At 39.7% G+C, this 123666-nt stretch overlaps 2 protein-coding genes across 3 annotated transcripts; one reads left to right on the plus strand and one right to left on the minus strand.

Annotated features, from left to right (window-relative positions):
• Positions 1-819: 819 nt before the first annotated feature.
• Positions 820-11112, minus strand: AKAP4 (A-kinase anchoring protein 4). 2 transcript variants are annotated; one of them, XM_024240740.2, is made up of 6 exons: positions 10907-11112; positions 8707-8802; positions 7596-7646; positions 6946-7047; positions 2358-4490; positions 820-1164 (listed from the first exon to the last, which is right to left on the minus strand). In XM_024240740.2, the coding sequence occupies exons 1-6, from the start codon at positions 10931-10933 to the stop codon at positions 1009-1011; spliced, it is 2565 nt and encodes an 854-aa protein (XP_024096508.1). In that variant the 5' UTR covers positions 10934-11112; the 3' UTR covers positions 820-1008. The 2 variants fall into 2 exon arrangements, with proteins under 2 accessions (XP_024096508.1, XP_024096509.1); XM_024240741.2 differs by lacking the exon at positions 10907-11112 and adding an exon at positions 10273-10501.
• Positions 11113-14809: 3697 nt separating this feature from the next.
• On the plus strand, positions 14810-111106 carry CCNB3 (cyclin B3). Its single transcript, XM_054544556.1, has 12 exons — positions 14810-14987; positions 43645-43777; positions 47188-47295; positions 53450-53580; positions 67123-70132; positions 71172-71267; positions 72483-72575; positions 101088-101225; positions 105432-105587; positions 106405-106554; positions 110432-110562; positions 110798-111106. Exons 2-12 carry the CDS (start codon positions 43682-43684, stop codon positions 110892-110894), a joined length of 4206 nt encoding a protein of 1401 aa, XP_054400531.1. The 5' UTR covers positions 14810-14987; positions 43645-43681; the 3' UTR covers positions 110895-111106.
• Positions 111107-123666: the final 12560 nt, after the last annotated feature.

A 123666-nucleotide genomic window follows, 5' to 3' on the forward strand; every position in this document is an offset into this window, starting at 1 on the left:
CAGGATTGCCTAAGGCCATGTGACTAGTAAGAGGCAAAGCTTTGACTGTTGAGTCCAGAAGGACACCCCATTCTGTGCTTGTTCTACTAAGCCGCAACGCCTCAAGGGTGCCAAAGCGTGCCATGAGAGCACACAGCAAACTAGCTAACAAGGGCCGCAGGGTTGAAACCACTGTCTTGATCTGATTTGCAGTGAATGCTAGCACTATGATTGACTTATAGGACACATAGAACAAATCTGGGAACTTACTGTTATTCCCAGAGAAGACACTGGGACATTGGGCCCCAAAGGAATTTACCCATCTTAGACATTTATGTTCTTGGAAAATTTTTCTTTCAGACTGGAAGAAGACAAGGAAATCTCATCAATTGAAGGAAATTCCTTATAAGGCAGCTGTATTCACACACAGGAGAGGATCAGATCCCATTGTAGTTCTGGGTAGTATTTAGCTATGTGCAGTGAACACTTTTGAGGGATGTGTGTGTAGCAAGGCAGGGTAATGGGTATACACTTTCTTCAACTAAACCAAGAAAGCTGTATCCTTGGGATTAGAAAGGGGATTATCAAGTTAGTTGTGCAGTTCAGGGAGAAATAGGAAGGCCACAGGTGGGAAAACTCTAAATAGACTGTGAATTGAGATTTGGACAAACCAGATTACTTAGGGACCTTACATGAATTATATCCCTGTGTCCTCAGTGCTCAGAAAATAATCCAGGGTGAGATCTGAATACAACTCCAACACTGTATCACCATTCCTGGAAAATGAGCCAATTCCCTTCTCTTGTCTTGGAAATAGCTGATCAAAAAAACAATGACACATTTATTTTTATTTTTTTTTTTATTTTCTTTCCCAGTTTGTTGACACCTCTTACATTCACAGGCAACTGCTCAAGTGTATTGGGAAATACAGTTGCGTATTGTGCAGTTGACTGGCCTGATGGTGGGGGTGCTCTGGCTGGGATGGAATGCTGCTAGGGGGGCTAAGATGAAGAGGAGTCAAGGATCAGCTCACAGGTTAGTGAGCAGCCAGTCCAGCAACTGTTTCCTGGCCACCTTTCCCACAGCTTCATCCAGTTGCCGTTCCTTGGCAAACTTCATGACCTCTTGAAGAAGACCTCCTACACTGTACCCCTTCTCTGCTGCTTTAGCTGAAACCTGAGGAAGCTGTGGGGAAAACAGAGCTAGTGTGAGTTGCATGATGCTTTTTGGAGGAAAGACCTGCTGGACAAAGTGAACTAACACCCTTCTACCACCCAGCCCCCTCAATCCCAACCTCCTCACCCACACCCACCACCTTCCCGCCCATGATTCTAGGATTAGGGTACAGCATGTCATAGATCTAGGACTAGAGGCTGCTGACACATCTTTCCTTTTCCCTTGAAACTTCTCTAATGACATAGATCAAAATGTCAAAGATACTTTCTTTTTTGAGCTTCAAAAGCACACTCTGAAATTAGTTGTGTTCATTAAATACTTTTCACCAGATGCTGGACTCTTCAGTTAGTCTGTGCTGATTGCTAGGTCAAGGTTTGGGGTTGTCATTTCCCCACCTCCCTAAAAAAGTATGAGACTTGGAGTAGGGAGGATTGTCTGGCCTTGGCTCCTGGACTGAAAATAAGTTTGTTAAGTATTTGATGTTTCTGGAATCCATCTAATGCAGGAAACTCAGCTGTCAGATAGGAGTGTGTGTGTGTGTGTGTGTGTGTGTGTGTGAGAGAGAGAGAGAGAGAGAGAGAGAGAGACAGAGAGAGAATGTGCATCTGTATGAATGTATGAATGCTGGCCTCCATGGAATCTGAGGAGCAGGGCCAGGACTAGGGTCAGGCAATGAGGCACCTAGGGCATAAAATTTAAGGAGACGGGACTCTCAGGGCACTTGCAGGACCCATGAGTTTGGGGGAGGAGCATAGGGAAAATAGTAAGAGACAAGTTTCAAACTGTTTCTGGTAGGTCAAGCACAAAATTAGTCCATGATACTTCCAACACCTCAAGAAGTAGGGAGGAACTCCATTTTCCTTTTTTGTTCCCTCCTCTCTAGAGTACTTTGGGGGATCTTAAAACTCAAAACATAAGACTTAATCATTCCCCAATGTTTTATAAAATAGTTTGTCAAAAGGGTCACTGATGAAATGCGTTAATCTCACTCTCCTCCTCTTGGTGGAAATGCACAGGCCTTGAGGTGTCCACTTAGCTAGTGGTTCACCATTTTTGTGTCTTTTTATGAGGTGAAAGTAATTCATGAAGCACACGGTAAAGAATAGACTTGAAACTGGAATGATCTTGGGCTCTAAGTACAATGCTGCCTCCCTGCCTCTGCCCATTCCAACTTTCTTCTTGTGTCTTAATGCATTACTTACCTTTTCCAGTTGTCCATCCTTATCTCCCATGAAGTAGAGCATGGGCACATTAAACTGGGAGGCTGCAATCCACTGCAGGACAGCCTGGAGCTGCTTCTGCAAGCTATTTGTAGAGCACTGATTATTGACAATTACTTCATGTCCAAGAGAGTCTTGATAGTTCTGTGGCATTGCACCCCTGTGAATGCATCTGGTGCCCCTGAAATTGGGCTTATTTGCCGAGGCTGCTTGTTCTTCCAACTCAGCAAGGGCTGCCCCATCGTTGCTATACTTAGCCATGATAAGGCAGAGCTTCATCACAGATTCTACCAGTTTATCTATAAATTGCCAGTTCGCTTGCTTCATCCCACTGATACAGTCAAGTTCTTGATGCTCCTGGCATTGTTCTTCCCCTTTGTCAGATCTCTTGGACATGGAAGCTTCTTTGCTTACCCTGGGCTCAGAACGCTTGTTCTCACCTTCGCATGGATCCTCACATTTGAAGGGGTTCTCATTGAGCAGTTTCTGAATCAGCATTAGAACGATGTTTGACATATCCATTTTCTGGGAGTCCAGGTGTTGGTTCTCCTTTTGACAGGTGGATGGTCCAGGGGCTCTGTGAGATTCTAGTTGTTTCACTGAAAGTGCTTTGGCACTTTGGCCACCTCCACACTTTTCATATTGAGTACTCTGAGCCATATAGCCCATGGTGGAACCAGGACAGTCTTCTTCACATGTATCTTTGCCCTTAGTCTGCTGGGTCAGATGGTACTGGATCAGCTTAAGGGCAGAGACAATCAGGTCCTTGGCCAGTGAATCTGTGGAAGCATTGATCTTTTCTCCTTTCTCATCTTTATTGCTGCATGCTTTGGTAGCCACCTTGCATGGGTTTCCTTGCTTTTGGTTCCAGATGGTCAGGCCCTCTTTGAGAATGTGTTCACCAACTTTCTCAGCACTAGTCAGTGACTTGCATGGGTCTGATTTCATTTTGCCTTTGTCCCTCTCTTTCATTTCAGCTTTCATGGTGGAGAATTCAAGACTCTGGTTCCTGCATTTGGGATCATGGGACCCAGCTTTTAAAGATGCATATGACAGACTCTGAGACTTAGTCTCTTTCTCCTCACCAATAAGGGCACTGACCAAGCGCTTCAGCATGGCTTCCATGATGTCTGTAGCATTTTGTTTCCACTGGTTGAACAGATTTCTCTTGACAGCTGAGACAAAGTCTGAGTCAGTCATCAGGACCCCAGTAATATTATGCAGGTTCTTCATGCAGGAATCAATCAAATCGGACACAATCTCCTTGGTGTGCCTTAGCAACACCCTCTTCAGGACCACACATGCTGGAATTGGCTTCCCAGAGCTGTGCACTTTCAAGGTCTTCATGACAGAGACCATCATGTCAGATGCCACCTGATTTGCATAAACCATGAGCCCCTTGCTGATGGAATCTGCAAATTCTTTGCTCTCTCTCTGGGACATCTGTTTGTCTCCACTTTTGCTCTTGTTGGATAATTCACCATATAGAAAGGTTTTCTGGCCACCTTCCCTGGACTCCTCTCCAGTGCCACGCATTTCTGCAGCGGTCAGTTCCACAGCTTCATGGGCCATTTCAGAAGCAATCTTGCTCGCAGCAGTTCGGGGACTGATTCTCTCTTTGTTCCCAGGGGATGGACAGATTGAATGATGAAGGCATTTGCTTTTACCTTCCAATTTATCCTTGATTTCCTTATGAGCCATCTGGATTACTAGAGAAGATAGTCGGTTGACGTAGAAGGAAAGGTCATCTATAGAACATTCTCCATCAGGGGACGTGACTGCTCTCTGAGTGCTAGGAGGTTTGGCTGGAGGAGCTGAAGGACTTTGATTATTGTTGGTGTTTTTAGCTGCTGTCATTTCTAGACGTAGGTTTTGAGGTCTGTTCATCAAATAATCTATGTTCACTTGATCGGCATAGACACTGTAGCAGTTCTCAGAGGATGCTCTGTGATATTCGCCCTCTGTGTCTCCTACTTTATGTTTACAGGTAGAGGTTGAGGGGCTCAGTGCATGTTGGAAACCCAAGGCATACTTCTGGAGATCACTGAGAAGCCAGTTGAGGACACTTACAGGATCAGAGGGAGCTTGTTTGAAAAGGCACACAGATCCCTCCGTCTAAAAAAAGAAGAAGACATAGCCATAAGAGTTTGGGTAGGCTACTTCTTTCCCTTATTTTATTTAGAAGATGTATCAGATTAGGGATTTGACCTCTTAGAGTTTGTATGGGAACATAACATCCAGTTATATCCATTAGTACACATTCAAGCAGAAGTGGCAGCAACAAAAGTTCAAAGTATATACATGTGTATACTTTATACAAGTGTTATCAATATATGTCTGCCAACTCATATGAATATGTTGTATCTCAATGTGTCAAAAATGTGTCAGTGTGTCTGTTGTGTGTGTATATATGCATGAAAATATAGCAGTTCACATGTGTGAACATCTCAGAGATGTGAGAATGTGCCATTCTGTATTGTTAGCATGTGAAAATGTGCCTCTGTGTGTGTGTGCATATGTGTGACTATGTCTAAGCATGTGTAATAATGTGTTGACATTGTTACCTATCGTATATGTCTACTGTATAGGCTGACATGTGCATGTTAGTATGCATATTTGTACATGTGTGAATGTCAAAATATGAGTGTCTATGTCAGTGTGTCTCTGAATATGTAAATGAGCAAGTGTCAATTTGAGTAATCTGCATATATGTGTGTAATATAAATTCACTAGTATGTATCATGCAGCTATAAATGCATTTATGTATGTTAAAGCATAAATTCACATATTAACATACACATTCATTAATATAATAGATACAATTTTAATATATGAATGTATATGTATGTTAAAACATGAATATGTGTAAACAGGTGATTGTATAATGACTATGTATGTTCATAAATTGGGTATCAATTTATGCTATATTTATATGTTATGTCAATATTTGACCATGTGTATGTCAATGTTGTACATACCCTGGTATTTGAGTATGTGTGTGAGTAGGTGTGTTATTGCATTTGTGTCAACAGTGTATGTATCAATATGAACAAACAAGTGTGTTAGTAAATATGTGTCGCTTAGTGTAAGTTTATGTGTATGTCAGCATGACTGTGTATGACCATATATGTCTTTGCATAGATATGTATATTTATAAGCATGTATACCAATAAGAGTCTGTATGGTCACTATGTTTTGATCAAGTCTTATGCATGTAATGTGTGTGAATGTATGTTCATGCATTGTGTAATATGGGTGTTTATGTGTGTCCTGTGTAGGCATGTCACTGCATCTGACTCTGTATGACTTTGTATATCTTTGTATATGTGTGTCATTGTTTATGATCAGTTTAAGTTTGCTACATCAATGCTTGTGTGTGTCAATATCAAATGTAGCCAAGCATGTATTTATCATTGCTTGTATAAATTGTTTTTTTGTAAATGTATATAAATGTATACATTGATGTGTGTATCATTTTGTATAAATTTATATGTGTATATCTATGCCTGTGACTGTGTATGCCCATGTCCAGATATGTGTATATGTACTATATACACATATTCCACCCAACACTAACTACCAAGCCCTCTGCTCCTTCTATTGCTTCCTCTCTTTTCACTGAATTTCTGGAAATGTGAGGTCATGACAAAGTCAACTTTTTGCAAATGAGCTTAAGTTACAATCAAGCAGATCTGCATTGTATGTAGGAAACATGGGCTGCTTTTTCAAAAATTAATGCCAGGTATAATTTATCCCTTTCTTAAGACTCCAAAATTGAGTTGGCCATATCCAAGTAAACTGAAAACTGTTTGGATACTGTAATGTAAACTTGTTTTTCCTTCCTTGGGGGCCACTCCTTTCACTCCAGAGGAGTCTGGGGTCAGAAATAATGTTGTGGTTATAATATGAGCCTAGAGACACAGAACAAGAAACATTTGATTCCTTTGCATTAAAGTCAAATATCCTGTCCTATTACCAGCCACTCCAGGCTTGTAGGCATGAGAGGGTGACTTGTTGTATGCTCCAGTGCCCTCCCAAAGCCAGGACCCTAACAGATATAATTTTGGATACTTAAACAAAACCAAAAGGAGTTTGTATGTCACAGTGGCATGCAAGTCTAATTGCTTCTAACTTTAAGCTACTCAACAGCCTAGGTAATCTCTTAGACGACAAGGTAAGGACAAGGCACTCAAATTCTTGGTGGTTATGGATTGTCTCTGCTCCATACCCTTCTTTCTTCCTTGCTGGATGCTGGGCAATGTGGGGCACACAAGTCCGTTACCAGCCAGCGAAGAACATTACAAATAGTCTTGTGTGATTCTGATTGGATGGGTAGCTGGAAATCAGGAGAGGGCATTCTGAGCCTCTGTGATTAGTGCCATTATTAAGTACCTGGGTGTTGAACTTACTGTGGTCTTGAACTTAGGCCTGTGTTCTCTAGAATGTCATAGTATTCAAATTGATAAGCCTGTTTGACAGTAGGTGTCTTACCATGTCTGATCCAGAGTCCTCAGACTCATCATTGAGCTCTGAGAATTAGAAGTGGTAGAATCTCAGAGGTTAAGTATACCTTAGACTGGTCTTTCTTCTCAGTGTCCTTGATCACGATAATCTCTTTTTCTTCCAGACTTCCCAGGTTTAAGTTGCCTTCTGAGCTGGAACCAGCAGCATCCTATGGAATTAAAGGGTGAGATTCTTAAAGAGTTACTTTTGGAGATTTCTCCAAGCTGCCCCCTTAGGCTATGACTTCAAATCGTGAATGTTATGACTTCTTTTATCTTTTTTCTTTCTGCAGGAGAGGTAGGCTTGTGAGGCTAGCTAATCTTTGAAGAATGAGACGAAGTTCCCTCCACAAATTACTACTCCCTACTGTGAAGATGCTCACAAAGCGGTCAATCTCAAGAACTATATTCATCACCCTTTGGATGGGTTTTCTTTTAAATAAAAAAATAAAAAACAACTTTTCTGACATGCTATCTTCCATGTTTTATCTCTTTCAGTCCTACCAGCAACTTAAGTGGCTTCTAAAATGAGACTTGATATCAAGAGTGACAGTAAATTCAGAACCAGGGATCTTGGGCTCATGAGAATGCTGGCTTTCCCCCTGAGTCCCCTCCACCTTTCCCCTCTCTCCCCCAACATTTTCCATTCTTCATACTTCACTGATAACCCTTTTCAGCAGCTTCCCACCGATTCTGACTCTGAGCAGAGAATACGCACCTTGTAATCTTTATCTTCTACATTCAGGGTGGACACATCGACAAAGCATATCTGCATCAAATTAGAAGGGTGAATTTAGAAAAACTCTAGAGAAAGGGGCATAATTTCTCTTTCTTGGAGATGATAATAGCACCTACCTCAGAGGGTTCTTGTGAGGATTAACTGAGATATTATATGGAAAGCATGTAAAAGCAGATTGCCTGGCACATAGTGAGTATCCAATAAATGTTAATATTGTGATTATTGTTAGGCAGACAGAATCTTAGCATTAGTACATTTCTTAAATGAGAATACCAGCCTCCTGTCAGAGTGAGGCCCAAGGTACAATATCCACATGTATTAATTGAGAAAACTGAGAAGAGAAATGGCTTGCCCAACTGACACAAACTTAAATGTGGAGCTTGTATTAGAACTCAATTTTCCTGGCTTCCAGTTTAGAACACTTGCTACTACACTAGTGTTTCTCAAAATTTATTTTATTATTAATAATATAGAATATTTTAAGTAGTGTATGGATAAATATTTCTGCATTTAATAGGTGAATTTTATTGTGCGTTAGGGAGAATACATACTAGAACACCAAACCTGGGATATTATGGATATTTCTTAGCATGACTGTAATTTTTAAAATGTAAGTCAATTTTCTAAACATTGTAAAAATACATATTAATTAAATAATAGTATGTGTGGCATTTGAACATGATTGAAGACTGCGAAGCCCTGTGAAATTACTTGAAGTTTGGGAAACAGACCATGAAGCATTTTGCCCTCCTGAGGGGTCCTAGGGTAACATTGTTAGCTAGGCAATATTATTATGACTTAAGAGATCTCAACTAATAGAGGCTGGTTGCCAGGCAACCACCACTCCTCCCTCAGGCTCCTCCCCAGCCTCCCCTCCCCAGGTCCTTTACATCACACCACACCCTGCCCCTCCCTTGATTTTTATCTCTGTGTGATGTATGAGCACGCTGGCCCCTGACAGACCTTGTTGAGCTTGGTTGCTTGGAGAAGTCAGGGTATCATCGTCCATTAGTTTATCTTGGGCCCCAGGATATCTATACCCATATGCCAATTTTTCCTACTCCTCAGCATGAGTCATTTTTTATCTTACCACTTTCCGGTCCTGATCTTGCTGTCCTTCTGGGTTGTAGAGATCTACCTTGCACACACCCCTGTGGCTGCGTAACCAGTCAATATCATCAGACATCTGGAAAGAGAAAGAAAAGAAAGCTGAAATGCTTATATATGGTTTTTGGAAACCGGGTCAGTTTGGATAAGAATCTCTGGAGGGGTTCTGAAATCCATTTCTGTTTCATATATAGGTTTAGGCTAGGAACTGGTGGGGTGAGCAGTGGGGGACACATCGAGATGTTTGAACTTGATGCTCAGGATCATTATCTTTTAGCAAAATCCGTAGTCTTCTTTAATTTAGACTCTCCACACCAAGTATTTGGAATCATGAGAGTATGATGACCTGGGAATCAAATTTAAAAGGAAATCTAGTGACTTTGGGGATTACATTTAGTGATTTACTTCTACACAACTCTACTAACTAAATCTCTCTGATCTCCACATTTCTTTACCCCCTCGAGTACCTTCAAAAAACTCCAGCTCACATTACCCCCTCTAACTTAATTCTAGCTAACTCCAGTTCAACCAGTCTTTCCCATTACACTAAAGAAAGTGAAATTAGATAAATAGCTATAACACATCACTCAAAGCCATTGGAAAATATTAAAGTCAATAGCAGTAAATAAATAGCCGTTTTATTAAAACAACATATACAATTTCAATATATAGAACAAGATTTTGAATGCTGAGAAAACCCAGTCTAATAACCATAAATATAACACCGAGAGACAGAAATCTGAGGGAAGACCAGACCCTGATCCAATAGGATCAAGTTTAATTTATTTTAGAAAGAAAAAATAATCTCTGCCAACTTCCTTCCACCATCACCCCCCGCCACCACCTCCCAACCCAGTCTGGAACTAAAAGTAAAAAGGAAATGACAGAAGCCAGTGACTGATTTTTGCTACATAAGACCTGAGATTTATGCTTAGAACACACAGTTAAGAGCTCAGTAGACTTGTTTTTGGTATCTGGGGCTTGAATTTGATTTCTTTTTAAATTTTAACAAGAGAAATCCTTTTTGCCAAGTATTAGAGGGCTATTGAATTCCCCCTCCCACCCTCCCCACTCCCGCTCTCCCTTCTGCCCTTCCCCTCCCCTCTCTCCCCACTCCCTCCCCTTTCCATTCCCTCCCCATTTCTCCCCTTCCCCTTTCTCCCCCTTCCCTCCCCCTCCCTCCCCTTCTCTTTCTCCCTTCCTCCTTCTTTCCTTCCACCCCTTCTCTATTCCCCTACAGCATATTAATAATAGCTATTCTCTAATGGCTATCCTTTCACATGATACTACTACATTCCTGCTCTTTACCATTCCTGCCTCCAACCAAGATCTTTTTGAACTCTTCCTTCAGAAATCTCTGTGAAACCTTGAAAAAGTTATAGGAAAAGACTCACTCTGAAGAGGGAGTTTCTTTTTTTCCAAGAGCTACATAGAGAACACTAGCCTAGTAAAAAAAGAGGTGGAGGCATAGAGTCCCTCATGTGATTCAGAAACAGCCTAAGTCCAAGTCCAAAATAACTGTGAAAAATAAAATTTATGAATTCATTACCTTGATGATGAAGTTCTTTTAGACGTTTGGCTGAAAACGTGACACCCAGAAGGGAGATGTGCCCCTTTAGATGGAACTGAGAAGTGCCAAGTTCTTGGGCACCTGCAGTTGGCTGCCACCCCTGTCAGCTGTTGGACCAGACTGAGGGGCCAGGCTTTCCCCTGCTGCCTCTGACCCTGGGGTGTGGCAACGGAGTTTGTTGGGTCACAATGCCTGAAACTGTCACAACCTAAGCAAAGGTGGGCATGTTGGCAAACTCAGTAACCTATTCCCATCAAAAGCACATCAGGCTGCCTGCGGTGGGACAAACTTTTTCTATTGTCTCTATGAGGGTACACACCATTTTTCTCACATTTTCTCTGGCTCACAGTCCATCGAGATATCCCTTCTCTTTTCATTTCCTGCTAGACCTCCAGAACAATCTAATCATACCCCTACTAGAGAATCAGAGTTATATTGCAAGAGATCTTTAGATTTACATAGAAACAGAGAAATGTTGATCAAAATCTTTTCTGGGTATCCCAAATAAAAGTATGAAAATAGAAACTTGGAGGCTGCCTTAGCAGCTTCTGTAGTTTCACCTCACCATTAAGATGCCCCCTTAGCTAGTCAAAAAGAAGTCAGATGTCCCTACCATTGTAGTATCAGAGTACGCCATCATGTAGGACCCTGGAATGATGTTTTCTTGTCGATTTGGATGCTGTGATGACTCTTCCAGTCTGCCTCAAGATACTGCTTTTTTCTTCAACTCTCCATGCCCTCCTACAGCCTTGACTGCCAGCTGGTGCCAGAGTTACCTCTTCATGACATCACCGTTTCTATAGAGAACAGTGACAGCACAAAGTTGGAGGGCTCTAAGGATTCTGTGTGCTCGAAGTGGTCTAGCAGGCTCTGACCTTCCCTATGAGAAATAAGTTGTCCAGAGAAAGGCTGATCTAGTTGAGACAGGGTCTGTCTTTTACAGACTCCTTAGGCCATGAAAGAGTTAAACTCCACTTAATCTTTTCAATCTGGCCAGTGCTGGTTTGTTGGCTACAGTATGTGTTAGAGATTTATCCACTACACTTTGAGATGCCTTCATCTCATCTTACTGAGTTTAGCCCCAGTTTGGAAATATTATCCCACAACCAAATGTCTCTCACTGTGCCCAAGTCTCATCTTGTCTTTCCTTGTCTTTTCTCCATGTCTCCACTTTAATACTGCATGCATGTAAATAAATGCATCTGAATTAACAATCAGTTGAGATGATCCCCTAAAAGAGTTTCATATTCTTGGTTCTACCTCCATTTATTATTTTTCCTGTTGCCCTGAGATTGCATCTCTAACTCCGCTATATGATTTTGATCCTGTTAGTTCATGGTGTCAAAGAGAAACAGAGCCTGGAATTTGTTAGAGGCGGCAAGACAGATTTTATTCAGGCCACTGCAGTAAAGGAGAGAGACTTCTGATGAACAGATCTCAACTCCACTGAAACAAAAGGCAGGGTGTGCTAAGGAAAAGTACCGAAGGACATTGAGTGGGGGTGAGCTTGGTCAATGTATTGGGGCATCTGTGTTTGCTAATGGGTGCTTATTAAAGTTAGGTTCCCTATGTTCACAATGTCAGGTTTATAAAGAAAAACATAATTAAGAACTATAAAGAAAGAAATGAAATAAACAAAGTAAAATCAAAAAAAGAAAAGAAAAGAAAGCTAAGCTCCTACCTTCCCATAGAGACAGGGAGACATGGACCCTATTTTTCTTGATCATTACATTACAAAGGGATGGCTTCCAGGTTGTTGAGAAAGACAGTCCTGGGTTGTAGAAGATACATCTTAAAAGAAGAGAGAAAGAATTTACAATTGCAAGTTTTCTAAAGTACATGCTGTAAGGAAGGGAGTCAGGGCCTGTAGTCAGGTTTTGGCCTGAACAAACAGTAAATTCTTTTGGCAGCAATGAACTGTCTCAGGAAGGGATTTTAAGGGGGGCTAGGATTGTCATACTAGGGAAATGGCCTTTTGGCAGCTTTGAATTGTCTCAGGAAGGCATTTTAAAAGGGCTGAGATTGTCATCCTAGGGAAATGGCCTTGAGCTGATAGAAACTACGCTGGTGTTTGTTCAAGTCTCTTAGTGTGTGTATGTGTTGGGGGGCAGGTGGATGAAATTGTGCTGAAAGTTGCAGTTCTTATAGGCCAAAGTTGAGGCCTAGTTGAGAAGTGGGCTCAGAGAAGCCTGACTAAAGTTTGATCATGAAGAGGGTCTTTGTTGCTTTTCCTATACCATCCTTTTGTCAAGGGGCAACTTTTGATGATTAAAGACAAAGTTGGAGCTCCTGTGTCTGGCTCATCTCTGTGGAATATGAAACAAAGGAAGAAAATGTTTACATATTCTTCAAGCACAAGAAATCATATCTCTAAGAGATTAAAAACAAAACAAAACAAAAACAAAAACTCTGTGTCTCTCAGCCCAGAAAGGAACAACCATGATTCATGCCTGGAAAATGTCTTAGTAATCCCCAAATGACAAAGAGAGAACTACTATGGATGATTAGAGCACTCTCCCAGGGCACCTGAATCCTGTCATCCTGGAGGCTAACCAGGAGCAGGTAAGAGCAGCATTTGGATGTGAAACCAATGAGCAAAATGTAAGGGAAGAATCAAGGCAGACCTGGCTCAGTCATAGGTCACAGTAAATTTACTGCCTCTTCCTTCTCTTCATGAGGCTCTCAAATTGGTCTGTACTGAGTAGAGGGGGTGGAGCGCAGGTGAGGGATAAGGGATGTTCAAACAGTCAAAGTAAGGAATATATTGTATTAGTGTGTGAAGGTGTGTGAATAGTCTGCACTTAGGTTTGCCTTTAATAGCCAAATATTGAGATATTAAACACAAAAGCCTTGGTCATCATTTTTTTTTTCTAAGCACCATCATCTATTTTGTAACCTTGTTTATTCTACCCAAACATCTTCTCTTTCACACAAACTTGTGAATAAGAGTGCGAATCAAGACTTTAACTACACTCTCGGTTTGCATTTGGCTAGAAAAAACTATGAAGATAATAAAAATGGGACCTTTGTTTATAATATAATTATCATGAATAATGGCAAAAGGAAATTAAATGAAGTGAACCATCAGCCTTCATGAAATCACTGTCTGTCTGGGAGTCTTGCTGGGTATCTTCCAGCCTCAGATTTAGCCTACCTTTTATGTGATGATTATCAGACATCATTTACTGTGGACCAATATAATTGGGAACACCACTTCTTTTTCTCCTGATTTGTTTTCCTGCCATGAGAGTACACAATGACATTTAGAGCAGCTTCATGCAACCATACTAAAGTGAAAAATTAGTCATTTTGAACATCTTGGCAATGGAACTGTATAATTACTTCTGTCAAATGTTTGTGTTTTGTCTGCATTGTCTGCATTGTACATATTTGTTCTTTCCTATGAGTTATTGGAGGAGTGAAGGGGGAAAATAAAGGACTTTTAAAGTCTATAAACATTATCATAAAAAAATTTCAGGGGGCAACTGCTAAAGATAAGTGGAGTCTTAGGTATGTTAGGGGTTCTTTTATAGGCAGGGGCTTAATTAGGCAGCTAAAGTTCTGTTCCATAACCTTGCGGTAGAAAATGACTTATGGCTAATTTTGAGGGGTGGGCTTGGCTTGGCAGTGGCTATTTCTGGTCAGGCTCTTCCCTTTTATAATTATGAAATTTCCTTCCCCTGATTTCCTAGAACATTTGCTTATTGTCAGGATAATTCATCTGACATTTACTAAATCTGGCCTTGTAGAGTTAGTTACCTTTTCCTATTCCTAGATTACCTACATTGCAAGCCTAGAAGGTTATCTATCTCTTTTTCATTGCATCCACCACGATACTGGGCACACAGGTGGGCTCAAGACACAAGGTTTTGGAATTTTTAGGGCAGGAAACATAATTCAGAAATCACAGCATCATGGGATCTGTAAAAATGACCAAAAAACTTGGTTAGCTATCTGAGTGGGCAGGCTTCTTTCCCAGAGCAATAATTGTCACACTTTGGCGTGCATCAGAATCACCTGGAGGGCTTCAGTTTCTCATTCTACGGGTCTGGAGTGGGGACTGAGAATTTGCCTGGTACTGTGTATTACATGCATTATCTCATTTAATTCACGCACAGCCTTATGAAATGCCTACCACTTTAATTATAAATGACTCGCTGGAGCGCAGAGGCCACGTGACTGCTGGGGGTGCTTGGCAGCACTGGCCACTTCCATCGGCTTGGGGGTGGGGGTGGCGGGGCGCGCGCGCGCGCGTGTGTGTGTGTGTGTGTATGTGTGTGGTGATTAGTATGCCTTTTATTTCTTTCAGGGTCTGGTGATAGAAGAGAAATTCCCTGAGAAAAAGAAAAGTAGAAAGTTACCTACTCTGATCTTCTGGCCCCATCTGGTGGTTTCAAGTCTGACTAAAAAAAAAAAAAAAAGCGCTGATTCGTGATCTCCCCCTGCTGGTGAGAATGGTGGGGTCAATCCGGCCGCCTCTCGTACCGGTTATTCTGAGGTGCATTTCTGTGGAAGCGTTTCCGTTATTCTGAGGCAGTTGGGCTGAGGCGGTTGGTCGCCTCTCTCTCTCTCTCTCTCTGTTCCTCATCTACATTTTGATTGGTTTATTTTTGTATTGTTTTCTTTCAGTTTCCGATTGGTGGAGAAGTTTCTGCTAATAGCTTTTGTTCCAGTCCATCTGTGGCTTGTTAAAGGTATAACATATATTGTCGTGACGAGAGTTTTTGCCTTATATATTGATTATATATTATAAATATAGAAATACATCCTGTGTCAGGCTGGAGATGTGGGAGGAAAACTGGCTGAGGGAACTAGCCTTTAATTAGTTTATTTCCTCCCTGTCAAACCAACAAACTTTTCTGGAACATCTGACAAAATAACCTTTAAAAAGTACTTCAGGCTGACCGTGGTGGCTCGCGCCTGTAATCCCAGCACTTTGGGAGGCCGGGGCGGGCAGATCACCTGAGCTCAGAAATTCGAGAGCAGCTTGGCCACGATGGCGAAACCCCATCTCTACTAAAAAGACAAAAATTAGCTGGGCGTGGTAGCGCACGCCTGTAGTCCCAGCTACTCGGGAGGCTGAGGCGGAAGAATCGCTTGAAACTGGGAGGCGGTGTTGCAGTGAGCCAAGATGGCGCCACTGCACTCCAGCCTGGGTGACAGAGCAAGACTCTGTCTCAAAAGAAAAAAAATTAAATAGCCAGGCGCAGTGGCTCACGCCTGTAATCCCAGCACTTTGGGAGGCTGAGGCGGGCAGATCACGAGGTCAAGAGGTGGAGACCATCCTGGCCAGCATGGTGAAACCCCGTCTCTATTAACAATACAAAAATTAGCTGGGCATGGTGGCATGCGTCTGTAGCTACTTGGGAGGCTGAGGCAGGAGAATCACTTGAGTCCAGGAGGCAGAGGTTGCAGTGAGGCGAGATCGTGCCACTGCACTCCAGCCTGGACGACAGAGTGAGACTCTTGTCTCGAAAAAAAATAGCCGGGCACAGTGGCTCACGCCTGTAGTCCCAGCACTTTGGGAGGCTGAGGCAGGCGGATCATGAGATCAAAAGATCGAGACCATCCTGGCCAACACGGTGAAACCCCGTCTCTACTAAAAATGCAAAAATTAGCTGGGCATGGTGGCATGCGTCTGTAGCTACTTGGGAGGCTGAGGCAGGAGAATCGCTTGAGTCTGGGAGGCAGAGGTTGCAGTGAGCCGAGATCGCGCCACTGCACTCCAGCCTGGCGACAGAGCGGGACTCCATCTCAAAAAAAAATAAATAAAAAATAAATTAATTAAATATATTATTACTTGGTGACAGCTGGGCGCTGCGGTTCACTCCTGTAATACCAGCACCTTCGGAGGCTGAGGCGGGAAGAAAGCTTGAGGGCAGGACTTTGAGACCAGCCTGGGCAACATAGCAAAACTTCCGTCTCTACCAAAAAATAAATGAAATAAAATAAAATTAGCAGTGTGTTGTGGTGCCCGCCTGTAGTCCCAGTTACTCGGGAGGCTGAGGTGGGAGGATCACTTGAGCCTGGGAGGGGGAGGTTGCAGTGAGCCGAGATCATGCCACTGCACTCCAGCCGGGACGACAGAACAAGACTGTCTCAAAAGAAAAAATAATAAAAATTAAATATAGTATTACTTTATGACAGCTGGGCACGGTGGCTCACTCTTGTAATTCCAGCACTTTGAGAGGCTGAGGTGGGAGTATTGCTTGAGGGCAAGAGTCTGAGTTTGAGACCAACCTGGGCAACACGCAAAACCTCCATCTCTACTAAAAGAAAAAAAAAATTAGCTGGGTGTGGTGGCGCGTGCCTGTAGTCCCAGTTACTACGGAGGCTGAGGTGGGAGGATCGCTTGAGCCTGGGAGGTTGATGCTGCAATGAGGAGTGATCTGGCCAACTGCACTCCAGCCTCCTGTGCCTCTTGCTCTCAAGTCAGGATGATGAATCGGGGTAATGACTTCATGTGGCCACTAGGAAGTCGCAGCTGTTGGAAAACATATTCCCATGCAGTAGGAGAACACCCCATACAAAAGCCGTCTTGAGAAGGCGTTCCTCCAATTAAAAGGGAAATTGGTGATTTCTCTTTGACAGAATCACTCCCCATCCTAAAAACTGCATTTTTGTGTGTGTCGTATTTATTGATACATTTCCTTAATATTTCCATTATGAAGATGTGTATAGGTTCAAGGAAGGCAGTAACTGTCTCTGTGTACAACCTAGCAGTGGCTCATGTGCTTAGACACTCAGTAACTCTTGGTGATGTTGAGATGATTATGACAATAGTGATGGTGTTGATTATAAGAGTGGACTCAATCATATGTGTCTTCTGAAATTCTCAACAGTTTTACATTCACCTAGTGAATTTATAATTCACATATCACATTCTGCCTTGTGGTGTATTTGTTTCATTATGAGCTTTATCTTTCCAAAAACAGGACTTCTTGAAGAGAGTGACTGTTTTGCCCATTTTCACTTACCCTGCTAAGGGTAGTACAGGTTCATATATATTAGTAAATGCCTAATGATATTTATATAATTGAAAATAAGTGGTAATGGTTCTTCAAGAATTGCTAGCCCCAGGACCACATAAAAGTGCTTGGTCAAGGCCAAAAACATTGGGTCATCCTGATCCAAACTGCCTGGATTATTGTAATAACTGGCTAACTGGTTCCACTGAATCTATCCTTGCCACTCTTCAGTGTAACAGTTTTTAGGAATTGATATACTTTATTAGCTACTATGTTATTTTTTATAATAGCTTTGTTGAAATATGATTCATATACCATGTAACTCGCTCATTTAAAGTGTACAACTCAATTTTTTTAGTATACTGTGTCACAGAGTTGTACAACCATCACCATAATCAATTTAGAGCTTTTTTAATCACCCCAAGAAGAAACCCTATACCCTTTATCTATCACACCCCAGCTACCCCTCCACCCCTATATCTCCCAGCTTTAGGCAACCACTAATCTACTTTCTGTCTCTATAGGTTTGCCTATTCCGGACATTCAGTATAAATGGAATAATACAACATGTGGTCTTTTGTGACTGGCTTCTTAACATAACATTTTCCAGCAATGAGCTGTAGCAACATGTGTGAAATTTCTGTGAGGGAAGCTCATTGGAGAATCAGTGGCAAGGGTTTTTATTGGGGGCTGGTGATACAGGCACCTCCTGCCTAGCACATACCAAAATTTCAGATTTCTAGGAGGAAATCTGGTGTTCACCATAAACCATAAGGCAAAGTGAGCTCATCTTATCAATTAGTGTTGTGGGAACCCTCCCCAAATCCAAGTTCCCAGATACTAGCCAAGGGCCAACTTTGTAAGCAGGATTTTCAAATGACAATATTCTTAGGTCTAATATGTTAACCCTGAACCACACAGATTTTGACAGGGATTGTGTTGATTCTGTAGATTAATCTGGGCAGTATTGCCATCTTAATATTAAGTAAGCTGATCAATGAACATGGAACATCTTTCCATTTATTTAGGTCTTTCTCTTAATGATGTTTTGTAGTTCTCAGTGTACAAGACAATATCGATGTTGGATTACATGGGTTGATTTTTCAAACTAGCCTTGCATCCCTGGGAGAAATCCCACTTGGTCATGGTATATATTAAATAATGCTTTTAATATGTTGCTCAAATTTGTTTGCTAATATCTTGCTAAGAATTTTGTTTCTATATTCACGAGGGATATTGGTCTGTAGTTTTCCTATTTTGTATTATCTTTGGATGGTTTTGGCATCACAGTAAAAGTGTTCTCATATAATGTGTTAGGAAGTGCTCTCTTTTCTATTTTCTGGAAGTGACAGATGTAGAATTAGTGTTGTTCTTTAAATATTTTGTTTAATTCTCCAGTGAAATCATCTGGGCCTGGAGATTACTCTTTTGGGGAATTTTAAAATTAATAATTGAATTTATTTAAAACTGGGACTATTCAAATGGTATATTTCCTATTGGGTGTGTTGTGGCAGTTTGTGCTTTCCAAGGAATTCATCCATTTCTTTAAGTTGTCAACTTTGTGTGTGTAGAGTCGTTCATTGTATTCCCCTATCCTTTTTATGTCAGTAGGGTCTGTAGTGGAATCCCTTGTTTTATTTCTTTTAAAATACCTTTCATTGAGGTATCACTGATATATTAATAAATACAAAGAGCTGCATATATTTAACGTGTACAATTTGACAAGCTTCTTCATATGTAAACACCCATGATTCCATTACCATAATCAAGGTAGTAGTCATATCCAACACCTCCCAAAGTTTCCTTGTGTCCCCTTGTTGTTGGGTGTATTTTTGGTAAGAACACTTAACACGATATCGACCCTCTTAACAAATTTTGAAGTCCCCAATACTGGATTGTTTTTTGTTTGTTTGTTTGTTTTTTGAGATGGTGTCTCACTCTGTCACCCAGACTGGGGTGCAGTGGCGCGATCTCAGCTCACTGCAACCTCTGCCTCCTGGGTTCAAGAGATTCTCCTGCCTCAGCCTCCTGAGTAGCTGGGATTATAGGTGCCCGCCACTACGCCTGGCTAATTTTTGTATTTTTAGTAGCGATGGGGTTTCACCATGTTGGCCAGGCTGGTCTTAAACTCCTGACCTCAAGTGATCCACCCGCCTTGGTCTCCCAAAGTGTTGGGATTACAGGCATGAGCCACTGCGCCTGGCCCAATACTATATTGTTAACTATAGGCACTGGGTTGTACAGCAGATCTCTAAAATTTATTCATCTATGTCATTTCTGATATTGCTAATATGTGTCTTCTTTTTCTTTGTCAGTCTTGCTAGAGGTTTGTTAGGCTTTTGATCTTTTCAGAGAACCAGACTTTATTTCATTGATTTTTACTCTTGGTTTTTCTGTTTTTAATTTCATTGATTTCTGCTTTTATCATTATTATTCCCTACCTTATGCTTGCATTGGATTTACTTTTCTCTTCTTTTTCTAGTATTGAGGTGGGTGCTTAGAGTATTGACATTTGCCAAATAGAAATTTAAAATTTTTTAGCTACTAAAAAATTTCTCATCCTGTTTTGAAAGTTTTTCTTCCTTTTGCAAGATTATGGAAATATTCTTTTATAGCTTGTCTGGTATTTTCATGGTTTCATTTTTACATTCAAATCTTGGATCCATCTGTAATCTATTTTCATGTAAAAGTAAGGTAGATAATAACAGACTTTCTCTATTAGGCTTTAATACAGAGGTATAGGGAGGAGAAGAAAGGAGAGTTTATGAGAATGTTGTTTACCTGGGAGGAGGGAAATATTGACAAATTGTGGAGTCAAAGGGCTGTGTTCTCTTTTCTCAGTATCTTCTCAGGATGATACCCAAAGAAAAGTTTAAGTCAACTGGAGGTATGCCAGCTAAGGGAAAAATATGTTTAAAAAATTTTGGAAAAATCACAACTTTTACTCAATAATTTTTTGTTGTTGTTGTTGATGTGAAAAGCTAGAAAAAAATAGAATGAAATTGCTTGTTTTGTTATTTTTGTATTGCTGTGGTTTTGGTGGATAGACTTTTTCCTCTCATGACTAAAAACTTAGGGTGACTTGTATTAATGCTATGTTTCCTTTATGTGCATCCCAGTGGGTTACTTGTCTACAATGATGACCTTTACAAGAAGATATTCATTTACTTAGCGAACAGATATTTTTCAGTTATCTATCAAGGAGGCAGATATGGGGTACTGGTCATGTTTGTTCTCTGGAATCAGACTGCTTGTGTTTAAATTCTGGCTGTAATGTTTAAAACATTCCTTCACTCATATACTATCTGCAGGGAATGATAAAAATTTTGTTTTGTTAGCTGTGACCAGAGCTTTTTGCCTTACATATTGATTATATATTATAAATATAGAAATATAACGTGTCACGCTGGAGATGTGGGTGGAAAACTGGCTGAGGGAACTTAGCCTTTAATGAGATTTTTTTTTCCTCCCTGTCAAACCAACAAACTTGTCTGGAACATCTGACAAAATAACCTTTTAAAAAGTACTTGAGGCCTGGTGCGGTGGCTGACACCTGTAATTCCAGCACTTTGGGAGGCCAAGGCAGGTGGATTGCTTTGAGCTCAGGAATTCAAGACCAGCCTGGCCAACATGGCAATACCCTGTCTCTACTAAAAATACAAAAATTAGCCAGGCATGTGGCGGGCACCTGTAATCCCAGCTACTCTGGCTGAAGCAGGAGAATCGCTTGAAACCCAGAGGCAAAAGCTACAGTGAGCCTAGGTCACGCCACTGCACTCCAGCCTGGCTGACAGAGCAAGACTCTGTTTCAAAAGAAAAAAACAAAACAAAACAAAACACAAAAACCTTCACTATAGTATTAGTTCACGAAAAAATCTTTATCCTGCCCTGCACATAGTACATCAGTGAATGCATGTTTTAAACATTACAGCCGGGTGCGGTGGCTCACACTTGTAATCCCAGCACTTTGGGAGGCTGAGGCAGGAGGATTGCTTGAGGACAGGAGTTTGAGTTTGAGACCAGCCTGGGTAGCATAGCAAAACCTTGGTCTCTACCAAACAACAACAAAAAAATTAGCCTGGTGTTGTGGCACGCACCTGTAGTACCGGTTACTCAGGAGTCTGAGGTGGGAGGATCGCTTGAGCCCAGGAGGTTGATGCTGCAATGAGAAGTGATCTCGCCAACTGCACTCCAGCCTCCTGTGCCTCTTGCTCTCGTCAGGATGATGAATCGGGGTAATGACTTCATGTGGCCACTAGGAGGTCGCAGCTGTTGGAAAACGTGTTCCCATGCAGTAGGAGAACACCCCATACAAAAGCCGTCTTGAGAAGGCGTTCCTCCAATTAAAAGGGAAATTGGTGATTTCTCTTTGACAGAATCACTCCCCATCCTAAAAACTGCATTTTTGTGTATGTCGTATTTACTGATACATTTCCTTAATATTTCCATCATGAAGATGTGTATGGGTTCAAGGAAGGCAATAACTGTGTGCAACCTAGCAGTGGCTCATGTGTTTACACACTCAGTAACTTTTGGTGATGTTGATGTTGAGATGATTATGACAATAGTGATGGTGTTGATAATAAGAGTGAACTCAATCATATGTGTCTTCTGAAATTCTCAACAGTTTTACATTCACCTAATGAATTTATAATTCACATATCACATTCTGCCTTGTGGTGTATTTGTTTCTTTATGAGCATCTTTCCAAAAACAGGACTTCTTGAAGAGAATGACTGTGTTTTGCCCATTTTCACTTACCCTGCTAAGGGTAGCACAGGTTCATATATACTAGTAAATCCTTAATGATATTTACATAATTGAAAATAAGTGGTAATGGTTCTTGAAGAATTGCTAGCCTGAGACCATAAAAATGTGCTTGGTCAAGGCCAAGAACGTTGAACCCTGCTGATCCAAACTGCCTGGATTATTGTAGTAACTGACTAACTGGTTTCATTGAATCTATCCTTGCCACTCTTCAATGTAACAGTTTTTAGGAATTGATATACTTTATTAGCTACTATGTTATTTTTTATAACAGCTTTGTTGAAATATAATTTATATACCATATAACTTACTCATTTAAAGTATACAACTCATTTTTTTTTTAGTATCCTGTGTCACAGAGTTGAACAACCATCACCATGATCAATGTAGAGCTTTTTTAATCACCCCCAGAAGAAACCCTATACCCTTTATCTGTCACACCCCAGCCACCCCTCCACCCCTATACATCCCAGCTTTAGGCAACCACTAATCTATTTTCTGTCTCTATATATTTGCCTATTCTGGATATTCAATATAAATTGAATCATACAATATGTGGTCTTTTGTGACTGGCTTCTTAACATTTTCCAGCAACAAGCTGTGACAACATGTGTGAAATGTTGCCTGTGAGGGCAGCTCATTGGAGAATTAGTGGCAAGGGTTTTTATTGAGGACTGGTCATACAGGCATCTTCTGCCTAACACATGCCAAAATTTCAGATTTCTAGGAGGAAATCTGGTGTTCACCATAAGCCATAAGGCAAAGTGAGCTCATCTTATCAACTGGTGTTGTGGTAACCCTCTCCAAATCCAACTTCCCAGATGCTAGCCAAGGGCCAACCTTTGTAAGCAGGATTTTCAAATGACAATATTCTTAGGTCTGATATGTTATCTCTGTTCCACACAGATTTTGATAGGGATTGTCTTGATTCTGTAGATCAATCTGGGCATTATTTCCATCTTAACAATATTAAGTAAGCTGATCAATGAACACGGGACATCTTTCCATTTATTTAGGTCTTTCTCTTAATGATGTTTTGTAGTTCTCAGTGTATAAGACAATGTCTATGTTGGATTACATGGATTGATTTTTCAAACCAGCCTTGCATCCCTGGGATAAATGCCACTTGGTCATGGTATATATTAAATAATACTTCTAATATGTTGCTCAAATTTGTTTGCTAATATCTTGTTAAGAATTTTGTTTCTATATTCATGAGGGATATTGGCCATGGAGTTTTCTTATTTTGTATTATCTTTGGATGTTTTTGGCATCACTGTAAAAGTGTTCTCATATAAGGAGTCGAGAATTGTTCCCTTTCCTATTTTATGGAAGAGACATATGTAGAATTGGCATTACTTGTTCTTTAAATATTTTGTTTAATTATCCAGTGAAATCATCTGGGCCTGGAGATTTTTCTTTTGGGAAATTTAAAAATTAATAATTGAATTTATTTAAAACTGGGACTACTCAAATGATGTATCTCCTGTTGGGTGTGTTATGGCAGTGTGCTTTCGAAGGAATTCATCCATTTCTTTTAAGTTGTCAAATTTATGTGTGTAGTGTTGTTTAAAGTATTCCTTTATCCTTTTTATGTCAGTAGGGTCTGTAGCAGAATCCACTGTTTTATTTCTTTTAAAAAAACTTTTATTGAGGTATAATTGATATATTAATACAAAGAACTGCATATATTTAATGTGTATAATTTGACGAGCTTGTTCATATGTAAACACTCATGATTCCATTACCATAATCAAGGTAGTAGACATATCCAACACCAGCCAAAGTTTCCTTGTGTTCCTTTGTTGTTGTTGTTGGGTGTTTTCTTGGAAAGAACACTTAACATAATATCTACCCTCTTAACAAATTTTGAAGTGCCCAGTGCTGTTAACTATAGGCACTCTGTTGTACAGCAGATCTGTAAAATTTATTAATCTACGTCATTTCTGATATTGCTAATTTGTGTCTTCTTTTTCTTTGTCAATCTTGGTAGAGGTTTGCGAGGTTTTTAATCTTTTCAAAAAACCAGACTTTGTTTCATTGATTTTTACTATTGGTTTTTCTGTTTTTAATTTCATTGATTTCTGCTTTTATCATTAGTTTTTCCTAAGTTATGCTTGCATTGGATTTATTTTTCTCTTCTTTTTCTTGTATTGAGGTGGGTGCTTAGAGTATTGACTTTTAAGCTTTTCCTCTTTTCTAATATTAAATAGTGTTATAAATGTCCCTTTCAGTTTTAGCTGTGGCCCATATATATAGATGTATATATTTTAGCTGTGACCCACGTATATATGTATATATGGTATCATCTATTCTATATATATCATCTGTCTCTCTCCCTATATATATGTACAATATATATTTTATTATATATAATAGTATATAATATTGTATTTTATGTATAATAAAATATACAATGAAATATAATATATAATACAATATATTTATGTATATAATATGTACATTTATTATATATAAATTTAAAAATGAATATATTTATTTTAAATAGAGACAGAATATCCCTACGTTGCTCAGGGTGGTCTTGAACTCCTGGCCTCAGGTGATTGTCCCCATGTTTGCCTCTCAAATTGCTGGTATTACAGGTGTGAGCCACCACACCTGGCCCACAAATTTTGATGTGTTGTGTTTTCATTTTCATTCAGTTCAGTGTTTTTTTTAAATTTTGATTAAACCTTCATCTTTGATCCATGAGGTATGTCGTTTCGTTTCCAAGTGTTCGGAGATTGTTCTGTTATTATTTATTTATTTATTTTGAGATGGAGTCTTGCTCTGTCGCCCAGGCTGGAGGGCAGTGGCACGATCTCGGCTCACTGCAAGCTCTGCCTCCCGGGTTCATGCATTCTCCTGCCTCAGCCTCCCGAGTAGCTGGGACTACAGGCGCCTGCCACCACGCCCGGCTAATTTTTTGTATTTTTAGTAGAGACGGAGTTTCACCGTGTTAGCCAGGATGGTCTGGATCTCCTGACCTCATGATCCACCCGCCTCGGCCTCCCAGAGTGCTAGGATTACAGGCATGAGCCACCACGCCCGGCCCTGTTGTTCTGTTATTCTTGTAACTGATTTCTAGTTTGATCCCATTGTGGTCAGAGAACATACTGTGTTATGAGTTCAATTCTTATTTTATTTGCTGAGATTTGTTTTACAATTGAGGGTATCATCTATTTTGGTGAAAGTTCCATGGGCACTTGAAATGAATGTGTGTTTTTTTTTTTTTTTTGCGGGGGGGACGTGTTCTATAAATGTCAATTAGATTCTGTTTGTTGCTGTTGTTGAATTCCTCTATACCCTTGCTGATTTTTTATCTAGCTGATTTTTAAAAATCAATTACTGAGATAAGGATGTTGAAGTCTCCAACTGTAAATGTGGATTTGTCTATTTCTCCTTTCAATTCTGTCAGTCTTTGCTTCGTGTATTTTGCAGATCTGTTGGTTGGTACATACACGTTTGAGATTGCTGTATCTTCTTGGTCGATTGACTCTTTTATTATTATGTAATGTTTCTCTCTGACCCTGTTAATTTACTTTGCTCTGATATTACTTTAACTGATATTAATATAGCCACTTCTGTTTGTTTAAAATTAATGTATGCATGATATATCTTTTTCCACTTTTTAATTTCCACCTGCTTATATCATTGTATTTGAAGGGGGTTTTCTTGTTGACAGCATGTCATTGGGGTGTGCTTCTTTTTTTTTTGAGACAGAGTCTCCCTCTGTCACCCAGGCTGGAGTGCGATGGTGCGATCTCGGCTCACTGCAATCTCCACTTCCCGGGTTCAAGTGATTCTCCTGCCTCAGCCTCCTGAGTAGCTGGGAATACAGGCGCGCACCACCACGCCTGGCTAATTTTTGTATTTTTAGTAGAGACGGAGTTTCACCATGTTGATGTTGGTCAGGCTGGTCTCGAATTCCTGACCTCATGATCCATCCACCTCAGCCTCCTAAAGTGCTGGGATTACAGGTGTGAGCCACCGCACCAGGCCTTGTGTGTGTGTGTGTGTGTGTGTGTGTGCGTTGTGTGTGTGTGAGACAGTCTCACTCTGTTGCCCAGGCTGGAGTGCAGTGGCGCAATCTCGGCTCAGTGCAACCTCTGACTCCCAGGTTCAAGCAATTCTTGTGCCTCAGCCTCCCAAGCAGCTGGGACTACAGGGGCGGGCCACCACACCCAGCTAATTTTTTGTATTTTTAGTAGAGACAGGGTTTCACCATGTTAGCCAGGATGGTCTTGATTTCCTGACCTCCTGATCCGCTCACCTCGGCCTCCCAGAATGCTGGGATTACAGGCATGAGTCACTGTGTCTGGCCTGGGGTGTGCTTTTTAAAATTCACTTTGCCAATATCTGTCTTTTAATTGTTTTACTTAATTTATTTACATTTAATATGATTATTGATATGTCATACCTTAAGTTTGCAATTTTTATTTTTTGTTTTCTGGTTATTCCTTCTAGTTTTCATTTTTATATTTTCTTTTTCTTTCTGCCTTCCAGTCAGTTACATGAACATTCACTATAATTCCATTTGGATGCATCTATAGTGGTTTTGAGTGTCTCTCTTCACATGGCTTTCATAGTGGTAGCTCTGGGTATTACTGTGTGTGTGTGTGTGTGTGTGTGTGTATGTGTATTTTCAGATTCTACTGGAGTTATCATTTCGCAGTTTGAGAGAGGTATAGAAACGTTTCCTTCCTTTACATCTCTTTATCCTCCTTTATTTTTTGATATTACTGTTTTTAACATTTCCTGTACCTACATTGAGAACCACATCAGACAATGTTCTAATTTTTGCCATAACTGTCAAACATATTTGAGAAAACTCAGGATCAGAAGGAAAGTCTGTTGAATTGACCCATACTTTGCTCTTTCTATTGTTCTTTCTTCCTGATGTTTTAAGATTCCTTCTTTTATACCTTTTATTTTTTTTAATTTGTAAATTTTCTATTCTATTGGGGTAGATTTACTGGCAACAAATTTTCTTAATTTTCCTTCATCTGAGAATGTCTTGATTTTCCCTTCACTCTTTTTTTTTTTTTGAGACAGTCTCCCTCTGTTGCCCAGGCTGGAGGGCAGTGGCACAATCTCGGCTCACTGCAACCTCCGCCTCCCAGTTCATGCCATTCTCCTGCCTCAGCCTCCTGAGTAGCTGGGACTACAGGTGCCCGCCACCACGCCCGGCTAATTTTTTGTATTTTTAGAAGAGACGGGGTTTCACCGTGTTAGCCAGGATGGTCTGCATCTCCTGACCTCGTGATCCGCCCGCCTTGGCCTCCCAAAGTGCTGGGATTACAGGCATGAGCCACCGCGCCCGGCCATTTTTCCCTTCACTCTTGAAGGATATTTTCCCTGGATATTGAATTCTGAGTTTACAGCTGTTTTCTTTTAGTTTTTGGAAAATATTGTGTCATCTTCTTCTGGGCTGCACAGTTTCTAATGAGAAATCTACTGTTATTCAGAAATTTTTACTTCTATTAGAAATATTTCATTCCCCTCTTGCTGCCTTCAAAGTTTTTTTCTGTGTTGTTAAGTTTCAGAAGTTTTATGATGTGTTTATTATGTTAATTACTTTGGGTTTATCCTGTTTACGATTTACTTAGCATCTTCAGTCTAGATTTATATCTCTCCCAGATTTGGGAAATTTTCGGTCTTATTTCTGAAACTAAGCATTTTTATAGTAAAGATTAATAGAAGTAGAATCTCTGGGTAAAAGGGTTCAAACATTTGAAATCCAACAGATATTTTCAAATAACCCTCCCAAAGTTTATGGCGGTTTTTATTTGCATCGACAGTGAATACAAATGACTGTTTACCCACTCGCCCATCAACAGAAGTTATTATCAATATATTAAACCTTTGTCAGTGTCCTAAACAAAAATAATCTATTGTTGTTTTAATCTGCATTTATTTTTAGTGAAATTGAACATATTTTCATGGTTAGTGGTCATTTGTATTTCTTTTCTAATTGTTCATTTTCTTGCCAATTTTTTTGATGGGAAGTTCATCTATTTTATTGATCATAGAGTTCTCGTACATTTTTTCGTATACTTTAAGTTCTAGGATACATGCGCAGATGGTGCAGGCTTGTTACATAGGTATACATGTGCCATGGTGGTTTGCTGCATCCATCAACCCATCATCTACATTAGGTATTTCTCCTAATGCTATTCCTCCCCTAGGCCCCCACCCCCGACTGGCCCCAGTGTGTGATGTTCCCCTCACTGTGTCCATGTGTTCTCATTTTTCAACTCCCAGTTATGAGTGAGAACATGTGGTGTTTGGTTTGCTGTTCCTGTGTTAATTTGCCTAGAATGATGGTATCCAGCTTCATCCATGTCCCTGCAAAGGACATGAACTCGTCCGTTTTTATGGCTGTATAGTATTCCATGGTGTATATGTGTCACATTTTCTTTATCCAGTATATCATTGATGGGCATTTGGGTTGGTTCCAAGTCTTTGCTATTGTGAATAGTGCCGCAATAAACATACGTGTGCATGTGTCTTTATAGTAGAATGATTTATAATCCTTTGGGCATATATCCAGTGATGGGATTGCTGAATCAAATGGTATTTCTGGTTCTAGGTCCTTGAGGAATTGCCACACTGTCTTCCACAATGGTTGAACTAATTTACACTCCCACCAAGTGTAAAAGCGTTCCTATTTTACCACATCCTCTGCAGCATCTGTTTCCTGACTTTTTAATGATCGCCATTCTAACTGGCATGAGATGGTATCTCATTGTGGCTTTGATTTGTATTTCTCTGGTGACCAGTGATGATGAGCTTTTTTTCATATGTTTGCTGGCCACATAAATGTCTTCTTTTGAGAAGTGTCTGTTCATATTCTTTGCTCATTTTTCGATGGGGTTGTTTGTTTTTTTCTTGTAAATTTGTTTAAATTCTTTGTAGATTCTGGATATTAGCCCTTTGTCAGATGGATAGATTGCAAAAATTTTCTCCCATTCTGTAGGTTGCCTTTTCACTCTTATGATAGTTTATTTTGCTGTACAGAAGCTCTTTAGTTTAATTAGATCCAATTTGTCAATTTTGGCTTTTGTTGCCATTGCTTTTGGTGTTTTAGTCATGAAGTCTTTGCCCATGCCTATGTTCTGAATGGTATTGCCTAGGTTTTCTTCTGGGGTTTTTATGGTTTTAGGTCTTACGTTTAAGTCTTTAATCCATCTTGAGTTAATTTTTGTATAAGGCATAAGGAAGGGGTCCAGTTTCAGTTTTCTGCATATGGCTAGCCAGTTTTCCCAACACCATTTATTAAATGGTGAATCCTTTCCCCATTGCTTGTTTTTGTCAGGTTTGTCAAAGATTGGATGGTTGTAGATGTGTGGCATTATTTCTGAGGCCTCTGTTCTGTTTTATTGGTCTATATATCTGTTTTGGTACCAGTACCATGTTGTTTTGGTTACTGTAGCCTTATAGTATAGTTTGAAGTCAGGTAGCATGATGCCTCCAGCTTTGTTCTTTTTGCTTAGGATTGTCTTGGCTATCTGGGCTCTTTTTTGTTTTCATATGAAATTTAAAGTAGTTTTTTTCTAATTCTGTGAAGAAAGTCAATGGTAACTTGATGAGGATAGCATTGAATCTATAAATTACTTTGGGCAGTATAGCCATTTTTACGATATTGATTCTTCCTATCCATGAGCATGGAATGTTTTTCTGTTTGTTTGTGTCCTCTCTTTTTTCCTTAAGCAGTGGTTTGTAGTTCTCCTTGAAGAGGTCCTTCAAATCCCTTGTAAGTTGTATTTCTAGGGATTTTATTCTCTTTGTAGCAATTGTGAATGGGCGCTCACTCAAGATTTGGCTCTCTGTTTGTCTCTTATTGGTGTATAGGAATGCTTGTGATTTTTGCACATTGATTCTGTATCCTCTGACTTTGCTGAACTTGCTTATCAGCTTAAGGAGATTTTGGGCTGAGACAATGGGGTTTTCTAAAGATACAGTCATGTCATCTGCAAACAGAGACAATTTGATTTCCTCTCTTCCTATCTGAATACGCTTTATTTCTTTCTCTTGCCTGATTGCCCTGGCCGGAACTTCCAATACTATGCTGAATAGGAGTGGTGAGAGAGGGCATCCTTGTCTTGTGCCGGTTTTCAAAGGGAATGTTTTCACCTTTTGCCCATTCAGTATGATATTTGCTGTGGGTTTGTCATAAATGGCTCTTATTATTTTGAGATACATTCCATCAGTACTTAGTTTATTGAGAGTTTTTAACATGAAGATGTGTTGAATTTTATTGAAGACCTTTTCTGCATCTATTGAGATAATCATGTGATTTTTGTCATTGGTTCTGTTTGTGTGATGGATTATGTTTATTGATTTGCGTATGTTGATGTGAACCATCCTTGCATCCCAGGGATGAAGCCAACTTGATCGTGGTGGATAAGCTTTTTGATGTGCTGCTGCATTTGGTTTGCCAGTATTTTATTGAGGATTTTTGCATCAATGTTTGTCAGGGATATTGGCCTGAAATTTTCTTTTCTTGTTCTGTCTCTGCCAGGTTTTGTTATCAGGATGATGCTGAACTCATAAAATGAGTTATGGAGGAGTACCTCTTTTTATATTGTTTGGAATAGTTTCAGAAGGAATGGTACCAGCTCCTCTTTGCACCTCTGGTAGAATGCGGTTGTGAATCCGTCTGGTCCTGGGCTTTTTTTGCTTGGTAGTCTTATTAGTTACTGCCTCAATTTCAGGACTTGTTGTTGGTCTATTCAGGGATTCGATTTCTTCCTAGTTTAGTCTTGGGAGAGTGTACATGTCCAGGAATGTATCCATTTCTTCTAGATTTTCTAGTTTATTTGCATAGAGGTGTTTATAGTATTCTCTGATGGTAGTTTGTACTTCTGTGGGATCAGTGGTGATATCCCCTTTATTGTTTTTTATTGTGTCTATTTGGTTCTTCTCTCTTTTCTTCTTTATTAGTCTGGCTAACAGTTTATCTATTTTGTTAATCTTTTCAAAAAACCAGCTCCTGTATTCTTTGATTTTTTGAAGGGTTTTTCATGTGTCTATCTCCTTCAGTTCTGCTCTGATCTTAGTTATTTCTTGTCTTCTGCTAGCTTTTGAATTTGTTTGCTCTCGCTTCTCTAGTTCTTTTAATTGTGATGTTAGGGTGTTGATTTTAGATCTTTCCTGCTTTCTCCTGTGGGCATTTAGTGCTATAAATTTCCCTCTAAACACTGCTTTAGCTGTGTCCCAGAGATTCTGGTATGTTGTGTCTTTGTTCTCATTGGTTTCAAAGAACTTACTTATTTCTGCCTTTTTTGTTATTTACCCAGTAGTCATTCAGGAGCAGGGTGTTCAGTTTCCATGTTGTGTGGTTTTGAGTGAGTTTCTTAATCTTGAGTACTAATTTGATTGCACTGTGGTCTGTCAGACTGTTATGATTTCCATTCTTTTGCATGTGCTGAGGAGTGTTTTACTTCCAAATATGTGGTCAATTTTAGAATAAGTGCAATGTGGTGCTGAGAAGAATGTATATTCTGTTGATTTGGGGTAGAGAGTTCTGTAGATGTCTATTAGGTCCACTTGGTCCAGAGCTGAGTTCAAGTCCTGAATATCCTTGTTAATTTTCTCTCTCATTGATTTGCCTAATATTGACAGTGGGGTGTTAAAGTCTCCCACTATTATTGTGTGGAGTCTAAGTCTCTGTAGGTTTCTAAGAACTTGCTTTATGAATCTGGGTGATCCTGTATTAGATGCTTATATATTTAGGATAGTTAGCTCTTCTTGTTGCACTGATCCCTTTACCATTATGTAATGCCCTTCTTTGTCTTTTTTGATCTTTGTTGGTTTAAAGTCTGTTTTATCAGAGACTAGATTTGCAACCCCTGCTTTTTTTGCTGTTAATTTGCTTGGTAAATATTCCTCCATCCCTTTATTTTGAGCCTATGTGTGTCTCTGCACGTGTGATGGATTTCCTGAATACAGCACACCAATGGGTCTTGACTCTTTATCCAAGTTGCCAATCTGTGTCTTTTAATTGGGGCATTTAACCCATTTACATTTAAGGTTAATATTGTTATGTGTGAATTTGATCCTGTCATTATGATCCTAGCTGGTTATTTTGCCTGTAGTTGATGTGGTTTCTTCATAGTGTTGATGTTCTTTACAATTTGGTATATTTTTGCAGTGGCTGGTACTGGTTTTTCCTTTCCATATTTAGTGCTTCCTTCAGGAGCTTTTGTAAGGCAGGCCTGGTGGTGACAAAAATCTCTCAGCATTTGCTTGTCTGTAAAGGATTTTATTTCTCCTTTGCTTATGAAGAGTAGTTTGGCTGGATATTAAATTCTGGGTTGAAAATCATTTTTTCAAGAATGTTGAATATTGGCCCTCACTCTCTTCTGGCCTATAGGGTTTCTGCAGAGAGATCTGCTGTTAGTCTGATGGGCTTCTCTTTGTGGGTAACCCGACCTTTCTCTGGCTTCCCTGAACATTTTTTCCTTCATTTCAACCTTGGCAAATCTGATGATTATGTGTCTTGGGGTTGCTCTTCTCAAGGAGTATCTTTGTGGTCTTCTCTGTATTTCCTGAATTTTAATGTTGGCCTGTCTTGCTAGGTTGGCGAAGTTCTCTTGAATAATATCTTGAAGAGTGTTTTCCATCTTGGTTCCATTCTCCCTGTCACTTTCAGGTACACGAATCAAATGTAGGTTTCATCTTTTTACATAGTCCCATATTTCCTGGAGGCTTTGTTGGTTCCTTTTCTTTCTTTTTTCTCTAATCTTGTCTTCACACTTTATTTCATTAAGTTGATCTTCAATCTCTGATATCCTTTATTCCGCTTGATTGATTTGGCTACTGATACTTGTGCATGCTTCACGAAGTTCTCATGCTGTGTTTTTCAGATCCATCAGGTCATTTATGTTCTTCTCTAAACTGGTTATTCTAGTTAGCAGTTCCTGTAACCTTTCATCAAGGTTCTTAGCTTCCTTGCATTGGGTTAGAACATGTTCCTTTAGCTCGGAGGAGTTTGTTATTACCCACCTTCTGAAGCCTACTTCTGTCAAATCATCAAACTCATTCTCTGTCCAGTTTGTTCCCTTGCTGGCGAGGAGCTGTGATCCTTTAGAGGAGAAGAGGTGTTCTGGTTTTTGGAATTTTCAGCCTTTTTGAGCTGGGTTTTCCTCATCTTCGTGGATTTATCTACCTTTGGTTTTTGATGTTGGTGACCTTCGGATGGGGTTTCTGTGTGGACATCCTTCTTGTTGATGTTGACACTATTCCTTTCTGTTTGTTAGTTTTCCTTCTAACAGTCAGGCCCTTCTGCTGCAGGTCTGCTGGAGTTTGCTGGAGTTCCACTCCAGACCCTGTTTGCTTGGATATCACCAGCAGAGGCTGCAGAAAAGCAACGATTACTGCCTGTTTCTTCCTCTGAAAGCTTCATCCCAGAGGGGCACTGACCAGATGCCAGCCAGAGCTCTCCTGTATGAGGTGTCTGTCGACCCCTGCTGGGAGGTGTCTCCCAGTCAGGGGGGAAGGGGGTCAGAGACCCATTTGAGAAGGCAGTCTGTCCTTTATCAGAGCTGGAACACTGTGCTGGGAGATCTGCTGCTCACTTCAGAGCCAACAGGCAGGAACGTTTAAGTCTGCTGAAGCTGTGCCCGCAGCTGCCATTTCCCTCAGGTGCTCTGTCCCAGGGAGAAGGGAGTTTTATCTATAAGCCCATGACTGGGGCTGCTGCCTTTCTTTCAGAGATGCCCTGCCCAGAGAAGAGGAATCTAGAGAGCTTGTTCTACATTTTGGAAAGTATTCTTTTGTCATTGGTAGTCTTTTTTTTCTTTTGCCAGTATGTTGTTAGGTTTTTTTAACCTTGCTTTGCTGTTTGTTGTGCCAAACATAAATTTTAAAATTTTTAGCTACTAACAATTTATCATCTTGTTTTGAAAGTTTTTTTTCCTTCTGCAAAATTATAAAAATATTCTTTTATAGTTTGGTATTTTCATGGTTCTGTTTTAAATTCAAATCTTGGATCCATCTGTAATATACTTTCATGTAAAAGTGAGGTAGATTATAATAGATCTTTTCTATTACACTTTAATACAGTGGTATAGGGAGGAGAAAGGAGTTTATGAGAATGTTGTATACCTGGGACGAGTGAAATATTGACAAATTGTGGAGTCAAAGGGCTGTCTTCTCTTTTCTCAGTGTCATCTCTGGATGGTACCCAAAGAAAAGTTTAAGTCAACTGGAGGTATGCCAGCTAAGGGAAAAATATGTTTAAAAATACTCCACCTGGGACCAGTAAATGAGTAAATTCCATTGCTCTTATTTGTTATTAAATTTTCCAAGGTTTTCTGTGAAGTTTTCTCCTTGGATCACATGGAAATACGTCTTGAACATGCTTTTAAAGGCAAGTTGATGAATGATCTCTTTTGCAATATTTTGATTCTAATATAATCTCTGTATTTTGTCTAACATTGCTAACTCTATATTTTGTATACAGCTTTGTGTAATTAAAAAGTTAATAAATTCAAATGGTTGTTGTGGTGTTATAAGCCACTAAAAAAAAATTTTTTTTGAAAAATCACAACTTTTACTCAATAAGTTTTTGTTGTTGTTGATGTGAAAAGCTAGGAAAAAATAGGAGAAATGAAACTGCTTCTTTTGTGATTTTTGTGTTGCTGTTGTTTTGGTGGATAGACCTTTTCCTCTCATGACTAAAGACTTACGGTGACTTGTGTTAATGCTGGGATGCTTTATGTGCATCCCAGTGGGATACTTGCCTACAATGATGACCTTTACAAGAAGATTCTCATTTACTTAGTGAACAAATATTTTTCAGTTATCTATCAAGGAGGCAGATATGGGGTGGTGGTTATGTTTGTCCTCTGGAATCAGACTACTTGTGTTTAAATTCCAGTCTGATCACTTATTAGCTGTGTGATCTTGGGAAAGTTACTAAACTTTTCCATGTCTCAGGATCCTCATCTGCAAATGGGGATATTAATACCTTACAGGATTTTTGTGAATGTTAGAACAGTTTCGAACATATAGTAAATAATTTATAAACGTGAGCTTTTGTTAATGCTTATCACTGGAGATAGAGCACAACATGTATGGTCCTACTCTTTATGAACCTTGCATTCTTGAGACATTAAAAATTACAAATTGCAGTATTACTCCTTAAAAAGTTAAGGGGCTGAATATAATGGAGTGGGAGAAGAATCCTCCTTTAAATAACATGGGCAGGGAAGGCCTCTCTGAAGAGGGAACATTTAAGCTGAGACTTGATCCTTGAGAAAAAACTTGCAATTTTAAAAATAGAGGGAAGAATGTTCCAGGCTGCAGGAACATCTTGTACAAAAATACCAGGTAGAGAGAGTTTGGTAAATTCAAATATTTGAAAGGAGAATATTATGGTGGGAGAGCAGGGAATGTGAAATGCAGTTTATGAAGTGAGGTTGATGAGGTAGGCAGGACCTTGTAGACCAGGGTAGGTAGTTAGGATTTTTATTTTAAATTCTGTGGGAAATTACTGAAGAAGGGAGGGACACGATACCATTTTTCTTTTTAAAAAAGATTGCTCTTGTTGTTGTGTTGTATTTGTATCAGAGAAAGGTAAATTTTGGAAATGGGAAAAACAGCTTTGAGGCTCTTGACAGTGAGCCAAAGGAGAGCCTAGGTGGCAGTGGAGATGGAGAGACATTGATGGATATAGATATATTTTGAGGTCAAATCAACAAAGGTGATGGAAAAAAGTTAGAATCATAGACGATACCCAGCTTTCTGGCTTCAGTAACAGGTTTGATGTGGTACCAATTTCTGAAAGTGGGGGATACTGAGAAAAGGATCAGGTTTGGGGAGGGGCTTGACAATTCAAAGTTCTATTGTGAACAAACTGAATTTGAGGTGTCTATTAGACATCCAAGTGGAGATGTGGAGTAGTAATTTGGATTCATGAACCTGGAGTTTAGGGCCAGCTTTTAGATGATATTTAAAGTCATGTATCTGGATGAGATAACCTAGGGAGATTAAAAAGAGAAGAGGGCCTGGGATCATATATATAGAATATCTATCTATCTATCAATATAGATATATATAGAATATCTATCTATCAATATAGATATATATAGAATATCTATCTACAAATATAGATATATATAGAATATCTATCTACAAATATAGATATATATAGAATATCTATCTACAAATATAGATATATATAGAATATCTATCTACAAATATAGATATATATAGAATATCTATCTACAAATATAGATATATAGAATATCTATCTACCTATATAGATATATATAGAATATCTATCTACCTATGGAGATATATATAGAATATCTATCTATAAATATATATATGGAATATCTATCTATACATATATATATGGAATATCTATAAATATATATATGGAATATCTATCTATAAATATATATGGAATATCTATCTATAAATATATATATGGAATATCTATCTATAAATATATATATGGAATATCTATCTATAAATATATATAGATATATATCTATCTATATATATAGAATGTATATCTATCTATAAATATATATAGATATATATCTATCTATGAATATATATAGATATATATCTATCTATAAATATATATAGATATATATCTATCTATAAATATAGATAGATATATATCTATCTATAAATATATATATAGATATATATCTATCTATAAATATAGATAGATATATATCTATCTATGAATATAGATATAGAATAGATCCATATATACATATATAGATATAGAATAGATCCATATATACATATATAGATATAGAATAGATCCATATATACATATATATAGAATAGATCCATATATACATATATAGATATAGAATAGATCCATATATACATATATAGATATAGAATAGATCCATATATACATATATAGATATAGAATAGATCCATATATACATATATATAGAATAGATCCATATATACATATATAGATATAGAATAGATCCATATATACATATATAGATATAGAATAGATCCATATATACATATATAGATATAGAATAGATCCATATATACATATATAGATATAGAATAGATCCATATATACATATACAGATATGGAATAGATCCATATATACATATACAGATATGGAATAGATCCATATATACATATACAGATATAGAATAGATCCATATATACATATATAGATATAGAATAGATCCATATATACATATATAGATATGGAATAGATCCATATATACATATATAGATATGGAATATATCCATATATAGATATAGAATATATCTATAAATATATATATAGGTATAGAATATATCTATAAATATATAGATATATAGGTGTAGAATATATCTATAAATATATAGATATATAGGTGTAGAATATATCTATAAATATATAGATATATAGGTGTAGAATATATCTATAAATATATAGATATATAGGTGTAGAATATATCTATAAATATATAGATATATAGGTGTAGAATATATCTATAAATATATAGATATATAGGTGTAGAATATATCTATATATAGAATATATAGATATATAGATATGGAATATATCTATATATAGATATGGAATATATCTACATATATGGATATGGAATATATCTACATATATGGATATGGAATATATCTACATATATGGATATGGAATATATCTACATATATGGATATGGAATATATCTACATATATGATGTAGAATATATCTACATATATGATATAGAATATATCTACATATATGGATATAGAATATATCTATATCTATGGATATACAATATATCTATGGATATACAATATAGATGTAGATATAGAATATATCTATATATATAGATGTAGAATATATCTACATGTAGATATAGAATATATCTACATATAGATATAGATATATCTATATATATTCCATATCTATATATAGATATATTCTATATATAGATATAGAATATATATCTATATATAGATATGGAATATATAGCTATATATAGATATAGAATATATAGCTATATATAGATATAGAATATATAGCTATATATAGATATAGAATATATAGCTATATATAGATATAGAATATATAGCTATATATAGATATCGAATATATAGCTATATATAAATATGTAGATATCGAATATATAGCTATATATAAATATGTAGATATCGAATATATAGCTATATATAAATATGTAGATATCGAATATATAGCTATATATAAATATGTAGATATCGAATATATAGCTATATATAAATATGTAGATATCGAATATATAGCTATATATAAATATGTAGATATCGAATATATAGCTATATATAAATATGTAGATATCGAATATATAGCTATATATAAATATGTAGATATCGAATATATATATAAATATGTAGATATATATAGAATATGTATCTATATACAAATATATATATCTATATATAGAATATATTCTATATATAAATATATATAGAATATATATATTCTATACATATAAATATATATAGAATATATATATTCTATACATATAAATATATATAGAATATATAATTTCTATATAGAATATAGAATATAAATATATATAGAATATATTCTATATATATAAATATATAGAATATATTCATATATATATAAATATATATAGAATATATTCATATATATATAAATATATATAGAATATATATAATATATAGATATATATCCATATAAATATATATAGATAAATATTCTATATATAAATATATATAGATATATATTCTATATATTATATATGTCTATATAGAAATATACATATAGAATATATATCTATAGTGTATATATATAGAATATACAGAGTATATATGTAGAATAGAGTATATATAAAATATATATAGAGTATATATATATAGAATATATATAGAGTATATATATAGAATATATATAGAGTATATATATAGAGTATATATATAGAGTATATATATAGAATATATATAGAGTATATATATAGAGTATATATATAGAGTATATATATAGAATATATATAGAGGATATATATAGAATATACATAGATATATATAGAATATATAGAGTATATATATAGAATATATATAGAGTATATATATAGAATATGTATATATAGAATATACATATAGAATATATATAGAATATATATAGATAATATACATAGAATATATAGAGAATATATATGGAGAATATATATAGAATATATATAGAGAATATATATAGAGAATATATAGAGAATATATATAGAGAATATAGAGAATATATGTAGAGAGAATATATATAGAGAATATATGTAGAGAGAATATATATAGAGAATATATATAGAGAGAATATATATATATATATATAGAATATATATATATTCTAGTTCCTGGCACAAAGCAGGTGATCAATAAATATTTGTTAAACAATTGAACTAATGTATGAATGAAATGAATGAGATATTGAGCTATTAGCAAACTACAATTTTGTCATCTGTAAAATGGCAATAATACAAGTATCTTGTTTTTGGACAGGATTTAAAGCAATAAAAAATTTTATAGTGGGTAGCACGTGCTGAATTAACTTAACTACTATTAGCTCTCTGCACTTCGGGTGCTCATTCATAAAATAGGGGCAGTAACTTCTGCCTTGCTTCCTTCACAAGGCTATTTGTGAAGCCTTCAGGAATTAATGCTTGACTCTATAAGTGGTTATTAATATTAATGTTTTAATAGGCCCGTACCTGCATCATACAGCTGCTCTGCTCTTCCCATCCTCTGGCAAGATTATTTAAATGAAAACGCGTCTGTTATTTTATTTTTTTGAGACAGGGTCTCAGTCTGTCACCCAGGCTGGAGAACAGTGGCACTGCAATTCTGCCTCCCAGGCTCAAGTGATCCTACCACCTCAGCCTTCCAAGTGGCTGGAACTGTAGGTACGCGCCACTACGCCCCGACTAATTTTTGTATCTTTTGTAGAGACGGGGTTTTTCCACGTTGCCCAGGCTTATCTCCAACTCCTGTGCTCAAGCGATCTGCCCCAACTTGCTCTCCCAAAGAGCTGGGAGTACCGGAGTAGGCCACCGCGCCTGGCCAAAAACTCGTCTTTAAAGAGACCCGATACTCCCTGCGTGTCAGCCCAGCCTGGTCCAACCAATTATACTAGAAACAACACCCTACTGCGAGGTCCTTCACGGGCCGAGTTGGATTTTAAAATACCCAGCTCCACCCCTTCCTGTTAGGCATTCGCGTGTCGCAGCTGTGCACGCTGATTGGTCCTCTGCTGGCCAATCACCACTGCACTTCATGACGGCTGAAGTTTTCAAAATCCCAACTGGGCTGGTGGAGGGGTGCAGGAGTCAGGTTGAGACGGACTCGAGTCGCTATAGTAAAGAGCTCCGTTCATTTCCTTGGCCTCTCCTGGTCTAGGGGTGCGTCGATGGTCTTTGCTGTCTGTCCTCAATCTCAGTGTGAGGTAGGCGCCTTTGGGCAAGTACTGCTGGCTCCAGCGTCCGGCTCTGTCGCCTGCCAGTGGGTCCTTGGGCGTCACTGCAGCCCCTTGCTGAATTCTGTTGCTGGGATGCGCGGCGTTCCTGTAAGGAAACTTTTCAATCTCCTGTCGATCAGCAGCCTGTGGAGTGAGCCCTGTACAAGGTTGGGCAGGGGGAGTGTTTTTTAAGGAGTGAGATGGCAAAGCAAACGAGACTGGGTCCCAGCTTTTAGATGGAGCAATTAGTACACGTGCCTGTATCAGAGTACTTTTACAAAACGTTTTTTCACAAGTGAAAGTGTGCAGGATTAATTTCATCTACAAGTGCAGAGGGATCAGACATATTTAAGTCATAGAATGCTACTTGCAGCATGTCTTTTGAGCTACAGGTTGAAGGATATGAAGGGAGGGTGGACACATGTGTCCTCACTCTATTGTTAACCCTTTATCTTCACTGGCTCTTTTCTGTTCCCACCGGCAACCACCTTCAGCTTTGGCTTTCTCACCACCCTCTGCTACGCTTAGAATCGTAGAAGATCAGAGGTAGAAGGGACCCTAGAACAGCGGCGCTTAGATCTTAACGTGCATAGAAATCACCTGGGGATATTGTTAATTTGCAGATTTTGATTTGATGGGTCCAGTTTGGGGCCTGAGGTTTTAAATTGCTAACAAATTTCCAGGTGATGCTAATGTTGCTTGTCCATTGACCACATTGAATAGCGACGAGGCTCTAGTTCCACTGCTTCATTTTATTGGGTGGGAAAACTGGGTCCCAGAGAGGGAAAGGGACTTGCCCAGTGTCACCCAGCCAACTAAGAGCAGGGCCAGGACTAGACCTTAGGCATCCTTCCCAACCCAGTGCTGTTTTATTGATACAATGCTGTATTCTCTCCCCAGAGCCTTGCTGTCTGTAACCTGCCTTTATATTAAAAAATGAAGTTGCTACTACTTCCTGTAGACTGTTTTGATCAGCTTAGTCCTGCTGCCCCTGTGTTGGTTTCAGCACCAGCCCTGGGAGGTCCAATGGAGTCTGCAACACTTGCCAGTGTGTATGTAGGGGACATGGAAAGTCTGAAAAGGGGAAAGGATTCTAATTTTCTTGCCCGAGGCTTAGGGTTCTGTAGGTGGCAGAAGTTGAGAGTGTTCCACAGAGAGTGTCCTTTTATGACAGGATCTTGTTGATAGTGTCAATCCCCTCTCCTCCCCTTCCCCCCAGGAAAATTAGTTTACCTAAGTCAGTGCATCTGTCCCTCAATGCAAATGATTAGTGTTCAGGATAATGAATGGGGTATAGACCATCATTTAAATAACCTTATTTTCTCTGAGATTTAGTTAACCTGTATGTTATCAGCTGAGAGTTTTCTAGCCTGTGGACTCCGTATTTATTTTTCCTTTTAAAAGGTAAATGTTTCAGAGTGTGAGTCTTTGGTCATCCATAAAAAAAATTTATGAGGCGTAAATAATAATAGTGGAGTAAGTGATTTTCATACAGTGCAGTTAAGGGTGGGTGCACCCAATTTGGCTTTATTGCTGCTTGGCTGAGGTTTGAGGAATGAGATGGAATATACGTTTGGATTTGATAGAAGAAGAGGGGAGTAAGACAGTATTTACTAAATGCCTGCCATGCATCAGGTTTCATACATGTAAATTTGCATTTGAGCCACACAAGTCCTCTGCAAGTAAGTGGTGTTATAGCTGTTTTGAAAATGAGGAAACTGAGGCTCAGAAATGCTAAGTTGGCTGGCTTAGAAGTCCAGTTATTCAAACTCCAAGACCTGTGCTCATTCTACCTCCTCATACTATGGCCTTTCACTGTTTTGGAATGTTTTTGAGTGTGATCAAAGAGACTTCATGGTATTTTAGAAATTGCCCTGGAAAAAGCTGGGCAGTCTATGCCCCTTAATAGTTTGTCCTGGGTAGTAAGTTACTTAATTCATCTGAGACTGTAAAATAGAATTGTACCTGCCTTGCTTAGCCTCATGGTTTTGTTGTGAGAATCAACTGAGGTAACAAATGTGAATGCATATACTTATACTGGCTTTTCCTCACCTACAAAATGTTTCATCCTTCTCCATCCAAAGCAAAACCCAAATCAGGCTTTCTCCTTTCTTAAACTTTCCCCTCAAGCTGCAGACTTTTCTGTTTCCTTTTCTTACCAGCCTGGCCCCAGCCTAGCTTTTCAGCCTCATTCTAACCCCTCCCCAACATGTTATTTATGCTCCCTACTCCAGACAACTAGGACATCCCTGAACTCTGTATGTTCATGCCTCTGCCTGGGCTCAGGCTTTCTTTGCCTGGAAACCTCCAGTCAACCTGGGAACCTGTTTGTCATTTTAAGTCCTGATCACATGTTACTTCCTTTGTGAAGCCTTCCTCCAGCCCCTGTCTCCAATAAGATTACTGACTTTCCATTATGTTTCTATAGCACTTAGTTTGCGCTGCTATAAAGTGCCATGGACTGGGTGGCATTTAGTTCTCACAGTTCTGGAGGCTGGGAAATCCAAGATCAAGTTCTTATGTCAAATGATTTTTTAATAAGTTAGTTTATTTTGCTATAATCTCATCTTTTGAATTTTTTGTTCCTTCCAGGTGTCTGGAACTGGATTACAGTTTCTTCTGATTGAACGCAGCCTTTGAATGCTGCCTGGCCTATCGTGAATACATGTGTGTGCAGTTATTGCTTTCTCTGTAGGGTCATAATTGCTTTGCCAGGACCCCATGCCTTTTAAAGAACATTGGCTCTACCAGCTTGCCTCCATACTATGTGAGCTGTCATGTTCTTCATTGTTTTCAATGCAAAACTCCTATGTAATTTGTCCCCAGTGTTGCTAGGCCTAAACTAGGGGCTAGACAACATCCTGGCGTTCACAGAGGATGGTAGGCACTGTGCTTGGCTTTTTACATAAAGTGTCTCATTTAATTTGAACAACACCCTGCAGAGATAGGTATACTTATCTCCATTTTACAGATGAGGTAACTGAAGCCCAGAGATTTTAAGTCAGTCACTTGCCTGAGGTTAATTGTGATAAAACCAAGATTTGAATCCAGATCTCCCCAACATCAAAGTCTGTTTTCTCCTAGGGATGCTATAGATAGACTGGGTTTTCTCAAGAATTTTCAGAGAATTTATGGTGTTTCTGGTGAATGGTGTTAAAGAGCCTCTTTCTGATTGCAGCCCTGCCTTGGACAAGACGCAGCTGAATCTGTAAGAGATGCTACTGCCACTACCACCCCAGAGCTCCAAACCTGTGCCTAAGAAATCTCAGTCCAGCAAAATTGTGCCCAGTCATCATGACCCATCTGAAAAGGTTAGAGCAAGCTGTCTTTCCCAACAATATCTTTGGTAGTCTCTTCCTGTGTTGGCTCAGTACCTATCCTCACCTGTGAGTCTTTTGAAATATGTCTGCTTTAACCTGAGAAAGTGGGGAGGGGTGGCAGCCCTTGTAGTTGGAGAATGTCAGCAAATTAGAACTTGGGGAGAAAGTGTGGACTCTTCTTTCCCATAAAGGCAGGGCTCAAATGAAGGCCACCCTCCATAACCCTCAAAACTGAACAACACTCAGTCCTCATTAATGATCATGTCTATATTCTTACTTTCTCTGAGAAGCTCCAAGCACCTTGCTGAAAGACTGGTACATTCTGGGGAGAGTATGAAGATTATATCAGCACATATATTATGCTTTTTATAGCTATTAAATTTGAAGAATGGGTATATTTTGACTCTGCTGTTTTGACTTTATTGATAGTTTGATATTCTCACCTTAGGATATTCTGTGTTCATCATCATACATATTTTAATCAGAATTATACTAGCACTGATGAATTGGCGTCAAGAGAGTATTTCCTGGAGCAAAACATCATTAGGTGAATTTAATTTTCTTGATTGGTTTTCTCTGCGCACAGATAAACATTTTCTAATCTTGCTTATTTTACTAAAATGATTTTCACCAAGGTGCCAAATTTTTTCTTATGTAAATTTTTCGAGAAAGATTTGATATATTGATCAGATTTTTGTCAACATCAAATTTTCGGATTAGTGTTCTGCCATTGTAACTTTTCTTTAGTGGCAATTATTTTTCCAAAACCAACTTTCTTGGAGTACATTTTGCAAATCTAAGTTTTACTGAGTTCAGTTTCAGCTATAATTTTATTTGGAGTCAATTATTTCTACCAGTAATATTAAATAGGAATTGGATAACACTTTATTTCTTAGCTAATTTCTGAGAAAATAATGTTTCATTTTTGGCTAATTTCTAGTAGGATTATTTATCATCAGCTAGATGAAAGACTAATAGCTTACTTATGTCTTGGCTTAATCAATTAGAAAATGGAAGTAATTATTCTCAGCTTGTTTTGTTTTGTTTTGAGATGGAGTCTCACTCAGTCACCCAGGCTGGAGTGCAGTGGCACGATCTCGGCTCACTGCAATCTCCGCCTCCTGGGTTTAAGCAATTCCCTGCCTCAGCGTCCTGAGTAGCTGGGATTACAGGCGCCTGCCACCATGCCCGGCTTATTTTTGTATTTTTAGTAGAGACGGGGTTTCACCATCTTGGCCAGGCTGGTCTTGAACTCCTGACGTCGTGATCCACCCGCCTCGGCCTCCCAAAGTGCTGGGATTGGGATTACAGGCCTGAGCCACTGTGCCTGGCCCTCAGCTCGTATTTTTTGTTGCTGTTGTTGTTTGTTTGTTTTTTTGAGACGGAGTCTTGCTCTGTCACCAGGCTGGAGTGCAGTGACACGATCTCGGCTCACTGCAACCTCTGCCTCCCAGGTTCAAGCAATTCTCCTGCCTCAGCCTTCTGAGTAGCTGGGACTACAGGCATGCGCCACCGTGCCCAGCTAATTTTTGTATTTTTAGTAGAGACGGGGTTTCCCGTGTTGGCCAGAATGGTCTCAATCACTTGACCTCATGATCCATCCGCCTCAGCCTCCCAAAGTGCTGGGACTACAGGTATGAGCCGCCGCGTCCGGCCCCAGCTCTTTCAAGATTGCTCTCTGTGCTGGTTTGGTTTATTGTGTCATGAATCCAATTCTGGTAACTCACTGTGCCATGTATTAAGTGTTAATGGTACAGCTGGAGAACAGAGCAAATGGTCTGATCCCAGTGTCCTGCTTCACATTATAACAGCTCTCTGATACAAGTAGGGCGGGTTTGTTCTCAGAATTTCATAAGGGCAGTCTGAGCCTTAGGAGATTTTTACCACATAAAGCTGTTAGAGGGTAGAAGACTCCTATAGTGTGATTTGCCCTAACCTCTAACCCTATAGAGATGGTCTTACTCATTTGGGAATGGGGTAAGGCAAGCACAGATACAGAATATGTGGGAAAAAAGTCCCTTCTGCTTTAAAATATTCATTCCTCTTCCCTTCCCCGGCCCCTCCTTTATATATACTAACAATCAGAGATTAATCTGGATTACTAAACTTTGTTTTTAATATAACATTTTCCTTGTGAGGTTTACAATCATATCAGACTACATTATTTTAAATACTATTTCTGCCCATTTACAGTTCATACGAACTTTTAAAAAACATGTATTATTTAATCTTCAAGGACTGTAAGGCAAGTTATCCAGCTTTACTGATAAGAAAATTGAGGATTAGAGATTAAGTGACTTGTCCAAGGTCAACAGTTAGTAAAGAGCTGATCCTGGAGCAGTATCTAGATATGTGTGCTATTATCCTTACTGGTAATGTCTTTTAAAACGGGTCCCCAACCCCTGGGCCATGTACCAGTACTAGTCTGTGGCCTGTTAAGAACCCAACTGTACAGCAGGAGGTGAGCAGTGAGTGAGCAAAGCTTCATCTGTATTTATAGCCACTCCCCATTGCTCATATTACTTCCTGAGCTCCACCTCCTGTCAGATCAGCAGTGGCATTAGATTCTCATAGAAGCATGAACCCTATTGTGAACTGCTCATGCGAGGGGTCAAGGTTGCGTGCTCCTTGTGAGAATCTAATGCCGTATGATCTGTCACTGTCTCCCATTTCCCCCAGATGGGACTATCTAGTTGCAGGAAAACAAGCTCAGGGCTCCCACTGATTCTACATTATGGCGAGTTATATAATTATTTCATTATATATTACAATGTAATAATAAACGTGCACAATAAATGTAATGTGCTTGAATCATCCCAAAACCAGCCCACCCCAGTGTCCGTGGAAAATTTGTCTTCCAAGAAACCAGTCCCTGGTGCCAAAAAGGTTAGGGACTGCTGTTTTAAAAGCTGCTTAACATAAGAGACCCTTAGATATTTGTTAAATTATTAAACTGATCTACCTGAAAAAGCTGCTTAACATAAGAGCACTTAGATATTTGTTAAATTATTAAACTGAGCTACCTGAAACATCTATATTAAAGCAATGACTAGGAATGGTAGGGGTGGTAGTGGTCTACCTTGGATAGGATAACCATAAGTATGAGAGAAGTAAGAGGAGAAATGAGCTTTACTGAGCTATATTTTGCTCATTTTGTGAGTTACACTGAAGGTCATCTTGCCTCCTCATAGACTTACCCCATTATCAATGTCTACTACCTTTAGGGACTTAAACAGCTCTGAGTGCCAGAATTTCCTTTTGTTATAGTTTATTGGGGTTTATTATATGCATCCTCAGTTACTTTGAGATTCTGGAATTCCCCTGAAGCCCTAAAGAGGACCCAAAGTCCCTGAAGAGACTGTTCACAATTGGATATACTCATTTACCTCTTACTTTTTTAGACGGGGGAGAATTGCCAAACGAAGATATCTCCATCTTCACTTCAGGAGTCTCCATCTTCACTTCAGGGAGCACTCAAAAAGAGATCAGCTTTTGAAGATCTCACTAATGTGAGTATGCTAGTCCAGTCCTTTGCTGTGGTTTTGCATAAGGCTTAGACATGCTGTTTCTTGAGGGACCTTTCCACTTTACCAGACCCTCTCTGGAATGTTGACAGCAAATTTTATTTGGGACCAATGACCCAGTTTCGGAAACTGCAGGGGCTCTGTTCCTGGCACATACCATCTGGAGCAGTTGGTGGAGTTCTCTGGAAGCAGCAGACAGTGATTATCAGATATGAAATTGCAGATAACTATGAGAACTATGGAATTTTGCATTAGATAAAGTCCAGAGGTGACTGCCCAGGCCTTCAAGGTAAGTATTTTGGTGGAATCATTGTAGTCTAGTGCAGTGTTTATCAATTCACACATTATGGACATTCTGAGCAGGACAATTTTTCTGTTGTGTAGGACTGATCTCAACTAGCACCCCTGGTCCTCAGGCATTAAATTCCACCAGCAGCCCAGTCATAGTGATAATCAAAAATGCCTCCAGATATACAGAACTGTTGAGAACCATAGTTCCATGATCCAGTCTTTATGAAGATCTAGAAATTCAATTTTGGCTAGAATTCTCTCAAGTAACCTCCCTTCTGGTATTATTAAGGTACCAGTAAAAATCAGAATTAATAGAATGTTGTTAATTGAATATAGAATCAGGCCAAAGGCAATCTTTGTCTTAGAAAATAATAATAACTGATACACCTACTGGGTGCTTACCATGTGTCAGGCACTATGCTAAGCATGTTATCCTGCATCAGCTCACTTAATCCTCATGTAATCCTATGGGGTAGATACTATAATCTCTTCTTTATAGATGAGGACTTCACCAATGTTGATTTTGAAGTCTGTATTATCTAGGCTATAGATAATCCTGGTGAACTATTCTTGCCCTGCATTATGTAGTATACTTATGTAGCTACCAGAATACTTGTATCTACTAAATAGTGTTTTACTCCCTTGGGCATAATTGGATAAGCATTGGTAAAGTTCTTTCCTTTAGATCCCTGCTCTTTAGATTCTGTATGGCCACCTTTTTGCAAATACAATCTCTTCCCTATACAGATTACAACATGGTTTTTTAAGTTACAGCTTTCTGCATAATTTCAGATTTACTATCAATTGGTAGAAAGAGCCGCTTCCCACACACACACTTGTAAGGTTAGATTAATTTCCTGACTTATTTAACCATGGATACAGAATTTGGCTGAAATAAGGTAGCCACAAATCAGGAGCAGATGCAGCCTATCTTAGTGTAACTTGCCTTGGCCCCTCCAAATCCCTGATGGGAGTACAGTGACACTGTGCAAGGAAAGTGTCTTAGTCCATGTGGGCAATTATCACAAAACACCTTAGACTGGGTAACTTAAAAACAACAGAAAGTTATTGCTCACAGTTCTGGAGGCTGAAAAGTCCAAGATCAGGGTGCTGGCAGATTTGGTATCTGGTGAGGGCCCGTTCCTCATGGATGACATCTTTTGCCTGTGCCCTCATGTGGTGGAAGAGGCAAACAAGCTTCCTCGGGCCTCTTTTACAAGGGCACTAATCCCATTCACAAGGGCTGTGCTCTCATGACTTAATCACTTCTCAAAAGGCCTATCTCTTTTTATTTTATTTTATTTTATTATTATTATACTTTAAGTTTTAGGGTACATGTGCACAATGTGCAGGTTAGTTACATATGTATACATGTGCCATGCTGGTGTGCTGCACCCATTAACTCGTCATTTAGCATTAGGTATATCTCCTAAAGCTATCCCTCCCCCCTCTCTTAATAGCATCACATTGGAGATTAGGTTTCAACATAATGAATTTCAAAGGGACACAAATATTCAGATCACAGCAGTAAAGTATCACAGCACATGAGAAACTTTCTTGTGACATCTCAGTCCCTTTTTTCATGAGTTTATCTTACCATTCAGAAAGAACAGATATACATGAAGTGTATCAATAATGGGAAATCCATGCAGGTATCTAGGACCCTCCTGATTCTCCAGCTGAATTGAGCATCCGTTTGGCCATATCCCCATGGGGTTAGGGGGCAGGGGAGCAAGGGATCTCTGAGCAGAGTCTCTGCTTCTAGCTCTCTAGCTGCTCAGAAAGTCCATTTACCGTTTGCACTCAAGTTCTGAAGATTTACCTTGGTTACCTTGAATGGTCTTTGGTGCCTTGCAGAGACAGTTCCATCATTACAATGTACCTAAACCATTCCTAGGGTTGGTTGGGCATTACTGCAGATATCTGAGCTCACCTATTTGACAGTTGAGGGCTCCTTTCTCTCTGGGTTTTGGAGGTTCCCTATATGATAATTTGCTTCTTACAGTCAGTATTATTAGGTCTCCATGTCTTCATCCCTGTGTTCTTCTCAACATTTGCCACAGTGAGATCCTGGCCTGCCAAAAAGAGTTAATCTGTTTTAATTAGTTAATCTGCTGTGAGTTTTTCTTTTCCTCTCCCTTATCGTTTCTAGCATGGGAAGGACTTATGATATTTAAGAACTGGTGCTAAGCCAGTAGACAAGGAGATAGGGCCTATATCCATGTTTGCCTAAATGGTTTTGTGTAAGTAGGACTTTCATTTATTTTTATTTATATACGTTATTTATTTTTTTGAGATAAAGTCTTGCTCTTCTGCCCAAGCTGGCATGATCACAGCTCACTGCAGCCTCAGCCTCTTGAATAGCTGGGACTACAGGTGATTTCCACCATGCCCAGCTAATTTATGTATTCTTTTTATAGAGATGGGATTTTGCCATATTGCCCAGGCTGGTCTTGAACTCCTAGGCTCAAGCAATCCTCCTGCCTCGACCTCCCAAAGTGCTGCGATTGTAGGTGTGAGCCACCACACCCAACCTTCACTTCTATTTTCCTATTTTATGGTGAAAGAATTATGGGGAAGTACAAGGTCCCCTTGAGCTTAAACTTGAAAATATCAGTGCTTTGTACCTGCATGTATGGCAAGTAGAGAGTTTCACCTTGGGAGTTATGAACTCCACCTCTTTCTTGCCATGAATGCGCCTCTTTTCCCATTCTGAATCTTGATTGTACGTATAAGGAGTTTGCAAAACTTTAGGTGAAGTTAAAATGGTGACTGTGCCAAGCTCTTTGAAAAGCAGAGGTAGATGACTTGAGGTCCTAAGAAAGAATTTCCTATTGGACTGTAGTTGTTTATTATGATCTGATGATACAAAGACATACTTTTTTTTCTACATTTAATTTGGAAATAACTTCAAATTTATGAAGTGTTGCAAAAATGAAAATTGTACAAAGAACACCAGTATACCCTTTACTAGATTACTTATTGTTGACATTTTGTCCCACATGCTTTCTCATTTGCTTGTATATGTCATGGTCCCTTTACCCCTAAGTACAGTGTGTATTTCCTAAGAATAGGGAAATTGTCTTATATAACCACAATATACTTATCAATTTTCTAAATTTACATTGATATAGCAGTTTTGTGTAATCAATCATCTATATTCCAATTTTGTCAGTTGACCTTATAACAACCTTTATTATAGCACGTTTTCCCCTCCAGTAAAGGATCCAGGCTAGGATCATGTATTGTATTTACTTGTCTTTTTAGCCTCTTAACCTGGAACATTTCCATAGCCTTTTTTTTTTTTAATGACGTTGCCATTTTTGAGGATACAGTCCCACCCAACTCCCCAGTTTGTAAAATAGAAAAGTCCTCATTTCTAATGTTTGCTTGTGACTAGATTGATACATTCTTGGCTAGGATACTGTGTAGGTTATGTTCTTGCTATCCTTCTCAAAGTATATCTGGAGACACAGGATGTCTGTCTGTCATTGATGATGTTAATTTTGATCACCTGGTCAAGATGTTGCCTGATTTTTGTACTGTATCATTATTGTTTATCTTTTTTCTCTTGCAACTAGTAAGGAATCTGTAGGACATACTCTACAAGCATGAGCCTTCCCTTCTCCACTGTTTATTATCAGTATGGACTCATGAGTTCATATTTTCCAGAGGTTTACTGTTCATTATTGTACTTTATTTTGGTGCTCAAATTGCCCCATCTTTGGCCAGTTAGGAGCACCTTCAATCTCACTACCGTGTCCTTGTGACATGCTCTCATAATTTTTTGAGCATTTTCTTTCCAGCTTAAAAAGATGTTCCAGACTCATCTTATGTCTCCTTTGTCCAAGCCCTGGAGTCAATCATTTCTCCAGAGTTCTGGTTCCCTTTAGTGGGGAGTGATATTAGATACCAAGATATTGATGCTAGATGTGCTATTAGGGTGTCTGCTTTTTCTGCCCACTCTGCAGACAGAGCTAGGAAATATCTGTATTTTTATATACACAAATGTGTACTTATACATATGTCTGTATATACAAATATATGTGTATAACTGGTTCTGTCTTGGGAGGATGTATGTGTCCAGGAATTTATCCATTTCTTCTAGATTTTCTAGTTTATGTGCATAGAGGTGTTTATAGTATTCTCTGATGGTTGTTTGTATTTCTGTGGGGTCATGGTGATATCACCCTTATTTCTGACTGTGTCTATTTTATTCTTCTCTCTTTTTTTATTAGTCTAGCTAACAGTCTGTCTGTTTTATTAATTTTTTTCAAAAAGCCAGCTCCTGGATTCGTTGATTTTTTTTAAGGTTTTTTTGTATCTCTCTCTCTCCTTCACTTCCACTCTGAATTCTGATTACTTCTTGTCTTTTGCTAGCTTTGGGGTTTGTTTTCTCTTGGTTCTCTAGTTCTTTTAGTCATGATGTTAGGTTGTCTATTTGAGATCTTTCTAGCTTTTTGATGTGGGCATTTAGTATATGTGCACACACATACCTATTTAGGAAATCATGAATTCGTGCAGCTTCAATTTCAATACATAAAATTCTTTCTTGGATTCACTAATCCTTATTTGTATGTTCTGTAATGAGAACCCTGGCTCCCAAGAACATCAACACATTTACTTAATACTGTAATACAGCTAAAAGAGTTTCAAAATGGCTTCATCCAAACCACTGTAATAAACAAACCTACTAAAAAGAGTTCCAGATTTATTAGCAATATCTACAACCCCCTGCAGACTTATCCTAATTGAGGATGTATACTTTGAAGGTGGTAGTCAAATACTATTTATAAGTGACTTGGATTGGTTATTTCTGATCTTTTCTTCTGCTTTCTTTTTTCCTTTAATGTAGTTATGGTACTTATTTGAAATATAATTAGGTTCATTTGTGTCATTTAATTTTTTAATTTTTAAAACTTTTTTGAGACAGGGTCTTGCTCTGTTGCCCAGTCTGGGGTACAGTAGCGTGGTTGAAGCTCACTATAGTCTTAACCTCCCGGACTCAAGCGATCCTCTTACCTCATTCCCCCAAGTAGCTGGGACCATAGGCATGTGCCACCACACTGAGCTATTTTTTTATTATTATTTTGTAGTGACAGGGTCTCCCTATGTTGCCCAGGCTGGTCTTGAACTCCTGGGCTCAAGTGATCCTCCCACCATGGCCTCTCAAAGTGTTGGGACTGCAGGCAAGAGCCACTGTGACTGGCCTGTTTGTTTCATTTTAAAGACATAACTTTAAGTGTATTTTTACTGACATTATTAACAGTCCCATGATCTTTCCTACTGTTTAATAGTGTTAGTCAGGATTAGAGTCTGTGTGGAACTCCCCAAAGCCCTGAGTTAAATAAATGCCACTTAGTGAGATGGGATAGATATATCACAGGTAGTATGTAGTGTTAGAGGTATTTCCTGAAGAGGCACACCCAGACAGCAAAGTCAATCATATTGCCGTTTTTCCCCTCTGAAAATCTTATGAGGTCAAAGTGGAGTATGATGTTAACACAGCATCTTTTCAGTTATGGGCCAGCTAGTAGGCCTGGCATAGAGCACAGAACTACATCCTGTATCTCTTGGAAACACATAGGGCTGCTAGTTAGCCAACACATACCAGTACTACTGCACTGGTTGTTTGATGCTAGCTTCCACTGTGATTGGTTGGCCCAGTGCCATACTGGTTGTGAGATGTTTGGATTATCACTCCTGGGAACACCCAACCAACTTATGTGGGTCAGGACTTTACTATGAGAGCCACCTTTTAGGTAATTTGTGGTTTTCTTCATTTTCTTGCCTCCTTCTTCTCCTGCCCCCTCACCCACCTTTTTTTTTTTTTTTTTTTTTTTTTCAGGCTTCTCAATGTCAACCTGTCCAGCCCAAGAAAGAAGCCAATAAAGAGTTTGTAAAAGATGTTTCCAAGAAGATAAACAAGAACACGCGTGCTCTTGGACTGGCCAAAAAGAATAAGCGGAATCTAAAATGGTGAGTGAGAGGGGACTCAGATGGCATTATTTTAGATGGTAGAGTATGTGACATCCTTTTGTCCCCATTGAGAACATATTTAGCGAGCCACAGTGGTGACTACCACATTAACCCTGGGTGCTGAGGTGGGCTCAGCTGTGGTTGCTGAAGAGTTATAGGCCTCTTCTGTCTCTCCTTTTTCATTATGTGTGTGCATATTGAAAGAGCTGTTGTCATTGGAAAATTTGCCAAAAGACCTTGTGCTCATCTTTTCCTGTCTTTCAGTAATTCAGTACCTGTTTGAGCTAGTCTGTGCTTTATAGTGTGGAGACAACTTAACTTTTCAGGGATTCTCAGCAGCTGACTGGTAGCTTGCCAGTCTGCTTATTTCATTAGAAGCTTTAGGGGAGGTTTGTCCCTTGTTACTGGAGATAAATTACTATCTCCCTAGAGCAAAAACATGTGGTTTTCAGCTGTTACAGGTACCGTTCACAGGTTCTACAAGTACAGATGCACATTCCCATTTAGGGCTGGAAAAATAATTTACCTCTAGGAAGACTTTATCCCCTCCTCATTCCAATGGGAATTATTCTTCAGGGACTGACTAATCTACATCTGAATAGATTAGATAGCTGGCTATTACAGGGCTAAAGTCAATCATATTGCCTTTTTCCCCTCTGAAAATCTTATGAGGTCAAGGTGGAGTGATGTTAACACAGCATCTTTTCAGTTATTTGCTAGCCAGAAGGCCTGGTATAGAGCACAGAACTACATCCTGTATCTCTTGGAAACATGTAGGGCTGCTATTTAGCCAACACATACCAGTACTATTGTACTCGTTGTTTGATGCTAGCTTCCACTGTGATTGGTTGGTGCAGTGCCATACTGGTTGTGAGATGTTTGGATTATCACTCCTGGGAACACCAAAGCGTAAGCTAAAAAGATTGGGTAACTCTAGAAAATAACACGCACAGTCCACAGGATATTTTGCTAATTACCCAGCAGAAAGAAGATTAGCATTTAGCCTTACTTGGTTTGCTGCTGAAATGGAATTCTGGAGTTTGCATGCATATTTTGACCTTAATTCTCTGCATTATTTTCTTTTGAATTTCTTTCATCATTCTGACTTTATTTTTTTATGTTTCTTTGTTTTATTATTATTATTATTATTATTATACTTTAAGTTTTAGGATACATGTGCACAACGTGCAGGTTTGTTACATATGTATACATGTGCCATGTTGGTGTGCTGCACCCATTAACTTGTCATTTAACATTAGCTATACCTCCTAATGCTATCCATCCCCCCTCCCCCCACCCCACAACAGTCCCTGGTGTGTGATGTTCCCCTTTCTGTGTCCATGTGTTCTCATTGTTCAATTCCCACCTATGAGTGAGAACATGCGGTGTTTGGTTTTTTGTCCTTGAGATAGTTTACTGAGAATGATGGTTTCCAGCTTCATCCATGTCCCTACAAAGGACATGAACTCATCATTTTTTATGGCTGCATAGTATTCCATGGTGTATATGTGCCACATTTTCTTAATCCAGTCTATCATTGTTGGACATTTGGCTTGGTTCCAAGTCTATGCTAATGTGAATAGTGCTGCAATAAACATATGTGTGCATGTGTCTTTATAGCAGCATGATTTATAATCCTTTGGGTATATACCCAGTAATGGGGTGGTTGGGTCAAATGGTATTTCTAGTTCTGGATCCCTGAGGAATCGCCACACTGACTTCCACAATAGTTGAACTAGTTTACAGTCCCACCAACAGTGTAAAAGTGTTCCTATTTCTCCACATCCTCTCCAGCACCTGTTGTTTCCTGACTTTTTAATGATCGCCATTCTAACTGGTGTGAGATGGTATCTCATTGTGGTTTTGATTTGCATTTCTCTGATGGCCAGTGATGATGAGCATTTTTTCATGTGTTTTTTGGCTGCATGAATGTCTTCTTTTGAGAAGTGTCTGTTCATATCCTTCGTCCACTTTTTGATGGGGTTGTTTGTTTTATTCTTGTAAATTTGTTTGAGTTCATTGTAGATTCTGGATATTAGCCCTTTGTCAGAAGAGTAGATTGCAAAAATTTTCTCCCATTCTGTAGGTTGCCTGTTCACTCTGATGGTAGTTTCTTTTGCTGTGCAGAAGCTCTTTTAGTTTAATTAGATCCCATTTGTCAATTTTGGCTTTTGTTGCCATTGCTTTTGGTGTTTTAGACATGAAGTCCTTGCCCATGCCTATGTCCTGAATGGTATTGCCTAGGTTTTCTTCTAGGGTTTTTATGGTTTTAGGTCTAACATGTAAGTCTTTAATCCATCTTGAATTAATTTTTGTATAAGGTGTAAGGAAGGGATCCAGTTTCAACTTTCTACATATGGCTAGCCAGTTTTCCCAGCACCATTTATTAAATAGGGAATCCTTTCCCCATTGCTTGTTTTTGTCAGGTTTGTCAAAGATCAGATAGTTATAGATATGCGACATTATTTCTGAGGGCTCTGTTCTGTTCCATTGATCTATATCTCTGTTTTGGTGCCAGTACCATGCTGTTTTGGTTACTGTAGCCTTGTAGTATAGTTTGAAGTCAGGTAGTGTGATGCCTCCAGCTTTGTTCTTTTGGCTTAGGATAGACTTGGCAATGCGGGCTCTTTTTTGGTTCCATATGAACTTTTAAAGAAGTTTTTTCCAATTCTGTGAAGAAAGTCATTGGTAGCTTGATGGGGATGGCATTGAATCTATAAATTACCTTGGGCAGTGTGGCCATTTTCACGATATTGATTCTTCCTACCCATGAGCATGGAATGTTCTTCCATTTGTTTGTATCCTCTTTTATTTCCTTGAGCAGTGGTTTGTAGTTCTCCTTGAAGAGGTCGTTCACGTCTCTTGTAGGTTGGATTCCTAGGTGTTTTATTCTCTTTGCAGCAATTGTGAATGGGAGTTCACTCATGATTTGGTTTCCTGTTTGTCTGTTATTGGTGTATAAGAATACTTGTGATTTTTGCACATTGATTTTGTATCCTGAGACTTTGCTGAAGTTGCCTATCAGCTTAAGGAGATTTTGGGCTGAGTCAATGGGATTTTCTAGATATACAAGCATGTCATCTGCAAACAGGGACAATTTGACTTCTTCTTTTCCTAATTGAATGCCCTTTATTTCCTTCTCCTGCCTGATTGTTGTGGCCAGAACTTCCAACACTATGTTGAATAGGAGTGGTGAGAGAGGGCATCCCTGTCTTGTGCCAATTTTCAAAGGGAATGCTTCCAGTTTTTTTCCATTCAGTATGATATTGGCTGTGGGTTTGTCATAGATAGCTCTTATAATTTTGAGATACGTCCCATCAGTACCTAATTTATTTAGAGTTTTTCCATGAAGGGTTGTTGAATTTTGTTGAAGGCCTTTTCTGCATCTATTGAGATAATCATGTGGTTTTTGTCTTTGGTTCTGTTTATATGCTGGATTACATTTGTTGATTTTCATATGTTGAACCAGCCTTGCATCCCAGGGATGAAGCCCACTTGATCATGGTGGATAAGCTTTTTGATGTGTTGCTGTATTCAGTTTGCCAGTATTTTATTGAGGATTTTTGCATCAATGTTCATCCAAGATATTGGTCTAAAATTCTCTTTTTCTGTTGTGTCTCTGCCCGGCTTTGGTATCAGGATGATGCTGGCCTCATAAAATGAGTTAGGGAGGATTCCCTCTTTTTCTATTGATTGGAATAGTTTCAGAAGGAATGGTACCAGCTCCTCCTTGTACCTCTGGTAGAATTCGGCTGTGAATCCATCTGGTCCTGGACTTTTTTTGGTTGGTAAGCTATTAATTATTGCCTCAATTTCAGAGCCTGTTATTGGTCTGTTCAGAGATTCAACTTCTTCCTGGTTTAGTCTTGGGAGAGTGTATGTGTCAAGGAATTTATCCATTTCTTCTAGATTTTCTAGTTTATTTGCGTAGAGGTGTTTATAGTATTATCTGATGGTAGTTTGTATTTCTGTGGGATCAGTGGTGATATCCCCTTTGTCATTTTTTATTGTGTTTATTTGATTCTTCTCTCTTTTCTTCTTTATTAGTCTTGCTAGTGGTCTATCGATTTTGTTGATCTTTTCAGAAAACCAGCTCCTGGATTCATTGATTTTTTGAAGGGTTTTTTGTGTCGCTATTGCCTGCATTTCTGCTCTGATCTTGGTTATTTCTTGCTTTCTGCTAGCTTTTGAATGTGTTTGCTCTTACTTCTCTATTTCTTTTAATTGTGATGTTAGGGTGTCAATTTTAGATCTTTCCTGCTTTCTCTTGTGGGCATTTAGTGCTATAAATTTCCCTCTACACACTGCTTTGAATGTGTCCCAGAGATTCTGGTATGTTGTGTCTTTGTTCTCATTGGTTTCAAAGAACATCTTTATTTCTGCCTTCATTTCGTTATGTACCCAGTAGTCATTCAGGAGCAGGTTGTTCAGTTTCCATGTAGTTGAGCGGTTTTGAGGGAGTTTCTTAATCCTAAGTTCTAGTTTGATTGCACTGTGATCTGAGAGACAGTTTGTTATCGTTTCTGTTCTTTTACATTTGCTGAGGAGTGCTTTACTTCCAACTATGTGGTCAATTTTGGAATAGGTGTGGTGTGGTACTGAAAAGAATATATATTCTGTTGATTTGGGGTGGAGAGTTCTGTAGATGTCTACTAGGTCCACTTGGTGCAGATCTGAGTTCAATTCCTGGATATCCTTGTTAACTTTCTGTCTCGTTGATCTGTCCGATGTTGACAGTGGGGTGTTAAAGTCTCCCATTATTATTGTGTGGGAGTCTACGTCTCTTTGTAGGTCAGTAAGGACTTGCTTTATGAATCTGGGTCCTCCTGTATTGGGTGCATATATATTTAGGATAGTTAGTTCTTCTTGTTGAATTGATCCCTTTACCATTATGTAATGGCCTTCTTTGTCTCTTTTGATCTTTGTTGGTTTAAAGTCTGTTTTATCCGAGACTAGGATTGCAACCCCTGCCTTTTTTTGTTTTCCATTTTCTTGGTAGATCTTCCTCCATCCCTTTATTTTGAGCCTATGTGTGTCTCTGCCCGTGAGATGGGTTTCCTGAATACAGCACACTGATGGGTCTTGACTCTTTATCCAATTTGCCAGTCTGTGCCTTTTAATTGGAGCATTTAGCCCATTTACATTTAAGGTTAGTATTGTTATGTGTGAATTTGATCCTGTCATTATGATGTTAGCTGGTTATTTTGCTCGTTAGTTGGTGCAGTTTCTTCCTATCCTTGATGGTCTTTACAATTTGGCATGTTTTTGCAGTGGCTGGTACTGGTTGTTCCTTTCCATGTTTAGTGCTTCCTTCAGGAGCTCTTTTAGGGCAGGCCTGGTGGTGACAAAATCTCAGCATTTGCTTGTCTGTAAAGTATTTTATTTCTCCTTCACTTATGAAGCTTAGTTTGGCTAGATATGAAATTCTGGGTTGAAAATTCTTTTCTTTAAGAATGTTGAATATTGGCCCCGACTCTCTTCCGGCTTGTAGGGCTCCTGCCGAGAGATCAGCTGTTAGTCTGATGGGCTTCCCTTTGTGGGTAACCCGACCTTTCTCTCTGGGTGCCCTTAACATTTTTTCCTTCATTTCAACTTTGGTGAATCTGACAATTATGTGTCTTGGAGTTGCTCTTCTTGAGGAGTATCTTTGTGGCATTCTCTGTATTTCCTGAATTTGAATGTTGGCCTGCCTTGCTAGATTGGGCAAGTTCTCCTGGATAATATCCTGCAGAGTGTTTTCCATCTTGGTTCCATTCTCCCTGTCACTTTCAGGTACACCAATTAGACGTAGATTTGGTCTTTTCACATAGTCCCATATTTCTTGGAGGCTTTGTTCATTTCTTTGTATTCTTTTTTCTCTAAACTTCTCTTCACACTTCATTTCATTCATTTCGTCTTCCATCACTGATACCCTTTCTTCCAGTTGATCGCATCGGTTACTGAGGCTTGTGCTTTCATCACGTAGTTCTCGTGCCATGGTTTTCAGCTCCATCAGGTCCTTTAAGGACTTCTCTGCATTGGTTATTCTAGTTATCCATTTGTCTAATTTTTTTAAAAAGTTTTTAACTCCTTTGCCATTGGTTTGAACTTCCTCCTTTACCTCAGAGTAGTTTGTCTTCTGAAGCCTTCTTCTCTCAACTTGTCAAAGTCATTCTCCATCCAGCTTTGTTCTGTTGCTGGTGAGGAGCTTTGTTCCTTTGGAGGAGGAGAGGTGCTCTGACTTTTAGAGTTTCCGGTTTTTCTGCTCTGTTTTTTCCCCATCTTTGTGGTTTTATCTACATTTGGTCTTTGGTGATGGTGATGTACAGATGGGATTTTGGTGTGGATGTCCTTTCTGTTTGTTAGTTTTCCTTCTAACAGTCAGGACCCTCAGCTGCAGGTCTGCTGGAGTTTGCCGGAGGTCCACTCCAGACCCTGTTTGCCTGGGTATCAGCAGCGGTGGCTGCACAACAGTGGATATTGGTGAACTGCAAATGTTGCTGCCTGATCATTCCTCTGGAAGTTTTGTCTCAGAGGAGTACCCGGCCGTGTGAGGTGTCAGTCCGCCCCTACTGGGGGGTGCCTCCCAGTTAGGCCACTTGGGGGTCAGGGACCCACTTGAGGAGGCAGTCTGCCCATTCTCAGATCTCAAGCTGCGTGCTGGGAGAACCACTACTCTCTTCAAAGCTGTCAGACAGGGACATTTAAGTCTGCAGAGGTTATTGCTGTCTTTTGTTTGTCTGTGCCCTGCCCCCAGAGGTGGAGCCTACAGAGGCAGGCAGGCCTCCTTGAGCTGTGGTGGGCTCCACCCAGTTCGAGCTTCCCGGCTGCTTTGCTTACCTACTCAAGCCTGGGCAATGGCGGGCGCCCCTCCCCCAGCCTTGCTGCCGCCTTGCAGTTTGATCTCAGACTGCTGTGCTAGCAATGAGCGAGGCTCTGTGGGTGTAAGACCCTCTGAGCCAGGTGCGGGATATAATCTCCTGGTGTGCCGTTTGTTAAGCCCATTGGAAAAGTGCAGTATTAGGGTGAGAATGACCCGATTTTCCAGGTGCCATCTGCCACCCCTTTCTTTGACTAGGAAAGGGAATTCCCTGACCCCTTGCACTTCCTGGGTGAGGCGATGCCTCACCCTGCTTCAGCTCATGCATGGTGCGCTGCACCCACTGTCCTGCACCCACTGTCTGGCACTCCCCAGTGAGATGAACCCGGTATCTCAGTTGGAAATGCAGAAATCACCCATCTTCTGTGTCGCTCACGCTGGGAGCTGTAGACTGGAGCTGTTCCTATTTGGCTATCTTGTCTCCACCATCATTCTGACTTTAGCAGGGCAGTCCTCACAAATGCCATAAACATTCTTCTCTTCACTCAGGGTTCAGTGGAAAAGACCCTAATAATAGTAGGAAAACTAGTAATAGCTGCCATTTATTGAGAGCTCACTGTAATCACAGAAGTATAATCATTAAGTCTTTTTTTTTTGGTAACAGCTTTATTGAGATATAATTTGCATACCAAACAGTTCACCCATTTAAAGTATATAATTCAATGGTATTTAGTATATTCACAATTACATAGCCATGACAATCAATTTTAGGACATTTTCATTAACTCCAAAGAAACCCTGTACCTTTGGTTATCACCTCTCAATACCCCCAACCTGCCAGGCTTTGGGCAACCACTAATCTACTTTCTGTCTCTATATAGATTTCCCTATTCTGGATGTTTCATACAAATGGAATTAGACAATATGTGGTCTTTTGTGTCTAGCTTCTCTCACTTAGCATGTTTTTGAGGTTATCCATGTCATAGTAGGTTATCAGTACTTCATTTCTTTTTGTTGCCAAGTAATATTTCATTGCATATATACAACACATTTGGTTTACCCATCCATCAGTTGATAGATATTTGCATTGTTTCTACCTTTTGGTTATTGTGAATAGTGCTGCTATGAATATTTGTGTATACCTTTTTGTTTGAACACTTGTTTTCAGTTCTTTTGTGTATATACTTAGGAGTGTGGTTGCTGGGTCATATGGTAATTCTGTGCTCCATGTATTGAGGAACTGCCAAGCTGTATTCCATAGTGGCTACACCATTTTGCATTTCCTCCAGCAGTGTATTTACTGGAGGAAATGTAAAATGGTATAGCCACTGTGGAATGGTGGCAGTCTTTTGTTTTTTTTTTTGTTTTTCCTCGAGACAGAGTCTCACTCTGTCACCCAGGCTAGAGTGAAATGGCACGATCTTGGCTCGCTGCAAACTCTGCCTCCTGGGTTCCAGTGATTCTCGTGCCTCAGCCTCCCGAGTAGCTGGGATTACAGGTGCCCACAACCACACCCAGCTAATTTTTATATTTTTAGTAGAGATGGGGTTTTGCCATGTTGGCCAGGCTGGTCTCAAACTCCTGACCTCAGGTGATCGGCCTGCCTCGGCCTCCCAAAGTGCTGGGATTACAGGAGTGAGCCACCATGCCCAGCTGGCAGTGTTTTTCTTTTTTAAACACCCATCATGGTGGGTGTGAAGTGGTATCTCATTATGGTTTTTAGGTTTGTATTTCTCTGACTAATGATGTTGAGCATCATTTATGTGCTTATTGGCTATTTGATACTTCTTTGGAGGAATGTCTGTTCGGATCTTTTGCCCATTTTTTATGCTTTTATTTCTTAATTTTTTAATTTTATTTTTAATTGACATATAATAATTGTAAATAGTTGTTGGTCTTTGTATTGTTGAGTTGTAAGAGTTCTTTATATATTTTAGATACAAGTCCCTGATCAGATATGAGTTGCAAATAGTTTCATCCATTTTTTGGATTATCTTTTCACTTTGTTGATGATGTCCTTTGAAGTACAGAAATTTTTAATTCTGAAGAAGTCTAATTTATTTTTTCTTTTGTTTATGATTTTGATGTCATGCCTAAGAAACCACTGCCAAATCCCAGGTTAAGAAAATTTACACCTGTTTTCTTCTAAGAATTTTAAAGTTTTAGCTCTTAACTTAGGGTTTTGATCTATTTTCAGTTAATTTTTATTGGCGATGTGTATTAGGAGCCTTAACTTCATTGTTTTGAGTGCGGATATCCAGTTTTTCCAGCACTATTTGTTGAGAAAACTAACCTTTCTTAATTGTCTTGGCACCCTTCTTGGAAATCAGTTGACCATAAATGTGTTTATATATGGACTCTCAATTTTATTCCATTTATCTGTATGTCTCTCATTAACTATCATTATGCCAGTACCATATTGTCTTGATTATTGCAGCTTCATGTTGTGTTTTGAAATTGGGAAGTGTGACTCCTCCAAATTTTGTTCTTCTTTTTCAAGATTGTTTTGATTATTTTGGTTTCCTTGCAGTTCTGTATAAATTTTAGAATCAGCTTGTCACAACCATCTGATTTTTGACAAATCTAACAAAAACAAGAAATGGGGAAACGATTCCCTATTTAATAAATGGTGCTGGGAAAACTGGCTAGCCATATGGAGAAAGCTGAAACTGGATCCCTTCCTTACACCTTATACAAAAATTAATTCAAGATGAATTAAAGACTTACATGTTAGACCTGAAACCATAAAAATCCTAGAAGAAAACCTAGGCAATACCATTCAGGACATAGGCATGGGCAGGGACTTCATGTCTAAAACACCAAAAGCAATGGCAACAAAAGCCAAAATTGACAAATAGGATCTAATTAAACTAAAAGAGCTTCTGCACAGCAAAAGAAACTACCATCAGAGTGAAAAGGCAACCTACAGAATGGGAGAAAATTTTTGCATTCTACTCATCTGACAAAGGGCTAATATCCAGAATCTACAATGAACTCAAACAAATCTACAAGAAAAAAACAAACAACCCCATCAACAAGTCGGCGAAGGATATGAACAGACGCTTCTCAAAAGAAGACGTTTATGCAGCCAAAAGACACATGAAAAAATGCTCATCATCACTGGCCATCAGAGAAATGCAAATCAAAACCACAATGAGATACCATCTCACGCCACTTAGAATGGCGATCATTAAAAAGTCAGGAAACAACAGGTGCTGGAGAGGATGTGGAGAAATGGGAACACTTTTACACTGTTGGTGGGACTGTAAACTAGTTCAACCATTGTGGAAGTCAGTGTGGCGATTCCTCAGGGATCTAGAACTAGAAATACCATTTGACCCAGCCATCCCATTACTGGGTATATACCCAAAGGATTATAAATCATGCTGCTATAAAGACACATGCACATGTATGTTTATTGCAGCACTATTCACAATAGCAAAGACTTGGAACCAAGCCAAATGTCCAACAATGATAGACTGTATTAAGAAAATGTGGCACATATACACCATGGCACATGTACACCATGGCACATATACACATATACTATGCAGCCATAAAAAATGATGAGTTCATGTCCTTTATAGGGACATGGATGAAGCTGGAAACCATCGTTCTCAGCAAACTATCTCAAGGACAAAAAACCAAACACCACATGTTCTCACTCATAGGTGGGAACTGAACAATGAGAACACATGGACACAGGAAGGGGAACATCACACACCAGGGACTGTTGTGGGGTTGGGGGAGGGGGGAGGGATAGCATTAGGAGATATAGCTAATGTTAAATGATGAGTTAATGGGTACAGCACACCAACATGGCATATGTATACATACGTAACTAACCTGCACGTTGTGCACATGTACCCTAAAACTTAAAGTAAAAAAAAAAAAAAAAAAGAATCAGCTTGTAAATTTCTACAAACAAGCTAGCTGGGATTCTTATACAAATTGCCTTGGATCTGTGGATCAACTTGGGAAGTATTAATATGGTTTTTTTTTTCTTTCTTTTCTTTCTTCTTCTTTTTTTTTTTGACGGAGTCTTGCTCTGCCACCCAGGCTGGAGTGTGGTGGTGCAATCTTGGCTCACTGTAACCTCCACCTCCCAGGTTCAAGCGATTCTCATGCCTCAGCCTCCCCGAGTAGCTGGGATTACAGGTGTGTGGCCACCACACCAGCTTAATTTTTTTTTTTTCGTATTTTTGTAGAGACATGGTTTCACTATGTTGGGCAGGCTGGTCTCGAACTCCTGACCTGAAGTGATCTGCCCGCCTCGACTTCCCAAAGTGCTGGGATTACAGGCGTGAGCTACTGTGCCCAGTCTGACATCTTAACAATGTTAAGTTTTCTAATTCATGAATATGGATGTCTATCTATTTAGATATTTAGTTTTTTCAATGGTTTTTACGGTTTCCAGAGTATAAGTTTTATGTTTGTTTGTTAAATTTATTTCTAAGCATTTTCTTCTTCTTGATACTATTGTAAATGGAATTGTTTACTTAATTTCATTTTCAGATTATTCATTGCAAGTATACAGAAACACATTTGATTTTTGTATATTGATTTTGTGTCCTGGAATCTTGCTGAAGTTGTTCGTTCTAATAGTTTCCGTGTGTATTCCTTAGGATTTTCTCTATATAAGATCATGTCATCTGTGAATACGGATATTTTTACTTTTCCAAACTGGATGACTTTTATTTAGTTTTCTTGCCTACTTGCCCTGGCTACAGCCTCTAGTACAATGTTGAATAGAAGTATCAAGAGTTGGACATTCTTGTTTTCTCCCTGATCTTAGGGGGAAAGTATCTGTCTTTCACCATCAAGTACGATGTTAGCTTTGGGTTTTTTGTAGATGCCCTTTATCAGGTTGAGGAACCTCCTTTCTATTCCTTGTTTGTTAAGTGCTTTTTATCATGAAAGAGGGTTAGATTTAGTCAAATGATTTTCCTGGATCTTTTGAGATGATCATGTCGTTTTTGTTTTCTATTCTATTAATATGATGTAGTATGCAAATTGAATTTTGAGTGTTAAATTAATTTTGCATTCCTGGGATAAATTCCACTTGTTTATGGTGTATAATCCTTTTATATGTTGCTGGATTTGGTTTGCAGTATTTGGCTGAGGATTTTTGCATCTATATTCATAAAAGGTATTGGTCTGTAGTTTTCTAGTGGTGTCTGTCTGTTTTCGGTATCAGAGTAATACTGACCTCATATAATGAGTTAGAAACTTCGCACTTTTTGTGTTTCTTTGAAGGGTTAATGAAGAACTGATATTAATTATTGTTTAAATGTTTGGATGGAATTGAAGCCATTTGGGCCTGGACTTTACTTTGTGAGTAGTTTTTGATTATTGATTTGATATCTTGTTATAGGTCTCTTCAGATTTTCTGTTTTCTTCTTGAGTCAGTTTTGGTAGTTTGTGTCTTCCTAGGAATTTGTCCATTTCATCTCAATTATCTAATTTATTGACATTCAATTGTACATAACGTTCCTTTAAGTGTTTTTGAGCATATTAATTTGTTGAATCTTCATATTAAGCCTATGAAGGAGATAGTATGATCCTCATTTTATAGGTGAAAAAAACTGAAGCACAGAGAGTTAACTTGCCCAAGGTCACCCAGTCAGTAAGTTGGAGGAGCCAGGATTTGAATCCAGGCAGTCTAGCTCCAGAATGCATGTTCTTACCATAACTAGACTATCTAAAGATCTTCTCTAAAAGTTATCAGGAGGGGCCTGGAATCTAACTGGTCAAGCAGAACCTTTTGAAGCACTTTTTTTTTCTTAACAAATCAGTGGTTTTTCATTCTATTCCTAGATTTGTACAGCTATCACCACTATCTAATTTTAGAAGTTTTTCAATACCCCCCGTCCACTAAATCCGTGCCTATTAGGAGTTCCTTTCCCTTCCTAATCCCCCTTTCTACTCCTACCCCTGTCCCAGCCTCAGGAAACCACTAGTCTACTTTCTGCTGTGGATATACATCTATGGATATGTCCATTCTGCATATTTCATATTGAACTAAATCATATGATATCTGGTCTTTCGAAGGTATTTACTCCTGCTCAGATTGGTGATTATATCTGCCTGAAATTCTCTCTCTTCTTATTCTGAACTTTAGTCTTTCTGTGATTTGGTCTCACTAGATTCATCACTCTAATTGAATATACAATCCTATTCAAAACAAAGCTTTGCATCTGACACATGTGACAAGTTTCTATTTTGAGCTTTTTATTACCTCCATTGGGAAAGCATCTCCTTAATAGTCCAGGGTGAGGGGAATGTAGTTAGATTCTACCAATGTTAATTACCAGCCCACCTCTCTCATTAGCCTTCAAACAATGTTAATTTCAACCTGAAGTTTACCAGCTGCCTTGGGTTGATAGACAAAGACAAATGCAGCTAGTGAAGGAGACTGATGTATGAACAGATAACTCATACAATGTGATAAGTATTATAAAAGCCTTTGTATATAAGGTAATGAAGCATATATAAGAAAGCATAACATGAATTTCAATGGAAAAATTATAGAAAAGTGTAGGTATCTAGGCCATAGAAACTATACAGTGTACTACTTAAGTTGATTCACCATGGTACCTATTGATTTTGTCCCTCTAATCTGTCTTATGGGGTTGAAGCCCCTTCCCCTTTCATACCTTTACTAAATATAGCAACAAAAGGAAATGGTAGGTGAGGATTCTAGGAACTACATTTTTCTTACCCAGACATTGTTTCCTTCACAGGCATAAGCTGGAAGTCACACCAGTAGTAGCCTCTACTACCGTGGTACCAAACATTATGGAGAAACCACTCATTCTAGACATATCCACCACCTCCAAAACACCCAACACTGAGGAGGCATCTCTCTTCAGAAAGCCATTAGTTTTAAAGGAGGAACCCACTATTGAGGACAAAACCCTTATCAATAAGTCATTATCTTTAAAAAAGTGCTCAAATCATGGGGAGGTGTCCTTACTGGAAAAGCTACAGCCCCTGCAGGAGGAGAGTGACAGTGATGATGCGTTTGTTATAGAGCCAATGACTTTTAAGAAGACACATAAAACTGAGGAGGCAGCCATCACCAAGAAGACATTATCCTTAAAGAAGAAGATGTGTGCAAGTCACGGGAAGCAGTCCTGCCAGGAAGAGTCGTTGGCTGTGCAGGATGTGAATATTGAAGAGGATTCCTTCTTTATGGAGTCAATGAGTTTTAAGAAGAAGCCTAAAACTGAGGAGTCAATCCCCACCCATAAGCTATCATCTTTAAAGAAGAAATGTACCATTTATGGGAAGATATGCCACTTTAAGAAGCCACCAGTATTGCAGACAACCATCTCTGGAGCAATGTCCTCCATTAAGAAGCCATTGTCCTTTAAGAAGAAGCCTACCACTGAGAAGGAGACCCTTTTCCAAGAGCTATCTGTATTGCAAGAGAAGCACACCACTGAGCGTGAGATGTCCGTCTTGAAGAAATCATTGGCCTTGCAGAAGACCAACTTTAAAGAGGATTCCCTTGTTAAGGAGTCGTTAGCCTTTAAGAAGAAGCCTAGCACTGAGGAGGCAATCATGATGCCACTAATATTGAAGGAGCAGTGCATGACTGAGGGGAAGAGGTCCCGTCTGAAGCCATTAGTATTGCAGGAGATCACCTCTGGAGAGAACTCGCTCATTATGAAGCCATTGTCCATTAAAGAAAAGCCATCTACTGAGAAGGAGTCCTTTTCCCAGGAACCATCTGCATTGCAAAAGAAGCACACCACTCAGGAGGAGGTTTCCATCTTAAAGGAGCCCTCGTCCTTGCTAAAGTCTCCAACTGAGGAGTCACTTTTTGGTGAGGCTTTGGCTTTTACAAAGAAGTGTACCATTGAGGAGGCACCCCCCACCAAGAAGCCTTTAATTTTAAAGAGGAAACACACCACTCAGGGGACAATGTCCCACTTGAAGAAACCACTAGTATTACAGACCACCTCTGGAGAAAAGTCACTTATTAAGAAGCCACTGCCCTTTAAAGAAGAAAAAGTGTCTTTAAAGAAAAAATGTACCACACAAGAGATGATGTCCATCTGTCCAGAACTGTTGGACTTTCAGGATATGATTGGTGAAGATAAGAATTCTTTCTTTATGGAGCCAATGTCATTTAGGAAGAACCCTACAACTGAGGAGACAGTACTTACCAAGACATCATTGTCTTTACAGAAAAAGAAAATTACTCAGGGGAAGATGTCCCACTTAAAGAAGCCACGGGTCTTGCAGAAGATCACTTCCAAGGAGGAGTCATTCTATAAGAAGCTGTTGCCCTTTAAGATGAAATCTACAACTGAAGAAAAGTTCCTCTCCCAGGAACCATCTGCATTGAAAGAGAAGCATGCCACCTTGCAGGAAGTGTCCCTCTCAAAAGAGTCATTGGCCATCCAGGAGAAGGCTACCACTGAGGAGGAATTCTCTCAGGAACTATTTTCATTGCATGTTAAGCATACCAATAAAAGTGGGTCCCTCTTCCAGGAGGCTTTGGTCTTGCAAGAGAAGACTGATGCTGAAGAGGATTCCTTGAAGAAGTTGTTGGCCTTGCAGGAGAAAAGCATCATGGAAGAAGAGTCCCTTATCAATAAGCTATTGGCTCTGAAGAAGGAGCTTTCTGAGGCAGCCACAAACATACAGAAACAATTATCTTTAAAGGAGCAGTCCACTGCTCAGAGAATAGTGTTCCTCCTGAAGAAGCAGTTGGCTTTGAATGAGACCATCAATGAAGAGGAGTTCCTTAATAAACAGCCACTGGCCTTGGAGGGGTATCCCAGCATTGAGGAGGGGGAGACCCTCTTCAAGAAGCTTTTGGCCATGCAGGAGGAGCCCAGCATTGAGAAGGAAGCTGTCCTCAAGGAGCCCACTATTGACACAGAAGCTCACTTTAAGGAACCTTTGGCCTTGCACGAGAAGCCCAGCACTGAGAAGGAGGCTGTCCTCAAGGAGCCCACTGTTGACACAGAAGCTCACTTTAAGGAAACTTTGGCCTTGCGGGAGAAGCCCAGCATTGAGCAGGAGGCCCTCTTTAAGCAACACTCGGCTTTGTGGGAGAAGCCCATCACTGAGAAGGAGACCATCTTCAAGGAGTATTTGGACTTGCAAGAGAAGCCCAGCATTAAGAAAGAGACCCTCCTCAAAAAGACATTAGCCTTGAAGATGTCTACCATCAATGAGGCATTCCTCTTCGAAGATATGATAGCTCTGAATGAGAAACCCACCACTGGGAAGGAGTTGTCCTTCAAGGAGTCATTAGCCTTACAAGAGAGTCCCACCTACAAGGAAGACACCTTTCTCAAAACATTCTTGGTCCCCCAAGTTGGAACCAGCCCAAATGTGTCTAGCACTGCCCCTGAATCCATAACAGGCAAGTCCAGCATTGCTACCATGACCAGTGTGGGCAAATCTGGTACTATCAATGAGGCATTCCTCTTCAAAGATATGATAACTCTGAATGAGAAACCCACCACTGGGAAGGAGTTGTCCTTCAAGGAGCCATTGGCCTTACAAGAGAGTCCCACCTGCAAGGAAGACACCTTTCTGGAAACATTCTTGATCCCCCAAATTGGAACCAGCCCATATGTGTTTAGCACCACCGCTGAATCCATAACAGACAAGTCCAGCATTGCTACCATGACCAGCGTGGGCAAGTCCAGTACCACCACCGAGTCCAGTGCATGTGAATCTGCTTCTGATAAACCTTTCTCACCACAGGCCAAGGGAACACCAAAGGAGGTATTCATCTTTCTTTCTTCTTAAGTTAGATAAAGTGTTCTTTGATATCCTGGAGGTGGCTGCTAGCAAAGTTGTTTTTTTATTGTTGTTGTTGTTTTTTTGTTTGTTTGTTTGTTTTTTTGCCTTCCTAAGCAGTTAAGCCATATATAGTAAGTTATTGAGAGTATCCCTCTACCTAGTGAGAGGGTGACATTTCTTAGGTTTACTTCTGGTTTTATTTAATGATAGGTGATGCAGAATCATCTCTTCTCACCTTTTATAGCCTGACGTTACCCATGATTTGGGATACATTTCCCAGGTTCTTTGGCATTTTTCTCTTAAGTTGGCCTTGTACAATCTCTTGACTTCCTGATTGGCACAGTGATAGATCTAAGCAATCAGAAAGTATTTATTCCAGTAATACCCATGAGGGTCTAGACTACTGTGCTATATACTTGGGCTTTGCAATAGTGGCCAGGTAATTTCATTTAGGAAATTGCCTTTCTTAGTAATTGTAATTTGCATCACAGTGGGCTTTGGTCAAAAATGGGCAAAGTTCATAGCATCTCCCAAGGAAGGTGGTCTTTACATTGTAAATTTGAATAATGAAGGGATGATAATTTAGCAAGCAGGAGGAGAAATGTCCTTTTTGTAGCAAAACATCCTGGGTAAAGGTATAGAAGGGAGGAAAAGGCTACCAGGATGAATTGGGCCAGATCAAAGCATTGACATAATTAGGGACCTAAGAAGACAGGCAACAAAGCTGATATAATAAAATAAGAATGTCCATCTTGGAGAATCTTCAGCTTACCTATAAAAAGGGTCCCTTGTTCCTAGGGCAGCAAAGGTATATACAATGAAGACTAGGCATTTCTTGATCACTGGACCATATGAGGATTGCACAGCCTTGGAGTACTGTGTTGTGGCCCAACATATACAAGGCTTGAGACACCTTAGCAGAAGAAGACAGTGGGGAGAAAGGAGTAATCATTGATATGTATGTGCTAAGTCTTCCTTGGAATAATTCTCATAATATATCTTTTTGGCGATTTCTAAGCAGATAACCGCACGGGAAGATATTGACGAGCACGGCAGTGATCCAAGTTTCAACCCAATGTATGCTGAGGAAATCTTCAGTTACATGAAAGAGAGAGAGGTATTTAGGTTGCTTGGGTTGGGCAATGATTTCTAGTTTTCATTTCCTCATCATTCCATCCTTCAGTATGCAAGTTGAAAGAGGTGGTAATAATGATGATAAAAATAATAATAGCAACAACTAACATATTGGTAGCTTACTGTGAGTTGGACATTGTACTAACAGATTTGTAGACATTATCTTAATTCTCTCAGTAACTTCATGATGGTAGGTATTATTATCTCCCTCTTACAGATAGAGGAAACTGCCCAGAGTCATGTAAGTGGTACATGGTAGAGCTGAGATATGAGCTAAAGTCTGATTACCTTGAAGACCATAATCCTGTACATCTAATTGCTAAGAAGACAGTCTTAGACACAAAAATGGTCAAGTAGTCTCTGAGTGGCTGTTCTTAGAGATCTTTTTCCTTCCCTATGCATGTTTCTGGCATTGTGTGCAAAATCGTATTCTTTGTTTCATCTCTCCAACCTGGTGAAGTTTTCTTTCTCCTTTGAAATCTGCCAGTCTCCTTTACCACTAATATTCATCAATTCCAAAGTTTCTTCTAACTCTGTCAACAGAACAGATGGGACCAAGATTATCTACCAAGTAGAATTTTTAGCAGGTCATGTATAGGAGGGTGGGAGGATGGAAACCTACCTACAGATCCACCTATCTTCTTTATAGAGAGAGTGCAATTGATTAACTGACTCCAAAGCCCACACTTTTTCTGGCATACCTAAGTAAGGGACATCTTTGTTATAATAAAAGTGTGAGCCTTGGTTCATCAGTTTCACTTGAGATTTTGTTAGAAATGCAGAAACCTAGCCCCATCCCAGACCTTCTAAATCAGAATCTGAAGTTTTACATGATCCCCAAGTAGTGCATATGTATGTTAAAGTTTCAGAAGCACTGCTCTACATATCATGGTATTGTGCTTTAGATTGAATTGCAAAGAAAGGGCAGAACCTTTTTGGCATTTATCTACAGCTATAGGTGTTTCTGCCCTTATTTCCCCCTGGATTCTTCAATATCCACTCTGACACTTGAATATCACATGTGTCTATTTCCCAAAGCAACTGCAACTTGCCTGGAAAAGGATACTTTGATCTGCCCCTCTCTAATACCAGTTGAAAATAAGGAATTAGAACTATGAGGGAGAAGTTAATTGTTAAGTTACAATTTTGAACTATAAGAAGAGTTTATTTATTAACATTTCCTTCTCATCAATGCCAGGAACAGTTTATACTTACAGATTACATGAACAGGCAGATTGAAATCACCAGTGACATGAGGGCCATTCTTGTGGACTGGTTGGTGGAGGTGCAGGTAAGCCTGACAACTCCTGCCTTAAGGAGCTGCTGTTCTCTTTCTCATTCAGGGCTGCCAGGCCAAAAACATGGTAAAAAGGTACTGGGTCTATAGAGTTGAATAAGCTGTGGTTCCTGCCCTCAAGGAGCTCATGATTTAGGAGGCAAGATAAGATATGCAGACAAATAAGTGCAATACAAAGTAGAATATACTAAGTGCTCTAAGAATGTTTCAAATAAAATACTGTGAGAACTAATAGGAAGGAGAGACTCTTTCTAGAAAAGGCAGTGACGGTATGGTCATTTTATCATTCTTAAAGTCTTGTAAAAGTATATCTAGTGATTTGGATTGGGGTCGATGACAAAGTCTTTCAAGCTTTGGGTGGAATGGATAATAGGAAGGACAGTGTGGCACAGGACATGGCAGGTAGCTGTTTGTCAAAGGTTAGATATTGAGGGAATACTGCTATGAATACTTAATTATTATTTTATACTAAGATAGGAGAGCCCAGAGTAGTACATAGCATATAGTAGGGGGTCAGTAAGCATTTGTCAAATGAATGGAATTGAAAGAATTGCTATGGAGTTTGCAAGGAAACATACAGCATGGTCAGTCTACGCCCAGCAGTCTTAGTATGTAATTAGGAAGAAAAGACAATATAGTTTTATATCCTTTGTTAAGTATCAGAGGAGTGGTTCAGACTCATTTTGGAGTGACAGACCAAGGAATTGTGGTAGACACAGTATATCTGAACATCAGCAAAGCATGAAAATGTCTCTCATCTTATGAAAATGGTAGAGAACAGTAAATCAGGTAAGAGTAAAATTTGGGTAGATCTTAAATAAATGAAACAGAACCCAAAGATTGCTTATCATTGTCCAGCTGGAAAGAAATTTCTAGTGACTGCCATCGGACTTTGTTCTGCTTAACATTCTCATTAGTAATGTAAATGAGAATAGAGAAGATGTATTCATTAAATTCCTGGATGGCATGAAACTAGGAGTAGGGATAGGAAATAAATGGCTTACAGAGCAAAAATATCTCTGCCAGCTGGAATGAGGAACTAAATATTTTTTATTTAAAGTTTTTGTTATTGCATAAAAATGTACATTATAGCAAAGTAAGAAATTATAATTACCTGTGATCCCACAACCCCAAACTGCTGTTCTCATTTGTTTGCATATATTATCCCCCCATCTTAAGCAGTGGTTATCCATTAGGGGTGCACCTCAGAATCAGATGCCCAGGTCCTATCCCAGACTTATCCAATCAGAATTGTGGGGATGTGGCCCAGGCACACATATTTTTATAAAGCTCCACAAGTTATATTAATGTATACCCCTTGAAAGAGAATCTCAGTTCTAGAAAATACCATATTGTTTTTATAACTGTAGTTATATGTAGTGCTTTTATAACTCTTTGGTTTTTTATTTTAAAATAACCAAATAACAATAATGACTTTTTGGATATAAAGTTCCATGAAATTTTAGCATTTGTTTTGAAATAATTGATTCATAAGAAATTGAAAAAAAAAAAAGGACAAAGAGAGCCTGTATACCCTTCACCCTAGTTTATCCCAAAGATGACATCTGGCATAACTATGGTATAGTGTCATGGTCAGGAAATGGACTTTGTTATAATCCACAGACCTTGTTTAGATTTCAGCAGTTTTACATGCACTCATTTGGGGGTGTGTATAGTCTATTTGATCACATGTGTAAATAAATATTTAGTCTATTTGTTCACGTGTAAATTTTGTAATCACTACCACAGTTAAGGTACAGAACTGTTCCATCGCCACAAGGATCCCTCATGCCACTTTTTGTTAGCCACAACCATCTCCCTCCCCTCTCCTTCCTGTCCCTGACAAATTGTTTTCCATCTCTATAATTTTGTCATTTCATGAATGTTATATAAATGGAATCATACAGTGTATAGCCTTTTGAGCTTGATGTTTACTACTCACCATAGTTCCCTTGAGATCCATCCAAGTTGTGTGTATGAATAGTTCATTCCTTTTTGTTGCTAAGTAGTATTCCATGGTACAGATGTACCACGGTAATATGGTTTGGCTGTGTCCACACCCAAATCTTATCTTGAATTATAGCTCCCATAATCCCCACATGTTGTGGGAGGGACGCAGTGGGACGTAAGTGCATCATGGGGGCAGGTTTTTCCCGTATTGTTCTTGTGATAGTGGATATGTCTCACGAGATCAGATGGTTTTATAAAAGGCAGTTCTCCTGCACACACTCTCTTGCCTGCCTCCATGTAAGATGTGCCTTTGCTCCTCCTTCACCTTTTTCCATGATTGTGAGGCCTCCACAGCCATGTGGAGCTGTGAGTCCATTAAACCTCTTTTCTTTATAAATTACCCAGTCTCAGGTATTTCTTCATAGATGTATGAAAATGGACTAATACATACGGTGTGTTTAACCATTCACCTATTGAAGGACATTTGGATTGTTACTAGTTTTTGGCTATTAAGGATAAAATTACTATGAATATTTGCATGCAGCTTTTTTGTGAATATAGTTTTTATTTCTCTGGGATTAATACTGAAGAGTGTGACAGTTCTGTGAATTTTTAGCATATGTATTGATTTGTGTAACCGCCACTACGATTAGGAAATAGAACAGTTTGACCATGCCATAAAAACTTCCTTATATTATCCATTTAGAGTCACACCCACCTCCCACCCCTAACTTCTGGAAACCACTAATCTATTCTCTATCTTTGCCTTTTCAAGAATATTGTATAAATGTTTGTGTTATATGTAACCTTATGAGACTGGCTTCTTTTGTTCAGTATGATGCCTTTAAGATTTATTCAAGTTGTTGCAGATATCATTAGTTCATTCTTTTTATTGCTGAGTGGTATTCTATGGTTCGAATATATCACAGTTTATCCATTCTCCTGTGGAAGGGTATTTAGTTTGTTTCCAGTTTTTGATGACTGTGAAAAGAACTGTACATTAATGTACAGGTTTTTATGTGAAGATGTGTTTTAATTTCTAATGTCAGCACATAGCAGTGGGATCATCAGGACATACGGTAAGTGTATGTTTAACTTAATTAGAGATTGCCACAAAGTGGCTGTACATCTTGCATTCTCACCTCCAATGCATGAGAGTTCTGGTTGCTGTGCATTCTTGCCAGCACTTGGTTTTGTTAGTACTTTATTTTAACCATCTAATAGGTGTATAGAGGAATCTCCTGACAGTTTTAATTTTTATTTCCTTAAGGGCTAATAATGTTGACAACCATACTTGTCATGCATATATCCTCTTTGATGAAATGTCTATTCAAGTCTTTTGCCCAGTTATAAATAGGGTAGTTCATTTCCTTAGTGTCAAATTATGAGAGTTCTTGACATATTCTGGATACAAATCCTTTGTTGGATATGTGATTTATAAATATATCCTCTCAGTCTGTAGTTTTTCTTTCTCTTACCAGTGTCTTTCCCAGAGCAAAAGTTTTTAATTTTGATGAAGTCCAGTTTATCAATGCCTTCTTTATGGATTGTACTTACTTCTAAGAACTCTTTGCCTAAACCTAGGTCAGGAATATTCTGTCTCTCTCTCTCGTGTGTGTGTGTGTGTGTGTGTGTGTGTATTTAAATTTATGTATTTATGTATTTATTTATGAGATGGAGTTTTGCTCTTGTTGCCCAGGCTGGAGTGCAATGGTGCGGTCTCAGCTTACTGCAACCTCCGCTTCCCAGGTTCAAGCGATTCTCCTGCCTCAGCCTTCCAAGTAACTGGGATTACAGGTGCCCGCCACCCTGCCTGGCTAATTTTTGTATTTTTAGTAGAGATGAAGTTTCACCATGTTGGCCAGGCTGGTCTCAAACTCCTGACCTCAGGTGATCCGCCTGCCTCGGCCTCCCAAAGTGCCGTGATTACAGGCGTGAGGCACTGTGCCTGACTTCTTTCCTATATTTTATCTAAAAGGTTTATGGTTTTACATGTTACATTAAATCCATTTTTAGTTAATTTTTGTATAAGGTGTGAGATTTAGGTCAAGGTTCTTTTTTTGCATATGAGTGTCTAATTGTTCTAACACCACGTGTGGGAATTAAAAACTATACTTTCTTCATGGAATTGTTTTTGCACCTTGCTAAAAACAGTTTTTGTGGGTCTATACCAATATTGTGTTTCCTTTATCTCTGTGTCTCTTCCTTCACCAATATGACACTGTCTTTATTTCTGTAGTTTTATAGTTAGTCTTAAAACTGGGTATTGTGATATTTTCAACTCTATTCTTTAAAAAAAAAAAAAAAAAAAAAAAACTGGCCAGGAATGGTGGCTCATGCCTGTAATCCCAACACTTTGGGAGGCTGAGGTGGGTGGATCATGAGGTCTGGAGTTCGAGACCAGCCTGATCAACGTGGTAAAACCTCCATCTCTACTAAAAATACAAAAGTTAGCTGGGCATGCTGGCACGCACCTGTAATCCCAGCTACTCAGGAGGCTGAGGCAGGAGAATCACTTGAACCCAGGAGGCGGAGGTTACAGTAAGCCAAGATCATGCCACTGCATTCCAGCCTGCGTGATAGAGCAAGACTCCATCTCAAAACAACAACAACAACAACAAAGCAAAAAACACCTGTTTTAGCTATTCTAGTTCCTTTGCCTTTCTATATAAATTTTAGAATCAGTTTATATCTTAAAAATATTTCTAAGCATTTGATTGGAATTGAGATATATTTTGTGCAGAAAAGAGTTAAAATAATAGGCCTGATACTGCTATCCCTAGAAAGGTCTGTTTGCAAGGTTGGCCCTTGGCTGGTAATCTGGAAACTTGGCTGGTAAGCAGTCCCTACACTGATATAAAACTTCCCCGAATGTTAATTGTGGCTTACTGTGCTTAAACTCTTTATGCAAACAATGTGGTTTAGGCTGAACACCTGCTTTCCTTTTGGGAGTCTGGAACTTCAGAACATGCTAGGCACAGAGTGTTTACTTGACCAGTTCCCAATAAAATTTTTGGCACTGAGTGATAGTAAGCTTCCCTGGTAGACAACACTTTCCATGTGTTGTCACAACTCATTGCTAGAGGAATTAAGTGCATCCTGAAGTGACTACTGACAGGACTCTTGGAAGCTTGCTTGTGGCTTTTTCCAGGTTTTGCCCCATGCTTCTTATCCCTTTGCTGATTTTGCTTTGTATCCTTTCACTGAAATAAATCATAGTCGTGAGTATGACTATATGCTAAGTCCTGTGAGCCATCCTAGGAAATCATTGTGCTTGAGGTGGTCTTAGGGAACCCCAATACACATCTATAGGTGAGTTCAGATAGAATTGGCGCGCTACTATGTTGAATCTTCCAACCTATGGTATGTCTCTCCATTTATTTAAGTTTTCTTTGATTTATTTTTCTCATCATATAGATCCTATACATGTTTTGTTAGATTTATAAAAAATATTTTCTTCTTTTGAAGCTATTGTAAATGATGTTTTTTAAATTTAGCTTTCTATTTTTACATTGCCAGTATGAAATACGGTTGATAGTTGTGTGTTGGCCTTGTATTCTGTGACTTTGCTAAAACTCAGGAGTTCTTTTTTTGTAGATTTCTTGGGGTTATCTACATAGATAATTGAATCATCTGCAAATGGGGACCGTTTTATTTCTTCCTTTCTAATCTCCATGCTTTTTATTTCATTTTCATGTTTTATTATACTGCCTGAGACTTCCATTATGATGTTGATATAGAAGCAGTAAGAGTGGACAGCATTGCCTTACTCCTGACCTTAGGAGGAAAGCATTGACTTTAACTATTAGTGTGATTTTAACTGTAGGATTTTTGTAAACACCTTTGATCAGGTTGAGAAAGTTACTTTCTATTTCTAGTTTAATCCTGTGTAATATATTTTTTATCATGAATAAATGTTGAACTTTGTCAAATGCTTTTTTCCTGCGTCTGTTGATTTTTTTTTTTTGTTGTTTTAGACTAATATAGTAAGTTAAATCAATTGATCTTCAAAAATGGAAGCAACATTATTTTTATATTCCTGAGATAAACCCCATTTTGTCCTGGTATATTTTTCTTTTTAGGTATTGCTGGATTTGATTTGTTAATATTTTGTTGAGGATTTTTACATCTATGTTTATGATGGATGTTGGGATGTTGGTCTGTAGTGTTCTGGTTGGGTTTTTTGTTTGTTTGTTTTTTGTTCTGGTATCAGAATAATAGTGATCTTGTAAAATAAGTTGGGAATTATCCCCAACCCTTCTGTTTACTGGAAGGGATGTGTAGAATTGATGTTATTTCTTCTTTAAATGTTGGTAGAATTTGCAAGTGAAAACATCGGAACCTGGAGGGTTTTTCCCCAAAAGGTTTTCAGTGAAGAATATCATTTCTTTAATAGTTATAAGGTTATTTAAGTTATCTATTTCATATTGGGTGACTTTTGGTAGTTTGTGGTTTTCAAGGAGTTGATCCCTTCCATCTAAGCTGTCAAATTTATGTGCATAGAGTTTTTCATAGTGTTCCCTCTTTCATTCCTGATACTGGTAATTTGTGTCTTCTCTTGTTTTGTTTCAGTCTTTCTAGAGGTTTATTAATTTTATTCATCTTTCCAAAGAACCAGATTTTGGTTTCATCCATTTTTCTTTATTTTTCTGGTTTTAGTATTCTTCATATCTGCTCTAATTTTTATAATTTTATAACTATTTTAAAAATAGTTTTCTTTCTTCTTGCTTATGGTTTAATTTCTTTATTATCCATGGTGATTTTCTGTGTAATAATTCTGTTACTGAGAGAGGAGTACTGAAGTCTTCAACTATAATTGTGGATTTGTCTATTTCTACGTTTTGTCATTTTTTGCTTTGTATTTTTTGAAGTTCTGTTGTTAGGAACATACACATTTAGGATTATATATCTTCCTTATATTTATTTCTGACTTTTTCTTCATATAACAATGGTTATATATGATTGCAAACATCTTTCCAGTCAAACTGACATATTTCTATATCCATTTTGTTTGCGTATGGTATTTCTCTTCTGTCATACCCATCCTGCTATTAATGGACATTTAGGTTATTTTCAAATATTGCTCTTTGAAATAACCCTGTAGTGAATATACATAAATGTGCATTTTTTATAATTTTACTATTGTTTCTCCAGACCAAATGACTAGGAATAGGATTATTAGATCAAAACATGCACATGAAAAATTTTTGTACATGTTGACAGCTATCCTTCTGAAATGTCATGACCATTTATGCTTTTACCATTACTGAATGAGAATGCTTATTTTCCCATAATCTTGTCAACAAAAGAAGTTATATTTTTTACCATCTGATAAATGAAAAATTTTATTGTGTTATTTTAGTTAGCTGTACAGAAGCATTGGCATTTTAAGTAGTCAAGTTTATCAGTTCTTTCCCTTATAGCTTTAAGATTTGTTTCTTGCTTAGGAAAGTCATTAGTCCAGAATTATATAAATATTTCTACAAAATTTTTTCTAGAATATTTATAGTTTCATTTCTACTTTTAAATCCTTAATCTATTGGGTGTCAGAATCTAAACAACTTTCTCCAATGATTATCCAGTTATTCTAATACCATTTATTTTCATTATACACTGGTTTGAAATGACACCTTTATCATAATACTTCAGTTTGTAGTCTTTCCAATTCTCTTCCATTGATCTATTTGTTTACTCTAACATCAGTAGTATACTGTTTTTATTATATATTATTTGTCTACTCTAACATCAGTAGTATGCTGTTTTATTATTATATTATTATGGATTTGTAATACATTTATTGCCTATTTACTCATCTTTTATAAAATATTCCTGGTTGTTCTTGCACATTAATTCTTCCAGGTGAGCTGTAGAATAATTTTGTCGAGTTTTCAAAAATAGCCCGTTAGGATTAATTCAGGAAAAATTCACAGACTTTATAATATCAAACTTACTAAGCCAGTTACGTTGTGTCTATTTACTTCCCAGGTCTTTTACAATTTCAATTTTTAAAAAATTTTCTTCATATTGGTCTCACTAACTTAAAAATGTTTTTCTTGAGTATTGAGAATTTTTTAAATGTTATGAGTGTTATCCTTTTTCCCTTTTAAAATTTATTGCTAGTTTTTTTTTTTTTGGTTCCATATGAACTTTAAAGAAGTTCATATGGAACCAAAAAACAGCCCGCATGGCCAAGTCAATCCTAAGCCAAAAGAACAAAGCTGGAGGCATCATGCTACCTGACTTCAGACTATACTACAAGGCCACAGTAACCAAAACAGCATGATACTGGTACCAAAACAGAGATATAGACCAATGGAACAGAACAGAGCCCTCAGAAATAATACCACACATCTACAACCATCTGATCTTTGACAAACCTGACAAAAACAGGCAATGGGGAAAGGATTCCCTATTTAATAAATGGTGCTGAGAAAACTGGCTAGCCATATGTAGAAAGCTGAAGCTGGATCCCTTCCTTACACCTTATACAAAAATTAATTCAAGATGGATTAAAGACTTAAACATTAGACCTAAAACCATAAAAACTCTAGAAGAAAACCTAGGCAATACTATTCAGGACATAGGCATGGGCAAGGACTTCATGTCTAAAACACAAAAAGCAATGGCAACAAAAGTCAAAATTGACAAATGGGATCTAATTAAACTAAAGAGCTTCTGCACAGCAAAAGAAACTACCATCAGAGTGAACAGGCAACCTAGAGAATGGGAGAAAATTTTTGCAATCTACTCATCTGACAAAGGGCTAATATCCAGAATCTACAAATAACTCAAACAAATTTACAAGAAGAAAACAACCCCATCAAAAAGTGGGCGAAGGATATGAACAGACACTTCTCAAAAGAAGACATTTATGCAGCCAAAAGACACATGAAAAAATGCTCATCATCACTGGCCATCAGAGAAATGCAAATCAAAACCACAATGAGATACCATCTCACACCAGTTAGAATGGCAATCATTAAAAAGTCAGGAAACAACAGGTGCTGGAAAGGATGTGGAGAAATAGGAACACTTTTACACTGTTGGTGGGACTGTAAACTAGTTCAACCCTTGTGGAAGTCAGTGTGGCGATTCCTCAGGGATCTAGAACTAGAAATACCATTTGACCCAGCCGTCCCATTACTGGGTATATACCCAAAGGACTATAAATCATGCTGCTATAAAGACACATGCACACGTATGCTTATTGCAGCACTATTCACAATAGCAAAGACTTGGAACCAACCCAAATGTCCAACAATGATAGACTGGATTAAGAAAATGTGGCACATATATACCATGAATACTATGCAGCCATAAAAAATGATGAGTTCATGTCCTTTGTAGGGACATGGATGAAGCTGGAAACCATCGTTCTCAGCAAACTATCGCAGGGACAAAAAACCAAACACTGCATGTTCTCACTCTTAGGTGGAATTGAACAATGAGAACACTTGGACACAGGAAGGGGAACATCACACACTGGGGCCTGTTGTGGGGTAGGGGGAGGGGGGAGGGATAGCATTAGGAGATATACCTAATGCTAAATGATGAGTTAATGGGTGCAGCACACCAACATGGCACATGTGTACATATGTAACAAACCTGCACATTGTGCACATGTACCCTAGAACTTAAAGTATAATAAAAAAAATTTATAGCTAGTCTATTGGGAAACAGTTGATTTTTTAATATATTTTATGTTCATCTACTTTGCTGAAGTTAGTCATGGTTCGTTTAATTTACTCTTGGACTCTATATGCTTATACTTTATTTAGATTTTTTGCATCTTTGCTCATAAATCAGATTCCTTTTTAAGTTTCTGTTGAAGGATGCTGTCATTATTAAGTGTGGTAAAGATTTAATAAAGGTCTTTATAAAGGATTACTCTAGCTTTTTAACATAATTAGGGAAATTTTCTGGCAATACTAAATTTAACACAGGAATTGTATTTTCCTTGAAGAACTTGTCCATGACCCCATCAATGTATAGTGCCATTTTTGTGTGATTCTTTGAGAAATTTTTATAATAACAATGGCTATTGGCCTAGTAAGGTTTTCTTGCCCTTCTTGAGTCGTTTTTGTAGTTGATATTTTACTTTTTTGTGTTTGTTTTGTTTTGAGACAGGGTCTCACTCTGTCACCCAGACTGGAGTGCAGTGGCGCAATCTTGGCTAACCGCAATCTCTGCCTCCCAGGCTCAAGCTATTCTCCTGCCTCAGCCTCCAGAGTAGCTGGGATTACAGGCGTGCGCCACTACTGCCTGGCTAATTTTTGCACTTTTAGTAGAGGTGGGGTTTCACCATGTTGGCCAGGCTTGTCTCAAACTCCTGAACCTCAAATGATCTACCCTCTTCGACCTTCCAAAGTGCCAGGATTACAGGTGTGAGCCACCGTGCCCGGCCTTGTAATTTATATTTTCCTAAAAATGTATCCATTTCTTGGGTATATTGTTATTATCATAGATTGTACATAATATCATTTTATAACCCTTTATAATGATTTCTTTTCTCATTGTGTGATGTGTTATCTTCCTCACGTGTGCTTGCATTCATATCTACATGTTCTTTTCCTCAATTTTCCTCACAAGCAGTTTTTTAAAAATCCTCTTGTCTTTTCAAAGAACCAGCTCATGGGTAAATATATACCTTTTCTGTTTTAAAAATTCATTTAACGTCTGCTTTTATTTTTATTTTATTCTTGTTTTACTAAGGTTTATTTTGTTGTTTTCCCTGGCTGCTTGAATTAAATGCTTAGTCTGTTTTAATTATTCTTGACTTCATAACGAAAGATCCAAAGCTATACATATTCTTCTAAGTATAGTTCTGGGCATATCTGATTAATTTTGAAAAATAGTGTTGTAGCTATCTTGATTTTTCTCAATAATCTGCAGTTGGAATTTTTATTTCCTCTTCGACCCTGTTTTTTGTTTTTTTTTTGTGCTTAACATTTTTAAAATATTTCCTTTTCTTTATTTGATTTATCCTTTTATTATAAATTTCTAGAGGTATTTCATTGTGTATTGAAAATGTGACCTAAAAGATAATTTCTTTCTTAAAGTTAATAAGGTTTTCTTCATGGTTTCAGGTATAATAAGTTTGTATAAATGATTCACTGACCAACTGTATTCTCTATAGGGTACAATGATCATTATATCAATTTTGGCTTAATAATTATATAATTTATATGCTAATTTATTTTTTCTAATTTATCAAAGCCTAAGAGCAGTATGGTAACTACCCACAAATATTATTGTTTAGTTAATTTCTCCTGGCATTTCTTCACCTCTGCCATCCTTACTTAACCTCCTTGACTTATACAATATTTTAACTGAAAAATTCCGAAAAGGAATTTTGAGGAAAGAGACTTTATTCCAGTGAACAGTTTGCAAACCAGGAGATCCAGCCTTCAGTGTAAAACAAAGGTGTGCTCCTGAGAAAAAAATTAAGGGTTTAGGTTTTCCAGCAAAAGTTCCCACCAAGGTTGCCAATCTGGTCTATTTATGAAAATGAAAAATTCAAACTTGCTTAATTCTGATTGGTATATGGTATACACAGCTGAGTTCTGATTGGTTGATACAGTGGAACCTTCGTTGGCTGGTACAGCTGAACCCTGATTGGCCAAGGCAAGTGAACTCCGAAAATCTCAAAATTTAAAAAGTGTGGGTTTTCCACAGACCTCTGAGCACCTATGTGACCTCTAGTCAGCAAATGGTCACTTGACTGTATTTTAAATTTAGGCCCAGGTAGCTACTGAGGATCCATCCTGAAGGATTGGCTGTTTCTGGTTTACATTTGTTCACTGTGTATATGTGCAAATGTTCATATATATGTGTGTGTGTGTTTGTGTGTGTGTACATAATAACCCTTTTCTCCTAACTCTGTGGGGTAACAACTATAAATTGTTTAGGGTGTATCCTTACAGATCCTTTATTGTATGTCTTATCACTTTTTTAAGTTTTTTTTATTATCCTTTCTTTTAAAATCCTAAGTTATATGAGCAATACATGAAATATAGCTTTTAATGGGTGTGGGTTGTATGATATTTTTGTTGTATGAATAATGTGAATAGGTTATGCTGTACACATTGCTTTGCACCTTGATTTTTTAGGAATAAGTCTTAGTCATCTTTCCATATACGTATAGCTCTGTGACATTCTTTTAAACTGCAGCATGATATCCTTTTATGTGAATATAGTCTTTATTTAGTTAACCAACTCTTTTGATAGACCTGGTCTGTTAATTTCCCCTCAAGTAAGCTGAGATAATTTGCATATTTTAGTTCATTCCTTCTTCTGATTTTAGTTAAAATAGTCTAGGCTTTTAGATCCAGATTATATGTAATATATTGTCTTCCCTATGGATAATTATTTTTGACATTTCTAGATGTGAGCCTGTTTTCCTTAATTTTGTCTGGTATATTGTGAGTCCTTTCAGTCTAAAAGTTCATTATTTCTTTGACTCAGATAAATTTTTATCTTTATTTTTTGACATTATTACCCTTCTGCCTTTTCTCTTCGTGTGTGTGTGTGTGTCTCTCCAGAATTTATTCCCTCAAGTTTTTATTCATTATCTTCAACTTTCTTTTATCTCTTAATTCTGGGAGAATTTCTTAAGGTAGCCTTTGGAATAATTGATTTGGTTTTGGCAGTATCTAATATGCTGTTCACTGCCTCTGTTACATTGCTTAAATTAGTTCTTTTTTTCATCAGAAATCAGTCTTTCTGGATTCCAGAATGTCGTCTTTTCATAGATTCAGTGTCCTCTCAGACCTTGTTGAGGGTGTACTCCTTAAAAGTGTATTTCAGTTCTTTGGAGTAAAAAGATTGCATAGATAGACACTTACTCTGATTCTTCAGGATTTTTCTCCTTTAAAAATTACTTGTTCTTTTTTCATACATCTGGTTGATTTTCTCTGTTTGTATTTGTAGAAGGTGATCTTTGAGTATTGGAATTTGAGGCAGATTTTATCAGATTTGTCTCCTAGTTCAAGACTACGAGTACTCTTTATATGTTCTATAGTTTTGATTTATTTGTTACTTTCCTTTTGTTTCTTCTTACCCATCTCTAGACAGGGAAAGCAGTTGTTTCTGAAGAATTGGAAGAGCGTTCTAGCCAGAAGCACTTGTGAGGAAAGGAGAGAATCTTGCTAATGTGCTGAAGGGCTTCTTGTCCATATTTGTTTTAGCTGCTTGAAATTACCTGGAGCACTGCCCCTGTTTTCTGACCAGCACAAAGACCCTTGTTTGGAGCCTGATGCTGAGAGGTCTGAAAACCATATCATGTGAAGAATAGTTAGAAGAAGTCAAGTTATTTGTTCTAGAATGGGAAAGATTTATAGGAGACATAATAACTATCTTCAGTAGTTAAAGGGCTGTCACAAGAAGGATTAGACTTGTTCTATGTGGTTCCAAGTGGTAGAATTATGTTAGAAGGGTATCATCTTACATTCAAGGAAGGAGAATTGCTATAACTGACACAGCTGGTGTTTTAAATATTTATTGACTCTAGATTTCAACCATTCATTCAGATATAATCCATACACTTCGATGTTACCACTTGATACCAACATGCATGAATGCATGCATAAGTGGCCAAGTGCCTATGTGAGGTACTAGGAGGCTATGCAAGCACTAGCTGTGTCATTTGCTCACGGAGGCATTATCCTTAGAGAACTGCTGCTTTCTATTCCTATCCTCTTTTTATTTTTCATAATCACCTTACTGTAATTTCTTGATACTTAACGTGGTAGTCATTACTTTTCACATGCATGAGCTCGTCCCATCCCTTTCTCCTGACATTCCTTTAGACAGTGTGGTAGGCAGAATAAAATGTCCATTTTCTAATCCATAGAACCTGTACATATGTTACCTTACCTAGTAAAGGGGAATTAAGGTAGCAGATGGAATTAAGGTTGCTTATCAGCTTAATTTAAGATATGCAGTTATCCTCGATTACCCAAGTGGGCCCAGTGTAATCACAAGGATCCTTAAATATAGAAAAGGGAGGCAGAGAGTGATATAATGTGAGAACAACTTGGCTGGCTATTGCTGGCTTTAAAGGTGGAAGGGCCCACAGAACAAGGAATGCAGGCTGCCTCTAGAAGCTAGAAAAAAAAACAAGAAAATTGATTCTTTACTAGAACCTCCAGAAAGCAACACAGCCTTGATGACACCTTGATTTTTAACCCAGTGAGACTCATTTTGGCCTTCTGGCCTCTAGATCTGTAATATAAAGAATTGGTGTTGTTGTAAGGCATTACGTTTGTGGTAATTTATTATAGCACTGTGTTAGATCATTATCGCATTGCTATAAAGAAATACTTGAGACTGGGTAATGTATTTAAACAAAAAAGAGGTTTAATTGGCTCACAGTTCTGCAGGCTGTGTAAGCATGATGCTGGTATCTGCTCAGCTTCTGGGGAGGCCTCATGGAGCTTTTTACTCATCGCAGAAGGTGAAGCAGGAGGAAGCACATCACATGGCAAAAGCAGGAGCAAGTGGGGGAAGTGCCATACACTTTTAAACAACCAGATTTTGCAAGAACTCACTATGATGAGGACAGCACCAAGCCATGAGGGATCTGTCCTCATGACCCAAACACCTCCCACCAGGCCCCACCTCCAACACTGGGGGTTACAATTCACTATGAAATTTAGAGGGGACAATATCCAAACTATATCATTTCACCCCTGGCCCCTCAAATTTCACATTCTTCTCACATTGTAAAATACAATCATCCCCTACCAATAGTCCCCCCAAATCTTAACTCATTCCAGCATCAAGTCCAAAGTCTCATCTGAGACAAGGCAAGTTCCTTTTACCTATGAACCTATAAAATCAAAACAAGTTATTTACTTCCAAGATACAATGGAGGTACAGGTATTGGGTAAATACTCCCATCCCAAAAGGGAGAATGAACGAAAGGGGCTATAGGCCCCCACACAAGTCTGAAACCCAGTAGGGTTTAAATCTTAAGCCCTGTCATTTAGTCTTAAATGTATTAAAGTCATTACATTTTGAAGCTCCAAAACAATCTCCTTTGACTCCATGTTCCACATGCAGGGCACACTGCTGCAAGGGGTGCGCTCCTAAGGCTTTGAGCAGCTCTGCCCCTATGACTTTATGGGGTTTGGCCCCGGTAGCTTCTCTCATGGGCTGGAGTTGAGTTCCTGTGGCTTTTCTAGGCTCAGGATGCAAGCTGCTCATGGCTCTACAATTCTGGGGTCTGGAGGATGGTGGCCCCCTTCCCATAGTTCCACTAGGCAGTGTCCCACTGCCTAGTGGGACTCCAGAGTGGGGACTCTAGTGAGGGGGTTCAACTCCATATTTCCCCTCCTAACTGCCCTCATAAAGGTTCTCTGTGTGGGTTCCACCCCTGCAGCAGGATTCAGCCTGGACATCCAGGTTTTTCCATACATCCTCTGAATTCTAGGTGGAGGGTGCCAAGCCTCCTTCACTCTTGCACTCTGTGTCCCTACAGACTTAACACCACATGGAAGCTGCCAGGGCTTATGGCTTGCACCCTCTGGAGCAGCAGGCCTAAGTAACTGGGCCCCTTTGGGCCCCTTTGAGCTGCAGCTGGAGCTTCAGGGATGCAGGGAGCAGTGTCCTGAGGCTGCACATGGAAGCAGCCCACCACTCACCCTCCTAGGCCTCTGGGTCTATGATGGAAGGGGCTGCCTTGAATATCTCTGAAATGCTTTAAATGTCTTTTTCCCATTGTCTTGACTATCAGCACTTGGCTCCTTTTTAGTTATATAAATCTCTCTAGCCAGTGGTTGTTCCTAAGCCTGCTTGGATTCTTTCCCTGAAAACAGTATTTTCTTTTCTACCACATGACCAGGCTGCACATTTTCCAAACTTCTGCACTCTGCTTCCTCTTTAAATATAAACTCCCAACTTTAAGTGATTTATTTGTTCCTGCATCTGAGTGTAGGCTTTTAGAAGCAGGCAGGCCCCATCTTGAACACTTTTCTGCTTAGAAATTTATTCTGCCAGATATCCTAGGTTGTTACTTTAGGTTCAAACTTCCACAGATCCTTAGAGCATGGACACAATGTAGCAGGACGAGTCGCAGACAAGAACCCCTCAGACACCGAGTTGTGGAAGGAAAGGGCTTTATTCAGCTGGGAGCATCAGTGGACTCAGGTGTCCAAAAACTGAGCTCCCTGAGTGAGCAATTCCTGTCCCTTTTAAAGGCTTACAACTCTAAGGGGGTCGGCATGAGAGGGTCGTGATCGATTGAGCAAGCAGTGGGTACATGACTTGGGGCTGCATACACCAGTAATCAGAACGGAACAGAACAGGACAGGGATTTTCACAGTGCTTTTCCATACAATGTCTGGTATCTATAGATAACATAACCAGTTAGGTCAGGGGTCAGTTTTTAACTACCAGGCCTGGAATGCAGCGCCAGGCTGTCTGACTACTGATTTCACTTCTGTCTTTAACTCCTACTTTTCCTTTGAGGCAGAAATTGGTCATAAGACAATATGAGGGGTAGTCTCCTCCCTTACTCCCCTGCCCCCCCCCCCCCCCTTTGAGAACCTCACTCATTAGTGGGAGTTCTCACTTTCTTCCTCACTACCTACGTCTTCTTGCAAGACAGATCGATAGTGATTCATATAGAACACTTGTGCTGAAGCATTTTGGTGAACTAAGGTAGTGATGAAGCTTTTTATCATTTGAAGAAGTACAGGTAGCAAACAAGGGAGTAGTAAGCAGGTTCCTATTACTATTATAACTCCTATTATAAGAGTTTTAAATCCTCCTAGGTCTGGGAACCATTTTCCAAACATGGCCCCAAGATCAAATCCATGCCACACTTGCATGGGCATATGTGCCAGTTCTTTCATATCTCTATGTCTTCAACTACTTGCCCTTGATCATCTATGTGCAGACAGCAATTAGTAAGGTTAAATTTCCTATAGACCTCTCCTTCAGCTGCTAGCAAGTAGTTGAGAGCCAATCTCTTTTGACAGATAGCATTTCTTACCTGAGTTTCTTGCCGGGCCAGAATAGTCAAGGCTCTGCTGGTTTTATTAGTGATTATTTCTAAGACAGCTTGTAACTGTATGATTCAGTTGAGCATGTTAATGGGGGTCCGATATCCCCACAAGTCGTCTTGTGCCCAAGTAGCAGGCCCATAATATTGTATGATTCTCTCGGGGCCATTCATCATCTTTCTAATTTCCTATGGCTATGCTTCTCTTTTTGCGGGAAGCATGGACAGAGGGTAGCCCAGGAGTTTGCCTGTTTTTATGGGCAGTAGGAAGAAAGATGGTTTAATAATGCCAATAACACAACTACCTGCCCACTCGTTGGGTAATTTGGCATAAGCTCTATGCCCACATATCCAGTATAATCCAGTGGGGGCTGTCCAGTCCTGGTGGGACTCCAGGTGGGTCCACATGGTTTGCAACTTTGGGAATTTACTAAACATATTCCTTTCTGTGTGATTTGAACTCCACCAAGTGACTGTTTTTGTGGTACCATTATACAGTTTCTGTCCCAGACAACTAAGTCATCCTACGGGGTGAGTGAATTCTTTTCCCTCTCTAGCTATGCAATATTGTCCAATAATTGAGGCTTTTAGGATGCAGAAATTATCAGGGTGATTCTTTTGAGCCAGGAATTCATCAGGAACTCGGTCTGTAGGTACTAATTCTCAGGCTTGCCATGGCCATTGGTCTCCCATTACAGTTCCTCCACATACATAACATGAAGTGACATTGAGAGACTGGGCTACATGCTCGGCTAATTGCAAAAACAAATTTCTTGTTTTTTCTGGAATTTCTGGTACTGGCACATGTAGTTCATCATAGAAAGTTCGAAACATTGGCTCAGGAGAGTGTTTGTAAACTTCTCCTCAAACTAAGATATTTACTCAAGGATTCAGTCTGGCCCCACTGATTCCTAAGGCCACACGATCCCCTTTTTTCCAGCGAGAATCAAGGGGATTGGTTATTACCAGCTCTAAGGGGTTACGTTGTCCCTTAGTACAGGAAGGGCCACTTTTTCCTTTCTGAAGGTGGACTGGATCCTTTTCATTTTTTTATCCAAGTGGCCCAAATGACACAAGACCAGTATCCACATTCATTTCCACACAGTCCTAATTCATGACAGATGTACTTATTTTCAGTCATATAGCCTTTTTCCCAATCAAAAGAGCCACATCCCCTTCCTAATTTATTGCTATTAATGACAGCACAGGCATCAAATTTCAAGATTATGCATTTGGGCACCCCTTTTTCTTCTGTTTTGGCTAATACTTTACTTGTATCATTTACGAGTCCCCACTAGTCTTCAGTCCTTAATCTTATTTCAAAAACTGTGGACATGGGAGGCTTAGAGGGGTCATAACACACATCTGGCTGGTTGTTTCCTGGGCTACATACCTTGTACTGAGTGTCATTATATAAACATGTTCCTTTTAAAGTTCCTAGGCATTCATAGTAACTATAGAACAGAAAGATTGTTTTAACTTGTTGCCCTACCTCGGTAACCTGATGTATACACTGAGAGCAGTCCTCAATGTGGGGAAAATCGGTGGAAGTTTTTACTATACAAGTCCAAATTATAAGGAAAATGAGTCCCACGATGATCCTCCTCATGCTTCGGCTGTGCGTAGACCAGTCAGCTTCTGGGTGTGACTGGAACAGGGCTTGTTGTCCTCCTCAGAGTCACTTTGCAGGGGTTGTCCAGGCTTGGTTTCGCCTCCCAGGTTTCATTGGCTGTGGTGGATCCAGGCTGGGATTCCTTCTACCTTTACAGCCATGGGGGTGGTCAGGATGACGGTCTGAGGTCCTTTCCACTGTGGCCACAAAGGGGCTATGTTCCAATCCTTGATCCACACGTGATCACCTGGAGAGAAAGGGTGAACTGGGGAGAATAAGCTGATGGGACACTTCTCATTTACCCAAGTTGAGATAGTTTGTGTAATTTTTCCTAAAGCCTGTAGCTGTCACTGTAATTCAATTTCACCTAACTCTCAGGGAGTGCCTGGAAGCCCCCTACCCCCCCCACCCCCGTAGTATAGGAGGAGGCCTATGATACAGTATTTCATAAGGGGGGGTATCCTGTTTTCTTAGAAGGAGTACATCTAATTTTAAACAATACCATAGGAAGGGCCTGTATCCACTTTAATCCTGTTTCCTGACATACTTTCCCTAAACTATTTTTGATAGTCCAATTCATTCACTCCACCTTTCCGGAACTCTGAGGTCGGTAGGCGGCATGTAGCTTCCAAGTGATTCCTAATGCCTTTGCTGTCTTCTGTACCAAGTCAGCCACAAATACTGGCCCATTATCCGAGCCGATTTGTAAGGGCAGTCCAAACCTAGGAATAAGATCTCAGAGAAGCACATGGGTTACCTCGTAGGCTTTTTCAGTTCGTGTTGGATAAGCCTCCACCCATCCAGAGTAAGTACACACACGAGCCAGCAAATACTTGTTACCTCCACATTTTGGCATTTCTGTGAAATCCACCTGAAGATCCTCAAAAGGAGCCACTCCATAAGCTTGTATGCTGGGTGGAACAGTGGGGCCTTGCCTCGCATTGTGCTGTTGGCAAGTAACACACTGTTGTTGTGTTACTGCTTTGGCAAGGGCTGGCAACTGTGAAATGTAGAAGTACTGGCCTAACAATTTTTCAAGTGACTCTTGACCTAGACGAGTGGTTTCGTGCATGGCCAATACAATTGTGGCTCCCAGCAACTGTGGCACAGCTACTCTTCCATCTGGCAGTCTGATCCATCCTCCTTTTATTACTTACCCCCCTTCTGCATGGAAGAAGTCTTTTTCTTCCTTAGAATAGGTAGGTACCAGGTCAGATGTTTGAGGGAGTAAGGGCGCTGCTACCGATGCCTGGTAAGGGGTAGACACTGCTTTTTGAGTTTCTGAATCAGCTCGAGAGTTTCCTAAGGCCACTGAGATGGAGGCTCGCTGGTGTCCCCTGCAGTGCATGACTGCCACCTTCTGAGGTTTCCACACTGCCTCTAGTAATTGTAGAATTTCTTGTTGATATTTTATGTCCTTTCCCCCAGAGTTTAGCAGACCCTTCTCCTTATATAATGCTCCATGCACTTGGAGGGTTAGAAAGGCATATCGAGAGTTAATGTAGATGTTTACAGTCTTACCTTCACTGAGTTCTAGAGCCCGAGTTAAAGCAATGAGCTCAGCCTTCTGGGCTGAAGTGCCCTGTGGCAATGGTTTGGCTTCAATGACAGCATCCAAAGTTACCATCGCATATCCTGCACATCTTTCTCCTTGTGGGTTGATGAAGCTGCTCCCGTCCATGTATAATTCCCAGTCTACTGATGCCCATGGCTGGTCCCGAAGGTCAGGTCTGCTAGAATAAACTGAGTCCAACACCTCTACACAGTTATGCTCTACCGGGCTCTCTGATACTAGGAGCAGGGTGGCGGGATATAGGGTGTTACAGACTTCAATGGTTATGCGGGGATTTTCACATAGCAAGCTTTGGTACTTTGTTAATCTAGCATTTGTTAGCCAATGATGTCCTTTGGTATTCATCAAAGTTACCACAGCATGGGGGGCCTTTATATTCAGGTTTTGCCCAAGGGTTAGTTTATCTGCTTCTTGTGCTAACAGGGCTGTTGCTGCTAGGGCCCTTAGACATGGTGGCCAGACTTTGGAAACCCCATCTAGTTGTTTTGAGAGATAGACCACTGGCTTTGGCCAGGGCCCCACAGTCTGTGTTAAAACTCCAACTGCCATTTTTTCTCTTTCTGACACATAGAGTGTAAAGGGCTTTGTCAAATCTAGTAGTCCTGGGGCTGGGGGCCGACATAAGTTTTTCCTTTAACTTACAAAAGGCTTGCTGTTGTAGAGGCCCCCATTCAAAAGGCTCCCGGTTGCCCCCTCTGTAACCCTGTACAAAGGTTTGGCTAGCACTGCAAAATTTGGAATCCATAATCTGCAAAACCCCACAGCTCCTAGGAATTCCCTTACTTGCCTTCTGGTTTTAGGTTCCAGTAGGCTGCAGATGACCTGCTTTCTTTCTGACTCCAGGCTGCGCTCCCCTTTCCGAATAGTGAACCCCAGGTAGCATACCTGCTGTCTGCAGATCTAAGCTTTCTTCTTGGACACCTTATACCCACAGTCCTCCAGGTGCCAGAGCAGGGCATCTGTCCCTTTTGCGTACCCGACTGCTGTGGAGTGTCCCAGCAGAAGGTTGTCTGTGTACTGGAGCAAGCCTAGGTCTTTAGCAGGAAACTTTTGCAGGTCTCAAGCCAGGGCCTCCCCGAAGATAGTAAGGGAGTTCTTGAATCCTTAGGGAAGCTGGGTCCAAGTGTACTGAGTAGTGACACCTGACTCCGGATCTTCCCACTGAAAGGCAAACAGCTTCTGGCTCTCAGGAGCTAGTCTGATGCTAAAGAAGGCACTTTTTAAGTCCAGGCAGGTAAACCAGCTGTCCTCAGCCTGCAGCAGCCCTAACAATGTGTAAAGGTTAGGAACTGTTGGGTGCAGAGTCACTGTAGCTTGGTTGACCAAGCGCAAATACTGTACTGGCTGGTAGTCCTTGGTCCCTGGCTTAGGGACAGGGAGGAGGGGGGTGTTCCATGGAGACTGGCAAGAAACTATAATTCCAAAGGCTTTCAAGTGCCTGAGATGAACCTGGATTCCTTCGAGAGCTTCTCTGGGAACTGGATACTGCTTTTGTCTAATTGGCTGGGCCCCAGGCTTAACTTCTATGAGTACAGGGGCTTGGTTGACCACCAGTCCCGGAGCATTATCCTCCACCCATACTCGGGCCATCGCTTAGCTATAGCTAGTTTTATCTCTTGGCCTGGCTCGGTCAGAAAAAGTCTCCATTCTTCTTCCCTGGGGACCATAAGGGCCATGATAACTCCTGTTCCTGGTAAGTTTAGCTGTAAAGAGCCCTGTTTTGTAAAGGAGATGGTAGCTCTCAGCTTGCTAAGCAAGTCTCTTCCCAGCAAAGGCAAGGGACAGTCAGGTATATACAAGAACTGGTGAACTATTTCATGTCCCCCCACTGAGAAGGTCCATGGTAGACAGAAAGCCTGCTTAGTGGAAACTCCTGTTGCTCTGATTATATCAATGGTTTTCTTGGATAAGGGGGTGACCAGGGTGGTCACTACTGAATGTTCAGTACCAGTATCGACCAAAAACTTAATGTCCTTGTCCACAATTGTAATCCTGACCGTGGGCTCCTTGGGGGTGCTTGAGCTGGGTCCCCTTCAGTCTAATAGCCCTTCAGCAAGATTGAACAAAGCTCCCTTGTCTTTATCTGAGGTCTTTTGCTCCGAATCACCTTTCTTTTCCTTCAGTTGGGGACACTTATCTTTCCAGTGTCCTATTTCCTTACAATAGGTGCATTGGTTACATTGCAAGCGTGGGTGATTACATTGGGTATTCTTCCTGGAACCCCCCTTTCCCTGTCCTTTCAGGGGAATTCCCCTAATGGCCACAGCCAGTAAGTCGGTGTTTCACCTGGCCTGGCATTCACCTTCCTTACGGCTTTCTCTGGGGCTTGTTGCATCTCTATTCACAAACACTTGATTGGTTATTTCCAGTAACTTCGAGGTATTCATACCTGCAAACCCAGCCTGTTTCTGCAATTTTCTCCTGATATCTTCCTCGCTTTGACTAAGGCCATATTAATCATTTGCTGATTTTCAGGGCTATCTGGATCAAAAGGAGTGTACATACGGTAAGCCTCACACAGTCGGTCATAGAATTGCCCTGGACTCTCCTCTTTTCCTTGGATGACCTCAGAAACCTTATTTACATTTGTATCCTTTTGAGCCTCTTTCTTTAGACCTTCTATCCATGCCTCATGGTACTGTCTTAGCCTCTCCATGTCTGGCCCCTCGTTCAGGTCCCACTGGGGGCCTGTTCCTGGCAGCTGAATTCTTCTATATTCTTGAGGGTTTTGGTAATTGGCTAGGACGTGCTCCTATAGCCACTTAGTTGCCGCCTGGAGCAACCTTCGTCTTTCATCTGTATTAAGGAGGTACATGAGCAGCTGGTGGCAATCAGCCCAAGTAGGATTATGAGTCTGTATAATAGTTTGGAGCAAGTCAATTAAAGCTTGAGGCTTTTCGGTGTAAGATGGAGTATTATTTTTCCAATTGAGGTCAGCAGAGGTGAAAGGTTGATACACAAAGGCTGCCTTTTCACCATGTGTCTGTCCTCATCTACCCCAGTATATTGCTGTTCTCTCAGGGGCATTTAGATTTCAGTCTTGGGCCGTAAGTGAGCTGCCAAGGGAGGAGTTTCTCCTGCGGCTTCACTTCTTCTTTTGTCTACTCTGGGTGGTCTAGGAGTATGGATATCTGGTGGAGGTGGAGGTGCTGTGGGCTCAGGAGTGGGGAGCCCTTCCTCTTGATAAGGAGGAGGCACTGCTGGTACCAATTCCTGCCATGATTCTTCCGGTGTTGGCTCGGACAGGACTTTTGGTGCCAACTTCCCTCGGTGGGTGGAGTGACAGCCTTCCTTAACTAACTGTCCCTTTGCTACTAGTACTGCTACTGCCTGTCCTCTTAACCACTGTGGGGGATCTAAAACTAGCTGTAACCAAGAATCTATATATGGGAACTGATCTGGGTGCCCTGGCTTACAGCTTCCCCTGTGCCATACCTTTGAGACAAGGGACCTGTCCAGGCTTCCTTCTGATGGCCAACCCACCTCTAATGCTGGCCAGTCTATCTCACACAGAGTTCTAAGTTTTCCTGGTGTCATAGTAACTCCATAGTCTCCCTTAAATCCCTTTTTGAAATTTTTCAACATAGTTCCTAGTGAGGTGGGCTTACTTTGTGCCTGACCCATGTTTCCTTGAGATGAAACACCGTACTCACACCACACACACACCACAAAACAGAATGGGTAAAGAGGGCACACACACACTTTTACAGTTTACACCAAACCAGAATGAAAACCAAAATCAGAGTATTGAGAAATCCAAGCCAGGTCAGAAACAAACCAAAGTATCAAGCAATCCAAGTCAAGTCAAAAACAAAAACCAAAGTGCCAGTACAGGCACATCGTGGGTGATCAGGCCACGCTTCCACTCAAATGGAGGGGGTAAGTTCCAAAGACAAGTCTTAACAAGTTGCAGATGTCCAGACTCCAAGTACCAGTTCCTTCCTGGTGTTCAGCCACTGCATTGATCCTCCACGGGGACCTGCCACGCACTGCTCTGGTGAGGTGTTCCACTGGGGCAATTGCCTACCCGGGAACGCTCTCAGGATCCACGTTGCTCAAGCTGGCCAGAGTCCCCAGCAGGGATGCTCCACAGGGCAGGCCTAAGCCGCCTAAGGGGCTGCCTTGACCGTCCATTAATCACCTCGCTTCCTGGTCAGGGAACCAAGAAATGTAGCAGGATGAGCTGCAGACAAGAACCTCTCAGACACTGAGTTGTGGAAGGAAAGGGCTTTATTCAGCTGGGAGCATTGGTGGACTCATGTCTCCAAAAACCGAGCTCCCTGAGTGAGCAATTCCTATCCCTTTTAAGGGCTTACAATTCTAAGGGGGTTCGCGTGAGAGGGTCATGATCGATTGAGCAAGCAGTGGGTACGTGACTGGGGGCTGCATGCACTGGTAATCAGAATGGAACAGAACAGGACAGGGATTTTCACAGTGCTTTTCCATACAATGTCTGGTATCTATAGATAACATAACCAGCTAGGTCAGGGGTCGATTTTTAACTACCAGGCCTGGAATGCAGTGCCAGGCTGTCTGACTACTGATTTCACTTCTGTCTTTTCTTTAACTCCTACTTTTTCTTAGAGGCAGAAATTGGTCATAAGACAATATGAGGGGTGGTCTCCTCCCTTAACAATATAGCCAAGTTCTTTGCTAAGGCATATAACAAGGGTGACTTTTGCTGTAGTTCCTAATAAATTTCTCATTTCCATCTGAGGCCTCTTTAGCCTGGACTTCACTGTCCATGTCAGTATCAGCATTTTGGTTACAGCCATTTAACCAGTCTCTAAGAAGTTTCAAACTTTCCCTCATCTTCCTCTCTTTTTCTGAGCCCTCCAAATGTTTCTATCCTCTGCCCATTTCCCAGTTCCAAAGTTGCTTCCATATTTTCAGGTATCTTTATAGCAATGCCCCATTCTTTGGTACCAATTTTCTGCATTAGGCAATTTTTGCACTGCTGCAAAGAAATACCTGAGACTGGGTAATTTATTCTAAAAAGAGGTGTTACATGGACACAGGAAGGGGAACATCACATTTCAGGGACTGTTGTGGGGTCGGGGGAGGGGGGAGGGATAGCATTGAGAGATATACCTAATGCTAGATGACGAGTTGGTGGGTGCAGCGCACCAGCATGGCACATGTATACATATGTAACTTACCTGCACATTGCGCACATGTACCATAAAACCTAAAGTATAATAATAATAATAATAATAATAATAATAATAATAATAATGATAATAAAAGAAAAAAAAAGAGGTGTTAATCCAAAATATCTGAGACAGGTCTCAGTCAATTTAGAAAGTTTATTTTGCTTCCATGACACAGCCTCAGGAAGTCCTGATGACATGTGCCCAAGGTAGTCAGGGCATAGCTTGGTTTTATGCATTTTGGGGAGAAATAAGACATTAGTCAATATGTGTAAGATGTACACTGGTTCACTCTGGAAAGATGGGACAACTCGGGGAGGGGGCTTCCAGGTCATAGGTAGATAAGAGACAAATGTTTGCATTCTTTCGAGTTTCTGATTAGCCTTACCAAAGGAACCAATCAGATATGCATTTATCTCATTGAGCAGAGGGATGACTGAATAGAATGAAAGGCAGACTTGCCTTAAGCAGTTCTCACCTTGACTTTTCTCTTCAGCTTAGTGATTTTGGGGTCCCAAGATTTATTTTTCTTTTGCAGAGGCTTGGCTAGGCATGATGGCTCATGCCTGTAATCCCAGCACTTTGGGAGGATTGCTTGGGGCCAGGAGTTTGAGATCAAGGGAAACATAGTGAGACCCTGTCTCTCCAAAAAAGAAAAAATAGAGGTTTAATTGATTCACAGATCTGTAGGGTGTATAAGCATGGCACTGCTATCTGCTTGGCTTCTGAGGAGGCCCCTTCAGGGAGCTTGTACTTTTGGCAGAAAGCAAAGCAAGAGCAGGCTGTCACATGGCAAAAGCAGGAGCAAGGTGGTAGGGTAAGGTGCCACACACTTTTAGACAATCAGATCTCACAAGAACTCACTATTGCCAGAACAGCACCAAGCCATGCAGGCTCCATCCCCATGACCCAAACACATCTGACCAGGCCCCACATCCCACATTGGGGATTACAATTCAACATGAGATCTAGAGGGGACAACATCCAAACTATATCAGGCACCAATAGGAAACTAACACAGAACAGGTTTCTGAGTAGATCCAAGGCCATATTCCAGAAACAGTAAGAACTGTTTCTTGGTATTTCTGTTATTCAGAAATTTAATATGTGTATTGCTGAACCATTATATTTGACCATCTTCGGATAATCATTCATCCATGAAAATATACATCAATTTTTCCAGTGCTTCTCATTGACATATTTTTTGGATAATCTAGGTACCAGTCATTAAGAGTAACCTATACAAGGGGAGGTCCAATTAAGTGAAACTTATAGGCAGGGTAATGTTACTCAGTATAAGGGAGAATTTTCTGTTAAAGCCATTCAAAAAGAGACTGGGCTGTATTTAGAGGTTTGTATGGTAGGATCTAAACAACTACTTGGTGGAGATGTTAAAGAGAACATTCATGCATTGGTTGAGTTGTTGGATGAGGACAGATTTTATTCTTGAATCCTAAGAACCCAAGGGGTTGTGAGGAAGAAGCCTCACTGAAGATTGGGTGGGACTCTTGTGTATAGATGTGCAAATTATGCCTACACAAGGTCTCTAGCCAAGGCTGAAACCACCAATAGAATCTAGCTCACACTTTGTTTGCCAAGCTGTGCATTCTGGCTGTGGGGCTGCTGTGCCCTGAGGCAGGAGTAACCTTTGGCTAATTCATATAAAGGTATTATCTACTTGATAAGATGTATGCTTGAAGGGCTGCATTCACCCAAAGAAGGCACTTTTTTTCTAATTTGCAGAGAGGTACTCCAGGGGCCAGCACAAACCATGGGACTAGGGCTATAGGAGATGGTTTCTTGGAGTTGGTGAAGGCAAGACAAGGATACATAAGAAAAAGAAACTAGAAATCAATAGCAGGAGGAAGTTGGGAAACTGTACAAATACATGGACATTAAACAACATACCCCTGAATGACAAATGGGTCAATGAAATTAAGGAAATCAAATTCTTGAAACAAATGAAAATAGAAATACAACATACGAAAACCTATGGGATAAAACAAAAGTGGTACTAAGAGGAAAATTTATAGCAAAATTTTATTTAAAAAGTAGACAAAGATCAACCAGGCATGGTGGCTCACACCTATAATCCCAGCACTTTGGGAGGCCAAGGCAGGTGGATCATGAGGTCAGGAGATTGAGACCATCCTGGCTAACACGATGAAACCCCGTCTCTACTAAAAATACAAAAAATTAGCTGGGCGTGGTGGCGGGCGCCTGTAGTCCCAGCTACTCGGGAGGCTGAGGCAGGAGAATGGCGTGAACCCGGGAGGCGGAGCTTGCAGTGAGCCGAGATTGCACCACTGCACTCCAGCCTGGGGGACAGAGCGAAACTCTGTCTCAAAAAATAAGTAAGTAAGTAAGTAAATAAATAAATAAATAAATAAATATTTAAAAATAAATAACTTTACAAAAGTTGACAAATGTCAAACAATCTAACAAAGCACCTTAAGGAACTGGAAAAGCAAGAACTGCTTTAACCCAAAATTAGTAGAAGGAAAGAAATAATAAAGACCACGGCAAGACTAAATGAAATAGAGACTAAAAAAAATAAATACAAAAGATCAACAAAACAAAACGTTGGTTTTTTGAAAAGATAAATAAAATTGACAAGCCATAAACTAGACTAAGAAAAAAATGAGAGAGAGCCCAAATGAAGTCAGAAAAGAAAAAGAAGGGAAGGGGGTTATATTATTAATACTTTAATCCCAGTCTGGCTTCTCCAGTCCCTTAGCTCACTTCCAAATTGTGCTATTGGTGTCTGCTCCCAATTGATATATTCTGATAGCATATCTAGTTGGGAAGAGAAAGTAGTACATGAATAAACTCCATATTTCAGAGCTAAATAAACATCTCCTTTGGGAGGTCACTGTACAAGTTGGCAGCAAATGGAGAAAGCAAGAACCTAAGTATTAGAAATCAAAGGGAGAGGATGTGTCCACTCAAGGCTCTCATAGAGAAGGCAGAGCATTTCTCTCTGATTTGTAAGGCTGGTCAACTACCCCAATGTGTAAGGATAGATAATGCCAGTGTCCTCAAAGGCACAGGAGATATACACAGGAACCTAGCAGAAGCAGTTTCTGTATTCGTAGCAGAGTTCCAGCTAGTCAGGACTGTTCTTGATGTTGCAGACACTCCAGGTAGCTAGATCTGTCTGGAGGCGACTTTGGAGCTGGACAATATGCAGATCTGTGTCGTGTGTGTATTCCTCCAGGTGTCCTTTGAGATGACCCATGAGACCCTGTACTTGGCAGTGAAGCTGGTGGATCTCTACCTAATGAAGGCAGTATGCAAGAAGGATAAGTTACAACTCCTTGGTGCCACTGCCTTTATGATTGCAGCAAAATTTGAGGTGAGCCTGAGTCCCTATGGCCTGGAGAACTAATCAAGTTTCTGTCCAACCCAGTGAATGAATATATATTCACATATATTCATTGTTATGTGCTGCATAACAATGTTTTGGTCAATGATGGACTGCTTATACTATGGTGGTCCCGTAAGAGTATAATGGAGCTGGAAAAGTCCTATCACCTAGTGACATCTTATCTTTTGTAACATTGTAATGTTACAAAAGATAACTCATATGGTGATGCTGGTGTAAACAAACCTACTGCACTGCAAGTCATAAAAGTATAGCACATACAATTACGTACAGTACATAATGCTTGATAATGATATAAACTGTTACTAGTTTATGTGTTCACTGTACTTTTAATTGTTTTATTATTATTTTATTAGAGACAAGGTCTCGCCCTGTTGCCCAGGCCGGAGTGCAATGATGTGATCATAGCTCACCATAACCTCAAACTCCTGGGCTCAAGCAATCTTCCCACTACAGCCTCTCAAGTAGCTAGGACTATAGGCATGCACCACAGTGCCTGGCTAATTTTCAGAAATTTTTTTGTAGAGGTGGGGTCTCATGTTGCCCAGGCTGGTCTTGAACTCCTGGCCTCAAGCAATCCTCCTGCCTTGGCCTCCCAAAGCACTGGGATTAGAAGTGTGAGCCACTGTGCCTGACCTGGTTTAGAGTATACTATTACTTATTTAAAAAAAAAAAAAGTTAACTGTAAAATAGCCTCAGGATGTCCTTCGGGAGGTTTTCCAGAAGAAGGCATTGTTGTAGGAGATGACAGCACCATGCATATTATGACCCCTGAAGAACTTCCAATGGGACAAGATGTGGAGGTGGAAGACAGTGATATTAATGATCTTGACCCTTTCTAGGCCTAGGCTAATGTGTGTGTTTGTGTCTTCATTTTTAATAAAAAAGTTTAAAAAGTAAAAAGTAAAGCCGGGCATGGTATTTCAGTGCCTGTAATCCCAGCACTTTGGGAGGCTAAGGCAAGAGGATTTCTTGAGCCCAAGAATTTAAGACCAGCCTGGGGAACAAAGTGAGACCCCATCTCTACAAAAAAATAAAGAAGATTAGCTGGGTATTGTGGCACATACCTGTGGTCCCAGCTACATAGGACGCTGAGGCAGGAGGATCCCTTGAGCCCAGGAGGTTGAGGCTGTAGTGAGCTTTGTTCAAGCCACTGTATTCCATTCTGGGTGAGAGAATGAGACCCTGTCTCAAAAGAAATTTTTTTAAAGAAGAAAGCTTATATAATAAGGATATAAAGAAAGCAAATATTTTTATACAGCTTTATACTGTGTTTGTGTTTTAAGCTGTTATTACAAAAGAGTCGAAGTTTTATAAAATAAAGTTACAGTAAGCTAAGGTTAATTTATTATCAAAGAAAAAATATTTTTTATAAATTTAGTGCAGCCTAATTGTACAGGTACAGTGTTTATAAAGTCCATGGTAGTGTACAGGAATGTCCCAGGCCTTCCATTCACTCACCACTCACACACTGACTCACCCAGAGCAACTTCTAGTCCCACAAGCTCCATTCATGTTAAGTGCCCAATACAAGTGTACTGTTTTTAAATCTTTTATGCTGTATTGTTACTGTACTTTTTCTATGTTTAGGTAGGCTAAACAAATACCATTGTGTTACAACTGCCTACAGAATTCAGTAGAGCCACATGTGTATAGGTGTGTAGCCTAGGAGCAATAGGCTATATACCATATAACCTGGGTGTGTAGGCTGTACCATCTAGGTTTTTGGAGGTACACCCTTATCTGTGATCTTCTCACAATGATGAAAATGATGCATTTCTCATAACATATCCCTCTTGTTAAGTGACACATAACTGTGTATACATACATTTATTTGTACATATATACACATGTGTATACACATCAGTGTGTATATGTGTGTGTATACAGTTACATACATACAAATAATTTTTTTCTGCCACATTTTTTGTCCCTCTTCCCAAAGCAGAGAAGCTGGTGTTGGTTGGCAATGGCGGTGTATTTGTTTCCTGGCATCAACAAGGTTCTTCCATTTTCTATCTGAAGATGTATTATGTGGGCATCCAACTAATTAAATGGGCAGTTCTTTTTACAGTTCCTTCTGCTCCATGATTCTCTGCCTCCACCATTTTCTTGTTCCACCAACTCCATCCCCATCTGGTGGAGTCTCAATCTGCTTAGATAACAAAGCATTGCCTAACCAGGGTGCTGGAGACATTTAAGAGAAAATGGCCTGATGTTGATGGCAGTGAGTCTAAATGGTCCAGGTGAAATAGTAATTTGGGAAGTAGCAGTATAAAAGTGAGTAGCTGACCTTTTCTTCATGACCGTAATCCATCTAACTAACCTCTCTGATTCCCCTTCATTAGGTGCTAACTGGTCTTGTTCAACTTTCATTTTTCCTTCAGCTAGGCTAGTTGTAGGAAGCCTTAGGGTTTGGGAGCAGAGAGCTGGCAACTTTTACCAAGGATTTCAAAGAACTTTAGAACTGTGGGTTTGTTTCTGTGTTGGCTCCCTCCCCAGCTCCTGGCTCCCTCTCCTCCCCAAACACATACTGGCTCTTACCCCCTCCCTCCCTCCCTGCTTCACTCTCTCCCTCCTTAACTTGCTCCCTTCCTCCCCTCCTCCTTTCCCTGTCACCTGCCCTTCAGTGATTGTTTTCCCTCACTCACCACCCCACTCTCCTTTGTTGCCCCTCACTCACCTGCTCACTTGAGCCCTCCCTCCCTCCCTCCCTCACTCTGTCCCTTCCTCCCTCACTCTGTCCCTTCCTCCTGTGCCAGCTTGCTTGCTCCCTCCTCCCTTCCTCCTGCTTTTCCTCCCTTGCTCACTCCTTCCCTTGTTTCCTCCCTCCCTCACTCACCTGCTGGCTCCCTCTTTCTTTTCCTCCTTGCTTCCTTCCCAGGCTCCCTCTCTCACTTGGTGGATAGATTCCTCTCTCCCTGGCTAGTCTACACCCTCCCTCCCTCGGTGGCTTGCTCTCTCCTTTCCTCTCTTTCTCTTGCTCCCTCACCTGCTCTCTCCCTCCCTCACCTGCTTTCTTCCCTCCCAGACTCTGTCCTTCCCTCCCAGGCTCCCTCTTTTTCTTCTTTGCCCACTCTCTCCCTTCCTCTTTTACTCTGGGCACTTCTTAGCAAATCCTGGGAGTTGGAGCACCCTTCCTCTGTTGGCCAGGACGGAGGGCCCCTACCAAGTCCTATGGAGGAGGGGTGTCTTCCTCTCACAGGATTAAGAAGTACAGAAAGCCTTTTGTTTAGGGGAGGTGTGGAGATGGCATGAGGAGAGAAAGGAGACAGTAGCCATTGCACAGAGCAGTGGAAGAGAGAGGTTCCTGCCCTGGTGTTGCCACTAGTTTGCTGTGTGAACCTGAGCACATCACTTTTCTCTGAGCCTAGGTTTCCTTGTCTGCCAAACCAAAGGGTTGGTCCTGTCTGTCATCCAAAAATAGGGGAAAGGTGGGGGAAGAAAGCTGTGGCGGGCAGTAAGCTGCAGGTAGGGAGAAGAATTAGGGGCCTTCTTGTGTCCTCATTGTTTCTCCAAACCAGTGTTTGACCTCCAGAGGGCACAGCACTGGAAGGTGCTCTCTGGATAGAGGTTCTTCTCACCCTCAGCCTGGCCTGGCCCTTCCTTGTCTAACCTCTGGGTGCCTCCGCACACTCTGCCCACCGCAGACTTTTGTCTCTGCTTAGGTTCCTTCTATGCCTGTCTGCCTCTCCACCTCTCTCACTGCCAGGTACCCTGTATTGCCCTCCTCAAACATCCTTACTCATTCCCTACACTAGGACACAAAATACAGGCTTATTTTCTATCTCTAGCTCCCCTTTCTGTGGCCTCCTTCTGTCCCTCCCTCCAGAGAAGGCCTTAGATTTCACATTCGTGGTTCTCAGAGGGCAGATTGCTGCTCCTAGGCCCTGTGCCCCATTATGTTGCTTCTGGCACTGTAAGAATCCACCCCCAGGAGGTCCTATCCTCTATCTGGTGGTGGTGGTGGTACAGTTTTGGGGCAGGCCTCTCCTGTCCTTTCTTTGGTTTACTTTTTCTGATGAGCCACTCACATCAACCAGAAGCTGAGTCTCAGAGCTACCCTGAAGATTTATGCCAGGAAATCCTTCACCCTTCTCCCCGCTGACTTTTACCTCTAAGCAGAAAGGATGGGTTGTCTGTCTGGTTGTCACCTCCTCTCCTCTCCACCCATAGGAGCACAACCCACCTCGTGTGGATGACTTTGTGTACATCTGTGATGATAATTATCAGCGATATGAGATGCTCAGCATGGAAATCAACATCCTGAACGTCCTCAAATGTGACATTAACATTCCCGTTGCCTATCATTTTCTGCGCAGATATGCTAGGGTAAGAGAGAAGAGACACATCTTCATTCTCCCACTGCTGAGTTAGTCTCCTTTATACCCAGAGTAGCTGCCTGAGTGGTAGGAAAGGAGAAAGGGACAACAGGCAGCAGGGAGCTTTCTCCTTCCATCCAATCTCCTAGGTTAAAGCTTGGCAATCTTTATGAAATAGTGGGAGGTGGGCGGGGGTGAGTTGCAGATTTCCACAGTGTGCCTATAAGGTTTTGAAGTGAGGCCAGAGTTGGGGAGGAGAAACGTTTCTTTGATCAGGAAGGGACACATGGAAAACTTTGTGGGGGGATGCTGGCAATATTCTCATTCTTTGCCTGAGTATTGGTTACAAGGGAGGTCACTTTATAATTCATTGTATTGTGCAAATGTGTGCGATGTACTTTTCTCTTTGTGTGTGTGATAGGTTGTAATTTTTTAAAAATAAGTTTAAACAAGAAAAGGGAAAAGGTTGTTTTGAAGTATGGAACACCTTCTAGGGAGGACCAGGAACAGAGTCACGGTGGGAGGACTTTGGCTCTTTAAAGAATGACCCATATAGCAAGGGGGGATGTGGGCCAGTACCATACACACAGTTGGTAATTTGATTAAAATCCTAAAGGTGGCAAATCCCACTGACTGTTTCAGAATCCCCCCTAAAGAGTCTGTTTTTGTGGGTAGGGAAGATGAGGTGAGTTATGGTTGCAGGAGAAAGGCACATTACTCAAACAGAGGGCCACTGAGGCTCGGGATGATGTAACTGGAGAGGGAGTCCTCTGCTTAGTGCCAGTTTTCTAAATTGATTTCTGAGCCAGTCTTCTCATTGCCTTTAGTGTATCCACACCAACATGAAGACACTGACCTTGTCCCGCTACATCTGCGAGATGACCCTGCAGGAATACCACTATGTCCAGGAGAAGGCTTCCAAGCTAGCTGCTGCCTCCTTACTCCTGGCCCTCTACATGAAGAAGCTCGGATACTGGGTAAACACTTGCGAGACCGGGGTATAGGGGTAGAGATTTAAAAAGCAGAAGGTCAGCTCAGGGGGAAGGTGTAAATTAAGGCCACGGGAAGCTCTTGGGGACAAAACTGACACATATTCACAATTATGAACTCTAACACCTGGACAACTTGGGGCAAGGGCTTCTACAGCAATAGTTTTGAATTATGCCATTTTTCATAATCAAAGTACCCTTTGTTCCAAAGAAAGCTCACCTGAAAGCTCAATATTACATACCAGACTACTGTGAAGGTATTCTGGTTGTCATACGGCGTAGTGTGACCCTGCTTCTTATCCCCAGCCCTGTTCCCCTCTTGCCTCTTGCAATCCCCTCAGCAAGACTGGCCCCTGAGGGAGCTTGTTGGAACAGGGTTTGAAAAGCACTGAGCCAGAGAAGAGTAGTGAAAGCAACTGTCTGTGTCTACAAAAGTGGCACTTAGGGGCATGACTATAGTGTTCTTCTCTGAAGAAGGCTCTCAAAGCCTCCTGCTCCAATACAAATAAAACTCATATTTGATGCTTTCTCAATTTTATGAAAAGTTGGGGGTAAAATCAACTTTAGATACTTTTGCATTCTTATTAATGATATGTATAATATGTAATCCAAGTAGCAGGAGTATGCTTGCAAATGCAGCCCCTCTGCGCAAACACTTCTGAGCTCCTCCTACCTAAAAATCCTGGAGCCACTGAGGGAAGAACCTCTGTGGGCTGAGAAAGAACCACATAAAGTAGTTATGTGAACTTGGACAAGCCGTAGTGAAATTTCTTGAAACAGAGAAAGCATCCAATAAATGATAGTGATGATGAAAAAGAATACATAATAATCATGACTGGCATTTATTGAGTGTTTAGACGGTGATCTAAGCACTTTGTGTATTAACTCATTTAATCTCCACAACAATCCCACACGATAGTACCGTTATCCCTGTTTTGCAGATAAGAAATAACTCCCATGTTTACACAGCTGATGAGAGGTGGAGCTAGGCTTTGGAAACTAGGAGTGGTGTTCACAATCCAAACCAACTGTGTAATCGAAATGGGCATGGCCACAGCACTGGAGCTAAGGGTCTGGAGGCCCCATGCTGAACCAGCCTTTGACCCTTGGATCCCATGGAAGTCCAGTGGGCCATGAGGGGGACAGCTGATGGGTTCAGGGAAGCAAACTGTGTGCCAACTAAGATAGAAATATTTCAGTGTTTTCACACTTGGTGACTAAACCAGGGCATATCAGCTAAATGTCAGCCCGAATCTGAACTCGGGTAGTCTGACTCCACAATCCTCTGTTAGTATACTGCCTCTCCTATAGATAAGGAAGGCTTCACAGAAGAGGTGACTTTTGAGCTGGGTCTTGAAACGTATGCAGGAACTTGTGAGAGGAGACATTCTAGGTAGAGGGAGCAGACTTGGAACAAACCCAAATGTCCAACAATGATAGACTGGATTAAGAAAATGTGGCACATATACACCATGGAATACTATGCAGCCATAAAAAATGATGAGTTCACGTCCTTTGTAGGGACATGGATGAAATTGGAAATCATCATTCTCAGTAAACTATCGCAAGAACAAAAAACCAAACACCGCATATTCTCACTCATAGGTGGGAATTGAACAATGAGAACACATGGACACAGGAAGGGGAACATCACACTCTGGGGACTGTTGTGGGGTGGGGGGAGGGGGGAGGGATAGCATTGGGAGATATACCTAATGCTAGATGACGAGTTGGTGGGTGCAGCGCACCAGCATGGCACATGTATACATATGTAACTTACCTGCACATAAAAGTATAATAATAATAATAATAATAATAATAATAAAAGAAAAAAAAAAAGACGTGAAGGCATTAAGGAAGGAGTGTGTTGTGTTTAGGGCAGAATAAGACATCCCCTATGGATAGAACAGAGAGTATAGTAAAAGAAGAGGTGCTAATGATGTTAATAGTGACAGATGAGACCAGAATGGTAGATCATGGTCAGATTGTGAAGGAAAGACCTTGTATACCACGCTGAGACACCCACTTTACACTAAGGCACTGAAGGTTTTTTAGGCAGGGAGGTGACCTGCTCCTGTTTGTGTATTTTAGAAACAGTACTGGCATAGCAAAAGAGAAGGTAGAGTAAATGAGAGAGAATATAAAGGTGGGAACACCAGTGAGCAGGCTATTGTAACATAGTCAAGGTGAAGCATTTGAAGGTCTGAACTGACACAGTGGCACTGGGGCCTTTTAATCTTATTTAACACATCCAGTCTACTCCATTACCCCCTTGTGTTACTCCCCTACTCAGCACGCCAATGACTGCCCTTTGCCTGTGGTGGTGGTGGTGGTTTCCAAACAGTATTTGGGGGAGCCCTGGGTTTCCTGCAGAAGTCTCTCAGGGACCATGTAAAAGATAAAGGGATCCAAATTCGTGGGCTTCTTAGCTCCCACCCCCACTTCCAGGTAAGCTATTTGGGCTTCCAGGTAAGACACTTGAAAAAGAGGAGTTCAAGGAAAATAAGACATTTTGAGGAAATCACTGACTTATAAATCCTCTTCCTTTCTCTGTGTGTTGAGCTCCCCACTTCACCAACCATTGTGGACGTGCTGTCCTCTGTGAAGCTTTCTGTGACTCTCCTGACAGAGTCCATGGGTCCTGCTGCTGTGTTCCTCCAGTGTCCTATGCTCACTTCCATTATAGCACTTATCACACATTTTTTAACTCGCTGTTTGCACATCTGTCTCCTCTACTAGACTACAGACTCCTCAAGGGCAGGTCCCTCATTCATTTTTGTGTTCCCAGGATCCTACATATAGGGCTTGGTAATCCTAGTTAGCATTGTTTGGGTACTTACTATGTTCCAGACTCTGTTCTATGTATGATACACACATACACAAATACACACACACACACACACACACATTTAACCCTATGATAGAATTACTGTAATAATCCCCATTTGGCAGATTGGGAAACTGAGGCCCCAAGAGGTTAATTAACTGGCTCAAGGCCAAGCTGTTAGGGGAACTGAAATTTGACCTGAAGCATTTTGCCTCCAGGACCTCTGCTCTTAAACACTGCTATACCGCTTCTGCCACATAATAGGCATTCTTAGCTGAGTGAGAAAATGAACCTGTGGAATGATAGCTGTTAGAGCCAGAGAGGAGGATCAGCCTTAAGTTCCTGTTGGCTGTTGAGTTGGCACCTAAACTTTGTTCTGGGGTTTACCTGGCCATTAGCTCTGGACCTGAGAGTGAGCAAATTACAAAATCAGTCCTGTTCCTTAGGACTGGTGAATTTCTGCTTACATGAACATCTGTGACCAGGGCTAATATCTTTTTTTTTTTTTTAAGAGATAGGGTCTTGCTCTGTTACCCAGGCTGGAGTGCAGTGGTGCAATCATAGTTCACTGCAGCCTCGAACTCCTGGGCTCAAGCGATCCTCCTGCCTCAGCCTCCCGAGTAGCTGGGACTACAGGTCTACACCACCATGCCCAGATAATTTAAAAATTTTTTTATAGAGATAGGGTCTTGCTGTGTTGCCCAAACTGGTCTTGAATTCCTAGGCTCAAGCAGTCCTCCTGCCTTGAGCTTCTAATATGCTGAGATTACAGGCATGATCCCTACCACACCTGGCCAAGAGCTAATATCTAACTGGTACATATGGATATAGCCATCCCAGTAGTTTGTGGCTGGAATCTATTCTTCTATATAGCATAGTATAATTATTGATCAGCATCCAGACGGTGTGAGTCTTTGAAATGTTTTGAATGTCATCTCTGTTTAAACCATGTGTGGGAAGCTTAGACTTGGGATAGCAGAGATGGAGGAAGGGTGTGCTTCCTATAGTAGAAATCACTATTCATGCTGCTTCTTCCAGGTTCCCTTCCTGGAGTATTACAGCGGCTACAGTATCTCTGAGCTTCACCCCTTGGTCAGACAGCTGAACAAACTGCTGACTTTCAGTTCTTATGATAGTCTCAAGGCTGTGTATTACAAGTATTCTCACCCGTAAGTACTAAGCCCCGGATGAGGTTGGGTTTGTGTTCATTTATTGGGAGGCTTTAAAATACTAGACCGAGACTAGCCTCACTTAAGAGAAAAAGATTCAGGCACTTTTCACCTTCCTTTCTACTCTAGGGTTAAAGCAAGATAGGGAACTAAGGGCCGTATGTCCCACTTGTTCCATGGAGCCTGATTGTATTTGCGCTATTCTATACTGAGGAGACCCCTCTTCCTTTTGCAGGGTCTTCTTTGAAGTTGCCAAAATCCCCGCCTTGGATATGTTGAAGCTGGAGGAGATTTTGAACTGTGATTGTGAGGCTCAGGGCCTGGTACTCTAGCAGCAGCCACAGGGCTAAGCATGCATGTTAACAGGGTATATTTATTCTATGTTTGAATTTGTCTTTTGATCGCTTTTATTCATTTTTCCTTTCTTTGTCTTTTCCCAAACTGATAATGTTATAAATATTTATGTTGCTTGTTTTTATGAAAGAAAAAAATATTGTCATATTTGACTACAAATTTAATAAAAAATTAATGGTTTTTGTTAAAATGGCTCATCTCCCCTCTTACTGTTCAGGAGCCCCATACACAGCTCAATAATTTTTTTTCTTCCTAGTCAAGGCTGGGCCCCAGGGCCTAGATTACCCAATTCCCTCCTCTGTTTAGAAGCCTTCTCCTCATGGGAAGAGGAATTGAGCTAACCATGAACTGATGGATGGGTCTACAGAAGGAGGATTTTATGGTGCCCAGTCCAAGGAGAAAGCTCTTTACCTGACAGGTAGACCTCACTGTTCAGAGCTGGGCAGCTGGCAGTGTAGGCTAATACCTTTTGGTCTCAATCTCAGGTATTTTGCTTTCTTTGCTTCTTCTTAGATGGTGAAAAGTTGGGGATCAGGATTTTAATCCAAATGTAGCCTTGCTTTCAGTTAGGCAGCTTTTTAGAGTACAAATTTGAAAATACTCTTGGAGTGGTATGTGCTGAAATCATTTTTGGCCCTTGTCTTCTGCCAGGAGAAGAAATTCCTACCTGTGAAATTGGCAAGGTGCCCCATGAATGCAAGCATCAACCGCTTGCCCAATCTTTAATTCATATAGCATTAAGAGATTCTGCTTTCTTTTTCACTCTGCCCTGCCTTTGGGGTGATGTATACTGGGACAGTTACTTAAGTTGTTAATGGAGGAGTGGAACATCCACTATGCCAGTTGTTCAAGAGCTACTGCCTCAGTCTCACCCCAGGACCTCCCCACAATCCAGCAAGTAATGTCTACCACAGCAGGAGACCTCTAGGACTCTATTCTAGTATTGTAGCTGGCAATTATCCTGATTGGTCTGTGACCATTTGTTACCACTTGTCAAATATTTTGAATATCAGTCCTGGAGGGTGGACATTTGGTGGAGAGGACAATCAAGGAAGCAGTTATGGGGAAAATGCCTCTTCAATTCTGTCCCAAGACTCTCCATGCTATTGTAATTACATCACCTTTTCTGATGGGTTAGAGACAGATGGATGAGCATGCCAAGCCCTGAGGTGTCTCAGTACATTCCTTCCCTTCGAATCAGTTTCCCATTCTTCCTCCTGACTTGCTTTGCCTTGGAGACCAGACATCACAAGGTTTCCTCCTGCCCCATTCCACTGTATTGCAAGATGGCTAAGGGGTACAGCCAGAGAGGTCCAAGCTGCTCAGCAGCGGTTCTGCTGGCACAGCCAACTTTGCATGAACATGCTAAAAGCATTAGGCTGGAAGCCATCTTGCAAATCTCCAGCCTTACTAAAAGGATGTGTCTTGTACCTGCTTTTGAATTCTGGAGCTTTACATCAAGGGGAAAAATTAGCCAGTTGAATTGTTTCCCCCTTTTTACTAACCCTGTTCTTTAAAGGTGCTAATGAAACCATCAGTCATTTTTGTTGTTGTTTTTGCAATGCCTCAACATTTATTTTGCACACACTCATCACTACTTCAAAATTAAGATAGCTGTTAGAACTGGAGCTTGTTAAAAGTGGGTGCAAAAGTTATCGTGGTTTTTGCCATTCCTTTTAATGGCAAAAACCATGATAACTTTTGCACCAACCTAATATTTAGTGCCTTATTAAAGAAGCACATCTATTCTTTATCAGGAATTTGCTGGCCCAGTGAGGTGGCTCACACCTGTTGTTCCAAAACTTAGGGAGGCCAAGGCAGGAAGATCACTTCAGCCCAGGAATTTAAGACCCACCTGGGCAATACAGTGAGACCCTGTCTCTACAAAAAGTTAAAAAGTTAGCCAGGCATAGTGGCTTATGCCTGTGGTCCCAGCTACTCAGGAAGCTGAGGCAGGAGGATCACTTGAGCCCAGAAGGCAGATGTTGCAGTAAGCCATGATCGTGCCACTGTACTCCAGCCTGGGCAATAGAGCAAGACCCTGCTTCAAAAAAAAAAGAATTTGCTTTTATATTTTGATGACTCTCTCTCTATATATAAATAAAACTAGCTTTCTTTGTAACCTTATGTATTTTTAACAGTTTTGTTTTCTTAACTGAATGCAAATTATATATGTATATATAACTTTATGTCTCCCTATATCTTTAAGATCATAACAGTTTAAAAAACAAAGCTAAAAAATTCTAAAAGTTTAAACTACAAAATCATCTGTATAGGTCATAAAAACACTCTGGTAGAGAAATGTGCCCAGTAATTCATAAGTAAAACAAACATAGCCTGTGAAATAATGTGACATGCTTAGAAAAATGCCTGACACATAGCATAAATATCTAATAAATGGTGGTGGTACTCTCTGGTAGCGGAAGGGGCACAGAGTGGCTACAGAGGTAAGGAGGGGTGAGACTGTTTGTTTGTTTGTTTGTTTGTTTTTAAAGAAAAAGGCCTGGCTGGGCACGGTGGCTCACTCCTGTAATCCCAGCACTTTGGGAGGCTGAGATGGGCAAATCACAAGGTCAGGAGTTTAAGACAAGCCTGGCCAATATGGTGAAACCCCATCTCTACTAAAAATACAAAAAGTTAGCCGGGTGTGGTGGCGGGCGCCTGTAGTCCCAGCTACTCAGGAGGCTGAGGCAGGAGAATCACTTGAACCTGGGAGGCAGAGGTTGCAGTGAGCTGAGATCATGCCACTCACTCCAGCCTGGGTGACAGCGCGAAACTCCGTCTCAAAAAAAAAAAAATAATAATAAGGCTTATATGGTATGTTGAAGGTTTTTATACTAAGAGTTTTGATTTGGGAGATGTATTAATCAAGGTTCAGTCAGAAAACAGAAACCACTCTAGTTATTTCAAACAGGAAATTTAATGCAGGGAATTGGTTACTCAAGGACAGAAGAGCTAAGAAGTCACACACACAGTGTGAAGCTTCTGTTATATTTAGGGCTGGAGGAACAGTAGCCAAGAGGTGGTGTCACCAGAGCCCTAGATGCCAGGGATATCAAGCTGGATTTGGAACCAGTGATTAGTTGGGACCAATGAGGGTAGGGCTGATAAAAGGAGGCTGGAGCTGGGAAGGAGACAAAGTTACTGCCAGACCTATTGCTGGAGGCAGAGTGAGAAAGGAAATAGCCTGGCTTCTTCATATTTTCATAGTTTTGGGGGAGCAGGTGGTTTTTTGTTACATGGACCAAGTTATTTAGTGGTGATTTCTGAGATTTTGGTGTACCTATTACCGAAGCAGTATACACTGTACCCTATGTGGGTAGCCTTTTATCCCTCACCCACTCCCATCCTTCCCCGCAAGTCCCCAAAGTCCATTATATAATTCTTATGCCTTTGCATTCTAATAACTTAGCTCCCACTTATAAGTGAGAACGTATGATATTTGGTTTTCCATTCCTGAGTTACTTCACTTAGAAAAATGGTCTCCATTTTTCTCCAACTCCATCCAAGTTACTGTAAATGCCATTATTTTTTTCCCTTTTATGGCTTAGTAGTCCGTGGTGTATATATACCACATTTTCCTTGTCTACTCATTGGTTGATGGGCATTTAGGTTGGTTCCATATTTTTGCAATTGTGAATTATGCTGCTATAAACATGCATGTGCAAGTGTCTTTTTCATATAATGACTTCTTTTCCTTTGCGTGCATACCCAGTAGTGGGATTACTGAATTACATGTTAGTTCTACTTTTAGTTCTTTAAGGAATCTCCACACTGTTTTCCATAGTGGTTGTACTAGTTTACATTCCCACCAGCAGTGTAAAGGTGTTCTTTTTTCACCACATCCACACCAGCATCTATTATTTTTTGACTTTTTTGGATTAAGGTGGTATCTCATTGTGATTTTATGTGTATTTCCCTGATAATTAGCAATGTTGAACATTTTTCCATATATTTGTTAGCCATTTGTATATCTTCTTTTGAGAATTGTCTATTCGTGTCCTTTGCCTACTTTTTGATGGGATTTTTTTTTCTTGCTGATGTGAGTTCCCTGTAGATTCTGGATATTAGTCCTTTGTCGGATGTGTAGTTTGTGAATATTTTTTCCCACTCTATGGGTTGTCTGTTTACTCTGCTGATTATTTCTTTTGCTGTGCAGTAGCTTTTTAGTTTAATTAGGTCCCATTTATTTATTTTTTGTTGCATTTGCTTTTTGGTTCTTGGTCATGAATTATTTGCCTAAGCAATGTATAGAAGAGTTTTTCCGATGTTAACTTCTAGAATTTTTATGGTTTCAGGTCTTAGATGTAAGTCTCTGATCCATCGTGAGTTGATTTTTGTATAAGGTGAGATATGAGGATCTAGTTTTATTCTTCTACATGTGGCTTGCCAATTATCCCAACACCATTTGTTGAATAGGGGTTTCTTTTTCCACTTTGTTTTTGTTTGCTTTGTTGAAGATCAGTTGGCTGTATATATTTGGCTTTATTTCTGGGTTCTCTATTCTGTTCCATTGGTCTATGTGCCTATTTTTATACCAGTACCATCCTGTTTTGGTAACTATAACCTTATAGTATGGTTTGAAGTCAAGTAATGTGATGCCTCCAGATTTGTTCTTTTTGCTTAGTCTTGCTTTGGCTATGCGGGCTCTTTTTTGGTTCCATATGAATTTTAGGATTGTGTTTTCTAGTCCTGTGAGGAATGATGGTGGTATTTTGATGGGAATTGCATTGAATCTATAGGTTGCTTTTGGCAGTATGGTTATTTTTACAATATTGATTTTACCCATCTGTGAGCATGGGATGTGTTTCCATTTGTTTGAGTCATCTATGATTTCTTTCAGCAGTGTTTTGTAGTTTTCCTTGTAGAGATCTTTCACCTCCCTGGTTAAGTATATTCCTAAGTGTTTTATTTTTATTTTTTGCAGCTGTTGTATAAGGGATTGAGTTCTTGATTTGATTCACAACGTGGTTGTTTTTGGTGTATAGCAGTGCTGTTGATTTGTGTACACTGATTTTGTATCCTGAAACTTTACTGAATTCATTTATCAGATCTAGGAGTTTTTTGGACGAGTCTTCAGGGTTTACACATACCATACAATTCACCCACTTAAAGTATATAATTCAGGCCGGGCATGGTGGCTCATGCCTGTAATCTCAACACTTTGGGAGACTGAGGTAGGAGGATTGCTTGAACCCGGGAGTTCAAGATCAGCCTGGGCAACATAGTAAGACCCTGTTTCTACAAAAAATTTAAAAATATTTAAAAAATTAAAAAGTGCGTAATTCAAGTTTTCAGTATATTCAGTTTTGTGGTTGGGCATGGTGGCTCATGCCTGTAATCCCAGCATGTTGGGAGGCCGAGGCAGGCAGATCACTTGAGGTCACGAGTTTGAGACCAGCCTGGTCAACATGGTGAATGAAACCTCATCTTGACTAAAAATACAAAAATTAGCCGGGCATGGTGGTGCATGCCTGTAATCCCAGCTACTCAGGAGGCTGAGGCAGGAGAATCGCTTGAACCCAGGAGGTGGAGGCTGCTTGAACCCAGGAGGCAGAGGCTGCAGTGAGCCGAGATTGTGCCACTGTACTCCAGCCTGGGTGACAGAGCCAGATTCTGTCTCAAAAAAAAAAAAGGTTTGTAATCATCACCACAATCGAATTTTGGAACATTTTCATCACCCCTCAAATTAAACTTCCAACCTGTTAGCAATCAATCTCCTTTCCCCACACCCCATGAGCCCTAGGCAACCACCAATTTACTTTCTGTCTCTATCAGTTTGCCTATTCTGGACATTTCATATAAATTGAATCATACCATAGGTGGCCTTTGTGTCTGGCTTCTTTCACATAGCATAATGTTTTCAAGGTTCATCCATGTGGTAGCATGTATCAGTACTTCCTTTTATAGCTGAGTAATATACCATTGTATGGACATATATACATTGTGTTTATCCAGTCATCAGTTGGTAGAAATTTGGGTCTTTCCACTTTTTGGCTATTGGGAATAATTCTGCTATAAACATTCACATATAAGTGTGTGGGCCTCAGTTTTCATTTCTTTCAGGTATATACTTGGGAGTAGAATTGCTGGATCATGCAATAACTCTATGTTTAACTTGAGAAACCTCCATACTTTTCCAAAGTGGCTGTACCATTTTACATTCCCATAAACAGTATGTGAGGATTCCAGTTTCTCCACACCCTCTCCAACACTTGTTATTATATTTTTACTATAGCTCTCCTAGTGGGTGTAAAGTGATATCTTGTGATTTTGATTTACATTTCCCTGATGGCTAATTATGTTGAGCATATTCTCATGTGCGTATTGGCCATTTGTGTATCCTTTTTAGAGAAATTTCTATTCAGATCCTTTGCCCATATTTTTTTTTTTTTTGAAACAGAGTCTTGCTCTGTTGCCCAGGCTGGAGTGCAGTGGCACAAACATGACTCACTGCAGGCTCAATCTTGGCTCAAGGGATTTTCTTACCTCATTCTCCTGAGTAGCTGGGACTACAGTCACTTGAGACCACACCCAACTAATTTTTTTAATTGTTATTTTTAGTAGAGATGAGGTCTTGCTGTGTTGCCCAGGCTGGTCTCAAGCTCCTGTTTGCACATTTTTAATTGGGTTATTTGTCTCTTTATTATTGAGTAGTAAGAGTTTTTTTTTAATATATTCTGGGTCATATATATGATTTGGCAATATTTGATTATACCAATTGTCTTGAAAGTTTTACTTTCTTCATAGTGTTATTTAAAGTATATAAGTTTCAAATTTTGATGAAGTTCAATTTATCCATTTTTAAATGTTTTTACTTTTGGTGTCATAGCTAAGAAACCATCACCTGATCCAAGGTCTTGAAGATTTATCCCTGTTTTCGTCTAAGAATTGTATAGGTTTAGCTCTTATGTTTAGGTTTTAAATTCATTTTAAGTTAATTTTTATATAAGGTATGTAGGGTTCCAACTTCATTCTTTTGCATATGGATATTTGGTTGTTTCAGCACTATTTGTTGAAAAAAACTATGTTTCCCCCACATAATTATTTTGATACCCTTATTGAAAATTAAATTAAATATGAGAGCTTATTTCTGGATTCTCGGTTTTATTCCATTTACCTATGTGATATCTAGCCTTATGCCAGTACTGCAATTTTTTTAAAGATTAAAAACAATGACAAACAAAAATTATATTGCTGTAGCTTTGTAGTAAGTTTTAAAATTAAAAAAAAAGATATGAGTCCTCCAATTTTTTTATCCTTTTCAAGTTTATTTTGGCAGTTCTGGGTCCCTTGCATTTCCATATGAATTTTAGCATCAACATGTCAGTTTCTGAAAAGAAGTTCACTGGGATTTTTGATAGGGCTTACATTTAACTCATAGGTCAATTTGGGGAGTATTTTCATCTTAACCATCTTAAATCTTCCTGTCTATGAACATGGGTATCTTTCCTTTTATTTGGGTCGTGTTTAGTTCGTTTCAACAGTTTTTTGTAGTTTTCAGTATATAAGTTTTGTACTTCTTTTCCTAAGTATATTCTAAGTATTTTTTGATTGATTCATCAGTCTTGGATCACTTTCAATTGCCTACTTCATTCCCCACAAACATATTTACCTCTTCACCTATCTCAAGTATCTTTATTTTCTGTTTTAAAGTTTGGACAGACCCACCTACTGTTCAAGGCAACTCAACTAACTTGGGACTTTTCTCCCTCAATTTTTCTCTGTCGTCTTAGCCCTTCCCTTGCTTTTCCCTGCCACCATTTCCTGTACTTTCATCCTCTTCCTCTTTTGTAATCTTCATTTCTAGCTTAAAAACATGCTCAAGACACTCTTGCCACATGCATACAAAATGAAAAGCAAAACAAAACAAAACCCCCCATTTTCTTTTTTTTCGAGATGGAGTCCCACTCTGTTGCCCAGGCTGGAGTGCAGTGGCACAATCTCAGCTCACTGCAACCTCCACCTCCCAGGTTCAAGTGATTCTCTTGCCTCAACCTCCCGAGTAGCTGGGATTACAGGTGCATGCCACCACACCCAGCTAATTTTTTTATTTTTATTTTTAGTGGAAATGGGGTTTCACCATGTTGGCCAGGCTGGTCTCGAACTCCTGACCTCAGGTGATCCACCCACCTCAGGCTCCCAAAGTGCTGGGATTACAGGTGTGAGCCACTGTGCTCGACCAAAATAAAACTCTATCTGCATCCACCTCCCACCTGCTGTCCAGTTCATCTCTTCTTTGTACTAAACTTCTTTTTAAAGTACACTGACTCACTGTTTCTACTTAACTCATGTTCCATTCAGTCCTTTAACCCATTGTAATGTAGCTTTTGTCCCCTAGCACTTCATTGATGGGCCTTTCGCGGAAACATTGATGATTTTCTGGTTGGCAAATCTAGTCGACAGTTTTGAGCTTTATCTTACTGGAACCCTTTTGCTACCTTTGACACTGGTGTCTTTTCATTCCTTTTGGCACTCTTTAGCCTCTTGGTTTCTGGGCCATTAGATTTTTCTAGTTCTCTCATCTTTCTGACCTTCCTTTTCTATCCTCTTTGTAGGCTGTTTTTGTACCATCTGCCCCTCAAAAGTTGGTGTTCTGTTGGTTTCAGCTTTGGCTCTCTGATTTATCTCCTTGAGTGGTCTCAGCTACTCCCATAGTTTCAAGTACCACCAAGCCATTAACTTTTGAGGCTTGGTCTTCAGCTCAAACCTGTGGTCCTAGGTTCAGGCTTATATTTATCTTCTGTTGGCCATGTCTACCTGAATGTCACACAGTTACCTCAAACTGAACATGTCCAAAACTGAATTTTTTCTTTCTGCTAACATGATTCTATCTTTTATATTCTGTATCTTGATCACCATCCACTTAGTCACCCAAACCAGACACTCAGGAGTTCATCTGGGCTCTCTTTTCCCTCCCTAATAATCCCTTATTCAATCATACTGATTTTTTACCTTCAATTCCTAACTTAAAGGCTGACCACTCATGTCTTAGACTTCCATGTTTCAACTATGGCCTTATAAGAGGGTATCATCATTAAGTCTTGCTGATTTTACCTCCCAAATATTTCTTGGATTGGCATTCTCATCATATTCTCTCCTACCACTACCCAGGTTTGAGATCTCATTCTACTGCCTGGATTACTGTGGTAGTTTCCTACCTGATGTCCCTATCTTCAATCTTGTTCCTTTCAAATTCACCTTCCATACAAGCACCAGAAAGATTTATTTAAAATTCAATTTTAGGATTACAGTTCTGGGTAAGGTATTTAAGCATCTGTTACCCTTTGTTTCCCACTGAACATGATCATAAAACCCAGAAAGAACGCATGGCAACTCATGGCGAGTTTCCCACATTTTTTTCTCTGGCAACTTAATCCAGTCATAAACCTTGAAGGGAGCACTATGGTACAGAAAAAAGCTCCAGAAGAAGCTTTCTAGTTCTGGCTTGAGAAGTGAGAGAAGGAATTCCTAAAGCTTGGGGTTGGGGAGGTGGAAATCCCCATCTTTTGATTTCTCTCTTCCTTCACACCCCAACCCTCAGGCAATCATACAGCATCAGCAACAATGATAGCAATGGGAGCCTTTGAGAACCAATACTCTCAGGGAATGGACCCATAATCTCTATTTGAGGTAGAGATGGGGCCCCAAGAGAGCAAAGCCACATTCTGTTGATTTTTTTCTCTTTCTGTTCTCCCACTGCTTATCTCCAGACATGGCACAATTGCAGACATGAACAATTTCTGACTAGTGGACTGAAAGGGAAGTACTAGGAACTGGGGAGTACTGGGAAGGATGTGGAGAAGTAGGAGCTCAGGAAAGTGACCCCATAAAGTTTTTTTTAATGTGCTCTTTGGTGTGTATCCTCAACCTGTACGTGTGTTGATCCAGATCCTAATTAGCATACTAAAGAATTTGAGAACTGAGCTGACAGACACCCATCTAGGTTCTAGACTGACCGTTTCATGACACACACAGCAGACATATCCAGATAGCACTGCAAAGGCTTTGAAAACTGAGGTTGGACCCTCAGCCCACAGAAGGCAGGCGGAAACCTGTGGCCTGAACCTAATCAGATTGACTGCAAAAGCAAACATACATTTTCCATAAAATTTAAACCAGATCTACAATTTTATAATGTCTATCCAGGATATACTCCAGAATTACAAGGCATACGAAGAACCATTGACATCTCAACTTGCATGGCAAAAGACAACAGCAAGGACAAAAAGATATAGGTGTTGGAATTATCTGACAAAGTCTTTAAGTCTGCTACCATAAAAACTCAAATGAACAATTGCAAACACTTTTGGAACAAATGTTAAAATATAAATGTTAAGCTATAGAGTCTCATCAAATAGGAATTAGAAGAGCCAAATGGACATTTTAGGATTGAAAAATACAGTAGCTGAAATTTAAGAACTCACTGTGTGGACTCAAGAGAGAGGACAAAGGAAAGAGTAAAGTTGAAGGTAGATAAATAGAAATTATGCAATGTGACAGAAAAAAGACAAAAAAAAAAAAAGAACAATGCCTTAGGGACTTGTAGGACAATAACAAAAGGTCTATCAGTCATGTTATTAGAGCCCTAGGAGCAGAGGAGAAAGAGAACAGTGCAGAAAAAAATCTTTGAAGAAACAATGGCTGAAAAGTTCTCAAGTCTGGTTAAAGACACAAACCTGTAGGTTTAAGAAAACAAGTGAACCTCAACAGGATAAATTAAACCCACAAATAGTTAAATCATAGTCAAACTGCTGAAAAAGACTAAGAAAAACAGAGAAATGACGTATTATGTACTGCATAGAGAAACAACAATTTGAATGACTATAGATTTATCATCAGAAACTCTGTAGACCAGAAGGAAGAAACAAAATTTTTCAAGTGTTGAAAGAATGTTCAATCCAGAATTCAATATCTAGCAAAAAATAACTTTCAGGAATGAAGATAAAACTTAAAACACAATTTCAGATGAAGGAAAACCAAGAAAATTCATAGCAAGCATATCTGCTGTAAAATAATTGCTAAAGGAATTTCTTCATATAGAAATGAAATGATGGACATAGAAAGTGGAATGATAGTGGAGACTCGGAAGGGTGGGATGATGAAAAAATACTTGGGTACAATGTACATTATTTGGTTGATGGATACACTAAAAGCCCCAACTTGACCACTGCACTATCTATGCTTGTAACAAAATTGCACTTGCACCCCATAGATTAATACAAATTAAAAAAAAAAAAGAAATACCAGAAGGGAAATTGGAACAACTGGAATGAAGGAAGAGCAACAGAACTGGTAAGTATCTGGCTAAATATAATAGACTACTCTTAAGTTTTGTAAAACATATTTGTTGATTGAAAGCAAAAATTACATTTTGATGGGATTTTCGGTGTACGTAAATGTAATACATAAGACAGTAATAGCATAAAGTGGAGAGAACAAAGGGCTCAATATGCTGGTAGGGTTTTTACATTGCAATTGAAGTGGTAAAATGTTGATTCTAAGTAGACCGTGAAAAGTATATATTTTGTTATCCCTGGAGCAACTACTAAAAAAATTACACAGAGAGATGTCAAAGCCACAATAGGTAAATTAAAATGGAATACCAAAAGTTCAAATAATCTTAAAAAAAAAAAAAAAACAGGAAAAGGGAAACAGAGAAGGAAAAAAAAACCAGAGACCAAACAGAAAATTTTAAAATGGCAAACCCCAATCCAGTCTTATCAGTAATTACATTAAATGGTCTAAACATGCAAATGAAAAGATGTATTGTCAGGATGGATTAAAAAAGCATGACCGCATGCTGTCTACAAAAACTCACGTCAAATATTATGATATAGGTTGGTTAAAAGTAAAAGGCTGAAAACAAATGCCATTTGAAAACCAAAAGAAGGCTGGAGTGGCTATATTAACATCAGACAAAGTTGACTTCACTGCAAAGTGTTAGGAATAGTGATGTTATATATTGATAGTGTCAATTCACCAAGAAGGCAGCAATCCTAAATGTGTCCTAATAACAGTTTCAAAATACTAGAAGCAAAAATTGATAGAATTGAAACAAGAAATGAACAAATCCATAATTATAGTTTCAGTAATTGATGGAAGCTAGCAGACAGAAAATCAGAAAAGATATTGAAGAAATGAAGACCATTAGCCAACTGAATCCAACTGATGTTTATAGAACACTTCACCAAACAAACGGCAGAATACACATTCTTCTCAAGTGCACATGGGACATTCTCCAAGATAGACCATATTCTAGGCCATAAAACAAGTTTTAACCAATTAAAAACAATAGAAATCACAGAGTGTGTTCTTTGGCCACAGTGGAATTAAACTAGAAATGAATAACAGATAAACAATAGTAAAATCTTCAAACACTTGGAAATAACATACCTTTAATCCATGGGTCAAAGAAACTGGAAACCACCCAAAGGACCTCCAGTGGATGAATGGATAAACTGGTGGATCCATGTAATTGAATTCTATTCAGCAATTAAAAGGAACAAACTGTTGATTCACATGACATCTTGAAAGAATATGAAAGGCATTTTGCTGAATTAAAGAAGTCTGTCCCAAAAAGTTACATATTCTATGACATTCTTGAAAGCCCGAAACCATAGTGATGTAAAATAGATCAGTGGTTAGAAATAGGGTTAAGGTGTGATTATAAAGAAATAATATAAAGGAGATTTCTGGGGCAGTGGAAACTGTTCTGTATCCTGATAGTGGTGGTGGTTGCATGAATGT

This window comes from Pongo abelii, chromosome X (genome assembly GCF_028885655.2).
Source record: "Pongo abelii isolate AG06213 chromosome X, NHGRI_mPonAbe1-v2.0_pri, whole genome shotgun sequence".
Taxonomy (NCBI): Eukaryota; Metazoa; Chordata; class Mammalia; order Primates; family Hominidae; genus Pongo; species Pongo abelii.

Bases quoted from the DNA above. Each gene is read 5' to 3' on its own strand.
- AKAP4 (XM_024240740.2), bottom strand. From the start codon at position 10,933: ATGATGGCGTACTCTGATACTACAATG. The intron at 7,048-7,595 runs GTGCGTATTCTC...TTAATTCCATAG, and splicing joins TAGAAGATAAAGATTACAAG to GATGCTGCTGGTTCCAGCTC. The intron at 4,491-6,945 runs GTATACTTAACC...TTCTTTTTTTAG, and splicing joins AGAAGAAAGACCAGTCTAAG to ACGGAGGGATCTGTGTGCCT.
- CCNB3 (XM_054544556.1), top strand. From the start codon at position 43,682: ATGCTACTGCCACTACCACCCCAGAGCTCCAAACCTGTGCCTAAGAAA. The intron at 47,296-53,449 runs GTGAGTATGCTA...TTTTTTTTTCAG, and splicing joins CTTTTGAAGATCTCACTAAT to GCTTCTCAATGTCAACCTGT. The intron at 101,226-105,431 runs GTGAGCCTGAGT...CTCCACCCATAG, and splicing joins TGATTGCAGCAAAATTTGAG to GAGCACAACCCACCTCGTGT.